This window comes from Sceloporus occidentalis, unplaced genomic scaffold (assembly GCF_023333645.1).
Source record: "Sceloporus occidentalis isolate IW3139 unplaced genomic scaffold, rSceOcc1.0.p SCAF_96, whole genome shotgun sequence".
In the NCBI taxonomy this organism is placed as follows: Eukaryota; Metazoa; Chordata; class Lepidosauria; order Squamata; family Phrynosomatidae; genus Sceloporus; species Sceloporus occidentalis.
The window spans coordinates 5,095-119,668 of NW_028317076.1; the positions used below are offsets into that span (position 1 = coordinate 5,095).

At 38.2% G+C, this 114,574-nt stretch overlaps 1 protein-coding gene across 1 annotated transcript; it reads left to right on the forward strand.

Annotated features, from left to right (window-relative positions):
- Nucleotides 1-1,489: 1,489 nt before the first annotated feature.
- Nucleotides 1,490-101,282, forward strand: LOC149284250 (sushi, von Willebrand factor type A, EGF and pentraxin domain-containing protein 1-like; the record flags this gene model as incomplete). Its single annotated transcript, XM_089496931.1, has 48 exons — nt 1,490-1,745; nt 3,552-3,728; nt 19,127-19,285; nt 21,371-21,550; nt 24,792-24,971; nt 25,464-25,661; nt 27,163-27,281; nt 28,260-28,389; nt 29,276-29,383; nt 29,972-30,103; nt 32,149-32,343; nt 33,352-33,473; nt 35,244-35,352; nt 37,382-37,576; nt 40,212-40,445; nt 45,657-45,818; nt 48,440-48,601; nt 50,342-50,503; nt 53,252-53,343; nt 56,465-56,561; nt 57,542-57,655; nt 60,062-60,175; nt 60,819-61,020; nt 62,094-62,251; nt 63,255-63,453; nt 63,807-63,982; nt 64,967-65,091; nt 66,189-66,312; nt 67,070-67,240; nt 68,354-68,527; nt 69,014-69,133; nt 69,381-69,557; nt 70,380-70,464; nt 70,847-71,038; nt 72,588-72,755; nt 73,154-73,826; nt 75,594-78,367; nt 78,878-79,103; nt 79,609-79,764; nt 82,970-83,033; nt 83,330-83,503; nt 85,931-86,104; nt 87,240-87,416; nt 88,456-88,626; nt 94,103-94,198; nt 94,645-94,740; nt 100,251-100,344; nt 101,252-101,282. Coding segments are annotated over 48 exons (10,374 nt in total), but the record flags the coding sequence as incomplete, so codon positions are not given.
- Nucleotides 101,283-114,574: the final 13,292 nt, after the last annotated feature.

A 114,574-nucleotide genomic window follows, 5' to 3' on the forward strand; every position in this document is an offset into this window, starting at 1 on the left:
GGTACAGGATGACTCCTATCAGTATATAGTTATATAGACTGCGACAATGGCACAGCAGGACTCCTATAATTATATAGTGAGCCAGACACAGTCAGTGGTACAGCATGAAGTCTATCATTATATAGTGATCTTGGTACAACATAACATACAGCATTATGTATGAAAAAAACCTATCAGTACCATGATAATTAAGCGTTCATTACCAACATTATGAATGGGTCAGAAATTTACATGGTTATAGAATTGTTTCTGGAAAGGGTCTGAGTGTTCAACACTAACAGTTCACCAGAATGATTCTAGTAATACCTCTGTGCTGATGATATGCTAATTTACTTTCTTCTGACCACTCTAACAGTCTCTCTGATAACATCTACCTGAAGTTCAACATCTCCAAGATTGAGCTTCTGGTTATTCTCTGTCTCTTTTATCCACAATTTCTGTTGTGGATTCCTTAATCTACCCAACCCTGCCTCAGCATTATACTTTCCTATTTCCTTCACCCCACATATCCTCTAGATTATATGATCTAAGTGCTATAGATAAGATATGTGTCTTAGTTTCTCAATTCTAGTTTTCCTATACCCTTTTAATGTAAGTACTATAAGAAATCATTGGTGCTATAAAATATAATAATAAAAAAAAAATTCTGCCTTCGCATGCATATCTCTTTAAATCATATTTTTAGCACCCAAGATACTAGTAAAATGAATTTTAAACAGCTATACCACCGCTTGTCATTCTTCATCTATTTTCTTCTGCGCCAGCACCTCCACTGGCTCCTCATACCCTCGAGAAGTGGAAGCTTCAAGTGCTAGATGCGCATTGCGGAGAATCACTCGCTTAGTTCATAAAGGTTTTTCTCACTCCAGGGTGCCAACAGAACTAACTTCATTGATTGCTCTAAGTCAGCAGCTTAAATCACAAATAATTGAAGGAACCACAGTCCCTCCATCATACCACCTTTATTTTTCCTTTTTGTTTACCTGAGGATCTATTAGTATGATCTGCAACATGTCAAAATGGCACTAAATTACTCAGGCAGAAAATCAGTCACAAGGTTTTTTTCTACAGATCCACTGAAATCAATATTTCTCAAATACACCTCTGAAGGAGACAAATGTGTGGGCCAAAAAGCGTCAGGTCGCATGTTTCTTACGATAAGGCGTTTCAAAATATGAACGTTACACTATACATGTAAACATTGTTTGGAAATTAGTTTTTTATAGTGTATGTTTATTTTTAGTTACATTGTTTATTTACAGAAGATTTCTTAAATTTTAAATTGTTTTAGTTTTATAGATTCTGCCTTTTTATATGTATGATTGTTCTACTGTCTGAGTTTAAATATTGAACTCCTTAAGCTCTCCCACAAAATGAAAAGATGTAGTTTGTTTACTTTCTCGTAGACAAACTACTAATCATTCTTTCTAAAATAGCAACATATTCTGTAGTACAGCATAACATTAAGTGTTTCTTTTTTCTTTTTAAGCAAATACTAAAGCATTCTCGGAGAGATTCGAGTAAGGTTATATTTCTTATCACTGATGGCTACTCCAATGGTGGTGATCCGAGACCTGTTGCAGCCAATCTACGGGACCTTGGAGTGGAGATCTTTACTGTTGGTATATGGCAGGGCAATATCAGAGAGCTACATGACATGGCCTCTCACCCAAAGGAAGAACACTGCTACCTTCTACATAGCTTTGCTGAATTTGAGGCACTGGCGAGACGAGCTCTCCACGAAGGTAATACCTATGTATACATATAATATTGCACATACAATTTAAACTTAGATTCAGTTTGTCTATGACAGAAGCAGGCAAGCAGTTACAAAGAATAAATCAAAGCTTTATTTATTGAATGCAAGGCCTGCTGATTTAGTATAGGGAATCTTCATATCCAGTGCTCAGAAATTTATGTTAAGGATTTAGGGTTTCCCTAGATTAGACGGGGGTTAAGGAGGAAAGCTGTACTCTACAATCCTATACATCAATCCCATAGTTGCTATCATTAAAAAAAATCCAGGGACACTTTGGAGCATAGCTGACAATTCCTTACTTGAAAATTTACCACACCCATTCCCCAAAGCTCCACCCACTCTGCCCAACCCACATAACTAGCATAATTTAGCTCCACCTGTTGGTTTTTTAATAGTTTAGACTTTATCACAAAAACATACCCAGAAACTCAAACTAACGCAATCAGACACATACGTTAACATACCGAGACAAAGACATTTACATACTTACAATTACACACACACTTACATACTCAGACACACACATAGTAACATACCCAAACTCACATGTCCACACACTAAAATACACCCTCACACACTCACAAACATACCCACACACACATACTTTTACTAACATACCACGACATACAGGCTCACTAACATACCACAACCAGGGCCGGCCTTAGGGGTGTGCGACCTGTGCCAAAAACCCAATGCTTTAATTTAAGTCCCGGGCAGGGGGTTTTCAGCAACCGCTCAGCGCCCCTCACTCTCCGTGGCTCCGTCGCGGTGCTGGCATTTCATGTTGAGTGCCGGAATATGACATCATATTCCGGCGCTCAACATGAAATGCCGGCACCGCGGCAGAGCGGGAAGACTGATGCCTCCCGCTCCCACCGCAGGACTCTGGCAACAAGGTAAGTGAGGATAACGAGAAGTAGGGAGAGGGAGTAGATAGTTAGAAGGGGCGGGGGGGATAGTGAGAAGGGGGGGAGATAGTGAGAAGGGGCAAAGGGGGAGTAGTGAGAGGGGGCAGAGGGGCAGTAGTGAGAAGGGGCAGAGGGAGGGTAGTGAGAAGGGGCAGAGGGGGGGTAGTGAGAAGGGGGCACCAGAGGAGTAGTCCGCACATGCCGCCAGAACACTTAAGGCCGGCTCTGACCACAACATATAGGCATGCTAACATTTTCACTAATATAACCAGACACAAATACTGAGATTTTAAATATTATAAGTATATACAGTATCTCATAATATATGATGGACTTAAACATAAGCTGAAGATAAAGACATACATTTGCTCGCAGCGTGTTATTAGTTTAGGTAGATGCAGAAGATGGCATACAAAACTGTTCTTGCATCTTCTACCCCCCCTTTCTCTACTCCTTTCTCACCATCATCTACCTCCTGACCCTTTCTCCCTAACTCTTACCTTCCTCTGCTTTTTTCCTGCTTTAAGTCCTGTGGAGTATAAGGTCTGTTTCCCTCTTCTTCAGTAATGTGCTGCCTTGCTGTGCACGTGGCATCCATGCTGAGCACTGTGATATGATGTCATCACCGGCACACAGTGTTCAGGAGCGCTGAACCAGATGTCTGAAGAAACAAACCTTATATTAATGTTGGGCCTGTAAGAGGGAGATCTGTGACCTCCCCAACTGCAAATAAATGTGGGAAACCCATGTCCCGGGACACTGAAAGTACCAGGACAAGCTCCCAAATCTCAGGCCTGTGTTCTGTAATAAACCTCTGCAAAGGGTTGTCAGGGTAGTCAATCTAGTATTATACGTATGTAATATATTTTACCATTTCTTCTCAGATCTGCCATCTGGTAGTTACATTCAGGAAGATAATTCTCATTGCTCCTACCTGTGTGAAGCAGGAAAAGATTGTTGTGATGTCATGGCAAGCTGCAAGTGTGGAACACACACTGGCCAATATGAATGCATCTGTGAGAAGGGATACTATGGCAAAGGACTGCAGTATGAATGTACTGGTAAGTGAAACTAGCCTTAAAATATGGGATCCTCAACTTGCTCATTTACACTTCATATTCCAGATAATTTCTGTATATCAGAATACATAATCCCATGCGGTTTTAGTAGTATTCATGGCTGATTCAAGAATAAAATGTTATTTGAAGCAGAGGACTGTCCTGTAACTATTGCTGTCAGCAGTCACTTGATTCCTGCTGGGATGTTCTTGCCCCCACCATATTGCTTTTTCCCAAGCAGGTTGAGTACAGGAATGCAAATTTACAGTCTTGGGGTTTGTTCTTAGCTACACTCCATGCAGACTATATTGTTACCCCACTCCATCCCCATGGAAAGTTCTAATTCAGTGTTATTCAACGGTATTTGGATATCCCATTTGTACATCCTTTACTAAATAGTCTTTATAGGAACCAGATGTTTTGGCTTTTTGACTATTTTCGATACATTATTCAGTGGTCTGTTATTTTGTGGTGTATGTTAAAAGTTGTCCAGAGAAGGCTTTCAATTGCTTGAGGGTCTCATTTGGGTTAGAATGCAGCACCGTCTCACTGATTCGGCTCATTGATAAGCAATATACTGTAGCTGTGAAAAATTAAATAAGACTTGCCAAATTATTAGGCTAAGCAATATATGGCCGTATAGTGTGACGGAATCCCAAATGTTTATGCCTTCGGTAGGTGTTTCCTGAATGGTGTTCACTGGGCATGTACTTAATTCTTGTTTTGTTTTATGGAAAACGTTTCCTTGAAAAGATGTGACTACCAAATAATGTATATTATCCTTAAAGTGTTATATGAGAAAAAAGTTCATACTGTTTTTGTGCGTACTATGTGCTTCACTACGCATGTGTCAACAACAGGCCTACATTTTTGGACGTTCCTTATTTTCAGTAAACATTGAATCTTCAGGTTCTGTTGTCTTCTTGACTGTATCACTTCAGTACAATATGGTATTTTGGCTTTGCTAATACAAACAAAATGATTACAATAAAAATCTCACACTTGTATAGAAAGTTGCATATCAAGAACATATATGCCAACAACAGGAGCAGAATAAAACCACCGGTAATATGGGCAACATTATCAAATTTTCCATATCCAGATGTCCCTTTTCATTGACTGCCAGGGGAATGTTACATTTGAAGTGTCTGACTTTCGATTTGTAAGTACATACTGGCAGACCTGATAATCAGGATACCTTTAAGGACTGTTGATTAATATGGCTGTTATTGTAGGCAAGGTCTGTTTCCTTTACAGAGTTTTCTAAAACAAGATATACTTTAATTCAATTAAATATTTCAAAGCCAGTATTTCCAATATTTCAGTCTCCAGTAATAATTCTAATGCCTATGTACAACAGTACTGTTTAATAAAATGCAAAATGAATGAACAGAAAAAAATCTAAATCAAATCAATGTTAGGTCTCTTCAATGCTCAGAGGTACAGCAGATACCATCAGAGAGTTATCTGATTGGCCTCAAATTTACTCGGCAGCATGACAAAGACCCAAAACATACATCCAAAGTTATTAAGAAGAACTATCTTCAGTGTAAAGAAGAACAAGGAGTCCTGGAAGTGATGGTATGGCCAGCCATCGAGCCCTGATCGAGTCGGTCTGGTATTACATAAAGAGAGAAAAACTGAGACTGCCTAACCCACAGAAGAACTGTGGTTAGTTCTCCAAGATGTTTTGGAACAATCTGAGTAGTGGTTCCTTAAAAACTGTGGGCTAGTGTACCTAGAAGAATTGTTGCTGTTTTCAAGCCAAAGGGTGACCAAACCAAATATTTATTTGATTTAGATTTTTCTTCACTTTTCATTTTGTTAAATGATAAAAAGAATTGTCTATTTTTGAACACATTCTTACTTTATAACATTTTTTTCACATCTATGCGCAGTACTGTATATGAAAGTAAAAAAAAAAAAAAAAAAATGGTTTAAAAAGATAAATATAAGTAGTGCACCACATAATTTGCATTTACAGAAATTAAAGGTGAGAAGCCACCAATAGCTTGCAATCTCTGATATTTATGTAACATGTAATCCATCGGCAGTGGCTTTCTTAAGAATTCTGAAGGTTTCTAGTTTTTTAAACATCAACAAAAATAATTGCATTCTTGTGTCCAAAGAATTGTGTAACCCCACAAAAAAAACTCGACAGGGCTGTTCAAAGTCCCTCTTATGTATTGTTATTTTTGGACTGCAAAACTGATGTCTCCGAAGTGTGCTTATGAATTATGAGCTGGTCACTGTGTTATAGAACACTCTGCTCTTGTTATGTAAGTTTTGTACTATTCCTTTAAGTTCATGAACATTTTTCCCTTGGCTTTTTCCTGACCTCCTCCTTTTTTTTAACAGATAAGAGTTTTGCAACACACTCATTAAAAAAATAATTGTTGACATCCAGTGGAGAATCATTCATCACCACCATATTTTTTTTAAAACCTCAGCACCCCATTTTGCTTTATATCTGCCGTCCCAAAACACTAGAGTGTACTCATTTTACTTGAGCAGCGCTTCGAGGGTGCATATTGCTGTGCGAGATGTGTGCGGGTTGCTCATTTGGAAGCACAAATCCTGAGTCTAGAGGAGCAACTGGCAACACTGAGATCTATTGACAACTTGGAGAGGAGTCTGCTGCTCACTGAGCAAGCTCTCTCGCAGGTAGAGGTGGTGGAGGATAGTGGGATGGAGGTACAGGACAGTCAGGCAGCTAGCTGGGTTAGGGGGAAAAGCGCCAGGGAGGCTAGTCCTGATCTAGCACACCCCAACAAGTTTGCCCGGTTGGCAGATGAGGGGGATGTTAGTTCAGAGTTAGCAGTACTGCAGCAAGTCACTGCCTCTGACCACCAGAGGGGTGTCTGCTCCAGTAAGGAGGGAAGGAGGAGCGCAGGGCAGGCCAGACAGGTGCTGGTAGTGGGGGACTCAATTATTAGGGGGACAGACAGGGCGATCTGTCACAAAGACCGGGATCGCCGAACAGTGTGTTGTCTGCCTGGCGCTCGAGTTCGGCACATCGCGGATCGGGTTGACAGATTACTGGGAGGGGCTGGAGAAGACCCAGCAGTCATGGTGCACATTGGCACCAATGACAAAGTGAGAGGGAGGCGGAGTGTCCTTAAAAATGATTTCAGGGACTTAGGTAGCAAGCTTAAGGCAAGGACCTCCAAGGTAGTATTTTCTGAAATATTACCTGTACCACGTGCCACACCAGAGAGGCAGCGGGAGATTAGGGAGCTAAACAAGTGGCTCAGAAGCTGGTGTAGGAAGGAGGGGTTTGGGTTCATGGAGAACTGGGCCGACTTCTCTGTCGGATACAGGCTCTACGGTAGGGACGGGCTGCACCTCAATGGGGAGGGTGCAGCTGTGCTTGGGGAGAAGATGGTCAGAAGGGTGGAGGAGTGTTTAAACTAGGGAAAGGGGGGGAGGGAAACTACAATATAGAAGGGGAAGATAGTGTAGATAGAGAGCTGGGGCTTATAAATGTACCTGGGGGTGGAGCAGAGGGAGGGGTTAGAATAGTTAATAGGGATAGGCTTCATAGGGAAAAAAACCATACACCTCTAAATTGTATGCTTACTAATGCCAGAAGTCTGACCAATAAAACTGACGAACTGGAGTTAATAATGTCTGAAGAAAATTATGACATAGTGGGTATAACAGAGACATGGTTGGATGATAGCTATGACTGGGCGGTTAACATACAGGGGTATAGTCTATTCAGGAAGGATCGGAAAAAACGAAAAGGGGGAGGAGTTTGCCTTTATGTAAAGTCCAGCCTAAAGGCCACACTGCGGGAGAATATATGTGAGGGAAATGATAATGTGGAGTCATTATGGGTAGAAATATATGGAAAGAAAAATAATAAAATACTGATCGGGGTTTGCTATAAGCCACCAAATATAATGGAAGCAGCAGAAGATCAATTATTAAAGCAAATAAACAAGGCAGCTAATCACAATGAGGTGGTTATTATGGGGGACTTTAACTATCCCGACATAAACTGGGAAACCGAGACCTGTGAATCTCATAAAGGAAACCGGTTTCTGACTATAAGTAAGGATAATTATCTGTCCCAAATGGTACAGGACCCGACCAGAGGGGGCGCCCTACTGGACTTAATATTAACCAACAGACCTGACAGAGTAACTAATGTGCAGGTCAGGGGACATCTAGGAAATAGTGATCACAATATGATGCATTATAACTTGTCCTTCAATAAGGGAACTCTTAGAGGAGCCACAAGAACTATGCACTTTAGGAGGGCAAAGTTTGATCAACTAAGAGAAGCCCTTAACACTGTAAATTGGGAAAATGTCCTCAAAAACAAGAGTACAGACGCTCAATGGGAGATTTTTAAGAATATCTTAAATTCTCACTGTGAAAGGTACATACCGTATGGGAATAAAAGAGTCAGGAACAAGAGAAAACCAATGTGGATAAATAAAAATGTAAAGGGGGCAATAAATGGCAAAAAAAAGGCATTTAAGCTACTAAAACAGGAAGGCAGTGAGGAAGCACTAAAAAGCTATCGGGAAAAAAATAAAATATGTAAAAATCAGATAAAAGCAGCAAAATTGGAGACAGAAAGACTCATTGCCAAAGAGAGTAAAACAAACCCCAAAATGTTCTTTAACTATATAAATAGTAAAAAGGTTAACAATGAAAGCGTTGGCCCCTTAAAAAGTAATGAGGGAGAAGTTATAGACGGGGATCAGGAAAAAGCTAATCTATTAAATATATTCTTCTCTGCTGTATTCACAGAGGAAAATGAAATGCCAGGTAATATACAGCAGGATGAGATAAATGCCCCAGTACATGTCGCCTGTCTAACCCAGGAAGAAGTGCAGTGCCGCCTAAAAAAAATCAAAATAGACAAATCACCAGGTCCAGATGGCATTCACCCCCGCGTTCTAAGGGAGTTAAGTAATGTAATAGACAGACCCCTATTTCTAATATTCAAGGACTCTATAGTGACAGGGTCTGTTCCCCAGGACTGGCGCATAGCAAATGTTGTGCCAATATTCAAAAAGGGGACAAAAAGTGACCCGGGGAATTATAGGCCTGTTAGTTTAACTTCTGTTGTGTGTAAACTGTTTGAGGGTTTCCTAAGAGATGCTATTTTGGAGTATCTCAATGAAAATAAGTGTATGACTCCATATCAGCATGGGTTTACAAGGGATCGGTCCTGTCAAACTAACCTGATCAGCTTTTATGAGGAGGTGAGCTCAAGACTGGATCGGGGTGAATCGCTGGATGTCGTATATCTTGATTTTTCCAAAGCATTTGATACGGTGCCACATAAAAGGCTCGTACATAAAATGAGAATGCTTGGGCTGGGGGAGAATGTGTGTATGTGGGTAAGTAACTGGCTCAGTGATAGGAAACAGAGGGTGGTTATTAATGGTACATACTCTGAGTGGGTGACTGTTGCTAGTGGGGTACCACAGGGGTCAGTTTTGGGTCCTATTCTTTTTAATATATTTATTAATGACCTTGTAGAGGGATTGCATAGTAAAGTATCAATCTTTGCAGACGATACTAAGCTCTGTAACGTGGTTAACACAATAGAGGACAGCGCACGATTACAAATGGATCTGCATAGGTTGGAGGCTTGGGCTGGGATGTGGCAGATGAGGTTCAACACAGATAAATGTAAGGTTATGCACATGGGGAAGAAAAATCCAGGCTGGCAATATGTATTAAATGGGAAAACACTGGGGACGACTGACATGGAAAAGGACTTAGGAGTTTTAGTTAACAGTAAATTTACCTGTAGCGACCAGTGTCAGGCAGCTGCTGCTAAGGCAAATAAAATCATGGGGTGCATCAAAAGGGGCATAGATGCCCACGACAAGGAAATAATTCTACCCCTGTACAAGTCACTAGTCAGACCACACATGGAATACTGTGTACAGTACTGGGCACCAGTGTACAAGAAAGATATAGTGGAGCTGGAGAGGGTTCAAAGACGGGCAACCAGAGTAATAAGGGGAATGGGAGGACTACAGTACCCAGAAAGATTATCAGAATTGGGGTTATTTAGTTTGGAAAAAAGACGGCTTAGGGGGGACTTAATAACTATGTATAAATATATAAGGGGACAGTACAGAGATCACTCCCAGGACCTATTTATACCCAGGACTGTATCTATAACAAGGGGACATCCTCTACGGCTGGAGGAAAGAAGGTTTCTACACCAGCACAGACGGGGGTTCTTTACAGTAAGAGCGGTGAGATTATGGAACTCTCTGCCAGAGGAAGTGGTGATGGTAAACTCAATAAAAGAGTTCAAAAGGAGCCTGGACGTGTTTCTTGAAAGCAATAATATTACAAGTTATGGATATTAGATTAATAGGGACAGAACGTTGATCCAGGGATTTATTCTGATTGCCATATTTGGAGTCGGGAAGGAATTTTCCCCCTGGTATGGGGCAATTGGCATCTGCTTCATAAGGGTTTTTTGCCTTCCTCTGGATCAACACAGTAGGGACACAATATGTATATAGGTTGAACTTGATGGACTTTGGTCTTTTTTCAACCTTATGAACTATGTTACTATGTTACTTAGATATATTAACTGCTTAAAATATGAAATATATGTATTAGAAACCCACATTCCGTGCATACCAGTGGGAAAAGTGGATTTTTCTTCCTGTTACCAAGATCTTTTCGATTATTTTCCCTCTTTCTCTTTGATGATGAGTTCTGTCCTCCTCAGATGTATGAACTGAGGGGATTAAAGGAAGTATGTTCCGCACAGGGGAAGTTAGTGTAGTGTAGGTTTTGGTAACGGACAATGAACTCAGCTTCACTGAGGTAAATAGCCCTTTTAATCGGTGATGTATTGTAGCCTAGGGCGGCAGGTACAAGGAGGCCGCAGCCCCCCTGCTTCAAACCGATGTGGCTGCTCAATAGGCTGGTAACAAGGAAGATCTTTGATCTTCCCAACCAGTCCATTTACACAATGGAACGATGTACCTTTAAGATGCAGTGCACAAGTATATGACGTCATAACCCAGCACTTTGCAGTAAGGACACTATCAGGCCTAGTGCAGTGCTCAAGGCAAAATACGCCACAGCCTTTACTGATTCTTATAGCTTTGTTGATTATTATTTATTAAGTTGTGCTTACACATCAAATTATAGTCCAGTGGGTTGTAACCTCCTTAGATATATTAAAGACCTCAAAGAGGGAATCCCATGATTACGGCATAAAATACATTGCGGTAAACTGCTTTTTAGCTTATTTGATTCCAATAAACTTTCTTTATCTGTAGACGTTAAGGCTGCCATTGCTGTCAGTTGTGATATTTTGAATGACTTTCCTTGCTCAAACACCACACTTAACTGATTCTTTAAGGCAATGGTAATGGAGTCTATTCCTCCTTAGACTTTCATTAGTCAGAGTGTCTGGCAGGAAAATTTGGACTGAGCCATTCTATCTTTGTCCACAGACAGTATGATAAGTGAGTGTTTGTGTAGTAGATATGTGTTTGTATAGTAGATTGGGCTAATATAATATTTCTAGAATCATAGTTCTAGAACACATAAAATGACATATGCAGCTGAAAACATTATATTATGCATAGACTAGAACTTTTTTGAAAATTACACAATGTTTTTGGAAACATATTTTTAATCCGATTCTAGCAATATAAAAAAAAGTCAGGCGTCCCCCCTTTAAATATAACTTAATGGCAGTGAGTGTTTTTAGGATTGTAGGGTCAACTTTTGAGTTAGGTTTGCACCCTGTAGGGAAAGTGACTAGTTGATTATAGCCTGAGAGATGGTTACTTCTAAACCTTTTGTGGTGATAATTGGGCGAATGACATTGAAGGCGCTTAGGTAGGACCCAAGAGAATGAATATTATAGAATGAATATTATTTTGACATTCACTCATAGTTTAGTGAATCAACCAAACTATTTTAGTATGACTTGGTGGCAGCGTGTGATGTATGATGTTAATTTGATACGAATGGCCCAGTGAAAATGTTTATAGTGAATATATTTTTAAAGGTTACCGTTTTTCAACATTTGTGATGTCTATAGCTATGAAAAAATGTAATTATGACACAGAAAAACTAGCATAATAATAAAGTGTCATTACAATTATTAAATTGGATAGAGTATGGCAATAATTGTTATCTAGCAAACAGCCTTTATCTTTTTTCTTCTATGTAGGAAGTGAAATGGGAACCTATAGGAATTTCTTCCAAGCTTCCTAAAAGTCTGTGCATTTATAGCATTTTAATTCGAATCCCCATTGGAGTTAATTTATAAATTCTTACAAACAAAACTGCATTGTTTTGATAAAGCAAGTCCTGTTTTTCACAAAATAAATTCTTATTATTTAAGAAGCATTACATGTTTCTCTTTAAATGCAAGCTCATGGTTGACTAACTGGTTTATGCTGGTGCGTGTTCCTAGTTTTTCAAAATGGTTTGACCTCTGCCCGCAATCGCAATGCGAAAAACAATGAATGGCCGCAGATGTTTCTGCTTAGTGAAGTATTTGAGTCATAAAGTGTCAGTGTTGGTATATTGTGTACTGTAGTAGACCTTATAACGTGTTATTATTATTAGAGAATATATCATGTACTGTATCAACTGTTCATATCACATTTCCTTTTGTAATATACTGTACATTAATAATGATGGTATATAAACATACAATAAGTGTAAAAATGCAAGGCATATAGTCCCAGTGGAAATTAAATGCTTTCTTTAATTTTTTGGAAGTTGTCTGGGATTTTTTTCATGTTATTATATAGCTGTACCTCCCTGCAGCAAAAATATTTCACCCAGTTTCATATATTACAGTGAGTCCTAGGAATGAAGAATCAGATAGTTATGGGTTAAATCACTAAAGATGAGGGTCGGTTGAATCATGTTTACAATAGTAAACACACATGAGCTGGACAGTCTAATTTACATATTCACCACCGTTAACTCAACTGCACACTCAATAGCAACTTAACTGGACTGGCATCAATTTAAATGCTGGGGGTAAAGGTAAACACTTTACTCTATGACTTATCATCAGTCTTCTCCTTTCCCTAATCACAGCCTCTTCATTTAAATGTAAATGTAAAAGTCTCCTGTGCTGGCCGAGAGTGGCAATCTGGAACACTGGGCAAATGCCTAGTGGGCTGCTGTCAGTCAGCTCCCCATACTAGCGCGATCCGCAGCTCTGGCAACAGAGCTCTGTGATCAACAATTAGGGAGATAAGTGTGAGAAGAGCGAGAAGCAAATTCTTAAAAGAAAATAAATTGAAAAGGCAGTCCTCATTAATGAGATTATCAACAGTTCCCTCTAATTATGAGGGAGTCTACAGAACCTAAGGGCTTCTTTAGCCTTGTTGCAACACTATCCAATGAAACGGAGGTAAAAAAGTTGACAAATGTTAAAAAAAAAAAAAAGATAAAAAAGATCCCAAAGGCTCTGTATTCACAACAGTGAATCTTCATTGTCCACCGATTCTAAAATATTTTTGCAAGTATGTAAAGATATTCAAAGGAGATTGACAAAAATACTTTTTGTGCCATTACAGAGAGAAAGAATCGCCATGGGCACATCAGTCTTACCCTGCTCACAAGGGCAGCCTAGACTATCTAAAACTTGAGACAGTCCAGAGCAGGATACATCAAAGGGCAGGCTATAATTCCTGTCAGTTCTTGATTGTGTTGTTCTCCCGTCGGGGGATCTAGTCTTGGGGATAGTCCAGATGGGGACCTCCTTGCTCACTTGTATCTAGAATGATTCAGCCATACTGTAGTGACAAAGCCTGAGGAGGCTGAGAGGTAATTGAGAGGTTGTTGGTTTCCTTATGCAGAAGAAGTTTGCCTTGCCGGTTGATTCTGGCCAATCTCAACATTACTTGTGTCCAAAGCAGGATTCAGTGCCAGGTGAAGCGTCGTCCACCCATTTTACCTTTACTGCCTATACTATACTGGTGTGGCGAATTGAAATTATACCATAGCATTCCGTTTCAAAATGTGGCCATGTGTGAAACTGAGACCCCATCAGCAGGAATGTTCGTGTTTTGCACCAGAATAGTTCTTTTTATTTAACTCTTGATTTATCTTTGCATGTTAAGGATAAAACCCATGTTATTCACAATTTATCTAATGCTTTGTATTTGTTCAGATTAAATTTCCCTTGTATATTCTGTAACAGCATTAACAAAATAATTAACGAGACGATATTTTGACTATAATGTCAGCCGTGTATACTAGTGGCAAAATTATCAGCGCTCTTAAAAAAGAAAACCTTTTATAACTTAGCAAATGTCTGGAAAATAAAGATTATATTTGTTTTTACATACTCTCCGGGGATTTTACATACAGCTTTACATTAATATACTGACTAGCATTTACATTACAATAAAGTGGTCAGCTGTTTCTTAACCAGACATTTAACAAAACAAATCAAAACTAAAAGCCATCATATGCTCATGTGAGAGGTCCCCTTAAGTTTTTGTGATGTCATCCTTGTGTAAATTTTATTAATTTCTGCAGAATCCCCCCGTATGCATTTGCCCTTTCCCTCACATTCGAGGGATGATATAGGTGTTGCTGTAGCAGATCGGGTAAGTATGGAGCGTGGATGGCCAGTGGCTCACCGCCATTTGCCAGGTGTGCCAGAAGGCCAGTCCGGGCCTGGCCCTCCCTGCTTTTAGGAGACCCTATGAGTGAATAATATAAACAGACTTGTGCACATGTGGTATAATATATAATAACCTAGATAGTGATGTCATTTCTTAAAGGTATGCAATGTATGTATTTTTAGGTGTCTGTTCCACTTTAAGTAAAACATTTTATATCTAACTGGAAATTCGTATTTAACTGGAAATGCATATCAGTAAAGCCTGTTCACTATTCCAGCACTTAGGTCACAGGTTCAAGCGTCCGACTTCTTGTAAGTAAGCGGAATATTGTCATGGGATTTTGCAAGACTAGTATGAATGAACTTTGCCAGTGTGTATCTTCTATTTCCTGAGACGATAAAATGCATCCTACCCATGTGCTTGGCTGTTTGTACAAAGAGAATAGATTTATCCTGTGGTTTGTTTCTTCTTCACGTACAAAGTAAATGGCTTATTCTGAGATGCTTGTGATTTTAACAAAATACCAGGGTTATGCAAAGACAGGAAAGTGCAATTTGTAAATAATTAGGAAGCACTGATATGAACCGTGCCCCTTAAAAAAGGTGTTTTTATAACCTCACATTTTGGAAGGACAGTAAATGAAATATGATTAAAAATATATATATATTTGACTCCATATAAATCTAAACTTACTGGACCATAAAGCTCTATTTTGGTCTCGTCACACCAAATTACAGTGTGCCAGAACCTATGAGTTGTGTCAAGGTGTTGGCGGGCATATTGTAACCGTTTTTTGTGGTTATGTGGCATTTGTGGTTTTGTGGCATTGGCACAGTAAAGGCTTCTTTATGGCAACTTCCACCATACATCTCATTTTTGTTCAAGTATTGTTACTTGAGGTTACCTGTGGGTTTTTCTTTGTGTCCAGGACAATTCTTCTGGCAGCTGTGGCTGAAATCTTTCTTGGTCTACCTGACCTTGGCTTGGTATCAAGAGATCCCTCCCCTAAATGTTCTACTTCTTAATAAGTGATTGAACAGTACTGACTGGCATTTTTAAGGCTTTGGATATCTTTTTATATCCTTTACCATCTTTACAAACTTCCATTACCTTGTTACGCATGTCTTTTTGACAGTTCTTTTTCTGCTCTCCATGGCTCAGTATCTAGCCTGCTATGACCTCTGCCAGGGTATGCAAACTTTTGAGCACAGCTGTATATTGATAATTTGTAAATTGAAAGTGATTACAGGGTAATCAGTTCTAAACAGCAACGTAATGATTCCTTTGTAGGACACATTGCACTTAATTGGCAATGTTATGGCTTTTTAGAAAAAAAATCAGATGGTAACTATAGGTGGGCTAATTATTCAGGCAGGCAGAGATTGAGCTCAGTAGGGTCATGTAATAAGACATCATGTTATACTGTAATAGTGTCTAGTTAGCATGTTAGAGTAAGTGTGTATTTGAGTGTTTTTGATAGAGTTACTGTGTGTGTTTGTTATGGGGCACATGGACCAGGAGGCTATTAAATATAGCTGTCAAACAATGTTCATAGTGGTCTGAATGCCCAAAAATAAACATTTACTCATATATGTTTCAATTGAATGTAGCTACACATGCAGTTCTTAATACTTGGACACACTGGGTTGGCACAAAGGTTACGTGATTCTTGAGTAACGCAGAGGAGTAAATGCACAGCTGTATGTTTTACTGACGAACATACACCGTATACTATTGGTAAATTCATTAATAGATACCAAAAATTCGCCTTTTCTAACTTCTTTTTTTATAGTGATCAGAAACGTTTAACATTTCATTATCTAAAGTATTATGTTTATTTAAGATTTCCGATATATGATGTAATGTTCTTTAACAAAAGACAATATTGCTATCTGCAGTCCAGCTGCTTTATTTTAAGACTGACCCATTTAGGGCTAATTATACTGCTGGTTAATGTGTTTTATTAAGGATGGATTTTAAGATTATTCTAATTCAATTTTCAATGGTGGCAATATTTTGGAAGTACATTAAGAAAGTATACAAATGCCATCGTACATGGGATGAGATAAAAATAAGAACCAAAAGCAAGTCTCTTGCTTGGTTTTCTGCAGTGCAAAGCATCTGCCTTCATTTTATGTGATTAAAATATCCAAACCTTTTTGCATCTACTTACAAGGAAGCTTTCCAATTTTCTACAAGGAAATTAGCCAGTAGGTAAATTCCACAATGTCAACCTATAAACATAAAATAATTTTTTGCCAAGGATCTTGGACTTCAATCAGAGATGAAGGCAGTGAGTACAGAATTTGAATGTCCTTTTACTAAAATACCACATGGAGCTTTACAGCACATTATGTATTGTACACTGCTGCCCATATACCGTATTGGCTCGATTATAGGCCGCACTTTAAAAGTTAGGTGCTTTTTCAAAGAAAAGATTTTCTTAGTAAAAAAAAAACACTTAGTGGAACAGATTAGCTGCCACTCTGCCCACCCCAGATATGCTGCCACTCTGTCCCACCCGGAGATATGCTGCCACTCTGTCCCCAAGATGTGGCCCCCGAGATATGCTGCCACTCTATTCGCCGCGAGATATGCTGCGACTCTATCCCCCCCGAGATATGCTGCCACACTGCCCCCAAGATGTGCCCCCCCCTAGACTTACCAGTACAGACTCCCCGGGGCCGGCGGGGGACATCTACGCAGTACGCGTATTCAACTTCTGGTGCCGGCACTTCCGCCGCCACGGGAGATTGTCTAAGTGCATTGTGCAGACGTTCACCGGTTGCGGCGATGCGAGCATAAACAACCTCCGCTGCCGGCACGTCTGCACAATGTGCTTTCACAATCTCCCTTGCTGGGACTCCCCCCGTGTCTTGACAGGCCCCATTCCCCGCCCATTTCCCTTTTAAATGGGGGTGTTTCCCACAATGTCAGCGGCAACACCCCCAACATCAGTGGGAGCACCCACCAACATCAGTGGGCAGTGCTGGCAAAGGCAGGCACCAGGGTAGCCGGAGCCCAGAAGTTCCTAGGTATGCTCCCAGGTAGATAGTGAGAGATAGGAAGTTGGTGGAACCTGTGCAAAGGCATACAACCTGGTTTTGATAGGACTGTCTAGACAGGACAGCTGCAAATCTCCCCTGACTGCCCCAGGGAGCTATAAAATCAATGAATAATGCTGTTGATGCACAGACGTGGCACTTCCTATAAGGAGGCTGGACGGCTGCTCCCTGATACCACCCCCCCCCTTAAATGGTAATTGGTAATTTCCCAGTCAGAGAGATTGAAGACTTTAACAAGATGTCCCAGGGAGGCAAGACCTCACTCAGATACTCTAGGTGAAACCCATTAAGTCCCTAGGTATGTATATTTGCGTATTAAACTGGCAAGTTTGTGACGTAACTATTTTCAGCTTAAGTAATTGTTCTGTCACGCTGTTTTCACCTTTCTTCAATAATAATCTGTATTATTCATACATTCAGTATAAAGCTCAATCGTATAGTTGTTGCCCCATATTTTCTGTAGAGCTCTGTCCTCACTTTTGTTAATGCATATATCTATCTATCTATCTATCTATCTATCTATCTATCTATCTATCTATCTATCATCTATCTATCTATCTATATATATATATTATATATATATATATAATTTGCAATTAAACAAAAGCTTAATGGTTTGAAATAAAACATATACATACATTGTTATACACTTTATTGTTTAGCTTCACAATTGCAAGAAGCTTTTATATATTATATATAGTATATTTATATAGTGCTAACTGCCTTCAGCTCTGTACAACAAGGAACAGCTGTCCTTCTTTATAGAGATGATGCTGGTGTCTTGCCATAAGACTTACAATAAACTGGAATTTATTTTCTAAATATGCCACCGATGGGCAGGTTCCATACCGCTGAAATGGTTTTGGCTGCTCATGCTCATTCATCTTCACATACAACCTTCTGAAACAGGTCATTATGTAAAGGTTATTAACTCAAGTACCATGCTATTCTATGCCAGTCAATTTTCATGAAACATATTGTCCATTCGGTTTTGAATGCCTCCGATCATTCATGTAAGTATGAGCACAAGTGGATGTACAGTGTTAGTGTTTAAAGCATGTTTTTGGTTCCATGTTATTTTATCTGATAATATAATTCCCATGTATAAAAACCATACAAATAAGCCTTGAAGAGTCCAAGCTATTTATCTAACAGACCTTACTTAATCATCATTACTGCAACTCGTGCTATATCTCATCTAAATCTGAAATTGCTGGTTTAATAAATGAACAATTCTGAATGGTTTCAAAGATCGGCAATCATCTGTTGCGTCAAGGGGTTTTATCACTTCCCTTTTGGAAGAGTCTGATTTCCTGGAGCCTGACTGCAAGACAGTCTCTTTTGGAAATGTTTTACTTGGCTAATCCTAGGTACACTGTAATTGGCGCCAAAACACATGTACAGTGAACAAAACAAATTAAGCTTCTGATTTAATACCAATGCCCTTAGTACGTAAAAAAAAGGCCACCGTAAGAAAGAGCAGGACTAGATATAGAGTCACGTAGAGAAAAGAGATGGGAAGAAGGTACTCTTTCAGTCTCAAAGTTTAGTTTGCTTTTGCCATTAAACAGGCAAAAATCCATAGCATGTAAGAGTAATATTTCCCACAGGAACAGGTACATATATGATAGAATTTTCTGCTCATATGGTATCTCTTGTCGTATGAATTATTGTTGATATTTCTTTCTTGACTAACATTGGGTAACCACTGTTTTCTATTTCTTAGCATGTCCATCGGGAACATACAAGCCTGAAGGTTCTCCAGGAGGAGTGAGCACTTGCATTCCGTGTCCTGATCCAAATCACACCTCCCTGCCGGGGAGCACATCCATTGATGACTGCTTCTGCAAGGAGGGGTATGAACAGAGTGGTGAGGTCTGCAAAGGTCAGATATGCTTTTTCACTACATCATCTTAACCTTATGTATTTTTGCCAAATGTCGGTCCAACCAGTATTCCTCTTTCCTGTGAACTTTCTTTTGATACCATAGTTACATCTTTAGTCAAGAAATTTTGTTTAACCTACAAAACAGTAGGAAAAAAACACATTTTTCAAATATATATATATATATATATATATATATATATATATATATATATATATATATATATATATATATATATATATATATATATATATATATATATATATATACCATTACAGATGTTATGGTGGGTAAAAGGTTATGGAAACCCTTCCACTTAAATTTAAGGGGTAGTAGAAGTATTATTAAACACTCATCTACAGACACCAAACAAGCCAGAAGGCTTGTTTTTCCCTCAGAAAGCACCATGAGATTTCTGAGGGAAAAACAAGCCTTCTGGATTGTCTGGTGTCTGTAGATGAGTGTTTAATAATACTTCTACTACCCTATATATATATATATATATATATATATATATATATTGTAAATCATATTTTAGTTAAGTTGCCAGAAAATATCTAACAATGGAGGTTTGCTGATTTTGGAAATACCTCATTTATATAGAGTTTCCATACTTACCCAGCAGTTACAGTTAAATTACTGTTTTAAAACTGTTGGATTGTAACATTTGGTATGCTGGGTTTCGAGCTCTAATTTTGAACAAAGAAACCCAAAAATACCCTCATAAAAATATTTATTTCTGTAAAGCAGACAACCCAAGATATTTCATCAGGAGCATTTCATGCAGCTGTTTGGCCACCAGTCACTGCCAAAGTTGGCCTTATAAATAATTTCTTGTGCTCTTTTCATCAACACTTCTGTGTTGCTTAGACTTTTTTAAGTAAGACTTCGGTGTTGCTTAGAATTTTCTATGTCAAACTTCTATGTTGCTTAGGAAGTTTTGCACAAGTTACATGGCAGAGAAACTCAACCAAATTTTTTAGCTGAATCTCATCTCATCAGATTACAGAAGTATCCCACATGTATAGGTTTGTTTTGGTTTTCATAACCGTTCAAATATGAAATGTTCACATTTTGCTTTAGTGACCCTATGCCTCACTAGGGCCTCTTTAGCACCCCCCCAAATAAAGAAATTCCTTTGCTTGGCGAACTCTACTTTTTGGGGGTTCTTTCAGACTGTTCTTTCAGACACCAACTGAGGTGCCAAAATGAAATAAGAATTTGAGTAGCACTATCTTTCTACTTGTGGTTAGGGAGTCAGGGTGATCTTGGCTGTCCTTCTCCTTGTAGATCCTAAATGAGACCGTATGTCTCGTTACACTTTCATAAAGCTTAGAAATTCTCACCCCATTCCTAGACTACTTTGTGGGAAACTACTATTTGAAATGGAGTCTGGCTTTGAACAAAAGAACTAATTTGTCAATACAGACATTCTGCTCGGGGGTGTACAGTTTGGAAAATTTGACACAAAAAAAAATCATATAAAGGGTCAAAATTTGGGTGACTTCTAGGAGGGCAGTGGGCAGTGTCATTAAAATGGAGATATTTGAGCAGCCTACTATACCTTGTAATTACTTAATGCAAAAACAAGTACATAGTATATGCAGTATCATACAAACATGCTTGGGAATTCTCCATATTTTACCCGTTGGCTTTGAAAATAAGGGGTGATTACCTAGCTTCTGGGTCATTGCTGTGTGATCTACAGGTGAGGGATTGCTGTTTAGTCCTGTCCATGACCTATACTGATCTTAGCCTTCCCATACATGTGGCTACCCCATCACCTTAGCAAATTAACTCAATTATTTCTCCTTTAAGAAGCAGGAGATCTGGGAAGCTCCCATATGTACATTACACTGGTTAAATATCTAGAAGCATGGTACAGATACCTGTGAAAAATGAACAGGAACCAGGTATGCAATCTTATGAATTGTCAAATGTTTTTCCATCTTTAAAAAATATCTGCTAGGCAGTATGGTAACAATTAAGTATGAAGATTTATTACAATTATACTTATACATCAAATTTGCTTTAATGGGATTGCACATTACTTTTCAATAACATTTGGTTTTATATCATCATTAGTTGTCCACTGTCCAGAACTACTGCCCCCTGAGAATGGCTATTTTGTCCAGAACAGCTGTAACAATCACTTTGATGCTGCATGTGGAATCCGATGCAAGACGGGGTTTGAGTTAGTTGGAAGTAGCATTCGGCTTTGTCAACCAAATGGACTGTGGTCAGGATCCCAGGCAACCTGCCGAGGTAAGTCAACTATGAATAGACGATTCTTCCCGTTGCTGTGCAGTAGCTATATTTATTCAGTGTCTAGTAATGTTCAAGTAATGATTACCAGTTGAATGGACAATCAGGTTCAAAAAGCAAAACATACTTCCTATTAACCCACTGACCCTCAACTACAAAAGGGCCTTCAGTAAATGAGAATGGGAGTCTGAGATGTATTTAGGTTAACAAAACAGCATGTGTCATTTATCCTCTTATCAAATGAGGAAAAAAGCTTTATTTGTACTAAAAAGGTTTTGATGGATATCGGAAGTAATCTACTTGCCTAAAGCTGTTTTGTTAACAATTTTATAATTTCCCTCTTAACATCTGGAGGATATCCCTTGTATGCATTTGCCAAAATCTAGAACACCAGAGAGCTTTTACAGAGATAACGTTGGTATAGTTGTATCTTTTCCAGAAGAAATGATATGTTAATTAAACTGGCTTTTAACTAAACAACATTTGTACTTTATTTCACATAGCTCTGTGGCATCCAAGGGATATAATGTTTAAAAATAGGATATACCCTCCATTAAAATCATAATATGCCTCTGAGCTTTTAAGATGTGTAATTATTACTCCAATTACTATGTTAAAGATAAGATACATGTGTATATGAATACTTGATGCATATTATTGTTATTATGAGTTCTTATTATGCCTTCTTTGCTACCAGAATTAACCTTAAAAGATTTTTTATATGGCGCTAGAGGTTTGGACATTATAGTTTTCCAGGTATTTAAGGTGTATTTTTAACTTTAATTATGGTGTAACTTTAATTATCAGCACAGTGTAAATACCTTCTTCATACAAGCAGTAGATATTTTAGCTAGATGCCACCTAATCTTCATGACCAAACACAGACCACTGGTGGAATATAACACTTTTTCTTCATAGAAGATTACCGTATTTGCTCGATTATAAGACAATGTTTTTTTCCAGCGCAAATGCTCTGAAAAATACCCCTCGTCTTATAATCGGGGTCGTCTTATAATCAGACCTCAACTAGGTCTGACTATGAGACTAAGATCCAGATCCCCCGCAGCGATGCAGGGGACCTGGATCCTCCTGTCTCCACCCCCCCACACACTTACCGGTGCTTCTGAGTCCCTGGTGTGTAGCCGGGACAGCGTGTAGAGCTCTACGCAATTCGCGTACACAACTTCTGCTGCAGCCCAGAGGAGGTGCGGTTAGCAGCGTCCATCGCGCATACCTTCCCAGGCTGTCAGAGATGAGAGTTCCCCGTGCTCGGTGAAATGCCTTTTAACCCCCTTAATGCCACTCTGCCTCCAGAAATGCCTTTTAACCCTCTATACGCCACTCTGCCTCCTGAAATGCCTTATACCTCCCTAAATGCCACTCTGCCTCATAATATGCCTTTTAACCCCCTAAATGCCAGAGTGGCATATAGGGGTATAAGGCAATTCTGGAGGCAGAGTGGCACATAGGGGGTCAAAAGGCATATCATGGGGCACAGTGGCGTTTAGAGGGTTAAAGGGCATATCATGGGGCACAGTGGCATATAGGGGGTATAAGGCATTTCTGGGGCAGAATGGGAAGCCAGGGGGCAGATGTGCATAACTGGGGGGGCAGGTTGAAAAAAAAAAGAAATAAAAACAAAATATTTTTCTCAATCATAGCCTTTATTAAAAAAAAATTGTTCACATAGTTTACATGAATTAACATTTACTGGTAAAACTTTTTTCCTATAGGGTCGGCTTATATTCAGGCTTTTTCTTTTTTTCATAAATTAATATTCAGATTTTGGGGGGTCATCTTATAATCAGGGTCAACTTATAATCGAGCAAATACGGTAATATCTTAATATGATTTTAAGTTGCAACAAGTAAAAAGAATATTATAAATAATAAATGTAAATTAAACTCAGCTGTAGTATGTGTGAACTAGTCATTGCAAAATTATGGATTTGTCATTTCCCTTATTGTTTTGGAGGGTTTGAGCCTGCCCCATCCTTTGGTGGCAGAAAGTAGCAAAGAACAGTATGTGATAACATACTAATAATAATAATTATTAATAATAATAATATTGCGTTTATTTTTATAGCGCCAGCAGATTCCGTAGCACTGTTACAACGGAGTCAGTAAATAATTTAAAATCAAACACAATAACAAACTGGTACAAAAGGAAAAGAGGGCCCTGCTCTTGCCAGCTCACAATCTAGTCGGGGATTGATGAGGAAGTGAAACAGTATGAGAGGGCTGCTTGGATAGGGATGATCTGTAGAGATTGTTGGATATTGAGATGGCTTCTAAAAGGTGGGATTTCAGAGCTTTGGGTATGAGGGAGAAGGTTTAACTGAATGAGGTAGAGAATTCCACATAAGGGTTACAGCATGAGTGAAATCCTGAATACAGGACTGGCATGAGGTAATGACGGGAGAAAAGAGGTCATGAGAAAAACGAAGAGGACGGTTAGTGGTGTATTTGGATAAGATGGTACAGATGTAGTGGGTGCAGGGTTGTTAAGGGCTCTTAGGTCAGGAGTTTGAATTTAATTCTGGAGGGTATGGGGAGCCAGTGGAGGAATTGGCACCGTGGAGCAGCAGATAAGGAACAGTAACAGAGTTGAAATTTAATCTAGCTGCAGTGTTGAGGATGGATTAGAGTGATCAACGGTGGGAGAGAGGGAGACCAGTTAGTAGGGAGTTGCAATAATCCAGGCGGGATATGACAAGAGAGTGGATTAGTATTTTGGTTGTTTCTTGTGTGAAGAATGGACAAATCCGGGAAATGTTTTTCAGGTTAAGGCAGGAGGATTTGGTAAGAGACTGGATGTAAGGGATGATGGAGAGAGCAGAGTCAAGGCCTTTGTCAATTAGTTGGGTGGGGAGTTTTCAACAGTAATAGAGATGTCAGGATTTGTGGACAGAGGGGATGGCAGGATAACTATAAGATCAGATTTTGAAATGCTTCAGGTTATGCAGCGCCATAAGCACTGGTAAGGACTGGTGGTGCATCCAGCCACCAGTCATCTAATACTAGTCTTTTTTCCCCTCAAAGAATTCTTGTTTATTTTTATAATTATTATGAAATCCAGGATTTACTTAATCTTGCAAAGGTATAAATTAAACACTTTCGTGACACACGTACATATACATATTTATATTTTTTTATAATTAAAACATGTTTGCATTATTGTTTTCTATTTTGTGTCACACTCACAATATATATCTAAATATACATATATTATTTTTTTGTAGTGAAGACATGTCCAAAACTTCATACAATTGAGCACGGTAGAGTAAACTGTTCAGGAGGTGATATATCATATGGAACTGTGTGCTCTGTGACTTGTAATGAGGGATATAGGTTGGAAGGAAGTTCCAGACTCTATTGTCAAGGAAATTCACAATGGGATTCTAGAGAACCTCACTGTAAAGGTATGTTCATGATGTCGCCTTTTTACTTCTGCAGTGGATGATAGGGAGGGGTAATTTTGTGTTTTTTGCCACAGGGTCAGTGTTTCCATGATCAGTTTTTTTTTAACAAGTGGTGTTTTAACTTTCTTTGGTCTCTTACCCGTTCTCTTGCAGGCCGCACTCAGGTACAAACCTGAGAATGGGCTCTGTTGTCTTTTTGGTCCTATGTTTTATTTTAGACATGGACGAACCTATTAATATCATTATTATTGTTATGTAGCACAATTACAAAAGGGGAGATTAAAAATTAACAATAATATTAAAAATTGACTGTAGAAAAATTACCGCTCGTTGGGAGAAAATGGTCCTGCTCTTGTGAGCTTATAGTTCAGAAGGACCTTAGCTAACACAATCTAATGGCTTTTCGGAGAAGCATATGAGAAACATATGTAATTTGATTTGTAGTTCCTGATCGTTTTAACATCGCCATCATATTAATTGTGTTTTGAGCAGAGATCCATTGTTCCAGTTTAACGAAACCAAAAAATGTTCTAATATTACCCCTAAATTGTGGACAAGAACCAGCTGTATTTGGATCTACTTGCCACTTGAGATGTCAAAAAGGTTTCTTGTTATTTGGCATCAGTCATGAAGTGAAATGCATTGGGGATGGAAAATGGAGCGAAGATGTTCAAAAAGCCACGTGCAAAGGTAAATGAAATATAAGTAAAACATTTAATTTGAAAAGAGCTTTTGAGAAGAGAAATAAGTACCTTTTCATGAAGGTACTTACATGTATGAAGTTTTGTCATGTTTTATTTCATCTATACAAATAATAACACAGTACACTGAGTGAAGGTAGAATAATGTTATTGTCCTAGCAGGGATTTTGGAAAGTATATAATTTGGCTTATAATTTTGGTGTAAAGTGCCCTGGTCCTATTATGATAATGAATTTAACTTATATATACAACAAATTATTATTATTTTAACAGGCAATACAAGGGCAGATATAGGAGATAAGGGATTAGTGGAGAAGAAAAATAAAAAATAAATAAAACCAGAACTAAGAGAAGACAGAGATGACATCATTTTTGCAATAGAGTTTTTTAAACAGAATCTCTAATTGTGGTCTTATGACATAAATCATTTTGTAGCTATGTAACTGATTACAAACTCATTAGTCATCTATACAACAGCAGCCAAATGAATACGTGGGATAGCTTACCCATGCCTCAACCCAACTGCTTGCCAGCGCCCTCACTTCTCATTTGGCTTACTATTGGAGCAGAGCAGACTCTAGTAGTCCCCTGACTGTAATATAGAATCTCTGAATTCATATTGAACTTGAGATGAAGGAGATAATAGCTGCGTGTTGTTCCACCCTGACTTTAAATATCTATGTTTATAGTTGTGACAATGGTGTTGGCCTGCTGTTATCCCTGGTTTCAAGGCCTCGATAGGGAACAGATAGCAATCTAGTAGGCAATGGAGTCCCTTCATGACCTCTACATGCGTGGGTACCTTTAGTGCTTTCTAACCTGTGCAATAGAGAAAGCATCTAGTAATCTGATGTATTCACCTGTAACTAATGGACTTTTTTATTTCTCCACTAATGACAGTTTTAGAGTGGCATTTTACATCAAGCATGTTAATAATTAACCAGGCATTCCTTAGAATGATATTTACAAATTACCTGACTTCAAATTTATGTGAGATCTAAACAGCCCTAAGACACATGGAAGGTTTTATTTCATCAAGGCAGATGTTTCTGCTTTAAACTGCTTTGAACGGAGTTTCATAACCTTTGGTGTGCCTGCTACAGTGGTCATCACTTTACCGGTTGACACATGTGGTGAAAAAATGGGTCTGATCACTAAGAAATTGAAACCAGAGGTTTAAATAGCTAATCGCAAGTTTATAAGGGGAAGCAATCATTGGTCACCTCTGAAAACCCTCTTATTATTTTTTAAAAAAAACTATTATGTTAGTGAACTAAGCTTATAAACGTTGGTTTTTTGTTTTGTTTTTTAGCTTGTTTGGTTGAGTATACTATAGTAAAGCTGCAAATACAGTGCTAAGCCAAAGTTATTTTCAAGCTTTTGTGGCATCTTTTTTTTTTATTAAACAGAATCATTTTAAGATGTCTTAATCAAGTGTAATAGTGTATTTTTATTTTTGTTAATTTGATATATGATGTTCTTCGTGACAGATGTCGAACCCCCTGAAATCAACTGTCCAGATGACATTGTGGCTCAGAACATTGAACACCAAAATTCAGCCCATGTAGACTGGAGTGCACCTGTAGCCGAGGACAATTCTGGTGAAGAAGTGAGCACCAAGAAAATATGCTTTTTAATTACAATTCTTTATGGGAAATAGTATATGGACATGACAGCCATGTACTCACCTCCAGTCAGCTCTAGTGCTGGCGCTTCTGAATGCTGTGTGCAGGGGTCTGTATATTAACCCCAGTGTACATATGTAAAGTCTTCCCATTGATCTCAATGGGAGCACTTTCCTGCCACTGATTGGCTGCTTAACCTGTCAATCAGTGACAAGAACATACTCCTATAGATTTTATTTTTACTTTACTGCCACTGATTGACAGCATAAAAAGCTAACCAGTGGTAAGTGGTAAGACATTTTGGATCATGGAATGAGAAAGAAAGTTTGGAGCATTGTCAGGGAGGTAATTTATGTTTTTTCCATTTGAAATGATGCACTTTAGTAGTAGTACAAGTAGTACATACTACATAGGATTTTTCTATAAAAGGGGTGTCAATGACATTAGACTGTCCCTTTAAGTGTGAATTTTGCAACGCTACCGGCTGAGAATCGTGATTCTCTTTTTTTTGCTATAGTTTACCTGTTGATGCTTTAAGTCATATTATTGTTATTACACTTTTTCCCAGCTACTGCTGGGAATATGATATAATGGAGGATATAAATATTAAGGAAAATAGCAGTATAAAAATATAGAGTGTGTGCACAGGAAGATAAATGCTATACTACCAGTAGGCTCACTGTGAAGTGATACTGTAAAAGCATTAGGATGCTACTTAACTGTGTGCTCGGAACTGAGTGCTAAAAAGGGTCATCAAGTCATCTGCAGTATGGCTTTCCTAAACATTATAAAGTGTTAGAACATATATTTGGTCATTGTAGAATCAGGATGAATATTTTTTGGTGCAATTGCAGTAAATTTCTCTGGACTATGACCTGTAGGAAGAAAAAAAGAACATGCTAGTAGATATATTTCCTTCACAAATTAACTCTTCATACACACTTTGAATTTTCTTTTTCAAGGTATCTATTCAGGGCAGTCCAGCATTCCTACCCCCTCATATGTTTCCAATTGGAGAAGTGATGGTTACTTATACAGCCACTGATGCATCTGGTAATCAGGCAAGCTGTACATTTAAGATCAAGGTTATTGGTAAGTCTAGAACTGTAAACTATATGATATACTGAATACACTTTAGTTAACACGTGTGGGTTCTTCAGATCTTAATATGATCATGAATCATATTAAATCTCATGAATTTAGCTTCTGTGCTGTCCGCTGGTCTGGAAAGAAAACATGGTGGCCACTCTATACCCATTGTATCGCCACAAGGGTTATCGAGCTACAGAAATATAGGATACAAAAGTCTTTTTGGATACATTGTTCTTCAGATTTCTGGTTTATGACTGATAGAGACTATTTCGATCCACTTGTATTCGAAAACAAGAACGAGACACTGTGGACAATCAGACACCTCCAGATTTCAAACACTGAACAAAGACATTTTAATAAATGACCAATCAGACAGCAGTGTTTTGTAAGTCAAAGCATTTCAGTAATGTGAGAGAATGTATTAAAAACGATGCTTGATGATCTTGTGAAGAAGAAAATCTGTAATGGCTCTGATTAATTTCTCTCTTTTTTTTTTTGCTAAATTTTGTACTTCTTTGTAACATCTTAAAACTGCAGTTTTACAAATTTGGTTTGCATTCACATGCATTCCTGAAGGTTATACAAAATGATTAACCTCAGGGGTCCTTTGATTACTAAATTCCATTAAAAAGGTATTTGGAGGGATGGTTTGACCAGTGTGAGCTCAAATTACTTGTCCCTTATTAAGTTAGCTCCATATGCCAGACACCACATAAAGTTGCTAATCTCAGAAGATTAAAAGTGACATGCATTGAATTTTATGGAAATTAAATTGCGGTATTAAAAAAAATAACATTTTTTTTTTGCGCCATTGAACTGTTAATGATGTTGTAATCCACAGGATTCTAAAGCAAATGTGTGAATTCTTTATCATTTTTCTTCTAAGATGTGGACCCCCCAGTTATTGACAGGTGCCGATCCCCACCAGCAATACAAGCGACTGGTGATACACAAAGTGCAACGTGGGAGGAACCACAATTCTCAGACAACTCTGGTGAGATAAGTACCCCAGTCATAGCCGTTGTGGGAATATACTATTTTTTTCTGATTTTCTAGTAAACCCTTTGCTGCTCTGGGGTATATGAGGGAATATACAGTGTTGGTTAATGGAATTAGTTACATAGAAACCCACACTAGGGGGGAGACTTCAAGGTTATTTTGCAACGATTACAACGATTGGTCTGTGTTGTAGCCAGGAGAGCCAGTAGCCCTTACAAATGCTTAGTGGGCTGGGGTAACCCACAACACCTAAAGGACAGTGAATAATTTGTATATAACCTTCTCCGGATGTCATGATCTGTTTTATCACTATATTTGGGGAATTGTTTTGGGGAATTTAAGCAATGGGTTATACTTCCGATTTTAAGTGGATGTAAAACAATAGATTTTTGAGCGAACCTGCACTTAAAATACCTTATTTTTTTTTTAAAAACACGCGCAGGATCTTTCTGATCACCGCAGAAATACAATGTTTCTGTAAAGGAATTGGTATAACAAAAAACATTAAACAGAAATGGCAAAGTAGTGAAGCCAGATACTTCAGGAATTTTGACTTCTGTTGACAAAAATGTGTTATTTTCAGGTTCACCTTTACTTGTAACAAAAACTCATTCACCTGGATATTTTTTCCCTCACGGAGAAACCATTGTTCAATATATTGCGACAGATCCATCTGGAAACAGCAGGACCTGTGAGATTCATATTGTCATTAAAGGTATGGAACCCCATTGATTGACTGATTGTTTCCTACACAATATGCCTCCTAGTTGGACCCACATACAGCTGTTTTGATCTTGGTAGATCCTATCCTTGTAGGATGCAACACCCCAGACCCATTCAAGTAATTATGCAAAAGCCCGTATTGACAAAGGTGATTTTTGTTTTGCTGATTGTGTAGTAAGAGGGAGAAGTGTTGTCACTTTTTGCCACCATTAGCATATTGAATCTGTGGGTATTATAAAAATATGCAAATGATAGGTATTTTTATAACTTGACGATCTCACACATCTTACATGTGTTACTAGTAGACTTGTGCATTCGTCTTCGGGCGAACATGGAAACAAACACGAAGAGTGCGTTTTCGTGTTCGTTCTGAAGACACGCCGAAGAGAAGACGGCGGCGGTAAAACGTAGGCGAAGACGAAGACACACACCACGAAGATCTTCGTGATTGTCTTCGTCTTCGTCTACCATTCTCCCCCCCTCTTCTAACTTACCTTGTCTTCGCGGCTTCGCGGCAGTTCCCCGAAGTGGAAATCCGCAGGTTCGCCGTCACGGGTTACAGGGCAGTGCGAATGAGCTTATTGGTCGCCTACAGGGACCTCCTCTGGCATCAACCAATTGGTTGATGCCAGAGGAAGACCCTGCAGGTGACCAATAGGCTCACTCGCACGGTCTTTGTAACCCCTGACAGCGAACCTATGGATTTCCGCTCCCGTTAACCCCTTCGATGCTGCGTTATCTAACACAGCATCGAAGGGGTTAAAGGGAGCGGAAATCCATAGGTTAAAGGGCCGTGCAAGCGACCAATAGGCTCACTTGCACGGCCCCTTAACCCTTTAAAAAACAAAGTTAACCCCTAACTAATTGAACAGGGAGGGAGACCAGTTGGATCTGCTGGGTAAGTTGCAGCATTGAGGTTTTAAAACCCCAATGCTGCAACTTACCCTGCCGATGCCACTGATCTCCCTCCCTGTTCAATTAGTTAAATGTCCGTACGAGCGACTTTATTGTTCGCTCGTACGGACATTTAATTAATTGAACAAGGAGGGAGACCAGTGGGATGTGCCGGGTAAGTTGCAGCATTGGGGTTTTAAAACCTCAATGCTGCAACTTACCCTGCCGATGCCACTGGTCTCCCTCCCTGTTCAATTAGTTAAATGTCCGTACGAGCGACAGAACAGGGAGACCAGTGGGATGTGCCGGGTAAGTTACAGCACCAGGACCCTAAAAGTCTGTACGAGCGACCAACAGAGTCGCTCGTACAGACTTTTAAAATCCCAGTGCTGCAACTTACCCGGCAGATCCCACTGGTCTCCCTGTTCTATCAGTTAATAAATGATAGAACAGGGAGACCAGCGGGATCTGCCGGACAATTACGGCACCAGGAGTTTAACAGTCTGAACGAGCGACCCTATTGGTCGCCAGCAGGGGGCTCGTCTGCCATCAACCAATGGCAGACGAGCCCCCTGCTGACGACCAATAGAGTTGCTCATACGGACATTTAAACTCCTGGCGCCAGAGCGACTTTAACCCCGTTTTAACCCCTTAACCGGGGAAAACGAAGAAAACCCGAACACGAAGAATGTCCGCGAATATTGGCCCAAAGGGAAGACAGGACCAGGCGAATATTCGCGGAATACGAAGTTTTTTTTTTGCCGAAGACGAGCACGAAGACGAACACGAAGAGCCCCCTGGTGCCCAAGTCTAGTTACTAGCAGCTATTTAAGTTGCCTCATTTCCCTTTGGGGATTGGGTAAAAACAATCGACAGTAAATTGACTTCTGTTGATCCCGTTGATGCTAACTACTATGATTTATCCTCAATTTAAAAAAGTTAATATATTGGAATTTCGGTTATTCAGTTACCAAAACAATAAAAATGCATATTTTATAAACTGCCTTAATTCTATCATCTGTATTTTTTTTATATGAAAGCAAAGTGTGTTTTTAAGGTAGCAAGGTAACTGCTATTTTACTATATTAACACTGTTAGTGATTAATAATAATGACTTAATTAATACAAGTAATGTACCTATAGGTTCACCTTGTGAGATTCCAGCTACTCCACAGAATGGAGAATATGTCTGTTCCAAAGATGTGGAAGGTGTGAACTGTACTTTAGTGTGTCGGGAAGGCTATGCTGTGGCAGAGGGATCAGTCCAGAACTTTTACTGTGCACTGAGCGATGGGCTGTGGAGGCCACCACATACAACTGACTGGCCAGAATGTTCAGGTAAGTGGAAAAAATGAAATAACAAGGTAAAGGTGTTCAAGATTAAAAAAGAAGAACAGAAATACGATGCCAAATATGGTTATGGTTGTATATTAATAATACTAAACACTTTGGCCCAGATATTTTACCGCAGAATTATTTTCTATAAGCTAACCTGCCATGTCCACCTATCCAGGGTTTATTGGCTAAACAATGAACAGTGGGTGAACTATGGGGACCGATGTTGAGGTGACAAATACTCTAAAGTGAACATGTCATCAGCATATATGATGACAAGGTCCACTACAGGTAAGTATGACTGTGTTCTCATGTGTACATAGAATACCTGGGAACTTTCAAGGGTAGGCTACCCCTAGTTCTCCCTCTTCTGGGGAATGGCTTTAAGAGATGGCAGTTGTAGGGCAGGCAATCTTTAGTGGATGGGGAGTTGGCATGGCTAAACACCAACTCCCTGCCTGGAAAAGGAAGGAGCTTACCTGGAGACTCCAGGTCAAACATGGAGAGTTCCCAGGTATGGTATTCTGTGACACTGTAAAAAGCATTGTACATATGGCGGGGGCTATACTTGAACACCTTCAGCAAACATACATTTTGTTCAATATGTTTTCTAACAAATTACTCATGTATTTGTGATTCTGCGCCATATACATATACAATATACAATAAGCACAGTGGCTTTTTTATGGCAGGTGCGTTTTGCCTTATGAAGGGTACACCCTGGCGAGTGTCTCCAGCAAGAACAACTGGGTTATCTGATGTGTCCAAGTGACTGCATCAGCAACCAAATGTTATGTTAATAAACTCATCTATCAGTGTCGCTAATGTCCGTTTTTCTTTTATTTAAAAATTAAATGTTATTAGTGTTTTTTAAACTTGATGTCGTTTTTCAATTCGTTTTTCTTCTGGAAAAATGATCAGTCTTAAAAGATACTTTTATCTTGCAGTATGTTGTTTTCAATTAGAAAGAAGATTGAAAGTTATTAAATGATATTTTGTTCATCTTTTCAGTAAAGAGATATGCTAACAACGGTTTTAAATCATTCGAGATGCTCTATAAGGCAACACGATGTGATGACAGTAATATCCTGAAAAATCTTGCAGATGCTTTCCAGAGTTCCCTTGGTAAAATGGTAGGTTAGTAGTATTTTTTTTTTTTGTTTTGTAGAATTTCTTACCAATATTTAAAACCTATAAGCTACATGTCTATATAATGTTAATAGCCTTTTTGTAATAATGTTATCTGTAGATGTGATAAGTAATTTAAATCACTTCCCACAAAACAAGCAAAGCCTAACCTAATCAGCTGAATGCCATCTTACTTTCAGTAATCATTAAATAACACTTCAACCTTCCAGAAAGATTCTGTCTTTAAAGATAATGGTATATAACTGGGTTATTCACTAAGGCAGGAGTTTGAAGTTGAGTACACATAAACTTACTAAAGTCATTGCACATTATGAAGAGCCATTTGCAGCCAATGCAAGATGAGCTTAGCTGGCCCTGTATGATGTATGGTTAATGTTGGGGGTTTCTAGTAAGTCATATTTCTCATTTAACCATGTGATATACACACTCAGTCCATCTTGCAGGAGAAATTTGTGATGGCTTGCCCTACATAATGCACAGTAAAGCAAATTAACTGAAACAGCAACTGTCCTTCAAACTACCACTTTACTGAACCTTGCAACCTTTTACATTTTTTGTCATTGATTGGTTAACCCCTTCAATCCCAGGGGTTTTTGCCATCGGTTCAGCGATTATTCTCTTTTCCTGTGAGTAGTGTACCCATGTAAAATATATATTGTTTTTTCAAGGAGAGATAGAGCTTTCTTTTGATACCATAGTTGAATGATTAGCTGAAAATTTAGAATGAGAAATTTAGTAAAAACTAGTGAAAATTAGAAAAAAAAACAAAATTAGGTAACGTGATGGAAAATCCTCTCCAAGTTTATCAATTCGGGTGTCCTGATTTCAGAAATACCTGATTTATATAGATTTTCCATACTTTCCCAGCACCAGGGAGCATACTATAAGGTGTACATTTTTTGTATAATTTTTATGCCTATGGCTTAACGGGTTTTGGGGTTGTGAACGGGGGCAGGAGGGTTATACTGGGTAGATGTTATGCTAGGGCAATGGGATGTAAGGTTTTTTAATTATTTTTTTTATTATCTTTTTTATATATATATATATATATATTTTTATTTTTTTTAAATATTTTTGTTTTACACAAAAAATGGTTAGAGGTCCTCTTAGGGACCTCCTGAACATGCCAGTGATGGCATTTATTATTATATATATTATTATTTTAATGATTTTTTTATTATTATTTTTTAAATGAATTAACGTGTTTTTTTTCCTTCACTGTTTCAGGACGGGAGGGGGTGAGAGACATGGTTTCTCACTCCCCTCCCCGCGATCCCCCTGCACCGATCACACTGTGATCTCTTTGCAGGTCCTCACAGACGTGCATAGAGATCGCAGCGTCTGTGCCTCATCGGAGGGCAGGATATCCCCTGCTGATGTAACCCGGAAGGGAATGCCAGATCGCGCGATCGGGCAGCTTTCACGCCGGAAGCTGTTACATCAGATCGGACAGCAGAAAGCTGGCGATGCCGGCTTCTGCTGTCAGTGGGGAGTCCAGGCTGTCAAACGACAGCCTGATCTCCCATGCAGCGGCAGGGATGTGTCCCTGACGCTGCAAGAAGGGCTGGACGTACCGGGACGTCCATAGCGGTTTCTTAATAGGCGTTTTTTGGACGTCCCGGTACGTCTATAGGGGAGTGAAGACCCTAGCACATTTTACTTTATAAGAGAAATATATTGGCTTAATGAGTGCATTGTTTTGTACATTCCGCATGTTATGTTAGTAAAATGAATGATCTTGTTATTTCCTCCAGGTTCCTTCATTCTGTAGTGATGTCGATGACATTGATTGCCGACTCGAGGATCAATACCAGAGACAGTGCCTTGAATACAATTATGATTATGAAAATGGATTTGCCATAGGTAACGACCTAAAAAGCAGTAGAATACATTATTATTACCTTGTTCTATAGGTGTATCGCTACATATTGTTTATCAAGTTGTGCTTTGATTTGGATGTAGATGAATTTACCAAGGCAAAGGACAGTATTGAGTAGAATGCACTAATTTTAGCTAAATCCAAGATTTCAAGGAGCTTTAACCTCCCCACCTGCACTCGCGGTGTGACATGATCCCACCTCTCCTCATTTAGTCCCTAACGGAAGAGATCTCATACCATGCTCTCCCTCAATGGCCACGCTACCAATGACTGAAGAAATTAAATTATAATGTCACATCCAAGTGCCTTGGTGTCACACAGATTATGCCACCAGTTTGTAAAGAGAATGGTCCACTGCTCCAGGAACACAGTTGTAGCCCCTAGTATACAGAATAAGGCAGAGGCAAGTATACGATGGCAGGGGAGTTCCCAAGTATGATCAAGAACAGGGTACTCTGAAACATAGCATCAACTCCCAACTGCGTTTAATTGGTGACTATAAGAAGGAACATGATGACAGCAAGATCTATCAATAAACATTGGTCAAATGCACTAGTTTGTTTTTTTTATGATACTTTTATGCCGTATGAAAAAGAAATCACCATGCAAAACATGTGTCATTACTTTCTCACCAATAAATACACTTATTCAAGCAAAACAATCTATTGTCAATACAGTGGGGCAAAATGTATTTAGTCAGCCACCAATTGTGCAAGTTTTGGGGCTGTTGCTGGGCAAAACGGACTTTCAACTCCCTCCAAAGGTTTTCTATGGGCTTGAGATCTGGAGACTGGCTAGGCCACTCCAGGACCTTGAAATGCTTCTTACGAAGCCACTCCTTCGTTGCCCGGGCGGTGTGTTTGGGATCATTGTCATGCTGAAAGACCCAGCCACGTTTCATCTTCAATGCCCTTGCTGATGGAAGGAGGTTTTCACTCAAAATCTCATGATACATGGCCCCATTCATTCTTTCCTTTACACGGATCAGTCATCCTGGTCTCTTTGCAGAAAAACAGCCCCAAAGCATGATGTTTCCACCCCCATGCTTCACCGTAGGTATGGTGTTCTTTGGATGCAACTCAGCATTCTTTCTCCTCCAAACACGACGAGTTGAGTTTCTACCAAAAAGTTCTACCTTGGTTTCATCTGACCATATGACATTCGTCCAATCCTCTTCTGGATCATCCAAATGCACTCTAGCAAACTTCAGATGGGCCAGGACATGTACTGGCTTAAGCAGGGCGACGTCTGGCACTGCATGATTTGAGTCCCTGGCGGCCTAGTGTGTTACTGATGGTAGCCTTTGTTACTTTGGTCCCAGCTCTCTGCAGGTCATTCACTAGGTCCCCCCGTGTTTTTCTGGGATTTTTGCTCACCGTTCTTGTGATCATTTTGACACCACGGGGTGAGATCTTGCGTGGAGCCCCAGATCGAGGGAGATTATCAGTGGTCCTGTATGTCTTCCATTTTCAAATAATTGCTCACATCAAGCTGCTTGCCTATTGCAGATTCAGTCTTCCCAGCCTGGTGCAGCTCTACAATTCTGTTTCTGGTGTCCTTCGACAGCTCTTTGGTATTGGCCATAGTGGGGTTTGGAGTGTGACTGTTTGAGGTTGTGGACAGGTGTCTTTTATTCAAACAGGTGCCATTAATACAGGTAGCGAGTGGAGGACAGAGGAGACTCTTAAAGAAGATGTTACAGGTCTGTGAGAGCCAGATATCTTGTTTGTTTGTATGCCTCTCTCATCTTTTTAAGTGGGAGAACTTGCACAATTGGTGGCTGACTAAATACTTTTTTGCCCCAGTGTATGTGCTGAACTTTACATTCCAGATCATGATGTTCAAAATTCCATAATACATGTAGAACATGATTATTATTTGCAACATGCTTTAACAACTGTATACAGGGAATGTAAAACCAACTAACAGAAAATAAGTATAGAGATGGAAACTTTCTTAAACTTTTGTTACTGTATCTTTGAAGAAACATACTAAGGTTTACACTTTTTTCAGGACCTGGTGGATGGGGAGGTGGCAATAGGCTGGATTATGCCTATGATGATTTTTTTGATGTAACAGATGAAGAAGAAACAGAAAAGCCTCTGTCTGATTCCGCACATACAGCACCACTACGTGTTAAGAGACACAAAAAGAGACCGAATATCCCTATGACAGATCAGAAAGTTAAATTTGTTTTTAACATAACAGGTAAGAGAAATGTGATGTAAGGATGAGAAAAATTGCTTTTGATTTGAGTAACTGCAAACAAATCCTGTTCATCCACAGGGACAAGCCAGGCAGATGCCCAAAAACTCAAGTTAGCTGTGGGCATTTCAAACCAGCATTGCTAGATATAATGGTGACTGGGGGATGGGGGATCAGAATTACAGTTAACCTGGAAGATTGTCTTCTAAGGAATTTAATCCTTTACTAAGCTCACATGTTAATAGATCTTAAAAGATCAAATTTGATGAAAGAAGAAATTTCCAGTGTACACACTTTTAGTTGTAAGCCTTCAAGCCTTACTTGTACATTGGCCTTGCCTTATGCCTATACTATACAGGTTTCATTTTTATTATTCATCTCATCCACTTCTGGAAGCTATTCGATTGATCTACCACAATCTGGGTGAAGGGAGGGCTTGCCTTTATTTCAAACACAGAATTTTTGAAAAGGTTGAACATGATGGACTATACCTACTGTAGTTAACTATCTAATCATTTTAACCTCAACCAAGTCCAAGCATATGTATTTATTTTTCCTCTTCTCACTAAAAATATAATTGCAAAAATATAATTACAAATTAGAATTATCATGGTTCACGTGGAAAAGGATTGTAGTATACAAGGACAAAACGTATGTCCCTGTAAACATAGCAATATTTATGAGTAGCACCTGCTTTTGGCAGAGTGGATGCCCAAATAAATGTGATTCTATATACGTTTTCTTATAAAACGCACATAGATGCAAATGTATGAGCTTAGAATGTGGCATTTCTCTACTCGTAGAACAGTGTATACAGACAATAATGTTATTCACTGATTTATATAGTGCCAGCATATTCTGTAGCTCTGTATTGTGGGTTAATAGGACATAACAAGTAGTACATCACATAACAATTTGGAATTACGGTAACAAGTGGGACGATGCTGCTTAAAGAGCTTACAGTCTAGAAGGAGGTGGGGGGTATACCACACAAGACGTACCAATACTCCACGTAGAAGAATCACATAATTCCCACAATATGTCACAATAGAAAACCATTATCATATTTTGTATTATTAAGTGTCAAATTAGACACTTTTTTACAACATTTTAGTCCAATAAATCAGTGTCAATATATCTTCCATATTTTACATGATGGTTGTATGCATACTTGGGAACTTTTTAAATGAACTGATCCTGAGACTCTTCAAATAGTAACCCTCTTCAAATAGTAAGCCCACTATGAACATTCTATGTAGTTCGTCTCCAAATATGTTACCCAAATGGCCATAATACCGGTCCTCGAGGAAACCTTGACTTGTCATAATTTAAAGATACACTTAATTGAGTTGTAGTGATATCAACCATAGTATACTGTAGCAAAACAAAAACAACTAGGAGTCTTACAGCAGTATACAATAGGAAGAAGTCAGTTGTGTGATCCTGAGAATCTGCCCTTTCATCCTGACACCCTGAGATTGAGGCAAAAACCCAGAGACTCAGGGTCAAACCCTGAGAATTCCCACATGTGGTTGTATGTAACTTGAAATAATCCATCTAACTCAATTAGAAATGCATTATTTAGGGCTACCATATCAATCTTTTTTAAGGGACACATATACATTTTACATGTTGCTGACCCACATTATAAATGGGGTTTAAACGAGTAAAGAGAGAAGGTCTGAGTGTTTTATAGGTAATCTATATATAATTAATGACATATTTACCTTCGGCCTAAGCAGAGAGATCAGTGATCTCCCTTTTAAATGGCTCATTGAACAGGGAGCCTGAACGCCCAAGAGAGCAGAAAGGGTCCGCCACTTTTCTGGCTATATTCTTTTTTCTGTACCTTTAATTGGGTTTCTATGCATTCTCTTTCTGCAACTATATTTTGGACAGGGGTAGATAACACACAGGGAACAATTTCTCTGCCACGTTAGTATTAGGCTGCTTTATTACTGGGCTACTTGGCTAGACTTGTCCCCTGGGTTGAATGTTGCCAACCCTTCCCTGCATGTAAAATGTGTATGTGTAAGTCCAATATGGGCACTGAGCTAACCACTGTATAATACATGTTATAATTGCTTTAGTGGGGGTACTCCTGAATGTTAGCCCTGAAATTATGTTCTCCAACTGCTTAGACAATGCTAATCAATCCCATGCAGTTTAATATTTTCAATAATATGACGCCGAGTTTAAACAGATATACATTCTCTCATTGTGGTAGCTACAAAAGCACACTTTTAAAGGTTTCTTACATTTTTACTGTCATCCATGAAAGGTAATTGATTTTCACCAGAGATGAGGTGTCAACATCCAACAGAAGAGTGAGCTTAACTAGAATATAAACCAAATGGTGTCTGGCAGCCAATACAAATCTGATTTGACACATGAAACTGACTTAACCAGCAAGTTAAATGAATACCACCCATTTTCTATGCCAACATTACAGTTAGATGATACCTGTTGTATAAACGTCTTGTAAAAGCATGGAGAAATAATAACAATAAAAGTAATAATGTGTGTATCTCTGTTCCGGTCTTATCTTCATATCAAAAATGCCCAGTTTGCAGATCATCAAAAGGGTTATTTGTGTATCTAATTATTTTGTTAAAAAAAGTTGTTGTTTTTTCTCCAGCCAGTGTACCACTACCAACTAGAAGAAATGACACCTTGGAATCAGAAAACCAACAACGTCTCCTCAAAACCTTAGAAACCATAACAAATAGACTCAAGAGAACTCTTAGAAAGGAGCCTCTGCACACAATCCAGTTTTCATCAGAGGTGATCATTGCTGACAGTAACTCTCTGGAAGAAGGGAAAGCCTTTCTGTTCTGCAGGCCAGGCACGGTGTTAAAAGGACGAATGTGTGGTAAGTAGGCTATATCAGAAGTTTTATATAAAGTGTTGTTCAACATTCTTTTAAGATGGGCACCGGGTAGATGGTGTTTAGCAGTGAAAGATCCACTCTGGACACACCTGTTGCATACGAAAAGTCCTGAGGCCAATGGCTGCAGCTCCACTCTTCCCAAGCAAAGTCAACTTTGGACTCAAGCTGGCCCAGCTTTATTGTACCGGATATTTATTATTGGATCCTTTACCTCCAATTTCCATTATAATTCATATCAATGTGCAATGCATTGAATTCCAAGGGCAAGAGTGGACACTTTCCATTCCTTTGGAATTATAGAGAGAAATGTATTTTGAGTCTAATAGTGCAATTTTGTGATGGTTCACTAACAAATTTTACTTAATTGATTAAAAATATTTGGCCATAGATCCCCTTTTATAAATAAATGGAAGTTAGATGTGGGATAAATTAAATTAGGGTAGTGAAATTTAAAGAGCTGAAACAAAGAGAATACTTTTACCCTATATACCCTACTATTGGACTTTTGTTATGATATTTATTACTACTATCACTATTATTAATTTACACAAGAATTGGAGTATGCCAATTGACAGCTATATCTTGCAGGAGAAATTTGTGATGGCTTGCCCTACATAATGCTGTGTATATATATATATATATATACTGTATATATATACTGTATATAAGGTGAAGAGACTCACAAGTCTATCCAGAGCTGAACACACCAGGACACCAGCTCCATTCCATGTATCAGTGAAATCCTTTGGTGCCTAGTGATGTCCGGATCATGAACGAATCGTTCATTTGATCCGGTTCTTTTTAGTGATCCGGATGAGTCGGTTCACTAGACTGAACGATTCGTTTGTAGCGGTTCAGTCTGTGAATCATCATGCAGCTGTAACCTGATCCTAGAGCTGTGAGTCATCTGCAGAGCACTCTGGGGTCAGGTTACAGCTCATTAATTCTCACAGGAACGATGACTCATAGAGTCAGAGATTCGTTCAAAGAGTCGAATGATCCGAAGAGTCGAATGAACCGAAGAGTCGAATGAACCGAAGAGTCGAATGAACCGAAGAGTCGAATGAACCGAAGAGTCGAATGAACCGAAGAGTCGAATGATTCGAATCTTACAGGGATCCGGATCTTACAAGGATCCGAATCTTACAGAGATTCGAATCATTCAGAGAAAATCACTGATACCATACTTTTATAAATAAATACATTAATAATGTTCACACTGCCCCCAGGATTTAGATTCCCCTGAGTTTGCCCCCCTTTACCTATAACTGCACCTACAGTTAACTTTATTAAATTAATTAAATTAACCCTCAATCATCAGCATAAAATTAACCCTTATACCCCATCAACCATAACTGCCCCTGAAATTAACCGTAAAGATCCCATTAACCATAACGGCCCCTGAAATTAACCCTAAAGACCCCATTAACCACAACGGCCCCTGAAATTAACCCTAAATACTCCATTAACCATAACTGCCCCTAAATTAATTGCATGTACTCCAGATAAATTACCTAATAAATTGGTATGGTTGATGGGGTCTTTAGTGTTAATTTGGGGGCAGTTATGCTTAATGGGGTGTTTAAGGATAATTTAGGGGCAGTTATGCTTAATGGGGTCTTTAGTGTTAATTTAGGGGCAGTTATGCTTAATGGGGTGTTTAAGGATAATTTAGGGGCAGTTATGCTTAATGGGGTCTTTAGTGTTAATTTAGGGGCAGTTATGCTTAATGAGGTGTTTAGGGTTAATTTGGGGGCAGTTATGCTTAATGGGTCTTTAGTGTTAATTTAGGGGCAGTTATGCTTAATGAGGTGTTTAGGGTTAATTTGGGGGCAGTTATGCTTAATGGGGTTTTTAGTGTTAATTTAGGGGCATTTATGCTTAATGAGGTGTTTAGGGTTAATTTGGGGGCAGTTATGCTTAATGGGGTGTTTAGGGTTAATTTGGGGGCAGTTATGCTTAATGGGGTCTTTAGTGTTAATTTGGGGGCAGTTATGCTTAAAGGGGTCTTTAGTGTTAATTTGGGGGCAGTTATGCTTAATGGGGTCTTTAGTGTTTATTTGGGGGCAGTTATGCTTAATGGGGTGTTTAGGGTTAATTTGGGGGCAGTTATGCTTAATGGGGTGTTTAGGGTTAATTTGGGGGCAGTTATGCTTAACGGGGTGTTTAGGGTTAATTTAGGGGCAGTTATGCTTAATGGGGTGTTTAGGGTTAATTTGGGGGCAGTTATGGTTAATAGGGTGTTAAGGGTTAATTTTAGGGGCAGTCATGGTTGATGGGGTGTTAAGGGTTAATTTTAGGGCAGTCATGGTTGATGGGGTGTTTAGGGTTAATTTAATGGTGAGGGTTAATTTAATTAATTTAATAAAGTTAGCTTAAGGTGCAGTTGCAGGTAAAGGGGAATGTAAATCCTGGGGGCAGTGATTATGAATGTATTATTTATAACAGTATGGTGACATTCTCTGAATGATTACAATGCCAATGAAGGCAGAGAGTCGTTCAAAGATCCGGATCTTACAATGATCCGGATCTTACAATGATCCGGATCTTACAATGATCCGGATCTTACAGTGATCCGGATCACTGTAAGATTCGGATCCCTGTAAGATCCGAATCTTTGAACGACTCTCTGCCTTCATTGACATCACTGGAGGCAGGGGGGAGGATTCATAATGAAAGGGGCGGGGCCAATCGTTAGTGTGCCTGCACGGAGTTACTGGAAAACAGTAACTCCGTGCAGACACACTGAGTGATCCGAAGATCCGGATCATGAATCGGATCATTTCAGTGAACGAATCGAAATGATCCTATTCACTTTAATGATCCGAACTTCCCATCACTATTGGTGCCTTCATAAAACCAGCAGAAAACAGTATGGTTTAGGACACACCTTTAAAATAGATTTCCATTTGATAATTACATGTAATGTAGCATATTATGCCTCCAAAGCTTTATAACATCTGTTTATCAGGAGGTAAAGATCAGTGTATATTAGTCATCAGCACACAGAAGATAATTAAAATGCTATAGTACAATTTTTCTAGCAAGGTAGGATTTCATTATGAATTCTGTTTAGGTGTAAAAATCTTATATTTGCAGAAGTTTTTTTTAGTTATTTCAATTTAATACATTTCTAAGGCAGTTTATTAAAATGCAAATGTGACAGAGATAGATGCACTTCAAAGAGCAAAACACCTGACTGATACATTATGCTTGCACATGTAGATCAAAATACATTCTGTTCTAAGGTTTTTGTTTTATTTATGTATATCAGATCCATACAAGTGTAAACTTGATTTGTGTACAAGAGCACATGTGTACAAACCCAAGATGCATTGCTTGCAAGCACATCTGTGAATTGCATCACCAATACTATACTGTTGTACATTAGTTGGTATTCTGGTTTGTTTATTAAAAGCTATTTGATATCAAAATAACAATGTGAACAATGTGAATTTCCATATTATTATATATATTATATATATATATATATATATATATATATATATATATATATATATTGACAGACTAAGACAAACAGATAAGGGATCATATTTCTCTCTCTCTATAATATATATATATATATATAGATATATATAGATATATAGATATGTACACTGCATTTCAAAAAGTCAGTAATGCAGAATAGTGCAATTCTATCCTATATAAATCCTATTGCAGCTTCAAATTGCGTACCGGTCCTGGAATAGGTGAGTATTGTCTTTGTCCTGCAGGTGGCAGTGTTTATTCACACTTGAATTCATATTTTGAGTCTCAGAAAAGTAAACACCTTTTGCACACGGCTAGTATAGAAAAGCTGGTGTTTGGAAGGTAAACATTAATCAGGGATCTTTAGGAGGGTTTTACAATGAAACCTAGTAGAGATTTTTTTTTCTTTTAAAAGGAATATAAGAAATGTTCTTGCTTTCATAACGAGAACGCGAATACATATTTAGTTAAGTCTGCCACCTGGAAAATTGAGGGCTACATGTAGCATATATATATACCCCGTCAAACATCATAACAATGTGTCCTTTCTTCACACAAGACACTAAAATACTAATTTAAAAAATACTAATACTTACCTTTGTGGTATCCCATCTTGACTACTAAAACTCCCTACTTACTGGCCTCCCGGTCTCCTGCCTTTCAGGGGGGATGCCATGTAAAGGGACCACTCAACTATCATATGCATATGGTGGCCGGAGTGTACCCTTAATTTGATGAGGATTTTACAATTAAGCCAAAATTTCAGTGCGGGTACACTACAGGGCAAGGTAATTAAGCATTCTACATTGTCGACTATTCTCCCACATGATTTGCTTTACAGAAGTAATTAATTAAATTAAAATATTTAATTTTTTATGCTTACATTACATCTAAATACAAGCTGCAATAGTGTTTACAGAGTATAGTAAGCACTATATGTTTTATAATGTTATTAAATATACACATTTAGAGTGACAAGCCTATCATCATATCAACAGCATATGGATAATTATTCTCCCCATTTAGTTATTTCTCACTATTTGTTAATTATTTTCCTTCTTTGGTAGGAGCTGTTTTTTATTCCACCTGTGTAAAATAGGGGTTAAGAAAAGAGATAACAGAAGCAAATAATTGATGTCACGGTAATGCCACATTTGTCAAAGATCTTAGCTTCCATGAGATAGACTAGCCCCTTACTTATAAATCAGTTATCTCTAAAACAACTACACTGATTTAAAACAAATGTGCATGGGCAGTTAAAAAAAAATGAAGTTTAGCTATTACTATTTTGACTCATTTTATAAAGTTTTATGATAGATCTGTTTATTAATCATTACACAGAATGAGGCATCTGGTTAGACATTCATTCATTCATTCATTCATTCATTTTAAAATGTTGATCCCTGAAGACTCACATTAGAGGATTAAGTAAGTAAAGTAAGGCTTCTTCCTTCAGCACTTTGTCATCAAAATATGTATCCATTTTCACACCTTACAATAGAGCAACAGCCTTTATTTAGCAGTAAGCCGCGCATTCAAAAAATGTGTAGAACTGATAAGTTTATGAATTTCAGGAGTTGTTGAAAATGTTTTGTTATGCTAACAGGGAGCAGCGAGTATCTTCATACTTGTATCTGAACACATTAAACTCTTAATGTTTGGATTCATTTTACTCATTGTGCTTTTTTTTTACCCTTTCTCCAGTGAACTGCCCCAAGGGGACATATTATTCATTGGAGCACAATACGTGTGAAAGCTGCTGGATCGGCTCATATCAGAATGAAGAAGGACAGATGGATTGTAAAAGCTGCCCTGTCGGCACTTATACTGAATATCTTCATTCAAAACATCCCAAAGAATGCAGAGGTATGTGGCTGCTTGATCGAACGTAGAAGAAATGTTCTTTGAAACTGGTCAACGGATTGGCGATTTTTTAGGATATTATCTCTTGTGCATAGGTGGACAAAATAGTAGATCTGTTTTTAACAAGTAATGACAAAATAACCTAAATTCATATAATGGGCACTTAAGGGGATGAAGGGCTTTTTAATTCAGAATTAAGAAACCAAAAACAATTATTGACTTGACAAGCGTCTAAGGACCACTACTAGAAAGTACAATCCTCTGAGCACTCTTGTGAAGAAGGTAAACTCAGTTTCATAACACACAGCTTTAGTCACCAACAAAAGTCAGGATAACTTGATTATGTTTTGACCAAGCCTAATGAGTTACTATATTTCCATATAGTCTCTGGATTGATTTCTTTAGGGTAAAGCGGTATATGTTTCAGGAAAAGCATCATTGTGAACACCCTGTATTCAATGCCTGTGTGTCTCTCCCACTCCTTGTTTTGCTTATTGTCAGTTATGGTTTACTTACTGTATATGTGCTAGTTAAAATCCAAGTGACTTCTGCAGAGAGGACATAACTATTTAAAGTGACATGGATGGTTATATTATAATTAAGGCTCAACCTGCGGTATGTACCCCTATTGAACTACTTCTGATGGTCCCTGAAGGTACATCAAAACTTGTTTTATAGCCTTATACAATTTAAAAAAGTATAGGTGTTAAAACTATATTAATATATATGTAAGAAAAGCCACATATATATATATATATATATTTTGTATTTGCTCGATTATAAGACGTCCCTCCTAAATTTGAATATTAATTTAGAAAAAAACCTGAAGACTACGCTTTAAGAAAAAAGTTTTATTAGTAAATATTAATTCCCATGTAAACTAGTTTTTCATAATTAAAAAAAAAAAATGCATTTTTGTTTTTATTTTCTTTTATTTGCCAACCATCCCCCCAGTTATGCACATCTGCCCCACGGCTTGCTACTGTGCCCCCCAGATATGCCTTATACCCCCCTATATGCCACTCTCCCCCCCAGATATGCACATCTGCCCCACAGCTTGCTACTCTTCCCCCAGATATGCCACTCTGCTCCCCATATATGCATTTGGTCTGAGAAAAACCTTGTCTTATAATCGAGCAAATATGGTGTATATATACATACAGTATAAACTTAGGCCTGTGGTAGGCAGGTATCTTTAAAGCAACAGTTTTTCTTAATGTGCCCATATACTTTTGTGTAACATAAATCTGGTATTAGATTGTAAGGGTTTTTTAATAGTCTAACTTTTATGAGAACTAATATCAAAAATAAAAAATAAATAAAAAAAATAAAATAGAAATAAGGTGTCCAAGCAATAGTCTCCCCCCCCCCCGCGCCTTAAGCTCATCTGAATTGCAGAATGTTTTTTTTTCATATTTAAAGGTATGTTATATGCTGTTGAATGATTGTTGGAAATTCACGTAATCAGGGAAGGTTTTTTGTATAGCAATTGGATATTATTTACATAGTACTTTATTCTTATTTTCCTCCCTCTACAACATTAAGTCCGATTTTGAACTAACTAATGTGTCTCTGACTAACGTTTCTTTAAGTTCCTTTCACGAGTGTTGCAATCACTTCAAATCACTTAAATCACATTCTTTCTTTTTTATTTTTTGTTTAGTTTAATGTGTGTATTATACAGAGACTTTACTTCTCCAGTTGTTGTAAATTGTCCCTAGGAAAAGGGTTATCCCTTATGGAGAGTCTCGTTTCTAATAGACTCGTTCTTTTATGTCTCAAGCTTTTTAATAGTAAAAGATTTTGAGACACAAAGGAATATGTAACTAGTTTAGCTCATGCTGTGCAGGAAACTGACAGAAACAGATTCTTACTGAGTAAACAAAGTCAGATCAATTTTTAATACAGATCTGTGTCTACATGCTGACATCACTCTAGAGCAGAGAATTCATCATTCAGTAACCGTGCAGGGAGCAGCTGAGCCCACTTTGGTTCTCACATGCAACAAAAGCCCTAACACGTAATTGCCATTAGAACTATTCCTATAATCTAAAAGTAGAAAGAATAAATTATTAAGAGACGTAATTATGGAGAAGTGTTTAAAACAACTGAGAATAAAAAGTATTAAGTCACTTATAGTTGCGACTGAAGGCACCAAGATATTCCTTCATGGCCCAGATCAACCTCTCTGCTATATCCATTGCGCCTTCTGCTGACACCTTCAGGAAATGGGCCACAGGAGGTTCAAAGATACTGGGAGCCACTTCTATCAGACAGGCGATATATAATAATGCAGGCAATAATCTCGATTGCAGGATTTATTGCTGCTTTCTCACCAATAGACACTTTTTCTTATGGTTTGCACAGCCCGAACAAAAGCCATGACTAACCACAGTTCTATACATTGTTCTTGAGAGTCATAAATCCTACTAATGACATCAGAATCTACTGAGTTTATTCTGTTATATAAATGTTTTCATACAGTGTAATAACCACAACCATTCTATAAACATTAGTTGTTTAAATGTTATATTTTGGAAATAAAACATTGCCTTGCATGCTGATATAATTATAATATGCTTTCTATTTGTACTCATACACGTTCCTTACGTTTTTCCTTCCAGCACAGTGTAAGCCAGGAACTTACTCATCAAATGGTCTTGAAACATGCGAATCATGTCCGCATGGTACCTACCAGCCCACATTTGGCTCCAGGTTTTGTACATCTTGTCCCAAGGGAATGTCAACAGTGAAACGGGGATCTGTGGATGTCTCAGAATGTGGAGGTTTGTTACAAAACCCTCTAAATACAGGCAAAAGGTCATAATAGTTATGAATGAATACAGAGTCAACAGTATAACTATAGGGGTTAGAGTTTGTGGCCACTGTGCATCCTCTACAACAGGGGTGGGCAATTAATTTTCCCATGGGGCCACATGAGAAATTGGAATGGTTTTAGAGGGCCAGACCTCTACAAACTACAAACTCCGAAGCCTTGTCCATTTTGTTAACTTATGTGCTGTTTAATAAAGTTATTCAAGCCTACGTCATTGGTAGAGGTGCTTGAATAAGTAAGGCCTGAATAACTATTAGCACAGCACAGAAGTGAACAAAATGAACAAGGCTTCGGAGTGCATACCGTATTTTTCGCTCTATAAGACGCACCTGCTGATAAGACGCACCTAGATTTTAGAGGAGAAAAAAAAGGAAAAAATATTTTGAGCTAAAAAATGGGCTAAAATATTTATTACAATAACTGAATAAGCTATGAACACAGTAAGACACACGCAGTAAGACACACACAGACACAGTAAGACACACACAGACACAGTAAGACACACACAGACACAGTGAGACACACACAGACACAGTAAGACACACACAGACACAGTGAGACACACACAGACACAGTAAGATACACACAGACACAGTGAGACACACACAGACACAGTAAGACACACACAGACACAGTGAGACACACACAGACACAGTAAGACACACACAGACACAGTGAGACACACACAGACACAGTGAGACACACACAGACACAGTAAGACACACACAGACACAGTGAGACACACACAGACACAGTAAGATACACACACACACAGTAAGACACACACACACAAACACAGTAAGACACACACACACACACACACAGTAAGACCTCCCTCCCTAACCCCCCTTCTCAGTATCTCCCCTCTAACTCCCTAACCCCCCCTTCTCAGTATCTCCCCTCTAACTCCCTAACCCCCCCTTCTCAGGATCTCCCCCCCCGCCCCGGTCACTTACCTTAAACTCCTGTGTTGGAAGCGTGAGGCGTTTGTCTCGGGTGCCGGCGCTTCACTGCTGATCGCCGGCGTCTGACGTCATATGCCGGCGCCCAGCGTAAAGCGCCGGCACCCGAGACAAACGCTTCCAACACAGGAGTTTAAGGTAAGTGACCGGGGCGGGGGGGGACACCGGACTCATTGGTGAGTCACCAGGACACTCTTTGCGGGCCGGTCCGAGCTATTCAGCGGGCCGGATGTGGCCCGCGGGCCGTGCTTTGCCCAGGTCTGCTCTACAACCTATCTACTTGGTGATGTAGTAGAAGAGCTATAATAGCTCTGCATCTATTGATATGGATCTCTCTTCAGCTTCCTATTAGTCCATATATTGCTATGTATTTTGTTACTATTTGAGGTTGTCATAGGCAAGCACATGTGAACCTAGGAACATGAACCTAGGAACATTGGTGAGAAGAAAAACTCTTTTATTTCTTGGTCTACCAGTAAAAGTCTAGACCCCACGCAGCCAGAGAAATGTTGCAGGAGGGATTAACAGCTTCCACATGGTCCAGAAATTTTGAAGAACATGCCCCTCAGTGCTTGAGCTCGTGTGAGCACCTAGACCTCCACATTCAACATTATATATCACCATGTATTCTTTCATGTATCTATTGTTTTCTTTTTACTATTATTCTCCGTGTAGCCAAATCATCAATTTTTAATCCTTGCATCTCCTGTATTGTTTTTGTTGGCCAGTTCCGTGCCATGCTGGGGAATTTTCTCGGACTGGGTTAGTTCCATGTTATCCTTGCCCCAGGGACTACTATCAACCTGAACCAGGCAAATCTTACTGTTTGTCATGTCCGTTTCATGGGACTACTACTATTCACGGAGCAAGATCAATAACTGACTGTTCAAGTAAGTTGTCCATTCCTGATTTAAGATAGATAAGTCTAAGCATACTGTGTAAGCAAACTTTTCATTTAAAGCAGGTGAAACTAAGAGGTGAATTAAACACTTACATACCTAAAACAAAAACCGAATTTCTTATTACATTTTCCTCTTCCTTACCAACTAGGGTTTTTTTATATTTTATGCTGTGTTCCTGTGTGATTTTTACTGTGTTGCCTGCGGTGAACAGTGAATCTGTTCTAAGGCATAATAACAGACTGCTCATGCACAGTAGTGTTCTTTTCCAGGACAAAATTAGTATTCTTTGATAACAATATGCATAAAAAGCATTTGTGGTGTAAAGCGGTCAGTTGTCATAACATGATTGATCCATAGATAGGTGCAACAGAAAATTCACCCATCTAGTCAGCCATATTTAATCACCTTTGTACTTTATTTTTGTATATTTAATTGGATAGATTTATGCACATACCAAGCTTTCTTGTATTACTTTGCTGTATTAGTCTGTACTTCTTTCCGTTGAAGTCTGTTCCAAATACCTACTACTCTTTTTTCCACATTACCCCTCACTCTTCTACCCCCTAAATTCCAATTATGCCCTCTAGTTGTGGCTTCACACTTTTTAATAAAACATATGTCCCCTTCGGCTTGACTTAATTTGATCACTTGAGATATTTGAATGTTTCTGTCATATCTTCCCTCTCTCTTTGAATTTCTAGGTTGTTCATATTAAGGTTTAATAAGTGACCCTTCTTTTAATTTTCTTCTTTGAAATTATTTATGTCCTTCTGAAGCCTTGGTATCCAAAAGTAGACATGTTATTCCAAATGAGGACTCACTGGGATCTATAAAGCTGCATTAGTACACCTCTCTCCTTCTGCTGATACCTCTTCCTGTACAACCTAACATCATACTATTTTCGGTGACTCTTCACTATACTAGAAGTATACCTTTTGAAATAATAACTCCCAAATCCCATTCTTCTAATGTAGCTGTCAGCTATGCGATGATAGTTCTGCTCTCCATCTTTTAGATACGTGTCCTAGTAAAAACCTCTAATAATGTCACTGATAAATATATGAAATAGAACAGGCCCTAAGAGCGACACACAAGGAACCACTGATAACCTTTCTACAAAGATATTTGTTGGATGTTACTCATAAAATGAACACTGAGACAAATGCTGGTGCAACTGCATTATACTGACTGGCTCTTTAGTTCTCCACAGCTATCTCTACATTATGGATTGGTGCCCCTAGAGGCAAAAACACCAGCACCAAAAACAGGGCATTATCATTACCCCTCCTTGAATGTACTCTTTTCGGTAGGGCACCTAGTATAGTTTGCTCTTTTACCATGAGATCCTAAGTCTTGTGTACTCCTCAGCGTTAGCGGCAAGCCACGTTAAATCCAAGATGTGGTGGTACATGGGGAAGTGAGAAAGCATGAAAGTTGATGGTAGAGATTGAACATTTTTCCTCACTGACCCATGAGTTAGTTATCTCAAACAAGAAGTTTAATTTAAATTCAAATACTACACGATAAAATGTGTAGAAAATTTAAGTTTCTAAAATCTATTCAGCCAATGTAAAATCAGCTCCATTTATGGTTGATTATTGATATTAGTTTTATGTTTTAAAATAAGTGATTTAAGTGTATTTTAAATTAAAAAAAACACTTTATGTAATACATGCAATGTTATTGCCATGTCTACATTTATAAAATCATATCTCTTACAGTAAGATTTATTGTTTTTTGCTGCCGCTGACACTTTATGGGAACACAACTGTGGCTCACCTGTTCCCTGCACTGTTGCCGAATGATGAATTTTCTTCTAGACGATAATAGCAGCATGTAAACACAGACCTGTATTAAAAATTGATCACACATCGTTTATTCAGAAGAATATGTCTCATGCACAGCATGTGCAAAACTAGATACAAATTCATCCATATACCTTTGCTTCCTTAGCAGTTAAAAGCCTTTAGAAACTGATATCTACATTCTCCAGCTATATCCAGCAGTTATAGAATATCTTTCAGTTAAAAAAGGCGCCTGTGAGAAAAAAAAGGAAATTTGATATTAAGCTGTAATTTATCAAATTTAGGGGCTGATTCTTTTATTGAATTCTGAAGCTGCAGTTTGGCCATATGATATGTTATATATAAATATAGTATAGTATTAGGAGCACCATACCTGCAGCTTTGTATATTTTCTCATATTGTGTACATCCATTCCATACCCTATGATAGCAGATTATAAAATGCCCAGTGGTTATGAAGGAGTATATTTTAATATATACACCTGTGCACTTGCAGTGTTGCATTCTCCATTAACTTGAAAGGAAGTAATAGACTACCCTTTGATCAACAACGATTCGTTAGCGAGGGCTTTATGGATAGCATTTTTACTTTTTATGCTGCGCTCGAAATGTTCTTACCTCAAGTCTCATGGCGTGGACCTATATTCCCTTGATGTTGATTTTGATGAACATGTCCATGGGGAGTTGTCTCTATAGACCTTGGATGTGCTTACATTAAATCATATACACTCTTTATCTACCAACAGGCCCAACATCTCCAGGCCTTTATTCATAACCAGTTTTTTTCATTCCATTTATTAAGTTTGGTGCCAATTTGTGTATTTTTCTAGTTCCATATTGTAATTTTTTTTTATAGAAAAGGTACCAGAAATTGCATATGTCAGAAATTGTTTGGATTTGCAAGATTGATAAATGTGTTCCCCATTTTCTAGGCTTTGGCTCCAGTTTCTCGGCAGCGGAGGAAGGCGTAATGATTCCTGTTTCTTCAGAAAGTGTCAACGGCAATTACAAAGTCGCCAGTCAGGCAAGGATGCAATTTCTTTCATAACATTATCTTTAATGGACTTGTGGAGCTTTCAGAAAGGAAAACATACAAATTATGTTAACATTACGCAGCTAAACAATGATTTGTCCAGGTTTCTAATGTCTTTCCATCCAGGCTTTACTGTATGTACTTCCCTGGAGACATCGGGGTACTCTATAGAGAGCAATTCTGGTGCAAAATAAATCAGTCACCATAGCAACCTGTGAAATGTTCTTTGCTGACACTTTTAACTTTTTTTCGCACCAAGATTCCTCTGTAAATATAAGATTCAACATCTTCCATAAATAACAGAGTAGGTGTTGCCAGATAAGCTATTTAATCCTGGAAACCTATGACCCTTACATGCAAGCTTGTCTTTGTAAAGTGCTGCCTGGCAATGTGTGCAATTCACGCCATATGCTGTACTATATGAGATAAATAATTTAATGGTCTATCCAGCAGCCTGTGTCTACCATTGGTATGTGGCCCTGTAATGGATCTGCATGCACATTAAAAATCACATTTGTGCTATTTTAATGGTATGTTTATACAGAATGTCCAGCCTCTATGCGATGAAGCCCTTTAGATGTGACGGTTAATCTGCCAAATATTTATACAATATCTAGTATTTTGGCACAACAAAGAAAATGTTGTCATAAAGCCTGTGATGCAATTTTTCTCCCATTTTTGTACATTTATAAATCACCCAATTAAATATGCAATTGCATAGATCCCAAGTGTTCTGGTTTCTGCAGGATAGTCACGATTTTCAGGTCTTGCTGTCCTGCATAGGTGGGGATCATGCTATGAGGAGACCCTCTGACTTCCCCAGACTGGCCAAGGGAACTTTGTAACCAATGGAGATCTGTGCTGACATAGTACAGTCCTCCATTGCAGCTCACATGTGGCCACCTCGAGCTGCGAGGAGGCGCTCATTTAAGGAGGGATGGTGGCCACACCCCTGACACCGCCCACTCTCAGCTCTGGCTTGGCCCACTCCCACTTCTGACCCTCCCCTTTACCCACATGTGTCCAACACAAGTGTACCAAATGTTGGGGCGTATGCAGTTGTGTTTGAATGTAGAAGAGTGCTGATGTATGTGTGTATAATCGTCTGTACAAATTGTGAATGTTTAATACATTTTGTATGTGAAACAGTTTTCCGGAGACTTTTCAGACAAAAATACAGAATCTGTGAAATTCAACAAAGCTGCTTATTCTTATGCTCTTGCTTTATCCTTGACACCAAAATCATTCCCGGGGCATGATTTTTTTTCACAGAACCTCTTGTGTTAAAACTTTAAGGAAATAAAGACATGATCAAAATATAAAATATGTTCCCACTGTATGGTAGAGCAATCCAAGAAATGTCAGCATAATAATGCCCTGCCATATATTAGTAATTACTACTTATGTTTTCTCTTTGCTTAGAGAATCCTAACTGCTGCTTAAAGGCACATTAATTATTTCAAATGAAAACACTGTCTTCATTTCTGAGAATAATGTAATGAAAAGTAAGCATATTTAAATGCGTGCTTTCAATAAGTATGATTAATATTCCTTCACATTCTAATTGTAAGATAGCGTGAACAGTTTTATTAATGTAAGGTTTCCCTCTGGTCTCTGGAGCAGCAAAAATATTAAACAATATAGAATGAAGCGTTAATTTACGAAATAGGTTATTTCCCAGGATAAACCTGTGCTTGTTAATGTTTCGCTCCCAAAAATGTTAATTTATTTAGTATGCTTGAATATGTCACCAAAAAAAGTTCAGTAGAAAACGATTGTTTTGCGTTCCATAGCATAAGAAAAAGTATGGGGTTACATTCAGGTCCAGAGGTAAATCTATCACAAGTATTAAATAAAAACATGGAATTTGATGGCAGATGGCCTCATATAGCCATTTTATTCCTACTGTAAAAACTAAAACATTATTCACACCTTCATCTTGTCTTGGATTCAGTATAGTCTTATACCAAATCCCTTACATGTTTACATTAATTGCAATGGAAGAATAAGATAAAAGATGCATTCTATCTCAGTTAATGAATCTAGGCCAATGTATGTCCGATTTTTTATATTTTGTTCCTATTGCAATCTAGTGCAGAGCTGTTGGATCGATTACATTTTTTTCCCTTTCCCCTTGCATATTTTACACCCTCTTGCCTTTCCTTACATTTTTATTTCTTAATATAGATGCACATATAATCATTTGCGGGAAAAAGAAATACACACTAATGTCTTCATCTAATAATACTTTTAATTTTCCGACTGTGCACATAACCATACAATATACTAACCTAGTTGCTTATTTATTTATGCCTGCACTTAAATGAAATAAATCCTTATTGTAAACGCATAACAGCTGTTTATTGAATGTAGCGTTATCCTCTTTAGTACAGGGAATTAACATGAAAAACTGTCCAACAATAAATGTAACTCATTTTTGCCATTGAACATAGTAATATACAAAAATATAAAATTTGATTCCAGATAATTACCATTCGACCCAATTATTGTAAACCTTCAAACATTACTTGGTCCATTGTCTTTTTTTTAGCATAGTGTTACTACTGTTCAATACAAGTTTAAATTCCCTCGCTGCATTAACCTTTAACAATTCTACTGGAAGGATTTTCTTTCCAGACACCAGAGAATTCATACTTTCCTAAATTACATAAGCCTAATTCAGGGAGGACTGGCAACTATTGGCCATAAGCAAGTCAAGCCATGTTGCTCCTCATTCACACACAGACATACATTCTTACGCACCTAACTGGAAAGTGTCTTACAATTGTGGGGTCAGAATAATTAGGACCAGCCCGGGGACTTTGAGCAGACCACCCCTGGACTCAGCTCTTCAATTATGTCATTATTTCTGTTATTACTAAATGTGAAAAAGATGCAGAAGGAGTTAATATGGTGAATCACAGTAGAATTCATTACATTTTATTTGGAGTGTGTTGTGGCCGTATGTAAAATACATTAAAAGTTCACAAGTTATAATCAAAGAGTATGAATTTTATTATGAACATGAAAAGATGTGATGATGATGTGTGTTTGTTATTTATTTTTTAGTTTCAGGTTATGAGTTTGATGAAAATTTCATTATGCTTCACAGGTTTTCAATGAGTGTTTACTAAAGCCTTGCCAGAATGGTGGAACATGCAAACAGGTTGGAACTGGATATATTTGCACATGTCCTAAAGGCTACACAGGTACTAGTATAAGATTAGAAAAAGGAGCTTTTATGCAAATCATAGGAAATGGAAAACCTTCTGACTCTGTTCTTTTGATGTTATGTTGGGATACTTGCAGTTCAGTAGATTTACTAGATTAGATTAGTCCAGCGTCATAACTATCTCATGGTAAAGAGCTATACATCCTTTATACGCTACACTGATTTCAAGAGGTGTTGATTCATTTTTGCCTGTTATAAGTCAATGTTAAGACGGAACCTTGAATATGCAGTTGAATTCACTACCTAAAGAGGTTGTGCTATCAAATTCAATTGATATATGTTACTCCTTGTTATTTGGGGTGGGGTGATGAGTGAACCCCTTTTCTGTTAACCCATGGTTGGTGGGATGAGGGGAGATTCAAATTTAACATCCTAGGGGTGGTGCAAAAAGCTGCAATATGACCCAATGGGTAAATAAATGCACAGTAAACAACCCTTCGGGTAGGTACGGGGCCCTACCATGCCTCTCCTCGTCTCTCTTCATCCCCCATTATGTGAAGAAACTCACAAGCAATCTGTAGATTAAAGCATTCTCAAGGTAGCTGCTTTAAAGCAGCTGGACGTTCCTGCTGTAGGAAAGTCGAGAGTTAATTTCTGCAAGTGCATATTCAATCTGGCAGTAGTGAGTATATGAGATGGAATTCATCTACCTAACTCAAGTTTGTTCCTGCAAACTGGCATTTTTTGCCAGCTTATGCACATTCTTGTTTATCATTAAATAATATTTTTTTTCTTGTTTGTTAAAACTCCCATTCCATAAATATATGCATATTTCAATATAAATATGTAGGTTTATGGTTATTAAAATACCACCGAACCCACTGATAATTTTATGTTATGTTTAAAGTACTGTATATACAAAGAACCCTGATGCCAGTATTGTGCATATTGTATTTTTATCTTAGGTTCTTAATCAGTATTTTTAACCCACCTATGTCATTTTGTGATGCATTTTAGGAGCAAAGTGCGATATTGACATTGATGAGTGTCATGGCACTCCATGCAAAAACAACGGAATCTGTTTTGATCAAATCGGGGAGTACAAATGCAAATGCCTTTCTGGATACACAGGTAAAAAGTATTTTTGGGGTGAAACTATATGATTTTTAGATCTTTAGGTAATAAAAAGCAGTACAGATAGAGATGTGGAAACGAAACACTGGCTTAGGTTTTTTTTACTTGAGTATCTTAGCGGCTTTCATTGCTATATGTTTTTGTTCTAAGATAAATGCATGCCAGTTCATAAACCCTTCTTCACATGGATGGAACTAGAAGTTAGAATGTCCTCCGATTTTAATACAGCCAATTCTGACAAACAAATGATCTTATCTGATTCACATGGTGTGGTAAGGACATCGAGTAGGAAACTTTGACACAACATTTGACATGCAAATGGGCCAAAAATGATTCAGATAAATGATCCTGTTCATTTTTGGCCCATTTATTTTTGGGAAACAAATTCTGTTTCTTGAATTTTCGTTTCCGAAGAAAATTGGGGACCATTAACATATTAGCTTACTCTCACTCCCACACTCTCTCTGACTTACACTCTCATTTTCATTCACTCTCTCATGTCTTCCTACCTCCTCTCCCAACTACTTCTGCTTCCATGTCATGCATCTTTTTGTTCTTCATCTTTTCCTTTCCCTTCTCTGCTATCATTTTTTCTCTCCTTTCTTCGTCCACATCTCTCTGGAGATAACCTTCCACCATTTTCTTCCCCCGATCTTCCAATTCGGGTTGTGTACATCACCAGAAGCTCTGCCCTTAGGTTATCCTAGCGCAGGGGGTGTCTGGCCTTGTTTTCTGAGATTCGTCTCAATTGACGAAATCAGCAAATTTGTTTAATTTGCAATTCATACAAATCTGAATTCACAAGTCAACAAAACATGTCCTAATCTTAATGTCATGCTGCCCACGCTCCCCACACACATGTACAATCTCTCTTCATTTTAACACGTGGCACCAGAGGTGTGACAGTGTATTTGTGCCTTGTCAGTAGAAAGCTTCCTTGATTTGAGAGCCCTTTAGCTGTTAACCTGATATTGTGATATGTACTAGTGTTTCCTTAATAGCACAAGTGGGGCCTAAGAATATCTCTGCTGATCACTGTGGCTGTTTATACAAAACATCATCATCTAAATCACAAGTAAATGAAGATAGATTTAACATATTTCGGATGAGGGCTCTATGAATTCTACTTGTTGTAATGACATATTTCCACATATAAATACTATATATATATATATATATATATGCAGGTTAACCTTTCAGTATATAAGCTTCTTCATGTGATGCTATATACCATATGTAAGACAAGGTTTTTTTCAGAGCAAATACCCCTAGTCTTATATTCGAGGTCGTCAAATACAAGTCTGACTGCAAGACTAAGATCCAGGTCCCACCCAGCACTGCAGGGGTCCTGGATCATCCTCTCTGGCAGCCGGTGAACGTCTGCACGATACGCACGGACATCCTCCATCCATCCTCTGTGATGGAGCGCTGGCGTGACATGACCTTCTGGTGTTCCGCCATAGAACCCCCAGCCAAAGTTCCGGGTAGTGGCAGGGGTTGTCTGCGTGCACCTGGCAGACGTCCAGCGGCTGCCAGAGAGGAGATCACCCGGTGAAGGTCTGTGCGATGCACGCAGACAACCTATGATGCTACCCGGAACTTCCCTGGCCCTTATGAAAAAATTACTCCAGTTTTTTCTGAAGTAATACTGCAGTTTTTTGGACATGAAAAAACTGCAATACTGCACTTTTACTGCAGTATTACTGCACATTTACTGCAGTTTTACTGCATTTGTACTTCACTGTACTGCAGTTTTACTGCAGTTATTTTTGTAAGGAAGTACAAATGCAGTAAAGCTGCAGTACATTGAAGCACAACTGTAGGTTTGTAATATAAAAAAAAAGTGCACTAAATGTGCAGTAACACTGCAGTAAAGTGAAGTACAAATGCAGTAAATGTGCAGTAATACTGCAGTAAAAGTGCAGTATTGCAGTTTTTTCATGTCCAAAAAACTGCAGTATTTCTTCAGAAAAACTGCAGTAATTTTTTCGTAAGGGGGGGCTTTTACGACGGAGCACCCGAAGGTCACGTCATGCCAGGAGAAAGGAGGAGGTCACCCAGACAGGCTTCAACTGGATACACTGGGTTTTCCCAGGTCTGTTAATATAATCATGCAAAAAAGAAGAAGGTAATAAAGATGAAGACAAAATAGCAGGGCATACAGGTAATTAATTGTGTTTTAAAAAGGGATAAAGGGGTGAACAAAAAATATGGTTGTTTTTAAATATGTTGGGAACTAATCACTCTTGTAAGGTCCTCTGTCTGTGAGGGTGTGCTTATGACAGTGTGTATTTGTCAGTATTACAAGCTTTAACATTTGACAGCTGTGGTAAAGTATGAAAATAATATCCAGTGGAAACAAATTAGGTCGAAAATGCCCGTTTTTATTTATCTCTTTCAAAGGTCCCCAGTGTGAAGAGAATGTAAATGAATGTAGCTCCAGTCCCTGTTTAAATGAGGGGATCTGCATTGATGGAATTAATATGTACCTCTGTCGGTGTGCAAATGGATTTCTTGGTAAGTACGTTCAATACCTCCGTCCGTGAGGCTGCAAAATAGTGACACATTTTACAATTTGACATTAGGCACCTGGGTTTATTTTGCGTAAACTAATTGCATAAAAAGTGAATGTGACCCTTAGACCTCATCAGGAATTCTACACAGCTGAGAAGGAACTTATCCAATCCTAATTGGTTCCATCCATTCATTGTTCTAGTTGAAGATGCTAAGGATGCCACATTTTGCTACCATGTTAGGCTATATTGGTGGAAGTAAATGTCAATGAACATATGAGGGAATATTTCATAGGTTTTTATCAAAGGTCATAGCTCATGTATACTCGAGTTTCAGGCTTAGGTGGAAAACCTTTAGTTAAATAAAATAACAAATATGTTGATCACATATCTCTGTATATGAACCAATTGTGTGTAATACTAATAAAAAATCATATTTAGAATTCTCTATATTAAACTATACCTCATTCAGCCTTCCGTGAGATGCAAGAGGAGATGCAGGCCTGTGATGTTCAAGCAAGTGATGTCATTGTAGAAGTTTGCTACAGCACGCTGTACATACTATTATATGAATTCACCATGAATTAATTTTCAGAATCGAAAGGTCTTGTATGCTTCAGGGTTTCCATTTTGTTTTCTTATTTCAGGGCCACGATGTGAAATTGAAATTGATGAATGCTTATCCAAGCCTTGTTTAAATAATGGTTATTGTGAAGATTTGAAAGCAGATTTTCAGTGCGTTTGTCCACCTGGATTTACCGGCAAAATTTGTGACAAAGACATTGACGAGTGTCAGAGCGGACCTTGCAAGAATGGGGCCTCGTGCACTGATGGTATTGACAGCTTCAGGTGATAAGGAAAACAATTGCTTGTAATGCTTTGAGTCACGTCGATTGGTATCATGGTGCACAAAACAATGAAGGTCATTCTACAAAACTATAAAATATCACATACAAGTGCACACAAGTCTGATCACTTAGGGTGTCATTGAATGCTCAGACAATATTTACTTTGCTAAATAAGATGTCATCAATCTCCAATTTAGTACACATTTCCAATTATTTTGAAGTGTTTTGATTCCAGTCAACATCATGTTAAATTCAATCAAATTAAACTGATTATGATTTAGCTACTATTTTAGTAAGATGTTATGGTGTTCAACTCTGCTATTACAGTTTCTAATTTAAATGAATCTCTTTTATATGGATAACTGAGAATTAATATGACATATCCACAGAGAGAATTAGTTAATAATGGGTTATTTGTTTCGGCCACAGCTCCTGATTGCCCTGCCATGTGCGAGGATAGGAAACGCAGCATTTTATGTGACCTTACTCATCATGCAGTTAAAGATATTAGACATTGATGAAGTAACCTCTTGAAATGTGCCTTAACTCCCACACAAGTTAAAACCTAATATTTATTGATCACACCATATCTCCCCTCCTGTGATAAAACTGCTTTCACAGATCATATGAAGAGATGGTTCTTCCACGCCGCCTTGATCTATTTGACTGGTTTTGTCAGTGCAAGATATAAACTGCTAAAGCCATATTGGTCAGATAAGAACAGTGTTTCTTAACTGCTGTCAAATTTCTAAAGTCAAGGTTACTTGGTCAAGAGCTTTAGTTTTAAAAATATTGGTATTGAATTAAATTGTAGATCTTTTCCATTGTGGAATAAATCTAATATTACTAAAACGTATGGTCATGCGAATAGGGAATCATGGGCAATAGAATTGTTAATGCATTGCCTGAGTTTTATTATATAATTCCTGATTTTATGAGTAATTATTATTTTTTATTACTTGGTTTAAAGGTGAAGCCCCAGTATGCAGTGACCACTTCTCACAAGTGTCATCCAAGCAAAACACAGCATTGTTTGTTGCAATGTGAAAATGATGACATTTATTTATGTTATAGGTGTCAGTGCTTAGAGGGTTTTGCTGGAGAAGTATGCGAAATCAATGTGGATGAGTGCCAGTCAAGTCCCTGCCTTAACCATGCTACTTGCGTAGATGGCTTGAACTCATACTCATGTAAATGCCCACCAGGATTTTCTGGAACCAGGTGTGACACAGGTATTACATATTCTGGCAAGAGCTAAAAAGTGTTTCTCAAATTAGTGATTTAATTTGTAATCACCATTTGGTGGCTTAACTAAAGAACAACCACTGATGCTTTTGTGTATTGAAATTTTACTTTACTTCCCAGCCAACATTGAGAGGGCAAACATCTCTAAAAGTGGTTTGAGTTCTAAACATGAACATCAGATTTGTCTCTTCTCAAATTAACATTGAGCACCTTTGACTTTATTAAAAATCAATAGTCCGTGTTAAGATGCTCTTATTAACCTAATATTCCCCTACCCTTTTTTTTTATTTCTTAAAAAGATAATGCAATCTTGTCTTTGTTTGCAGGACATAAAATCGACTTATTGCAGTATAATGTAGTCAGCTCCACTGAGCTGCCCTAATTGGAGAAAGTTATGGATTCACTCAACTCAACAGTAAACTCAACAGATATATAATATTTCCATTAGGTGTAACGTGAAATAGTTCACACTGAGTTGTAGTGAAAAGCATAGGAACGGCAAGTTGACCCACAAAAACTCAGATTCTCAATTTTCTATTTTAAAGTTCGTTCTATATCAGCTGCGTTTACCTTAATGGGAGAAATGTTAAATAAAATGTGAAAACATTTCATCCTTTTATTGCAGTTTATCCCAACCTGGGCTACGAGGCACACAATTGATCCATTTTTTTCTGAATATTTTTATGAATTCCTTTGAAATGGTTAGATAAATTGTGGTAATACTTAATCCTGCCCTGTTAGTCTACCTTAAGGACTGGGTTGGCAAACACTGCTTTAGTGAATAGAAAGGCTGCTGATCGCGTATATTATGTTGAGTACTCTTGATTTGTTCATTTACGTTATCTCTAATTCCTCTAACAACCTGGATTTTAGCGACTATACTGGGCGAGTCAGATATTGTTCCTAGCCTACATAGACCAAAGCAAAATTGCACTATATTTACTGCTGTACCGGGTTATCAGGTTATTAACACCATTATGTTTTATGCAGAACAGTCTTCTGGATTTAACCTGGATTTTGAAGTCTCTGGAATATATGGTTATGTCATGCTTGACAATATCTTACCAACGATGAGTGCCGTAACCTGTGCATTCTGGATGAGGTCTTCTGACACTACAAACTATGGAACTCCAATATCCTATGCAATAGACAAGAGTGACAATGCTTTCCTACTTACGGACTATAACGGGTAATTCAAATGTAGAAACGTAATAGGGCTCTTAGGAAGCATTCCAAAACTTTTTAGAATATTGTAAATGTTAACAACTGTACATTAAGTTAGTTCCAAAACATGTTTTGCCACAGCATCAACCACTTTCTGTATTATAATACTACTACCACTACTACTACCAATAATAATAACAACAATTTCCATACACCCTCTGCAGAGGAGACATCTTTCATATGAATACTCATATTACACAAGTTCCTCAGCCAAACCATTCACAAATATGGAACCAATTGATCGGTCATCTGCATGTTCCTGCCATTCTTTATTCCCCAGAAATGTATGCTTAATCACTTTATATGTATTATGTACAGATGGGTACTATATGTCAATGGGAAGGAAAGGATTACAGATTGCCCTCCTGTGAATGATGGAAAATGGCATCACATTGCTGTGTCTTGGACAAGTATGGATGGGTCCTGGAAGGTGTACATCGATGGAAGCCTATCAGATGGTGGAAAAGGTTTATCAGTGGGGTCAAGTATACCTGGTACGTATTATCCAATGTAAAAACAATCTATACATTATATGGGCATTTTATGTTTTCTTTACAATAGGAACAGGCTTCTAGTGAGAGGTACATTGTATATACTGTACACTGATCAGCCATAACATTATGACCACTGACAGGTGAAGTGAATAACACTGATTATCTTGTTATCATGGCACTTGTCAGTGGGTGGGATATATTACGCAGCAAGTGAACATTTTGTCCTCAATGTTGTATTAGAAGCAGGAAAAACGGGAAAGCGTAAGAATCTAACCAACTTTGACAAGGGCCAAATTGTGATGGCTAGACGACTCCAAAACTGCAGCTCTTGTGGGGTGTTCCTGGTCCGCAGTGGTGAACCAGCGACAGGGTCATTGGCGGCCAAGGCTGATTAATGCATGTGGTGGCAAAGGGTTGCCTGTGTGGTCAAATCCAACAGATGAGCTACTGTAGCTCAAATTTCTGAAAAGTTAAAGCTGGTTCTGATAGAAAGGTGTCAGAACACAGTGCATGGCAGTTTGTTACGTATGGGGCTGCATTGCCGCAGGCCAGTCAAGTTGCCCATGCTGACCCCTGTCCACTGCTGAAAGCACTCATGGACACATGAGCCTGGGCTGATGAACAGGTTTTCTGTTACATCCCCTGGATAGCCCGTTGCATGTGCGTCGCTTACCTGGTGAACCAGGATGGATCCATGGAGGCCCCACCATGGATGCATGGAGGCCCCACCTCGCAATTTACAGGACTTAAAAGATCTGCTTCTAACGTCTTGGTGGCAGATACCACAGCACACCTTCAGATGCCTAGTAGAGTCCATGCCTTGACGAGTCAGGGCTGTTTTGAGAGCAAAAGGGGGACCTACACAATATTAGGCAGGTGGTCATCATTTTATGGCTGATATATATGTATATATTTAATCAGCTTCTTATCTATGTTGAAAGTAGATTTGTGTCTCACATTGATGCACTGATTTTCATGTTTTAGGTGGTGGTGCATTAGTTCTAGCACAAGAACAAGACAAAAGAGGAGAAGGTTTTAATCCTGCAGAATCATTTGTGGGGTCAATCAGTCAGCTTAATATCTGGGACTACCCATTATCACCAGATCAGGTAACCATCATGTTTTGGGGGGCATTGACAGCTGGAAACCACTTTTGCTGTTCAGATGGTCGCGGGAGGTGTGACAAGTTTGTATTGTAGTGGTCAGATAGCACAGAACTAAGATTATGGGCATGTTAAGGGGAGTGAAGCCCAAGTGAGCTGCCAGTACCTCCTTTTTCAGGTGGTTTAAAAATACTCCCAGAACACTAAACAGATGAAAACATGTTAATAAGTAATAATGCATACAATTACATGCATATATAGAAACAGGTATTCTAGAAAACATCGGTAAACATTTGGGCCAACATGCCAAGCAAAGCACATATCACAGTAACTGCGACAGTAACAAGATGAGACAAGATCAAGTACATGGAGTGCCAGCTATAAAATATATATTTCAGAATGAGATTGGGGATATTACACAAAAGGGCTTCATAAAATAAACCAGGCAAATTATATTTAAGGTTCTTTTGAATACATTTTAATACATTTGAAAACCTTCTTTTGCATACATTTTATTTTAATTGATTTATGTTCTAGGTCCTAAATACTTAAAAATATGTATGGTTTGATAGATTGAAATGCAATAAAAAATATATTTTTTTTGAAACTGATGAAATTATTTGACATAGTAAAGTAAGGGTAACCGAGGTGAATACATGCCGTTATATACATAATACAGAATAGTAATTGTACAGTGTATGTCACTGTGTGTATTTAAATTCATATACCTTAGCTAGAGCATACTTAATTTTTTTAGTTTTAGTTTGCTTGGGGCCCTTATTTTTTAAATAGGAGGAATGAGACACATATTCCTAACTATTATGTGATCATAAGTATTGTGTCAATTAGTATATGTTTAATAATTTATTTCGTTGGAGACCTTCTAAATCATCTTTATTCTACAGCTTCCAATGGATGGATGGATGGATGGATGGATGGATAGATAGATAGATAGATAGATAGATAGATAGATAGATAGGGCACTTTACAAATAAACACTACAGATTATAGATGATAAATGTGATGGTTCTTACTGTTCTATTCGAAGACATTGCCTGAAAGAAAATAGTAACCCTCAAACTAATTTATATGTATCCCATCAGGTCAAATCTTTGGCTGTTTCGTGTCCATATGAACTTCAAAAGGGAAATGTACTTGCTTGGGCTGATTTCCTACCAGGAGTAGTCGGAAGAGCGAAAGTCGACCGTAAGAGCAAATTCTGCTCGGGTAAGAGTTTTAGTCAATAATCTATTGGCTTAAGATAATATCTAGAAATAAGCTCCTTATCTCTGTGTAACTGGCTGAAACTCTACAAGAAGGATGGAAGGGTATTAGTCAGGGTAGAGGTATGAGGATCAAAATGTTCTTTTGTGAATTCCTGCAAATATTCTGAAAAAATGTAGTTTTATTTATTTTTTATAAATAGCTATATTATGAACGCACATTGTTTTATGTTTATTATTTCCTGTGTTATTGAGGTTAGATTTCCATGAATAACTGTGGATATGATTTAACTGGGAATAGGTGGCCATTTTGCCATTAAAATTTGTTTACAAGGGGTATTGTAAGTCTGACAGTATTTAATGGCCCAGGGAGCTACATCATAATCCAGTCTTATTAATTGTGTCTTAATTAAAGAAACAGTAAACAAACTGGGTTGCAGACATAGCACAAAAATGATCTAACATTGGAGAAATTCAGATTTTTGTGACCCATATGGAACTGTACCCATGCATATAGCAGTCAACAGCAATGTGCATGGGTACGGTTCCATATGGGTCACAGAGGAGTTGGGAGGCAGAATCTAACCTTTAGATCAGATGCATCCATTCTGTAATGGGTCCCGGAACTGATAGAAAAAAAAATAGGCTAATATATCATCACATGCAGGATCATCTGGTTTCTTTACCTTTAATTGTGAAAAAGGCTTAAGTATTCAGTTTGGAACATCTTATAATGTTGTGTTCTTTTCCCTACCATGTAGATTGTCCTGTCTTGGAGGGGTCGTCACCTCATTTGCACACGTCACCAAGTGATCTCAAACCAGGGTCAAAAATTAGCTTGTTCTGTGATCCCGGCTACCAGATCGTAGGCAAATCTGAGCATGTCTGTCTTAATGTTGGAGAGTGGGATCAACCTCTTCCACATTGTGAAAGTTAGTATGACTGTATACGTTAAACGAGTATAGTAATAACTAATAAACTGAATTCTGGGGTCAGGTAAATATGCTCTCATATGAACAAATATTGCAATTGTTTTTTAAATTGCTTCTTACAAGATTAATACTGCCAAGACAGAACTGGTCAGATAAAGAACAAGTAGATTAAAAATAACAGCATGATTTTGAATAAAAAACAATATAGCATAAAATCAGTGGTTTATGTGTTCTTCTCTTTAACCCAGAAATGGATACATGACAGGGTCACCTTAATCTAACTCTGCAGATGCCTTGGAAGTCAAACTACCTAGAGATTAGATCTGCTGAGTTTGCATCCCTTGCTTGAACCATTAAATTCAAATAGTTCTGTCTGTTCCAGAGCCAGAGAATCCGTGGAAAAAAATAATGTTTTTAAATTAATAATAGATTTGGTAAAATCAGGAAGGAGTGGGAGTTTTATATTACCGACAATGGTAAATAAACAAAACTATAACCTAAAATATTAATTTGGGAACATTTGAGAACAGTTAGTAGATATTAACTTCGCTGTGACAACGAAGCAAGACTGGCTCTCAGTTGGGTCATGCCAAGTTCTTTTTCACAGTTCTGTTAAATGCATAATGACTAGGAAACATCAGTGTCTTTCACTAAGACCCAGCTGCAGATTGACATGTGCTTCTCAGTGAGCGTCAGAGCTTATCATGCATGGGACCCATCACTGAGCAGCTAAGGCAATAGTTTGCAAACTTCTCAGAGAAAGCTCAAATTTGGGTGGCTTGGTGACCTTTTTACAAAATCAACATTGTAATTGTGTAAGACATGCTTTTTTCTGATTTCTTTCATATTATTTTCCATTTCTCAGCGTATTCCAAGTTGGAAGGTCACCATTGAAGTTAATGATATATACTGACATCTGGCATTGCAGTAAACATTGGATAGATAGATAGATAGATAGATAGATAGATAGATAGATAGATAGATAGATAGATAGATAGATAGAGAATGTAGTTATTGAACCACATTGTTTTTTAGCTGTATGAGAGCTATAGCTAACATTTACATTGGAGAAATTTAAAGCATTGAAATAATAACATATTTAATATCATAAAGGAATCAGCTGTGGAATACCCCCACGTTTGGAGAATGGTTTTTATAATGCTGAGGACCTGCATGCTGGCAGCACAGTAACTTACCAGTGCAACGTTGGTTACTACCTATTGGGTGACTCAAGGATGTTCTGTACAGACAATGGGAGCTGGAATGGAATTTCTCCATTGTGCCTTGGTAAATCTATAGGGATTTCTACCTTTATCATATAAACGTTGTTTGTTTTGTAACATATGATTCTTGGTGAAATATTCTTGCAAATAAGTGCTCCATCGCTCTCACCATTACATAACAACAGCAACACAAATGCTAAGCATGAACCAGCCGTAGGCTTGATGGACGTGCCCAGTGTTCAGAATGAAAGAGAAGGAGAATCCAGTGTTCTAATGGCAGCTCTGCCTTACTCCATTACTAATCTCAGACTCAGTTGAGAACATGCAAATCTCTGCATCCTAGCTTAACATTTCTGTTGATCCATTAGCCCTTCCTACCATACACATACATAACGTGTTACTTTTTTGTGTAGATAAGCTATCCAAGCTTGTCCTTTGTGATGAACACTGCCTTCTGAGAATGAATAAGCCACTAGACTAGTTTATTCTTCCCTATAAGTGGTGGATGCATGCTTATGAATAATAACATATTGTTTTCTCTCTTTTTAAGATGTGGATGAATGTGCGGTTGGATCAGACTGTGATGAGCATGCTACCTGTAAAAATACCAATGGCTCCTATATATGTACTTGCATGGCACCCTACAGCGGCGATGGCAAAAAATGCTTAGGTAAACCTGAAATCTTCAACATGGTAGTACCCCGTGCTGGGAATTATATGTACTTTCCTTGTCCATATTTGAAAATCAAACTTTGATAACATTAAAATAAAAAATAGCCAAAATTGACAACCCCATTAACATGTTAAGCCATACTTGAACAGAAGGAAAAGACTGTGATGCTCTTGGAACCTTATAATCAGTTTGCCTGCAAAATAGAAATAAACCTATATTTTTATAATGTTTGTCTCCCTCTAAGAACCTGTAAAGTGTAAAGATCCAGGAGGACTGGAAAATGGCAACTATTCCGGTAACCAGTTTGGTGTTGGAAGTGAATTGATGTTTTCGTGTCATGAGGGCTATGAATTAGTTGGAAGAATGAAGGTGACGTGTTTAGAGTCTGGTGACTGGAATGATGTAATACCGTACTGCCAAGGTACAGAACACTATTAAAGGTGATATGCTTATTGTCACATACTATCTTAACATTAGTTGTAATGTTAAAATATGTGTTGTGAATAAATGGGGTGATCTGAAAAAAAAAAGTATGGTTAGCTTAGCAAAGTTATTGTATGGTGAAGAAGTCTTGTATTTGGTTCTTACCAACGCTGAGCAAGCACTGGAGTTGACTAGAGGTAAGCACATCACGTGCATGGAAATGTGTTCAGCTGAACACATTTCCTGCACCGCATGCAGCTGGGGATGGGCAAAGGGACAAGTGCAAATGGGGTATTCTGCAGAGTCCCGCCATCCATTTACAAGGGGGACCCCATACGAATGTACCGCCCAGCTATCATATGCATTAAAGTGTGTGTGTGATGGCTTACAAGGGGGACCCCATAAAAATGGGACTGCCCAGCTATCATATGCATTAAAGTGTGTGTGATGGCTGCAGTGTCTCTTTATATTGGACAGCTACACTTATTATACAAAATGGGCCATCTTTAATAAGACTAAGGACCTGGATAATGGATTGTAAGTTTTAGGTTATGAGCTTTAAAGAGTACAACACACTTCTGTTTAGGTCCTTGTAACATAACACCCAATCAGATCCTTTCCTGAGGCCTTCCTTATATCTACCATGCGGTTGGGTGAGAGATATGTGCGTTTCTCGACATCTTTCCAGTGAGCACACTGGTTGAATGCTCTCACATGAATAGTATATCTATGCTTGTTAACCAGAACCATATTATCTTTTAAAAGTGGTATTTTGCGATGCTTAATAAAGTTTTGTTTTGCTGAATTTTTCTCTATAAAGCTGTATCTTGCAGTGAAGCTCCCATTCCTGAAAATGGCTATATTTTGGGATCCAATTTCACATATGGCAAAACCGTTTTTTTCAGGTAAAAAAGTCATAATTTTTGTTGGTCTTTAATCTGGGTAACAATCTATGTGGTATAATACATATATATATATATATATATGCAAATTAATAAAATGTATGAGTTTTAGACAAGCACATTCAAGTTGTCATTCATCTCATATGTCCTTGCTTACAAATTTATGCACTCACAAGCCAACTATAGAGCCTACTGTATTTAATCTAAATTTACAGGGCAGCAAATTACTAGCCAACCAAGGACTTCTTAAATAAAATAATAAAGCCTTATGATATATATATATATATATATATATATATATATATATATATATATACATACATACATACACATACAGATTTTGAGCACTGATAATTCTTTGTTCTTTACTACAAAATTGTGACAGGTGCAATGAGGGATACACTTTAATTGGTAATGAAGAGACTGTTTGCCTCGCTAATGGTTTTTGGAGCAAGGATGTCCCGTCTTGTGAATCTGTCACATGCCCAAAGCCAAAGGAAATAGACAATGGGACATTCAAACTGAGTGGCATAACATTCAAGTCTACTGTGTCTTACACGTGCAATACAGGATACAGGTAATTTATATGACATACTCTTTCTATAAGTATGTGAAAGGTAAGACACGTCTCCGTAGAAGGCTACTTTTTAGTCTAAATTTGTAAATGTGTTTTTAATAATTTGTCATGGTCATCTTTATATTCATGTTACTTAGTTTTTCTAATTAGATGATCATTTTGTGTTAGCACTATGTTATTCACTAACATTCATTATGAGTCATGGCCAGATTTGTTTTGTACTCATCAATTTCTTAGTGGAATCCAAACAGCACTTAGGTAAGAAATCCGGCTCTTTACTTAGTGCACTTTTTCCACACACATGGACATGCACTGCTGCTAGCACATGTTCACTTTTCATGTTTGTAACAAAGGAGGCCATAACTAGCCTCATTAAGGATAGAACAGCCATGAGTGGCGATCTGGCTTTTGCACCTCTGCCCCAAGCTCCATTTGCTCCAAGAGGTCTATGTATAAAGTGGATAAAGAGCAAAAAGGTGATCGTTGTTAACATAATTTGCACACACCTACCCAGAATCCCTTGCCATCGTGGCAGCACTGCACGGTTTCTGTGTGAACAGCAAGTCTCAGGACTTGTCTGGTGGTTGCAGATTAGTGTTTTATAATACCTCTGCTACCCCTAGGAAGTATAAAACCCACTTTTAATGTCGTATGAAATTATCATTCATATTAGTCTGTTAATGTGTTTTTCATAAACAGTAAAATTATGTAACTTTATACAATAATCAACAATTTGTTATATATATATCTCACTACTTTTCTAAACTTACCAGCACTATGTTTCTCAGCAGTATGGTTTACATAGTTAACATTGTGGCCCTGTGTGGACTTTAAATGTCTTAGTAGGAAATGTGTTAGGTATTTGGCCCTTTCTAAAATTATTGTGTTTTCAACTAGCAAATGCCTACTTGCTATGGGTCTGAGCTTTAGATTGTGGATCCACTTCATAATGGACACCTCACGACATGGAATTATAAGAAAATATACAAAGTTAGAACTTTTATTCATGGGTCCTGCTCACGTTTCGGATAACATGGAGGCAAAGTTCTGTGGCATTATGGCATACTCTAGGGTGTCCTAATGCACTACTGGACACCCAGCATTGCTTGCTGGTCACCTCTGATTTTGTGATACAAACAGGTTTCAAATAGAGTGTGAGTATTTTTTCAGAATACAAAATTACAGGTAGGAGGTCAGAAGACCCATCAATAAACATATCACACAGTTTGGGAATAGTAGCACTCCCGAAATATCTGTTTGGTTCAAGTATGGTCAAGCATATAATTCAATATTCTTATGATATAAATATGGCTATTTGTGGTTATCAAATGCCAAACAGATTATTGCTGTGCAGTCTCTGGCTTTCTAATGTTTCTGGTCCCAGACTCTACAAGAGCAAATATTCAATGTATTATTTGTTCCCTAAGCACACTGGTCTGTGCAAGTCAGCCATGGCCAACCTACTATTATAAATCGCTTTGTATGTTTTGCCAATATGAAATGACTGGACAATAAATGTTTGTAACTTCATCTAAAACATTTCCCTTAGCTTGCAGGGCCCTTCAACTTTGATTTGTGAAGCCTCTGGCAGGTGGAATGAAGAAGCTCCTTCATGTCAGCTTGTATCGTGTGGTCCCCCACTTCATGTGAGAGATGCAGTCATGACTGGGGAAGACTTCACTTTCGCAAATTCAGTAACCTACAAATGTAAAGAAGGGTATGTAGTTTACTGGTTATTAGAACAATTACTACTTATCTTTATGTATATATATATATATATATATATATATATATATATATATATATATATATATGGTAGTAGAAGCATTATGTAATATATATATATATATATATATATACATATATATACATACAGTATAGACATACTGTTTTTTTAATGTTTTATTTATATATATTCTCCAAATATAATCATATAATGTTACGTGCCATTAACTGTATTTTTTCAGGTATATTTGCTGTTTTTACATATTCCACTTACCGTGCATAAAATGTTCTTTTCGTTTCTATTTTTTGCTACTGATCAAATATGAAACTATGTGAATTGTATTTCAGAAGTTTAAATCTAAAATATCTTTGCATCCTTCTTCTATACAGCTACACCCTAGTTGGTCCGGAAACCATAAGTTGTTTGTCTACAGGAAAATGGAGTGAAAATACCCCACAGTGCATGGCTGTTTCATGTGACGAACCTCCCAACGTTGACCATGCTTCTTCTCACAGTGCTCATCGGCTGTATGGCGACATTGCATATTACTATTGCTCTGATGGATATAGCATGGCTGATAATTCAAAGATGCTGTGTAATGCCCAAGGGAAGTGGGTACCACCTCATGATAAAGAAGCACCGCACTGCATAGCTGATTTTTGTGAGAAGCCTTCTGCTGTGGCATACAGCATCTTGGAATCCCTTAACAAAGCAAAATTTGTTTCTGGCACCACAGTTACCTTCAAATGCATGGAAGGGTTTGTGCTTAATACATCTGCTAAGATAGAATGTGTTCGTGGTGGACAGTGGAATCCCTCACCTTTAAGTATACAGTGCATTCCAGTACGGTGTGGAGAACCAGCCAGCATCAAAAATGGCTATGTCAGTGGAACCAACTATAGCTTTGATGCAGTGGTGGCTTACAGTTGTAATAAAGGCTACTACATAAAAGGAGAGAAGAAAAGGACATGCCAGGCATCTGGGGAATGGAGTGGACGCTTACCAACATGCCACCCAGTGGTTTGTGGAGATCCTCCTCAAATTGAAAATGGGGTTGTAGAGGTGTGTGTGTTCACTTCCTTTTCTTTAAATCACAAGTTTAGAGAAGCAAAGCTAATTTATGATGTAGAAACAATCTGCTACACCTTAGCATATATATTTTTTAGCATATATACTGTATGATGTCCTGCTTGACACTTTTTTTAATGCATGTTACATAGACAGATGCTTGTTACTTGATTGTACAAAAGTTGTTTTATATGCTACTGTAAGGTGTACTCTCAACACCCGTCCAAGCCTGTCGACTCTCATTCTGTTTGTTTTTGCTTTTTTACATTTTGCACAAAGCCATTTTAGCTTTATAATTTTTAATACATGAACCCCAGTGGTCTTTATACTTATGCCCCAATAGAGTTTGAATCCAATTTTGCATGTAGGTACATAAATATTTAAAATCTGATGTGGAATTAGAGCACAATCCATGTTATTGTTTTGTTTTTTTAATAATATGACTTAGTTCAGCCAGTTCTATACCTAGCACATTTGACATTTTTTAACACCTCCAATATGACAACATTATTTAAACAACCTATAGTGCAGTGTGACATGACATCAGCCCTTGAGCATTGTCACCAGTGATGGACATGCACATGATCCGTGGTACCCATTTTTAAAGTTACCAGACTCAGTAAAGGACAATCTTTTTTTTTTTTATTAAAACAATACAAAATAACTCTCCTAGTTTAAAATAGTAATGTATAAAGATACACACATCTGCCCACACACGGATTCAGGCTTGCCCTTTTCACACAACTATCCTATCTGCCCTTACACAGAAAAAATTGCCCCCACATACAAACTTTCCTTAACACAAACACTTTCCAAATACTCCCCATTCTCTCTTTCTTCCCTTTCTCCGTATTTCTTCCCATTCCCTTTATCTATTCTCCTTTTTTCTTAGCATCCTAGTGGTCCTTTAATGGGAGCATGAGGTTTGTTCCTACAGAATTCTGTTTCAGTGCTCCACTATGGTGCTTGCGGGTTCAGTGCCAAGCATTAGGATATGACATCATATGACAAAGTGATTTGTTTTAGCAGTAAATAATATATTCCTGAGTGATGATTATTATCTGATTTTAATATTACTACTTTTTTAAAAACTTTTTTAAACAGTTGGTGATGAACTCATACTTTTGGAACCTATTGTATGTGTTATATACCGTATTGGCTCAATTATAGACTGGACCCTAAAAGTTTGGTGCTATTTTAAAGAAAAAAATATTTTTGCCATTCCATTAGTGGAATGGTAAAACAGTATTTTATCTAATGAACAAAAATACATGTATTTTAACATTTTGGTATCTATTATGCAGTTAGTCAGCATAGGTTATATACAGACAGAAATTTGGAAAACCAATAGCCTTTTTAAGGTCCCCCTTAATTTATAATGCACCTTACTTATAGATATGCCACTCTGCCCCCCCAGATATGCCACTCTGCCCCCCTAAGATATGCTTTATGCCCCCTAGAAACTCCACTCTGCCCCCTAAGAAACCCCCCCCGACTTATGAACGTCTGCGGGATGCACGTAGACAACGTCCGCTGACGGCACTTCTGTGGTGGCGCATCTGAAGGAACAAAAAACACCTGTCCTGCATGTCCTGGGCGTCAGGCGATAGGAATTACGCATCCCTGCACTAAACCCCGATTATAGGCCGCAAGAAAAGAGCGGCCTACATTCGGGCAAATACAGTATATATATACATAAAATTGCTTTTAAGAATTGCTTGTTTAGAAAAATTTGATTTTATATTTTGTTTTTTTCGGCAGATCAAAACTGGACTTGTTTTTGAAAATGAGGTGATATACTCCTGCAAGCCTGGTTATAAACTAGTTGGAAGTAATTTGAGAGTATGCCAGTCCAATCGCCACTGGTACAGTCAGTCACCACCATCGTGCGTCCTTCTTAGTTGCGAGAAACCTCCACCACTGCAAAATGGTTACATCACAGGGGACAATTTGAATGTGGGCTCAAAAGTTGAATTTGTGTGTGATGAGGGCTATGAACTGATTGGTGACACAAGCTGGACTTGTCAGAAAAATGGGAAATGGGACAAAAATCGTATTCCCACATGCATACCATCAAAATGTCAAGAACCACCCCTGTTAGAAAACCAGCTAGTCTTGAAAGAAGATGTTAATGACATAGGCGTTGTAAAATTTTCTTGCAGAGAAGGGTTTGTGTTACAGGGACCTTCAGTGTTAAAATGCTTAAGATCAAACCAATGGAATGATTCATTCCCTCTGTGTGTTCTTGTCTTGTGTCCAAAACCACCAGATATTGATTTTGGAGATCCTAGGCCAGTCACATCTCTTCACTTTGGCAGTACAGTAAAATATTCTTGTATGGATGGATTTCTGCTTAAAGGCGAATCTGAAATTACTTGCAATGCAAATGGAAAATGGAGTTCGGACCTCCCACATTGTATTCCAGTCGAGTGTCCACAACCAGAAGAAATACCTAATGGAATTCTAGATGTCCAAGGGCTTACATATCTTAGCACAGTACTTTACACATGCAAGCCTGGATATGACCTTGTTGGCAATACAACCTTAATTTGCGGTGCTGATGGCGTTTGGCTAGGTGGAAAACCAGTGTGCAAAGCCCTTGAATGTCCACCTGCAAAAGAAATTCATAATGGGAAAATTTCTTCCCAAAATCTTCATTATGGTCAGACTGTAAATTATGTGTGTAATAGAGGATTCAGGCTTAAAGGGCAGAATATGTTGACTTGCTTGGAGATAGGAGAATGGGATAGTGACCCACCATATTGCAAAGAAATAATCTGTGAACCTCCCCAAGCAATTGAGAACGGCTTTGTAGAAGGGGCAGATTACCGCTTTGGGGCCATGATTATGTATAGCTGTATGCCTGGATTCCAGTTAACCGGATCTGCCATGCAAACTTGTGAAGAGTCTGGGTGGTCTAGCTCTACTCCCATGTGCCTGCAAACAGATTGTGGGCTTCCACCCCATATTGATTTTGGACACTATATGAAAATCATTTATAGTGAAAATGTTAAAGAGGAAATACTTGTCTCAAATACAATTATACCCCAAATAGCACCAAGCAGTAGGAAGGACCATGGCCATTCACTTAGAGAAATAAACAGTGACCTTTCTGAATTTTTATATGGAACACATATTTTGTACACATGCTTCAGTAGCTATGAAATTCTAGGACCACCTGTATTAACCTGCCAAGAGGATGGAACTTGGAATGGTAGTGCTCCTGTGTGCTCTCCCATTGAATGCAGTATTCCTACAGCTCCAGAAAATGGCATGATGAATTACACTGGTAATATGGTTGGTAACACTGTTAATTTTGACTGTAAACCAGGTTATCAGCTGATTGGCTCAGATAATAGTTTTTGTTTATCCAACAGGAAATGGAGTCATGAAATCCCACTTTGTGTTCTTATTGCATGTAAAGCACCAAATGAAATTCTGAATGGATACATTGAGGCCTTCAATTACACTTATATGGGTGTAATCTATTACAAGTGTGACATAGGATATGAGATGCATGGTTCAGCCAAGCGTACATGCCAAGGGAACGGAAAGTGGGATGGTGATGAACCAATTTGCATCCCTGTTTTTTGTGGACAGCCAGCGGTCCTAAAAAATGGTCAAATAAAAGGCAATGAATATACTTATGGGAAAGATGTTGAGCATGAGTGCAGTGAGGGTTACAGACTTAATGGAGACCCAAAGAGAACCTGTCTTGAAACTGGAAACTGGAGTGGAACTACGCCATTTTGCACATTAATTACCTGTGAAATACCAACTACTATAGCAAATGGGGTGGTCAGTGGAACAGATTACAGAATTGGAAGAGAAATACTATACAAATGTAATGAGGGCTATAAATTGCATGGCACAGCAAAACTAACTTGTTTAAGTGATGGCGCATGGGATGAACAAGCTCCTCTCTGTGAACCTATAAATTGTGGGCCTCCAGAGGATATTTCATATGGATTATTAACAAGCTCAGGTTTTAATTATAATGAATATGTTAAATATTCCTGTTTTCCTGGTTATGAGATACAAGGTAGTCCATCTCGACAGTGCTTAGCTACCGGTTTATGGAGTGGAAGCCCACCCACATGCATACCATGTGAATGCCCCACACCAGTAATTCATAATGGAATTGTTACTGGAAAGGATTTTACCTGTGGGCATTCGGTTATCATTAAGTGCAATGAGGGATTTAAATTGCTCGGACCCTCTGAATTAAACTGTGAGTCTGCAGGAAAATGGAGCTCTGGGTTTCCTCATTGTGGGAGGATTTCATGCGGACCACCACCATTGATATTAAATGCTTTTATCAATGGCACCAGCACAACAGATGAAAATGCTATCAGATACAGCTGTGGTACTGGCTATATCATGCAAGGAAAATCAGAGCTGGTTTGCACAGAAGAAGGACAATGGAGTAAGCCCTATCCTCGTTGCCAGTTACTATCTTGTGGGAGACCCCCTAGCGTTTCACACGCACTGACAACAGGTGGATCTTACACCTTTGGAAGTACAGTTGAATACAGGTAAGACATGTTTTATAAAATGCTCTATGGTCTTGGCAAACCTGATAAATTAAAATGAAACTATGCACAATGACTTTGAAAATGTATATTTAATAAGATTTAAAGATGATGATCTGGGATTGAAGACCACATTTGCTTTATCAGAGACAGGAAGTATCTATGGAACATACCAATTGAGAGAGGAGGACATGGAATCTATTCTCCCTAGTTTTACCGGACTTTCTCTGCAGTTTTTCTGCCTCTGATTACCCCCTGACACAGAAGGGTCAGCCAGGCAATTGAAAAACAATAAGTGGGGAAGAGGGCAATTGTAGATGCAGACTTGAGGGTATTTGGGCCCTGAGTAGTGCCTTGTGTTAACGATGTCCCTGCTTATAGTGAAAAGTTCCAGATCAGAATGAATCGTGGAGGTCATTTATTAATGTTAAGTTTAAGAAGTAATATAATGAATTAATTAATGTAACTGCCCATTTTACATTCTTTTATTGGGCACCACATTGTATTTTACAGATGTGAAGAGGGTTATATGATTGATGGACACATGGCAACAAGAACCTGCCAGGAAGATGGATCTTGGTCCAAGGAGGAGATTACCTGTATTCCACTGAGATGTTCCATTAAAACTAATAAAGTAAAACTAAAAACTCCTGAAACAGAGTATGAGGTCAACAGAACCATAACAATTACATGCAAAGAAGGCTACGAATTATCTGGACTAGGCACTTTAACTTGTTCGGTAAAGTGTTTGACCATTTAAACTTTTTATATTCATTTTATGTTAATGATGATTGCCATATTTCAATGTTATGCTGCTGATTTACAATGTAAATAATATTTTTCAGTAAGTAATGTAAGTCAACAAAATAAAAAATAAATTGATAGTCTCAAATCCCAAAATGCCACATTAACATTTTGTGTTACATACGCTTATATAGAGTGTTTCAAAATATACTAAGTCATTAAAATATGTGGATTTATTGATTTAAATGTATCCTTCTGTATTTAATTGTATCTACATAGTAGATGTTTCTATAACTGAGAGAAGCATTTTGTGACATTTAGATATATAAGGTCATTTTGCATGGATATGTTATTTTAATTTGCGTATGGTGATTATTAATTATATCTGAAACGTCGCATATCTTTTATGTATTCCTTGTAAAAAATACTACTGACTATAGGATAATGAAGGTGTCTTTAAAATCAATATATTACGTTCATGAAAATATTTTATCGTTTAGAGTAACGCTACCTGGATTCCTCCTCTTTTTGATGACATATGTATTCCTGTGTCGTGTGGACAACCAGAAGCGCTAGAACTTGGAATGATAATTGGCACAAGATACTTGTACCAGGATAGCATCATGTATCAGTGTAATGCCGGCTATGAATTACATGTAAGTGCAAAGAACTTACTTTAATCTACATACATAGTAGGTGTTTAGAATGCTTAGTAAATGCTAAGTGCCACCTGTATCCTGTGTGTGTGTGTGTGGAGGTAATATCTAGGCTACAGTCACTTTTTCGAGTTAAACTTCCAGGGCAACTACAGAGTAGAGGAATACATAGGACTCGTTTCTTATGGGGTGCCCTGGCTTTACTTTAAACAAGAGTTGTAGATGTTTCACAAGCCATCAAAGGGTGTCCTCCGGAATCTGAAGCAGGAACCTCACATACATCCACCACGCAGATTTATCAAGGTGCTTTCATAAAGTGCTGGATCAGTGCCCAAACAATCCTGAAATCAATGCCCTGTGCTTTTCATCGGTAACTATGGACTTCCCCAGGGGCTTAAAATATTACATACATAGACTGCGCTACAATGCCTTAAAAAACTCCCACCCATTGCCCAATCCTACCCGAAATTAAAAACAGGTGTGTTTCATATTCTTCTTGTGAATGAGATCTTGTATTATTGCTTTCCATGGGAACATTATACACTTCCTCCAGGCTTCCCGTCTCGCGAGATCTTCATGTTTTATCCATTCAATGTAAGTCAAGTCCTCCGTTTCACATGTGAGAAAGTCCATATTTGCCATCATAAAAATGAAATATTGTATACACCAAATAGGTAAAAAGGGGTTTCAAGTAATATAAATACAAATACATCAATCACCCTCTATATTTATACCCATTCGGTTGATTAACTCTTCTATTTTGTGTAGTCTGCCTATTTTTTAACTCTTAAGTAGTATTATTCATATTGAGACCTTGCAAACTACAGCAGTTTTTTGTCTATTCCTCTTATTTCGTGTGCATATTCATTGATGTTTTTGTATTTACATTTCTCAAGGGCTAAATGGAGAAAAATAACTTCCAAAAAGACTCTTCCTCTGCCTGCTAAAGCTTCACTAATTTAGGATTTTTCAGCATTTTATCCACCTGGTGTTTGGAAACAAAAGCAAATTTGTGGTTGTGTAACTGAAGTAATTCTATGCAATAAGCTAACTAGTGTTTCATAAAAGGCTGTACTTTCCGCCACTCTTCCCAACTTCATCATTTTGTTTCTATACCAGAATAGTCTATGCGTACAAAAATGGGATACATTTAACTATGTCTGTAAAAGGGAAGGGAACTAAGGGGCCGGCAACCCCAGAAACACCTTAGACTCATGGGATGTGGTAAATAGCAGCCAATTGAACTAAGTGGTCATATAGACAGTGATCTGATCCTTTAGAGACTTAATCATATCTTCAATCACCCAAACTTTCTCAATCTTATTGGAACCAGTCTTTGTGTGATGGAGGTTTTAAGAAACACATCCTGACCCTGCCACTAGAAATATGAATTAAAAGAGTCTCCCTGCAACTTAAACTGAAAGATTAAAAATAAGAAAAATAGTGTAGCATGTAAGGGAGCATTTTGCTAGGTGTTGCTGAACATTAATGAGGTGTTTCATCAGGTATCAATCAGTAGGCCCCAACCTGTGGAGGGAATCCTAAATTAAATTACAAACAATTAAAAAATATGTATTTTTCTCCTTGATTCTTAATAACATAAAGTCTTAGATGTGAAAGAAACAATGTATACATTGTATAGGTGCAATAAACATAAAAAGAGGAACCATGATTGAACAAACATACTAGAAATGATAAAAGAGTGAGAAAGCAAACAGCCACAAAGGGGTTAAGTGGTTGTGCATGAAACTTGAAATGTATGGACAAGTATTTTATTCCAAGCAACCAGATAAGCAGAGCAGCCTCATCGCTCATCTTTTTTTTTCTGAGGGCATATAAGATTTTTGCATGACTTAGAATCAGTTGTGTGTTTTGGAATTATGGTATTTCAAGGTTATCTCATTCTGCTCCGTGCTACAACATAAAACCCTGGGATTTTGCCAAATACATCATTATTACCACTCACGGAAGGCCTGGGGGGGGGGGGACATGGAACGACATCCTTAGCTTAAAGTGTGACTTCCGCTAAAAAAAAAATAACCATTTGAGCTTTTGTAGCATTCAGACAGTTAATTCATTTACCACCTTCTCTCATCATAACAGCATGTTGCTGAGAATTGATCAGCGCAAGGTGTGCTTTAAAAGCTCCTATGGATCTAAACTATTCCGAGCTGTGCTATTAATATTTAGTTTTTAAAATTAAGCTTAGAATTGAGATTTGAACAATTCCTCTAAGTGAAGAGTCTTTGTACAAATACTCCAAAGACTGAAGAACCTAAGGAGACTGACATATAGTGTTTTCAAAGATTGCAGTTTAGTGTGTTGTGATATTGGGATTTAAAATCTAATAGCATCAAGTGTGGCACCGTGTCAAAATCTTCTGGAACTAAAAGCCAGGAATAATTGCACAGACGCTCAATTACACCATGAAGATGGAAGAAAATTGCCCATTTGAAGATCATTTTCCCACCTATATCATTCTGTGATCCATGTATGAGGATAAATTACTTTTGAGATTTAGAAAAAAGCTTAGTAAAGCTGATATAAAGTTGAGTATAAAGTATTGATTGCTATACTGGTCCATGTCAGAAGAACAACAGGCTGATGGTTATTGATGAAAATCTTTATGGGATTGAACAGTTCTTGATAAATGGAGCACAGACTCTCCCAATGCTTATGTGTGTCTTTACAGTGACCCAAAATATAATTTATGTTGCAAGTCCTGATGCTAGGGTCATTTAAGTAACTATCTAGAAGGCTCTTAGGGATGTTTTCTGCCTTGGACTCTAAGTTGTACTAATTAGCCAATGAATAGGATACTGTAAGATTTTTAAAGATAGGGTGTTATCTACACTCATGACTGATTTCCAAGTAACATGATTTTGCAGGATGATATTTATGATGACAGACAAATGATATTAATAGGCCAATTGGGGAACTCCTTAAGTGTAAGGGGGCTGAAATAATGGAGTTGTCACAGTGATATCTACCACAGGACTGTTCTGCATCTCATTTGGCCATACACGACAGCCAGTGTGGGCATCTGTAGAACGTATGGGCCTTGGACTGCTGCCTTTTGAAAGATTGCCCCTAACACCTTTTGGAAGCCTCACCTTACACTTGTGCAGTGTTAAATAACTAAACGTGCAGTATGAAATAAGTTGTGTTTTTCCCTGTATTAAACAACGCTTTTTATTTTACTTAGGGTCCTGCAGAAAGAGTCTGCCAGTCCAGTAAATCATGGAGTGGAGTTAAACCTCAGTGCAAAAGTAAGCATGTTTAACAGAAGTAGCAACATGGATTTGCAGGTAGAATGCTGTTAATAATTTCATGTTAGTATAAGTTTGGGCTATAAACCCTTTCCTTTAGTAAGAGCAACCCTACTTTCAGCCATGGAGTGTGAAAGTCTTGCAGGTAAGGGGGTCAGAGTAACACAGGTACTATGTGACTTATTATTTATTCAGAACACCCTTGAAGAATTTTGTTAAATCATATTGTATGTATTCTACAGTCCTGTAATTTTCCCTGTCAATACGACAAAAATAAAAAAAAATTTTGTATCTAGGAATTTCCTGTGATCCTCCAGAACATGTGGAAAATGGAAAAACTTCTGTCATGGGATATTTCTTTGGAGATGAAGTTCACTACAGTTGCAATGATGGCTTTGAATTACAAGGACCAAGTCGTAGAGTCTGTCATGTTGATAAGCAGTGGAGTCCTCCTTCTCCAACGTGTGTGAGTAAGTACTGTATTTGCTCGATTATAAGACGACCCTGATTATAAGACGACCCCCCAAAATCTAAATATTAATTTAGGAAAAAACAAAAAGCCTGAATATAAGACTACCCTATAGGAAAAAAAGTTTTACTAGTAAATATGAATTCATGTAAACAATATTTTCATATTTAATAAAAGCTATGATTGAGAAAAATATATATTTTTTTATTTCCTTTTATTTGCCAACCTGCCCCCCCAGTTATGCACATCTGCAGGGTTGCCACTCTGCCCCCAGAAATGCCTTATACCCCCTATTTGCCACTCTGCCCCATGATGTGCCTTTTAACCCTCTATATGCCACTCTGCCTCCAGAAATGTCTTATACCCTCCTATATGCCACTCTGCCCCATGATATGCCTTTTAATCCCCTATATGCCAGAGTGGCATATAGGGGGTTAAAAGGCATATCATGGGGCAGAGTGGCATATAGGGGGTTAAAAGGCATTTCTGGAGGTATATATATATAACTGCTAACAGCAATCACACTCCTATCAAGCCAAGGCAGCCAGGACATGCTGGAACCTGGGGATGATAGGAGTCTGAGTACAGCCTCCCAATGCCATGCTACCACCACCACCCCCCTTACACATCCATACTAACACACACTCATTCACAAACATTTAAATACTCATTAATTCCATTAATCACACATACTTCACACATTAATCACAAAAACCCTCCCCCACCCATTTACCTGAACTGCAGATCTCTCACTCGAAGACCTCTGCAGGGGCCCGGCTGTGCGAGCAACTTATCTGGCCCCGCCCCCAGAGGAAGGAGGGGGGAGGCAGAGTTATGTGACACTCTTCTAGCTTCCAGTTCTCCTGCTGCTCGCGACCAAAGCCCGGTAAGCAGCATGGCCCCAGCGGACATTTTGAGGTCTGATTAGAAGACGACCTCGATTATAAGACGAGGGGTATTTTTCAGAGCATTTGCTCTGAAAAAAACCTCGTCTTATAATCGAGCAAATACGGTAAATACATTTCAGTTCTTTGATGGGAAATTACATTCTTTGCAGAAACAATGGGTTTAATCACTAAACCATTGTCTCATTTGACTGATATCACCCTGTATTATCAAGTAACAACTATGATGTACTTGCTAGAGAAACATGTCGATGTTACCCCTGCCATAATAAGGTTGATAAAACAAAATAGAAAATAAAAGTATTTACTTCCCTTGATTTTAATGGAAGCTTACAATGTAAGTATGAAACTGGAGCTCTCAAGTCCTGCTTCACATGCACCACCAGTGTTAACGACCCATAGTGCCCAATGATGGTATTCAGGAGATATTGCGCAGTAGCGGAGTCGGACAGGGCCTGGTGCAGGGTAACCACACTCCCCGAGGGTTGTGCAGCCACATACCAGAGCCCTGACATAAGCAGCGGATGTTGTCCAGTTCAAAACAAAACTTGGTAATATCCTGCAGGTACCCTGGGGCAGAGATGAGACATAGCTCTACAGAGAAATGTGCAGGATGCTGCGAGTATGGAAGCTAAGCAGAGTAACAGCAGAAACAAAGCAAACAAGGGGACTCAGCGGGCAAGGGGGACAGAGAGAGGATCTCTTAAACTGGGACATGGGGAGAGGAGAGAGGAACCGAAATGATTCAAGGAAAAGAGGGCAAACGGCACATAAAAGACTGCCTATCCTAGGACTATAAAATAACAATTGGAGATTGAGTCACATTTTATGGCCATAGTATGCTTAGCCCACCACTACACCAAAGTACTCCAATATTCGGTGGGTCCTAGCACTAATCCCTGCCTACTAAATTACTAATAAACTGAAACTAAACATTGAATCTCAACACAGAACAGAGATGAAACATACCTCGAGACTGCAGACTGAGACAAACATAACAAATGGGTGGGGCGCACCTTATAAATGAAACAGAAGCTGAAGCTAAGAGAAGGACTGGAATCAAAGAGTCAGAAGTACAGGACAGAGCATAAGGAAATCCAGGAATGGATTACAGCGAGACAGGGGAACTGTAGTGAGACAGGGGAACTGTAGTGAGACAGCGGAACTGTAGTGAGACAGGGGAACTGTAGCGAGACAGGGGAAGCTATAGATAAGCAGCTCCGCAGCCTGAATGGGGCCTGACAGAGTGATGCAAATTCCCACCACATAATAAACATCACAACATAAATTAAATCTGATTAATTGTTAAATCCCTTTTATGTTTTAACATGGCATGCACCTATTTTGACTTCATTCTACATTCATAATTGTAGAAGATCTTGGTAGTGGTGGTCCATGAGAGTACATATGTTTAGTATATGAAGGAGGACCTCTGAAGTCTTAAAAGCTTTTACGACTTTATGCTCTCATAAAGTATTCACTTCGACTAACATTCTATAAAATATGCATTTTTTTTGTTTTAGAGACAAGATGTGAAGCTCCACACTTGTTAGAACATGGAGATGTTGAATATGAGAATGTCACTGCTGGCAGTATAGTGAGATACCACTGCCATTATGGATACACCCTAGAGGGAGCACCTCTTGCAGAATGTACAGCAAGTGGGAACTGGAGCCATCCTCGGCCATTTTGCAAACGTGTGTGTTTATTTTGGCTTAATGATACAAATAATTATTTTACATTAAAATGGACAAGTACTTCCTCTAATTGGACAAGTACTTCCTCTAATTATTAATATTGAAACTAGACTGGGGATATTTGAAAGCCATTTAAGGGCAGCTGTATTTGTTTGCATTGACTCTGAACAGCATCTGCTATATATAAATATCTTTCTTATAAACCTATTTTCTATAATTTTTAGTGTTTGAGTTTCTTATTCATCAGAAAGCTATGAAGCTATTGTATGTCTACTACCAGTGCCGTACACATACAAACTATTCACTGGCTATTATTAGGACCAGACCAACGTGATTAAACATATGGGATTAGCAGATCCACTCGCGAAGTAGATTTCTAAGTCAACCATTGGGACTAATAAAACACCAGTGCTAATTAGTACTGAGCCACAAATCAGGTTCACCTCTAGGGAGCAGTGGCACTATAGTAATGACCGGAGGTGTTTAATTACCTACTGTACAGGAAGCTGATCTCCATTGTTCCTGCCGGGCAGTGACAGTATAGGTAATGAAACACCTGCAATTATTGTAAAGGGAGGAAGTTTATTTTTATGCTTCATTTTTAACCAGGGAGACTAGTAGCATTATACTAATGAATGCTTGTGTCTCCTTAGAGAACACATTTAGATTCTATTTATAATGCAAACATTGGAACTTATTGAATGGACACAGAAGAACGAGAAGTCTTAAATTACAAAAGACACCAGATAAAATTGTTGGTGTGTATTTGCTTTCTGTATGAAAGGTCGCTTTTTGTTTACAGTGCTAGCTATTATTTAGACTTATTTTATAGAGGATGCTGATATGGCTTTATATGGTACTTTTTTACATTTACTGTTTATGTGTTAGACTTCTCTGCAGCAATCAGATGGTTATGTATTCCAAAAATTATGTATTCACACAGCAGCCATTACGTGCTTTGCTGAACAACTAAAAAAAAAAAGGATTATTATTTTGGGGATGTATATATAGTTTATTGAAATAGCTGTATTTTATTTAAATTAAATAGTTTATTTCAAATAACTTTTTTAAAAAAAATGTATATAGAAGCCAAATAATATCTAAACTGTATTTTTATTTTTTACCATCTGTGCAGCAAATCCATGTCCTGTGCCATTTATAATCCCCGAGAATGCTGTTCTGACAGAAACAGAGTTCTATGTTGGCCAGGTCTTGTCCATCAAATGTCGTAAGGGCTATCAGCTCCAGGGCCGAGCTGTCATAACCTGCAGTGCTGACGAGACTTGGACAGATACAAAAGCAAAATGCAAAAGTACGTTTTTATTTAATCATGTACACCTGACACTTCATAAAAAGAACACTGAATGGGTAAAAGCCTCATCAAGACAATCTGACAGTGATCTGCTTGGGAAATAATTAAGTAAAAGTAAAGTAAATTAACTTAAAGTGCAAATATTGTTCTATGCCATCCATCAACATGTAGATGATTTTTGTGCGAACGAACACATTTATAGCTGCAGAACTACATAATTAATTGAAATGATATATAAATATATCTCAAAAAACATTAGGAAAGCTTTAGGAAAGCCTCTGTATCCAAAGAGGCCTCTTACTAGTACCCAAATGTCTTCTCTAATATCATACTACCTGATTCCCTGTGCTTGAATATTTTATGAAGTCCTAAAATAGTTGCTCTGTTTTTGCCCCCAAACAATTTTTCAGCCCCCAAGGCCAGTAAACATATTAACACCGTGCAAGCATTACCATGAATGTCAGTTATTCAACCAAAATAAGCGATTTGGAATAAATACTGAAACTGTTGAAAACCTTTCTATTTATACATAGAAGAGAAAATAGGCAAAAGAGTTACATAGGTATAAAGCAATATTGTTACTTGTCTAATCAGATGTGGTCTTTTCTAGTGGTCATTTCCACTACCCAAGAATCTTGGTATATTGCCCTTTCACACATTGGGCTATATCAGGTGTGCATTCTGAGGGTCATTATTAATTCTATATCATAGAAACATAGAAAGTGACGGCAGATAAGAACCAGTAGGCCCATCCAGTCTGCCCAACCTCCGAGTACTTTCCTTTAGTACTTGTCCTTATCCTATATCTAGCTTGGCCTTATGCCTATCCCATGCTTGCTTAAATGACTTTACTGTATTAACATCTACCCTTTCCGTAAAGTAATATTTTCTGATGTTACCATTAAACCTTTGCCCCTCTAGTTTATGGTTGTGTCCTCTTGTTGTGGTAGTATTTCTCCTTTTAAATAAACTATCTTCCTCATCACTTGAGTTGTAAAAACATAATCCAAATAAATATTGTTGGTTTTTCTTTTCTCAGAAATTTCCTGTGGCCCTCCAGTTCAGGTGCAGAATGCTATTCTGCGAGGTTTCTACCATCATTATGGCGACATGGTGACATATTCCTGCTATAGTGGATATATGCTAGAGGGATCATTTAGAAGTGTTTGTTTAGATAACGGGACGTGGACCACACCTCCAGCCTGTAAAGGTAAGTCATTAAGAATTATGGTCTGCTCAGTACCAACAATTTTTCCATGAAACGTGTGCATTTTTTTAACCAACAGTAATGCTTATGTAAAAATTTGGTATCGAGCTTGTACAAGATTGTAAGAAGACAAAAGCTGTCTAGAATGTACTTCATATAAGTATATAATTAAGTAAATGTTAATGTTCAAATATCAAGAATGAGCTATCACCTTTAACATGGGCAGTTGGCTCCTAAGCTCCACAAAAATGTGGGATAACTTTCAGAGATATTTAGATTTATTTACCGCGAGTAGGCAGAAACTAAAGTTTAACTCGCAAACGTATTATAGCCAACTTTCATTTGCCCTTGCACAAGTTTACCATTTATGCGAGCCAGCCCACGCAGAAATGGCCGTGTGGGTGCCGGAAACAGAACATCACCGGCTTAGCATCGGCACAGGAAGTGTCTAATATACACACCCACTGCAGATACCATAGGTCCCCAGGGATTAGCCACTCATGCCTTTTCTGGACAATGAGGGCATTCCTGGCTCCTGTGGGCTTTAAAGCCCAGCCTATTCCTAGCTTCTATGCTGAGTTATTCTGCTACTTTACACAAACACGATGCGCTATAATCTTAATTTCCCGCTCCTGTTACCTTCCCCATATCATTGGATTCCCTGTTTTTTTACCCTTGGCTTCCCTTTTTGCATCTCCACTGTCTGCCTTGACCATGGATTGGGCTGACCACAATATCTCTTATGCCCTCATCTGTTACTACGTTCCGGACTATTTTATTTTTTATCTGGTTCTCTGCCACTGGGTTCCACTATTTCTACAGGGAAGCTCACCTTCCTCTGACACCTATATATTAAAGTACACATGTTAGCTGGGGGTGAACCTTTCTGATGCATATTGTATGTAAGTCATTTCTGTAAGAAAGCTTTATTTATCAATGAACAGTATCAATATGCTTATTCCTAAGAAAAATTCCTAAGAAAAAAAGTGATACATTTTCTAGTACATATATCCAGAATTCATTGTCAGAACTTCAGATCTGATGACATAAAGTGCTATGTTTCTTCCTGTAACGTAATGTTCTTTCAGTTCACTCTTTACGTTACATTATTAATATATCCTTTGGGCTTTGGGATAAGTGTTTTGCTTTATACAAAATGACTGTTGAGAAATACATTATTATGAATTAGTAAACAATTTTAAAGAAAACAATAAGACTGGAAATTAGAAAAGTCCCATCCAATAAAATGATAAAGCTATAAAAAGAGAAATAAAACTTTCCTTTGTATAGAAAATGTGCAGTTGCAGAAAAGAGCAAATCAGGATATATTGCAAGCTAAGAGACATTAACGTTATGAATCACATTATAACTGTGTATTTATATAGGGTATAATACAGATGTAACCATTCTCTTGAGAAAGTTTTTTATTTTCAGTACCTGAGAAGATTTTATTGCTGTCATCATTGCCTATTTATGAAGCAGCAAAATACTGAACAAAATGGAAACAAAACGATACATGGAAAATTATCTTGGTGGCCACTGTTTACTATACAGTAACCTCTGGGCATGGAGAAAAGAGACAGTGATATTAAGATGAAATTTGATCATTGATATGTATTAGTGTTTGGAGTTTATTGTGCTGCACTAATATAAATTGGATTATAACCCTAATAAAACAATGATGCAGTATAACAAGGAATATTGGATTTTAAAGTGGACTATTATATAAGGATAACAGTTGATCTAGACTATTGTATTAATATCCAATATATACACTATTGTATTGTTTACTGATGTGCAGTTTACACACATACCCAATGTGCATTTAGAAATAGCCAAAAAGCAACAGTGCATAAAGTTTTCATTCAAATAGCCTAAACTGGCATACCTGGGAACTAGGGAATCTCTAAGTTTTAGGGTGCTCGGGCAGACTGACAGTGTCTAAAGATGATCCCCTTTATAGTGTACTCGCTTGTAACAATGTCTGAGCATCCCATCTACAAAGCTTCTCAGTGGTATGTAGTAAATCCCTGTTAGAATAGGGGGGACAATTTGGAGTAGCTTTACCCCCTGATGAGTAATTAGAACAATTTTGTTGCTATCATCAGTAAGTCACTACCACAGAATCATTTATAAGTTGCCTTGTATGCAAGGCAGGTGTGATTGGTGATTTCCATGTGCATCAGGCAAAATGTTCTGCAGTCATACTTTTGTAAAAATCAATGTTGTTAAATCATATAAAAAGTCAAGGATTGGCAATTAAGAAACTTTTACACATGACCTTTGAGTATTTCTGGAAACTTTCTACCTAACCCGGGCCTCTTAAGAGAGTCTACTCATTAAGTCAGGTGATTGCCCGGAACAGTCCCGCAATGGGACTTTAAGTCCCGGGTCACAGGCAACCTCAATAAAATTGAAATTATGTCCTTTTTTTTACGTGGAGAGGGGCACCGAGCGGTCGCTAATTAAGTTTTCAGCAACCGCTCGACACCCCTCATTCTTTTCCATGAGGCCTCTAGCTCGGTCACGGTGCTGGCATTTCATGCTGAGCACCGGAATATGACATCATATTCTGACACTCAGCAGTGAAGCAGCGCACACAGCAAGAGAGCAGGCAGACAGAGGCCTCGCGCTCCCACCACAGGACTTCTGGAAGGTAAGTGAACTACAAAGGGGAGAGAGGGTAGATAGTGAGAAGGGGAGGAGAGGGGGTAAATAGTGAGAAGGGAGGGAGAGGGGGTAGATAGTGAGAAGGGAGGAAGAGGGGGTAGATAGTGAGAAGGGAGGGAGAGGGGGTAGATGAATTGTGTGAATGAGTGAGAGTATGAATTAATGTGTGGATGAATTGTCTGAATGAGGGAAAGTATGAATTAATGTGTGGATGAATTGTCTGAATGAGGGAGAGTATGATTTAATGTGTGGATGAATTGTCTGAATGAGGGAGAGAATTAAAGAATTTGTGAGAATACATTAATGAATACGTGTAAATGATTTGTGTGAATGGGTGAGAGAATAAATGATTGTGTGAATGAAAGTGTGAATTAGTGAGTGACTGTAAAAGTGTTTTTGTGTATCATAGATGTATAATTGATTTGTGGAAAGGCAAAGATGCCACAAGCAGGGTGTTTGAGCCTTGGGGACCAAGATTGCACAGGCAGGGTGTTTATGGGACAAAGATGGTATAGGACAGGCTGTTTGGGGACAAAGTTGACAAGTCCTATATGTGTTATCTGGGTGCTGGTCAGGGTCTATTTCTGTAATTTAGGGGGTTTTATCTATACCTTTAATGCTTTGTATTTTGAGTTTGTATGTGAATTCCAATTGATCTATACCTTCAAAGCTGGTTTTATGTGTTATTCTGTTGTTCCATATCTGATATGGTATGTTTCCATACATTATTTATGTATACCTGCAAATACATGGTTTGTATGTCTTATTCAATTGATCAATAACTGGAATACTGTTTCCATGTGTTTATTTGATCTATACTCTCAGTGCTGAGTTTACATGTGATTTCCAATGGATCTATATCTGCAATGCTAGGTTTGTGTGTTCTATTGATCTATACCTGCAATGGTATGTTTCCATACAGTATTATTGTAAACCTGCAAATACAGGATTTGTATGTCTGATTCTATGCCTTCACTGCTCACATGTGAATTCCAATTGATCTATACATGCAAAGCTGGGTTTGTGTGTTAATGTGTTGATCTATACCTTCTATGCTATCTTTCCATACATTATTTATGTATACCTGCAAATATAAGGTTTGTATGTCTTATTCAGTTGATCTATACATGCAAGTGGTGTTTTATGTATTGTTTATTTGATCTATATTTTTTGGTGAGGGAGTGATTGCATGCTAGGGAGCGTGGAGCGGGGCCCAAGGTAAAACTTGCGTAAGGGTCCAATTTTTTCAATAGAAAATTTATTGGCAGCAGGGGCTTATATTTATACATATTGTCAGAAGGGTCTAATATTAATATTAATCAGGGGGTAGTATTAAAAAAATGCCATTTCAGCTGTTATTTTGAAATCATATTTCAATCATAGTGTTTACTTCAAAGAGATAAGTACATATTATGCAGTTAAAAATCCATGTCTAACGCATATATATATATACACACCTGTGTGTGTGATCTCATGCGCTTCATAGTGTGTCCCTGAATGGCAGAAATAAAATGTAGTCACCCTAATTGCCTTGCATGCTAACATTTTTAAACAACTTGCATGCAGGTGTCTGTGACTTTAAATGTTGCAAGTTTCTTTGCTTGGAAGGAAGTACTTTGCTTGGAACTAGCATATCTTAACAAAAACATTCACCCTCTCCTATAAAATTTAATTAATATTGAAAAAAATAGAGACCCTATTCTGCATCCCCCTTGCCTCCGTCAGTAAAGGAGACACCAAAAATATAAAAGGAAAAAAAGCTTGATGCAAAAAAAAAAATCATAATCATTTCATGCCTGATGGCCACTGGTTGCACAGGGATATGTACACTCCCATGGCCCAAAGTAGGTGTAGGATACATTGCATCGTCTATTGACTTGAATAGGTCCCATGAACTTGACAAAAATGGAGGAGAGGTGGTAAAAAGAACTGCAAACTTCATCATGGAGGACCTCCATAACATTCTGTTTCCTTATACGAGGAGTAGCAGGTTATGACATCAATAGAAAGGGCACACCACTGAAGTAGGTGCTGGGGGCGTTGTCTTGGGTCAGCACCTAACACATACCTGCCAACAATCCTGGTTGTCGCTGGAGAGTTCCAGTTTTTGGGCTCTGTTCAACTTTCCCAGCTAGCTGACCAATGTCCTGCTTTTGGTCAGCGGGCATTATAGGTCAGTTGAGGTGGATTCACTCTGATGTCCCGTGACAGGCCCAAGGAGCTGTAAAATCAATGCGACTGCAGCACAGATCCCTATCCCAAGTGCTATCCTTGAGGCAAAGTGCAGCTGATCGATGCAAGGTGGCTCTTCATGTAAGGTGGCCAGGTGGCCATGCTTCTGGCCCAACCCACTAATGGTAATGGCTCACCCCTGCCTCTTGCTGCATAGGTATTCCCATTTAAAAACACCTGAACTGTTGGGGTGGTATGCTAACATAATAGCTATGGCTCAAAATTTGGGTCCAGATAGAACACAGTTCTAGTAATATCAGGTTCTTTCATATAGCTGCCTTTTTTGTGGTGAATAACCACATATAATATTCAAAATAAATGTTATTAGTATGTTGTGTATGTGAAAAAATAACCAGTGTAAGAGAAAAATATCATTTATTACAAGTTTAGCTGTGGTGTGAAAATATGTGATGAACTTGAGTTACACAGATGTGTTCTTAATTTAAATTTGGTGTAGAAACAAGCAGGAGAAATGTAATTTAATAGTTTTTTTTTCTTTTAGAAATTATTTAACCTTTAATGTTTTGACGACTTATGAACATTTTATTTAAACACCTATTTATCTCTTATTTTTTAGCTGTGTGCAGATTTCCATGTCAGAACGGTGGTGTTTGTGAAAGGCCAAATGCATGTTCATGTCCAGATGGCTGGATGGGACGCCTCTGCGAGGAGCGTAAGTGTTGTTATTGAGCCATAAACTGTTCAAGTGTTGGTGTGGTGTAACATTCATTCAAGGCTGGATGGAGGCTGTAAACTGGTTATTAAAATAAGATTGCCAAAGGCAATATATTCTTGGTAATTAAAATAGTAAGCCAAACAGTGGCTCACAGGGCATTTGCGAAGTGTCCCTGTTGACCAGTTAAGGCCTGAACACAATTTATATACAGTCAGCGGCAGGCAGCTATGATATTGTCATTAACATTTTACTCACTATACTATAAGAAAACATATCTCGCCTATAAAACAGATTTTTTAAGACATTTAATGTTAAATGCAGAAAACACTAAAATAAACTGCTGTGGATACAATTTCTGATGTTGATTCTAAAGCATCAGGTCTCTTACTAATCAGTACTTTACTAATAAAGCTTAAGGGTTCTTTATCATTTTTTTCCCATAGCTATATGCATCCTGCCTTGCTTGAATGGAGGTCGCTGCACTGCACCGTATAGATGTGACTGTCAGCCAGGATGGACTGGATCTCGCTGTCATCTTGGTAAGTCAGTGTCACCTTCATTATGCTTTAATCCATTACTGGGGAAATATACGCTTAAAGAGCAACTGTCACTTGCCAGATCGTGATCATAATTTTTAATAATGTATTTAATTTTAATTAACCTAAATTAAAATTATTTACAAAATATGAATTGCCTTTATATCTGCTTGAATTTTCAGGTGAACTCCCACTGTTCACCAAGCTGCCCCACTGTTAGTGGGGATCATGGGCTGGTTAGGGAGATCCTCTGATCACTCCTGGCCGCCCACTGAGCTGTACAATCTATATAGGTCTGTGCTTTGTATCACACATGGCAGTTGTAGTTCCCACTTGGCCACCTCGCAATGTACTATAGAGTAATAGGATGTCCTACCCTTAAGATTCAAGGTAGGTGGATAGGTGAGGCAGGTCCATGCTCCATGACCCCTGAAAGTTGACAATTGTCTAAGACTATAGATGCAATGTAGTATCTTGCTGTAGGTGAAACTTTATTCTAGTACCCCAAACTAAAAGCTAGGCGAGTATAAATCACATAAAGTTGGGGAACTTTTCCTTTGTGGTGGGAATCATTTTTGTGCTACCATTGTACCTATTTAAACACACAAATGAAATTTTTCATTGGTTCTCCTTAATCCCATGCTGATTTAGGAAGTATCGGGTCACATAGTTTATTTTCTCACTTGCTGTTTTCTGCCACAACGTGTCACATATGACCTTCTGACACCCCCTCAAAATGAACTAATTTGCTGGCGTAGTGTGAGCAATCACCACAGATCTCTTAAAGTATATCCACATCCTGTATCATTTTTAAATAATTATTTATCAGTTAACCTTGTTGAAATGCAAGACAAAGGTCCTCTGCATGAGGAAACCAACAACTCCATACATACATTGATCTTCCTAGGCCTCATTGGTGGGGTCAAGTTGGTATCTCTCTAGGCACAAGAGTGCAAGGAGGTCCACATATCATGGCAGGATCAGACTAATATGTACTTGCACAAGAGAACTAAAACTTAAGATGTCCTCTGTGAGTTCATCTCAGATTTATTTTGTGCAGTATTTTGCCCTTCAGGGATCACGTTTGGACTTTTGAAAAGGTGAGTCCAAATGTGGACCTCCTTGCTCACTTCCAGCTAGAGGGAGACCAACCGGACCCCACTCACAAGGCCAATGAAGGCTATTTAATGGTGTGGTAACAGTTGACCTCTGTCTCAGATTTTATTTTATTTATTTAGAAAGTTAGTATTTATATAGCTTTGAGTACTTTGTGTGCTCTCAAAAGCCTTTAAATCCAATGGAGGTAGATAATCCTTCAGCGCTGGTTTATGCGTGGCTAAAGAACACAGTGAGAATTCAGTTTTAAGTGGAACAATGGGAAGATCGTGGACTGAAAAATGTGGTTGAAGAAGGGCTAGAAAATCTTTCCAATGTGCAAAGGAGAGAGATGAAGAACTAAAAGGTATGCTGCATGGCATTAGTGATTACTTGCCTATAGTAAAGGTATACTCTATGTTTATACCTTGAAGATATGGTGACCTTCCTTAAGCAACTCTGCAAAACTAAAATGGAAGTTCACAGTAATTTGTAATGAAGACAGAGACTGTATTAGAGGACCAGGGACACCCCCAGCTTGCTTTAAATTGAGAAACACGAATAGTGACTTCTATTATGCTGGGATGCTAGCACAACAAAGAGAACTGTATAGACTTTATTTGTAACCATTGTGGAAGCCTTGGAACACACAACAAAAGACTGCAGCAACCCTAGACGATGCAGACTGTGCCTTAAGATTGGCCACATCTATGAGCCAGACCAAAATCAGCCCACCCCTAACAAAATACCCAACCTCAACAAGATTAAACCCAAAAATAAGAAGAGAATCAAACTGGGGCAAATTGAATCTACCTATCTATGTGTTTGTAAGCTTGTGTGTGCATTTGCATATGTGTGTATAAAGACGGGTGTGTAAGGGCAGTGCATGTGTATATGTGAGTTAACCCCTTCTGGTCTGGGACGTACCTGGTACTTCCTGGTTACCGGTCACCGGTAGACCGAGACGTACCAGGTACGTCGCCGCCGAAAAGCGGTCCCCCGTCGCACTTGACGCTGGGATCGCGAAGGGCTGGCTGCTACTGACCGCTGGGCGACCCCAGCGATCGTGCAGCAGCCAATCGCCGTCACTTTCATGCACGTGATCGTTTGAAAAGCGAATCACGTGCATGCTTTTGAATATTGACAGATACAATGTTTGTAAACATTGTATCTGCCTATATTACCCTGTCTCCCTCCTCCTCACTCGTGGTTGTGAGTTGGAGAGAGACAGAGCACGTTGTTGAAGAGAGTCCCGAGCGATTTGTATTAAAAATAAATAAAAAAATAATTTTGATATAATTTTTTCACTGCTAATCAGCAGCATTTGACCCTAAGGGGTTAATTCTTTTTTTTTTTCTTAAAATTGTGGGTGGGTGGCTGTGGGTTAGTTAGTGGGGAATTGATTAGTTAGTGGGGAATTTATCAGTTAGTGGGGAATTGATTAGGTAGGGATTAGGGTTAGGGTCTAGGGTTAGGTAGGGCAAAAAAAAAATATATAAAAAAAAAAAATATGGATAGGTTTTATACGGTGGAAGAGGCATATAAAATGTTGGCCTCAGACACTGACACTGCGTCAGACTCTGCCACTGACACTGCGTCAGATTTTGATGTGGGCCAGTTTACCAGCAGCTCTGATGATGCTGCACCCCCAGTTAAAAGGAGCCGTGTTGCTTCTTCTACTACTCCTGATCCCTCTGATGAGTGGATCTCTGCAGCTGGCACTTTTCCAGATGTTCCCCCCTTCACTGCCAATTCCGGCATTCAGCCGGATGTCGCAGAATATACCCCAAGCCAGTTTATGGAGCTGTTCATGGGCAATGAGTTTTGGGAGGCATTAGTTTACCTGACTAACTTGTACGCTGCCCAGGAATTTAGAAATAAAGCAAACAAGCAAAAGGCATGGACTCCCACTGATGTGTGCGAGTTAAAAACATTCTGGGCACTCACCATGATAATGGGGATAATAAAAAAGCCCACTTTAAAGTCGTACTGGAGCACAGACCCCATTATTTCAACCCCAATTTTTCAACACCATGAACAAGGGAAGGTATGCACTCCTCTTCCGCTTTTTACATTTCAATGACAATACCCAGTGCCTTCCCAAAGATGACCCCACATATGACAGGCTTTTTAAAATTCGCCCCCTTATTTCTCACTTCCAAACTAAATTTGCTGCCGTTTATACCCCCAAGCGAAATTAGTATTGATGAGTCCCTAATGAAATTTAAAGGCCGGTTAGGGTTCAAGCAATACATTCCCTCTAAACGCTCCTGGTATGGGGTAACATTTTATAAATTATGTGAGAGCAGTAGTGGCTACACATATTCCTTCCGGGTTTATGAGGGGAAAGATGCCAAGCTTGACCCACCAGGTTGCCCAGACCATCTGGGCATAAGTGAAAAAATTATCTGGGACCTTGTTTGCCCCTTACTGAACAAAGGGTACCACTTGTACATGGACAACTATTATACAAGTGTCCCTTTGTTCAAGTTGTTGTTTTGCATGGACACCTTGGCCTGTGGCACCATAAGGCAGAGCAGAATAGGGGTCCCAAAACAGATTAGGGAAACCAAATTAAAATATGGGGCATCCTTAGCTTTACGCCAACAAGAACTTTTGGCTGTAAAATATAGGGAGAAGAAGGATGTGTGCATGTTAAGCACGATTCATGATGATGCCACTGTTCCTGTCCGGGGGAAAACTCAGGTCCAAAGAAAGCCTACCTGCATCAAGGCCTACAATAGGCATATGGGGGAGTGGATTTGGCCGATCAATTATTGCAGCCATACCTCATAATGAGAAAAACCAATACGTGGTATAAAAAGGTAGCCATTTATATAATGCAGATTGCAACTCACAATGCATTCTTACTTTTTAAAAAAATACACCCAAAATGTCCCAAATGAGATATGGGCCCAGTAAACCAATTTCTGAAAACTTGCGCATGTTCCAGTTATGGCTTCATGGCTTCCTCAAAAAATGCATGAACCATGCATGTGAGGCCTTGTTGGAATCGGGGGATGTTGGTGAACAAAATGTGGTGTTTTCTTCCACTGTTGCACTTATGGTGTGCAAGAAATTCAGTGCAACATTGAAATGTATGCGTTAGAAACGCAATAAAATAATTTCCCTGTGAAGTTTGGCAGACATCAGTGAAGAAATGGCTGGCTGAAAACTGTCAAAACTACCCTAGTTGAACACCTTGACTTGTCTACTGTTCATAAATATATACTTTTATGGGGTAATTTACAGTGGGGGGCTTCCAAAATCTCCAAAATGGGATATGGGCCCAGTAAACCATTTTCGGAAAATTCCAAATTTGAAAACTAAAATGCGCATGTTCCAGTTTTGCCCTCATAGCTTCCTCAAAAAATGCATGAACCATGCATGTGAGGCCTTGTTGGAACCGGGGGATGTTCTGCAGTTGCACATATTATATACAAAATATAATATAAAATCTAAAGCAACATATGCAAAAAAAACAAAAAAATATAAAAATACCTCAAAATTTGGCAGCAATTGGCGATAAAATCCCTGTTTGAAAAGTGTCAAAATGACCCTAGTTGTACACCTTGACTTATCTACTGTTCATAAACATATAATTTTGGGGGGATAATCAGTATCTGTGACAAAATTACATTTCAAAAACGTGATGCATGCCTTGCAATATTTGCCCTATACTGGTCAAAATAGATACAAATCCAGGCCATGTTGGCTGGTTTCCAAATCAGGACAAGTTAATGAATATATTTGGGATAATTTTTTCCCATTGGTTCAATGTGTGTACAATTTGTATGTATACAAAACTGTAAAAAAATGCATTTTTTTCATTTTTTCCCCACTTTTTCCAGTTTATTTCAAACAAAACAATGTACTACCCAGCTTAATATGGTTTCAAATGAAAGCCCTACTTGTGCTGAAAAAACCCAATATATGATTTGTGTGGGTGCACCAATTGATAAAGAGAGAAATTACAGTTGAAGAAAGACATGGCAAAAACACAAAAACGGCTCCGGTCCTTTAGCGACACCCTAGTTTAAAAATCCCGGTCCTGAAGGGGTTAATGGGCAGGTGTGTGTAAAGGCAGCATGTATGGGCAAATGTGTGTTAGGGCAGTGTATGTGTACATTTGTGTTTATGGGCAGGTATGTGTAAAGGCAGTGTGTGTGGACAGTTGTGTGTAAGGGTAGTGTATGTGTATATATGCAAATAGCTGGATGGGCACTATATTCAATTCTTGCAATGGCCGCAAAAGGAGCTAGCTACGGTTCTGCTGTTTCCAGTGCATATGTTACTTTTTACACATCTATGTGAATACATGACTATTATTTCAAGACTGTATATCGATAGACTATGACTGGCATTGATTTATTGATTACATTAGAAGTTTTGTCCATGTTTTTTTTTTTTTGTTTCAGCTGTGTGTCAGTCTCCTTGTTTAAACGGAGGTAGGTGTGTAAGACCAAACAGATGCCATTGTCCTCCAAGCTGGACTGGTCCAGACTGCTCCAGGTAAGAATTTCTGTCTGTGTTACACACAAAGTATCTCTGTCCTTTCTAATGGATTTGGCATTCTGATATGTTTTTGGTACGGACAACCCTGCGACCCAAAATGTGTCATGTATCATATTATCGACGTGACATTTTCAGACTATAAGACATGTTTGACTGTAAACATACCTTTAACCCCTTCAAGACCGGGACGTACCTGGTACTTCCTGGTCATAAATCACCGCCAGACCAGGTATATATATATATATATATATATATATATATATATATATGTAGTAGTTCCAGAATAGCTCAAGATCTGCATTTGCACTAATCACCATTTGTGATGTTGTATTCAAGCATGTGAGGACATCAAGGTTATCTCAGCAAAGCTATCATGTGGTTACCGGCTTTTGGAATAATTTTGGTTTTAGGATATTTTGCTGTCTATGTAAACATGTACATGTATATATAATTTCCCTTCAATAATTTACTCTATACACAAATTAATTTTTTATAAATCTTATTAAATTACAGGGTTGTACAGTGCGGCATCATATGATGCCTATATTTACTATATAAATCAATGACTAATAATAATAAAAATAGAAATAAGGTGGCGATGACGAAGTAATGTCCTCTTAGGAATACAGTGTAATACGGTATATGTTTGAAAAAGTTATTTCACCCACGAAATCTCTGCTATAATATTGACAGATGTAAAGCAGCTTTATAATTTTCCAATTTTCATGCACAATAGTCCTTTGGGCATCAGCAGGGCATAGTAATGAGCCCAAATGACCCATTTCCGTTTGCATTCTTTCATTGATATTATAATGAAGCCCTGCACATTCAATTGATATACCACATTTGTAGGTTTTTTTAATCACATTATAATGGCTTCTTCGATTCTTTTTGTTTCTTTTAGGAAAAGAAAAAGCGGATTTTCTCCATTTTAGCAGTGAATGAATTTGTCACACAAAAGGGAAGCCATTTCATCCTGAATATTATCTGGGTGCATTTTAATTCAAATTTTGAGTGTTCTAATGTGATATATTTTAGTATGCTTTAAGTTGTTTTTTTTTAAAAACAACAAAATAATTCATCTGTATTTTCATATGCAAATGTGCTTTAATTATGTGCTGCTGAAGGTTGAATGTTAATTAGAAATGATTACTGTATATATTTTCATCACTGCTACAATTCACCAAAGTATATGTATGTTATATATTTCACTGCCTAATAGTATTTTGCTGCATATTAAGAATAGACATTTCCCAGAACAATCAGCTTAAAACTGCAACTCCCATTGTCAGGGTTGGATTCATATTCTAGGCATCCAAAGGGACAAACCGTACCAAACTATACTTGTATCCATTACCCTTAAAATATGTGGTAAGCTAAGCAAGTATCTATTGTTGCATTTTGGGGAATATCGCCCCACGCCATGCTCAGCTAGCCGAAGGCCAATAATAAAGAAAATCGTTTTCTTCAACCCATGGCAATATATCGAACGAAGATCTATTTGTATCGGTGTTAGTACAAAACTTTTTATTTTATTGAACTGTCAGAAAATAAGATCAGCAAGTACGTAAGTATGGTTATAATTATTGTGTTCATTATATTTGTTTCATATTTTTGTTAATGTCTGTTTAAGAAAAGGCAAATCTGTTACATTTTATAATAAAAAGACAGAACTCTTGGTGATGGAATGTTGTTATTGAATTGTCCTCTTCACAGATAATTTAAATAATAAAGTAAATGGGGGTTGAGAAGGGGTTTCTGAAAGTAAGAACAGAAAACAGATGATGACGAAGAACCAACCAAAAGTGCAACATGGAAGACATGGGTCTTAAAAGAAGCAGGTGATTATTTGTGTCAAAAGCAGCAACGAAAGCTAAAATTGTACCTTAAAGACAACCTTTTTTTAAACTGCAATCACAGTTTTGTAAGGCCGGAACTAGCCTGGTGATGGCCAAATGCTGTTGTAGACAAGCTGTTTGAAAGGTTTGGGACTAAAAGAAATGAAAGATATAGAATTATAATTTCACACAGATTCTCTGGTATACTCATAAAAGGTTGAGTGAACGTGGGTTGATCTTCAGGCTTCAAACAAAGAGACGCTGTCTTAGTCCTCTGATCCACTTCCGTAATGCAACTCCTCCTCCCAATGTCGTCAACACGCTGCTACGAAGTTTGAAGCCTAGACTCTGTAACATCCGAAAACGGAGGACAACAAGTTTGCCTTTCTTTTATACATTAAAATTATCGTTTTTACCTACTCCCCTCCGCTGCCTACCTTCTTTATCTACAAGTACCGGTGTGGGATAAAGAAACCCCTAAGGAGACCATTACACTCTATGTATGGGCATATTTATGCCCTTTAAATTGTAAGGGTCCGATCTGCTTAATAGCATTTTTTTTAAGACCTACTTTGATATACTACATCATAATTTTTTTTCTTTCTTTTTTCTCTTCCTTTTATATACGAACCTTTTGGATACTGTGTGTGGGAACTCTCGCTGGAAGGGTATCTTTGTACATATTATTTTTGTGTTGCACATATAATTTACTCACTTATTATTTGGGTGCGCAGACACTTGTGTGGTTTTGATTGTATTTAATTTGGAACATTTTGGGGAGTTTGTTCCTGTGTTTTTGCAGCACCACTTCACCAGAAGGTGTAATACTTTATATTTAATTAGAATATTGCGCTTCACTTTTTTGTATTTTGAGTATTATTTTTTCCACCTTGCAGGTTCACTATTTCCAACTTGTATTGACATTTGAGTGGAACAATGCTGGACTTGTATCCAACTCGATTTTTGGATGGGTTGATTCCCTCTTTCCATGGGCACAAAAGGAGGACTTGAGGGTGTCAGGGATCATCAACACTTTTTGATGTCCTAGGATGCATCATTTCTTTTTTGTTTTAGTTAAATTTGCATTACTTGTATTATGTGACAAGCAACTCTTATGATATTGAATATGCGAGTTGTAGTATGTGCAGGGCCGGCCCAAGGCAAAATGCCGCCTGGGGCGAATTTTAAAATGCCGCCCCCCCCCCTTATCTACCCTTCCTCTCCCTCCGTCCCTGCCGCCCCCCCCATTATCTACCCTTCCTCTCCCTCCGTCCCTGCCGCCGCCCCCCCTTGTAGTTACCTTTCAGCTGTCCTGCGGCGAGTTTCCCTGTTCGGTCTCGGTGCCGGCTTGTAATGCTGAGCGCCGGAAATCTTCCGGCACTCAGCATTACAAGCCGGCACCGAGACCGAACAGGAAGACTCGCCGCAGAGGAGAGAGAGAGGGCCGCCGAGCGGGTACTAACAGCTTGGTAAGCGAAAACCACTCGGCGCCCCTTTCTCTCTCTTTCACTTTTAAAAAAAAAAGGGCTTCGGGCGGCAAAGTGCCGCCCCTTCAAAAGTGCCGCCTGGAGCGGTTGCCCCACTCGGCTCCATTGTCGGGCCGGCCCTGAGTATGTGATTGCATATGACTTAAATGTAGTCTTGTCACTTTAGTTGACCCTCAACGGACATTGTGATTATTGAATAAACCCCACCAATTACATTGTAGGTTTTTAACATGACGTGATTACTTAAATATAATTTAAATAGTGTTCATTATATATATATATATATATATATATATATACCGTATTTGCTCGATTATAAGACAAGGTTTTTTTCAGAGCAAATGCTCAGAAAAATACCCCTCGTCTTATAATCAGGGTCATCAGATAGGTCTGACTATGAGACGACTAAGGTCCAGATCCCCTGCAGCTGCAGGGGACCTGGATCCTCCTGTCTCCCCCCCCCCCGCGCCCCACTTACCGGTACTTCTGAGTCCCCGGTGTGTAGCTGGGGCAGCGTGTAGCTGTCTACGCGATTCGCGTAGACAACTTCCGCTGCAGCAGGAAGGAGGCGTGGCTAGCAGCGGGGGTTGTCTGCGTCCATCGCGCAGACCTTCCCCGGCAGTCAGAGATCAGACTCTGATCCCCCCCGCTGTTAGCCACGCCTCCTTCCGGTTGCAGCGTAAGTGCGTGGGATCTACATGCTGCCCCAGCTACATGACAGGGAAGTCAGAAGCACCGGTAAATTTTGGGGGGGGGGTGTTCAATGGGGGGCATAAGGCATTTCTGGAGGCAGAGTGCTCTGTGAAATGCCTTTTAACCCCCTTAACGCCACTCTGCCTCCTGAATGCCTTAAACCTCCCTATATGCCACTCTTCCCCATAATATGCCTTTTAACCCTCTAAATGCCAGAGTGGCATACAGGGGTATAAGGCATTTCTGGAGGCAGAGTGGCACATAGGGGGTCAAAAGGCATATCATGGGGCACAGTGGCATTTAGAGGGTTAAAAGGCATATCATGGGGCACAGTGGCATATAGGGGGTATAAGGCATTTCTGGGGCAGATGTGCATAACTGGGGGGCAGGTTGGAAAATAGAAGGAAATAAAACCAAAATATTTTTCTCAATCATAGCTTGTATTAAAAAAAAATAGTTTAGATGAATTAACATTTACTGGTAAAACTTTTTTCCTATAGCGTCGTCTTATATTCAGGCTTTTTCTTTTTTTCCTAAATTAATATTCAGATTTGGGGGGTCGTCTTATAATCAGGGTCGTCTTATAATCGAGCAAATACGGTATATATCTTGTGCTCCTTTTTTTGACTAGTTAAAGGCAGGATTAAAGAAGTTGGGTGTGAACCAGAAACATGTCCAGGTGAAAGCTCTTTCCTAATAAGAGCTGCAAAAGTGTTGGGCTTCATAATTAAGTACAGTACCTAAAACTATGCTTGTGCATATGAGCCAAATGCTGCTAAAAATGGTTCTAATTCTTCCCACAATGATAACAATAATATTGACAAATAACATAAAAATGAAACTATATTTTTAAAAAACCATGCCTAGTGCATTTGCGGTTGCTACACAATGTAATAAAACACGTGTACTAGTAATTGTTCCTAAAGACTAAACATGAAAGCAGAAATACGAAAATAATAGAGATCAACTCACTGTTGGTGGACTGATAATTATTAATAATATTGTGCAAAGATATATTGCTACCAACAATTAGAAACAGCAGGATAGGCTGGCTGTAACCGGTAGAGAATAGCATCTATAAAAAATATAAAGAAGCACACATGAAAGAAAGAACAGATTCCATCCTGGCTAGTCTCTGATCTAGGCAACATAATAAAATGACTCCTGTTGATTTTAATTGGATCTACAGTTCACTAGGCTTTTACCTGAACTTATGGTGGACTTCAGTGACATCAACTACTGTGTGAAAACAGTGCTAGGATGTTTTCATTGAATTTAATGAGACTTTAATACATGCAAGTCAAAGCACTTGGCGAAGAATAAGTTATGTCATTTTATACAAAATGTATTGTGTTCTGTGATGGAAAACAAGTTGTTTTCCAGCCCACTAGTTGAAATATGTACCAAATATAACTAATAACTGTAAAAAAAAAAACATACCGCAGTTACTAGCCTTTGTTTATTTAACAGTCTTCGATATAATATGAGCAACTATTTCAGATCGGATCAGGAAAAGTTGTGCAAAAACATTGCAGTTGTTAAATTCATACACCTATTGAATATCCAAAAATAAATCAGAACATTTGCCCTCTATGGGCAGTAATGGCATCACACAGTTGTGGTTTCCACTTTATAAAGGGCCACCCTTTTCCAGCTTCTGCAGAAGGAAGAGCTCGGTTGGCCCTGCATAATGCTCTGCATAATGCATAGCTAAATCTGCTTGACTTATACATTATACAGTGACACATAAGCCCTTCTAGTTAGAGAAACCTGTCAGTGTTATCCCTTAGTAAATAAACTCCTCTTATTTTGCTGGATATTTTGCAAATGTATGTCAGATGTAGACAATTTCACTGAAACAGTAGTGAAATGTAACTATATGTGTTCTTGATAACATATTTATACAAAGAGTAATCTCCAAAATGGATGTAGCTGTATTGGTTCAATAAAAAGTAGTAGATAGAGCTTTGTGATACAGTTTTGTGGACCAACATACATAGAATCAGATGGGATCCTATTAGATTACAAAGGTCACTTCTTTAGATACAAAACATGACATCTTACAAGCAATCTATTGGACCAATATGTTGGTCCAATAAATATCGCCAATTTCTTTGGGCTAAAGGAACTAGTAATCAACACTCAGAGAGGTTACTATGCATGAGATTGTGAGATTTATGCCCTGTCCATTCAGCAAAGACTGATAATGAGTTGAGGCAACACTGAACTCTACAGAAAAGATGCAGTTTCTTTCATATGAAGATGTTCTAGGTACACCATCAAATATTAGCTTCAGATTGGCAGAGGCCTTGTTGTCAGGTAAACATCTGGGAGACATTCATATACTACGTATACATGAAGCCTCCATTTATGGATATAGCCCTTCAATGAACACATTTAGCTGACACTTTAATTAATATCAGTTGAGAATTAATTTACAAAACACTGAAATCAATTATAAAGAAGTCCTTCACTTAAGAACTACTGAGACTGTATTGTGAAGGTCCAGGTTTTTGTGTGTTCAGTGAATAATGGGGATGGATATCAACAAGGATGAACACAAAGACTTCAAATGTGCTTTTGATACTGTGATCAAGAATAAGAGGATTTGCACATGGCATTGTAATTGGGTCTCTGATGAGAGCTCACTCCTGATGCCGCTCTCTAACTAAACAATGATTTGCCAAAGCATCATGCACTGAGTTAATAAACAGGTGTATTATTTATCGTATTTTCGTAATGTGTAAAAAGTCAACTAGGTTGCAAAGTTTTTAAAAATGGCTAGATTAACACAGCAACCAATGGAATAATCTAGTTGTTATGTCTTGGTAAAAAGACCAATTTCCAAGAGGCCAATTAACACTACCCCTACTGTTCATACTTTCCAGCAATGTCCATTTAGATATAGGTTTTGTTCACTCTAGTTGTATGGCCACAGATAGCATGTTTTATGTGATGTAAAATGTTTAATGGTGTATCAGGTGACAAAAGCAAATGAATGACTTACTATTACATGTCTACATTTTTTACTTTAGAAATTAAAAAATGATGTATACAGTTAGACAAGTTCATCTGTAAAATATGTTTACTTCCATCAAATCTAAAAGTTACAAGAATAAACACCATTCTTATATTCCTGGCTTCTTAGGAGGAAAAAATAATGTATCCATAATATAGTTGTACGTCCGACACTGCAAAAATCTCCTTCTCTACTTTGATATGGGGCTCCTACAGGGACAGAAAGCAAACACTTACCACTACCATAGATTACCAGCTAATATAACAATGCAGAGGTAAAAATAAAATAGTAAGCCTCCTATCACAAAAACATTACATATAATGACCAATAATGACCAGATCTATTTGGGTCAGACCAGGGTCATCAGGATCACTAAGACCTTGTCCTCTATAACATTTATGACCACCCTCACAATCAGAGACAGTCTTTTTATAGCTGCTCCTGGAACAACCTCAAGAACTTAGAGGTCCACTCTCTCTTGGCAGAATGTTCTGCCTACTTAGAAAATGTATAGCAATACTGACAGTCCCCCGTAGACTGCTGATATATGAAGGAGATTTGATTTGGCCTAGTTTGATATACATCTTGTAAGACTGCTCAAATTCTAGCTCTTTGTGCACCCTAGGCAGTTTATGTGAATGGCCACCAGATGATTATCTTCTAATATTATCTTCCTTATATTATTATAAATGAATCTTTACTGGTTTCAAGGATTTCCATACTGGAGAAAGCTCCAGAAAGCTAATTAGAAGTGGACTCTGTTGGGAGGACCAGAAGCCTTGGACAAACAAACCTTCCATGGATGCCCTCCATCCATAGAAGTTACAATCTATACAGGAGGTTCCCAAAAAAGGCTTTGTCTTGAGTCATGACTTAAGCGAAAACCAGACAAAGGCAGCAAGCTTCAGATTCTTGTCCAAAGATGCTAGGTAGCTTTAATGAAAGGGCTTTTAGAGGACACATATGATCCATAAGGACTGCAGAAATCAATTTCCCAATCACTACAGCATGAAAGAAACACAGATGCCCCTGGCCTATATTCCAATAAATCAAATATACAATGTACTTGCAAGCATTTTACTTTTAAGTAAGACTAAAGTTCTGTACAGAAGTAACCGATTCCCTTCTGTTTTCGGCCTGTAAAGGAAATCATTGACAGAATGTGGAAATATTGAAAAAAAATACCTGAGCCACACCTCAATTGTAGAAAGGACTCCTCTATGCAACTAGGTACTAATGACTTTTTAAAACAAGTACCTGTTCTATTAGACCCAGATTAATACTGTATGTACAGTATCACTTTCCAGCCACTCCAAACTAAAACATCACTCAATAAGATAATTCAATTCACACAATTTAACCAAAAAAAACCAAATTTTCTGTTTGCCAATGTTTTGAACTTTTAGATTCTCTTTTGCCTACGGAAAGTTTTGGTTTCTTCCCAAGTTTCATTGATGCAGCATAACAAATCATTCCATAATACTTTATATGAGAAAAATATTAATTTCACTTCAGTAAAAACAGCATGCTGGAAGACAGATTCATTATCTACAAGTAAGAGTCAAGGGGTTAGATATGCAGCAATTTATTGTGGATATTATTTTTCATTATGAATTTAAAAAATGTAATTCCAGCTCTGTATGTGGTCTAATTGCTATGAAAGATATATAAAAATGTAAACCGTGTATACCTCGTTTGATTTTAAGAAACAACAAAAAAATCCATTGCCAGTACTATAAATCCTGTCAATATAAATCTGCCCTAGAATATCAGAAATGAACTTTCATTTCCAGTAACATCAATTGCGATGAAACATAAGTATTTGTCCTATTTTTGTAACTATTTGCCTTTTATTCTGTTCTTCTACAATGGTACATATCGTGTATATGTAATTTTATTTTGTTAGGTAATACAAAGTGGAACGTTATAATTCAGTCTTCAAATACATATACTACTAAAAACAATAGATATAACATAGATATGGCCATAATATCATAGATAATCATGGAAATTAAGATTCACTCCACATAGCAGCAAGAACCTCATACTATGGAAAAGGGGAGCTGCTGCTTCTACCTCAGATAAATACTTTTTTTCGTTTTGAAAGAATGCAAATATTAAATGAACAGAGTTTAAAAAAATAATAATGCTAAACTTGATGTTAGGGGCATCCCTAGTGGGGTGCAGAGACCAGGACATCTTGACTTTTGAGGGCCCCCTCATTGGTGACAAATGTAAGAGAAAATGCCGAGAATACAAAAGCTTGGTGTTTTCTCACCATTACTTCACAGTAATAATCTGGGATAAAGCCTACTAATAACTGTGAGATGTGCTGCGGCAAGCCAAAATCTTTACCTCCCTTTACTGTGATTGCTTTCTTTACATGCAGTATGGATGTGACAGTATACATTATTTAATAAGCATAACAAGTATTCCCTAGGCCCCATGGACAGGGATGCATCAAGGTCAAGTATGTAGTTTATTAGCAAGCCATTGACAGCCACAGCAGAATTCAGCTGGGGGTTTCGAAAGCTCTAAATTTTATCATGCCCACACTCTGAGATCTCCACATTCACTCTAACGCCCCATACTAATATGCACAATACAGTAACACCATATGCTCACACATAATCTCACTTTCCTTTTATCCTGCTCTGCCCCCTCACCTCGCACAGAGCCTTTACCATCAAGTAGGACAAGCAACCCTGCTTCTTCTGTGGGGTCACTTAAAATACATTAAGTGACTCTGCTGAGCGCCTCAGCCGGGGTGCCTGGGAACAGGGCAGTTCTTCCTAAGGACTATAAATACTAAAGGAAACTAAACATGTTACATTGCTCTATGATGTAAGCAACAAAATACATAAATATACTTCAAAAAAATCTTTGCTGCCCACAACTCTTCTGTTAAAAAAAATTAATAATTGAGTAATTGTAATATGAGTATGTATTTTGACATATAATAAAAAAACATATGTACTGTATGTTGAATATCATTTTTGCTGAACTAAGAACCTATTCTGTGTAAGAAATATTTATATAACATAAATGCAAAAAAAATATTTTTTCTCCAATTTTTAACAATATGTATTAGGGTTAATAAATATTGTGTCATATGCATGCATATTGTTTCAAACAAAAGCTCTACTTGTCTTTAAAATGAATATAACGTATACACAGTTTATGGGTTAACTATACATGGAAAGGGTTATATAGTTTAGCAAGGATTATAGTTTAACAAGCACATGGTTTAAATTGCAAAAAGCTCTTGTCTTTAGAGCGTGAAAACAATTTGCCAGGAAGGGGTTTCATATACTCAAATGGTGTTCTATTTCAGAACACGGACTTGAAGACACCAACCATTAATTTGGTTATATAATTAGATATTGGGTATTTATAAAATGATACAGTATAACTATGTACAGTATCTCACAAAAGCGAGTACACCCCTCACATTTTTGTAAATATATTTATTATATCTTTTCATGTGACAACACTGCATTAATGGCTGTGTGTTGAGTTATTTCGAGGGGACAGCAAATTTACACTGTTATACAGGCTGTACACTCACTACTTTACATTGTAGCAGAGTGTCATTATATAAAAATATTTAAAAGATATAAAAATAGTTACAAAAATGTTAGTGCCTCCTGCCACAGAGGTTTCTTATTAATGGTCTCCAGAGAAGGCTTTAAATTGTATTGAGAATCTCTTTCGGGTTAAAATGCAAAGCAGTCCCACTGATTCAGCTCCATAGGGGTTTCTTGAGATGTGTTTTATGGACGTACCAGTACCTCCATAAGGGACTGAAGTGGTTTAAAGAATATGTATCTCACTCAGTTGAACAACACCTTCTGATTGTAAGTTTGCAGGAGTAGGGAGCTGCTCCAATAGAATATGAGTAAATGCTTTGACCTGGTATTCTAAGAAGCTATATGTCCTCCCTATACCGTTTGTTTTATATAAGATTGTAACTGAGTGGACCTTGATGGATGAAACACCATCCGAATGTATCTTTTCTGCAGTCTTTTATTTTCAATTGTATGGAGTTCCCAACTCCTCTTCTTTTTTTTCAAAATCACCAACTCCTCTTCTTAGCATACAAAGTATTCATAAAAAGTAACATAAAATATACAGGTTAAACATATAACAAAACCTCACTGCCACTTAGTTATGCCTTCACTTAAGGGCAAAATAAAAGGCTTCCAAACAAAATAAATCCAGGCTGCTTAGTGTTGTCATTGCCTGTTCAAGCGAAGTTGTGTTTCTTTTAAGCCCAGGTAACTGCTACAGCAGCAGATACCAACCAACTAGATTGCAGTACTGGGCTTAGACTCTTGCAAGCAGTTAGCCCTTTCTTCAGGGAAAGGCTTATACACTCCATAACAAAGGTGTGCATGTTTTATATCAGGTATTTGATTTGGGCTTTACAAGGTATGGTAGTATGTACTGATCTGCGAGGTCCACTCCCCCAATGTGCCTGTTGTACTCCAGGATGTAACATGTTTTTTTAACTTTTTTTGTAGGAAGGCTTTATATGCACTGTCACTGTGCTTTCATCCTGGATGGTTAAACTCATGTACATGTCCTTTTTGTCTCTGTACGTAAGGGGCAGTGATTCATCCTGCCGTAAGTAGGATTTTTGCCAACAGCTTTGCTGGGGAAATATTTTCCTATTTTTTCTGACAGTCCCACAGGCAAATGTGTCTATGCAGTACAGAATTCTAGATAAATCAATGCTGGTGTAATAACTGTCAAAGTATACAGTTGTGCTCAAAAGCTTGCATACCCTTGGATAATTGGTAGTATATGTACCATTTTTTAAAAAAAACATTTCTTTTATTACTTATGGGATTCATATTCAATGGTAGGTTATAAAAGAATGGCACAATCATAAAACAAAACATGGCAACAATAAAAAAAAATTGAAATGACCCTCAGTTCTTAATACCGTGTATTGTCCCCTTTAGCATCAATGACAGCATGCAGTCTTTTTAGGGCTGCAACAACTAATCGATAAAATCGATAATAATCGATAATGAAAATCGTTGCCAACGAATTTCATTATCTATTAGTTGAATCGATTTTCATCGATGATAAAATGAGGGTTTTTTCAGAGCAAACGCTCTGAAAAATACCCCTCGTTATATAATCCGTTTCATTCAGTGACTCACAGCAGCAGTTCCTACTTACCAGTCCCTCCCTGCAGTTCACCCAGCTAAAATGGATTAGGATAAATGGCAAGTATCTGCCCCCTGATGTCATTTACTTGGTAGAGTTCTACTTAAACGCCCCGGCGGACCCTTTTGTCACTTTTCTGTGGTTTGTAAGGCATGCTTTATTCCGAATGTCTGCTCCTCTAGGAAGATTGGCCCCAAATGATGGTGCAAATTGTTTGCTGTTGCTTTTGGCACGCAGGATCCAGTTGATGCGTCGCGTATGTTTGTTTGTAATGGCATGTTTGTTCCAAATGGTGTAGAATTCAATATGAACTTTGTTTTGTGTGAAACTGTTTGTTTCCAGCCTATTTCTCGTAGGACACGCAGATACTGGGTCCATCCTCTGCATTGTAACTGTGGAAAAAACGCCATAAAAAACGCCAAGGCAATAAACCCACATGGCTTTTTCATGGCGTTTTTTCTCTCCCATAGACTTCTATTGGAGAAAAACGCCAAGATTTCCTTGCAAAAAACGCAAGAGTGTCAACATGCTGCGATTTTGAAAAACTGCCACAGAGCCCAAAAAAGCAGAAAAACGCCAGACAGAAAAACGCCAAGTGGATATGGCATTCTGCGATTTCCTATTGAAGAACAGCTAACATCTGGCTGCTGCGTTTTTTCACTAACGAGTTTTTGCCACGTCGAGGCACACTCTTAATAGGGTGAGAACCTACTCTGTATTTGCAGCATGCTCACACTGTTTGGTAGGCCTCATATTATACATTTGTATTATTTGAGCCTGAGACTAGCTTAGCGCACCGACATTTTTTCTTTTCCCTGTTTGCACATATTTGAGGTTGTTGGCTCCTCATCAGTCTGGTTGCAGCTTGCTGTCCAGGGGTTAAATGGGAGGAGGTTTAATTGCACCTCCCCCAACACATTAATAAGGTTTTGGTAGCAGTATAAACTGCTTTGTGTGCCCACTATGTAGGAGGTGAGAGTAGGTTCTCACCCTATTGAGAGTGTGCCTTGAGGCAGATGAGGTTAATTATGCTTTGGCCAATTAATATAACCAAAACCTCTCATTTATATTATGTTTATATATTTGTTGCCAACTTTATTAGGGTGAGAAAGCGCAGACAGTTTTTGTTTTTTGTATACATTGTACAGCCAACACACTGTATTTGCAGCATGCTCACACTGTTTGGTAGGCCTCATATTATACAAGCAGTGTGGCAAGCCTGGGCTCAAATGTGCATAACTGGGGGGGCAGGTTGGGAAATAAAAACAAGAAATGCGTTTTATAAAAAAAAAATTATTCTGCTGTTTGTTTTTAACATCCTGTTTATTAAATTATTTTAAATAAATTAAATATTTACATTCATTTTTTATCCGATTAATCGAAAAAATAATCAGCCAACTAATCGATTATGAAAATAATCGTTAGTTGCAGCCCTAAGTCTTTTGTAATAGTTGTCTGAGGCCCCAAATTCTTGCAGGTGGTATAGCTGCCTATTCGTCATTGCAAAATGCCTCAAGGACATGCAAAGTCTTTGGTTGTCTTGCATGAATGGCTTGTTTGAAATCTCCCCAGAGTGGCTCGATGATATTAAGGTCAGAAGACTGTGATGGCCACTTCTGAACCTTCATCTTTTTCTGCTACAACCACTGGGGGGTCAAGCATAGACTCTGTACACCTCCTTTTTGGGGGGTTACGGGATGGCAGCAGAGCCCCCTGAACAGTTATTTGAGGAATCGATAATCGGCTCAATATCTGAGGCAGTTGCGGTGTGTGAACTGCAAACCAGAATAGGATGATTCTCCATACTATATGTATGAGGCATTTTGAACACAAAACTATAAATGCATTTCTAACACTAACTCACCTCACCCACCCAATTGCCCACCTAACTAATAAAATAAAAAACAAGTTTCTACAAAAAAAAATAAAATTTAAGCGGGACAATTTCCCGATCAGAACGATCGAGCAATACAAGCAACACAGGGCTACAAGGGTTAAATGAATTTAGATAA